Source organism: Lacerta agilis, chromosome Z (assembly GCF_009819535.1).
Source record: "Lacerta agilis isolate rLacAgi1 chromosome Z, rLacAgi1.pri, whole genome shotgun sequence".
NCBI classification, from domain to species: Eukaryota; Metazoa; Chordata; class Lepidosauria; order Squamata; family Lacertidae; genus Lacerta; species Lacerta agilis.
In genome coordinates this window covers 19,459,231-19,576,681 of record NC_046331.1, presented here as the reverse complement: position 1 = coordinate 19,576,681, position 117,451 = coordinate 19,459,231, and the positions used below count along the sequence as shown (strand labels likewise).

The 117,451-nt window shown below is 43.8% G+C and overlaps 2 protein-coding genes across 3 annotated transcripts; both read right to left on the bottom strand.

Moving 5' to 3' along the window:
- Nucleotides 1-19,093: 19,093 nt before the first annotated feature.
- On the bottom strand, nt 19,094-84,712 carry AMOT (angiomotin). 2 transcript variants are annotated; one of them, XM_033137024.1, is made up of 13 exons: nt 84,598-84,712; nt 58,802-58,979; nt 53,444-54,337; nt 41,254-41,746; nt 38,897-39,041; nt 37,015-37,101; nt 35,263-35,408; nt 28,652-28,801; nt 26,150-26,340; nt 25,840-25,962; nt 23,974-24,206; nt 22,394-22,630; nt 19,094-22,055 (listed from the first exon to the last, which is right to left on the bottom strand). In XM_033137024.1, the coding sequence occupies exons 3-13, from the start codon at nt 54,277-54,279 to the stop codon at nt 21,955-21,957; spliced, it is 2,742 nt and encodes a 913-aa protein (XP_032992915.1). In that variant the 5' UTR covers nt 54,280-54,337; nt 58,802-58,979; nt 84,598-84,712; the 3' UTR covers nt 19,094-21,954. The 2 variants fall into 2 exon arrangements, with proteins under 2 accessions (XP_032992915.1, XP_032992914.1); XM_033137023.1 differs by lacking the exon at nt 84,598-84,712 and adding an exon at nt 76,070-76,657.
- A 6,921-nt stretch (nt 84,713-91,633) lies between these two features.
- PGK1 (phosphoglycerate kinase 1) lies at nt 91,634-114,713 on the bottom strand. Its single transcript, XM_033137271.1, has 11 exons — nt 114,581-114,713; nt 108,943-108,993; nt 107,432-107,587; nt 107,168-107,312; nt 103,174-103,277; nt 101,810-101,929; nt 98,523-98,637; nt 97,354-97,533; nt 96,937-97,114; nt 95,786-95,884; nt 91,634-92,112 (listed from the first exon to the last, which is right to left on the bottom strand). Exons 1-11 carry the CDS (start codon nt 114,643-114,645, stop codon nt 92,072-92,074), a joined length of 1,254 nt encoding a protein of 417 aa, XP_032993162.1. The 5' UTR covers nt 114,646-114,713; the 3' UTR covers nt 91,634-92,071.
- Nucleotides 114,714-117,451: the final 2,738 nt, after the last annotated feature.

The window sequence follows — 117,451 nt, the reverse complement described above, 5'->3', positions numbered from 1 at the left end:
TGATCTGAGATGTATGCTGGTGAGTAGGTAGATGTTTGAGACTGCAGAGTTTAAAAAGATGTGTTTTCCTCCAGTGCTTTCAGGGAGCTCCCCTTCTTGCATTTTGAGTATGTGTTTGTTTGTTTGTTTGTTTGTTTGTTTGTTTGTTTGTTTGTTTGTTTGTTTAAGGCTCCTGAGCATTAGCATTCTTTATTTATTTATTCCTGAGCAGATCACAGAATTTCGTCTTGGAACTTTTAATTTCTTTTCCATTTTGCTCAACTGTGCACCTCACAGTTCTGCCCTTGAAGTTATATTCTCCCCTCCCTTGTAATTTACACAAAGCATGCTTGAAATATTTGTTGGAAAGAGCAACCAATTTCTTTCTGATGGAATCAGCCTATTAAAGCAGAGCTGGTGATGGCTTCCCTCTGAGAAACAGATATTTTAAAATTTTAATGGCATGCCAGTCTGGGAACCTTTACTTGCCTGAATAAATATCCACTTTACTTGCTCTGCAGTTTCATTGCCCGTTAAGCCTGCAGTGAAGAGCCATTAACTTCCTGTCCCGCCACCTCAAGAAAATCTGACCCATATGATAGCTCAGTTTAGTTCCTGTTTGTTGCCTGATAAATGGTATTATTCTAGATCAGGCATAGGCAAACTTGGCCCTCCAGATGTTTTGGGACTACAACTCCCATCATCACTGACCACTGGTCCTGTTAGCTAGGGATGATGGGAGTTGTAGTCCCAAAACATCTGGAGGGCCGAGCTTGCCCATGCCTGTTCTAGAAGTATTTCAGTTTTCTTCCTTTGGAGCAAGGGTTATATGTCAAGGCTTGGATTGAAAGGGTTGATATCTAAGTTGAATTCTAGCTAGGGAGAAACCAAAGAATTGGTGTGGAGGACCACACAGTCAGGTCTGTATCACTTAGTTGACTGTGGGTGTTGTTGTTTTTTGAGGCTGAACAAATCTGTACTTTCCCCTTTCCAAAAATATTTGTGACATGTTTTGATGAAACATTTACAGGATTTCAGCTGTCACATCGCTTTGATCATTCACAACATAGGTTGTGGGAGTAGGTGCTATCTTTTGGCAGGAGATGAGCTACTAGCATTTGCCATTCATGATCATAAGTCACAACAATCTTACAATCTTCTCTGTGTCTCTTGTGGCAGAAAATAGAAGGTAGAATCCATAATGTTTCACTTCCAGCTGTTAGATTTGGTTTCCTCTCTGTTCTCTTAAGAGCTGGTGGCCAAGAAATAGGATAGTGTATTTTAGTGGCTTCCTTACAGAAAAGATCTGAAAGAGGATGTGTTTTATCTTCTTTCTTCTCTATCTTTATCTTTTATCTTTTTCTTCTTTTGTTTTCCTTTGGTTTCCTCTGCTCTGGGACATTATTGGGGTCTTAGGATTACATACACACAAAGGTAGCGGATAATTGGTGGAAGGACCCTGAGTTAGAGGCAGGGAAAGGAAGACCTGTCAGGGTTAGAGACTGGGAGAAGAAAGGAAAGCTCCCAGATGGGAACTCGGAGGGTTCACTACTTCCTGTGTGAGACAAAGGTTACAAGCTGCCTTTGACAGAGGACTCTGCTTTCTTTTCTCTTTATCTTTTTTTAAAAAAGTTTCTTTTATCTAGTTGTATTATGAAAAAGCTTTAATAAAATCTATTTTTTTAAAAAAATGAAAGAGGATCCAAAGGCACTGTTTCCTCAGCAGCAGAGTAAGTGTGTAGCTTTTATCTACATTGTAGGAGGCCCCTTGGGGTCGCTTCCAACTATACAATTCTATGGTGGTTTGAAATGTACTGCTATTACATACTTGATGCAGAAGCCAACCCAGTGTGTCTTCCCTTTCTATGTGTGATTTGCTAAACTTTTTTGGAATGTTCATCTTGATGCTTTGTGAATAATAGCTTATACTTGGCTTTAATTCAAAGAACCAAAATTGCTTTACTGTCTTGACTGTACAGTGTTCCGATAAATGTCTTCTTCTTTCTTCTTTGGCGATCTCTCATAGCCGAGTAAGATTGTCTTCCATAAACACGGTTTTAACAGGGAGTCTGAAAGTGACTGTGGAGGCAAATTCTGGGTCCTCATGTCCTTCCACAGTGGGGACATACGGTAGGTTTCCGGGTGGGAGCTGATCATGGTGAGGGTTTGCCAAGCGTGCCTTCCTCCTTTGCACGTTTCTCCCTTTCATCCTGAGTTCGAGTGTCTTCAAAGTCCATGAAACCTTTGGTAAAGGCTATTCTCCAAAAGGAGCGCTCGCAGGCCAGTGTTTCCCAGTTGTCGGTGTTTATACTACATTTTTAAAGATTTGCCTTGAGAAAGTCTTTAAACCTCTTTTATTGACCACTGGCATTATGCTTTCCATTTTTAAGTTCGGAATAGAGTAATTGCTTTGGAAGACAATAATGAGCTATCTGCAAAACATGACCAGTTCAACAAAGTTGATGTTTAAGAATCATTGCTTCAACACTGGTGATCTTTGCTTCTTCCAGTGCACTGGCATTAGTTCGCCTGTATTCCCAAGTGATGTGTAAAACCTTTCGGAGACACCGTTGATGGAATCTTTAGAGGAGTTGTAGATGGCGTTTATAAGTGGGATCTCCCCTCTCTCCCAGATTTTTTCGATGAGCTTGTGAAGTTGTGTAAGTTCAATTCCACCCACTTTGAAGACTTTGGCAGGTATCCCATCAGGTCCACTGGTTTTGTTGTTTTTCATTTGGTTAATAACTGTACACAACTCTCCCAGATTTTTTCGATGAGCTTGTGAAGTTGTGTAAGTTCAATTCCACCCACTTTGAAGACTTTGGCAGGTATCCCATCAGGTCCACTGGTTTTGTTGTTTTTCATTTGGTTAATAACTGTACACAACTCTCCCAGATTTGGAGATACTGCAAGCTGATCTCTAATTTGTTTCTGCGGAATTTGTGAGAAGACCTGTGAGAAGCTATGGGGGAGTTGTGGTTAAGGAGATGCTGGTAATGTTCTTTCCAGCGCAGTGGAATAGCTTCTTTATCTTTTAGAAGTGTGGTACCATCAGTTGAGTGTAGGAGGTATATGCCATGATTTATTGGCCCATAGATGGTGTTTGTGGCTTTAAAGAAACTCTGTGCATCATGAGTGTCAGCTAAGTGCTGGATCTCTTGAGCTTTTTTTTTTATCCACCAGTGTTGGTCCATTGTTCCTCATTGTTTATCAGGGAACTCTGAAAAAAGATGGTCCTTAAGAGTCATTTGGAAGCAATCCCGCTTAATAGGATCTTGAAGGGCTTGTGTGTTCACTTTGCGCCTTGGTTTCCTTCCTTGAAGCCTGCATTGAGGTACAGTATCTCGATAGCCATCGTGGAGTGTATTAATTGGTGATCTGTCCAGCAGTTGTCGGAACTTGTCATAGCTCTGGTAAGGAGCACATCACGGTGATCTTCAGCTTGGACAATTACATAGTCTAAGACAGTGATGGCAAACCTTTTAGAGACCAAGTGCCCAAACTGCAACCCCAAACCCACTTATTTATTGCAAAGTGCCAACACGGCAATTTAACCTGTATATCTCATTTTTTTCTGTAAGTTTCATGTTTCTTCTTTATGACTGCTGTTGTAATAAATAATCCTTCATAAAAGTTACTGCATTACATTCTTCATTAAATTATCTTTCCATTGCAGGCAAGTAGGAGTGGTATTGGGCTGCTCCGCTAGGCAGCGTTGCTGCTTGCACGGGAACAGGAGCTGGAACAGTGCTACTCAACTGGGGAGGTGCAGGCTCCCTCACACTTTCCATTGAGGGGCTCGCAGCTGCACTCCCCTCAAGGGAGAAGTTTAAAGGAGCCCCCACCTCCACATCAGATCCCCTGCAATCCCGTGAAGGCAGTCAGGCTGAATAGTTGCTGGGGTTGGGGAAGGTGGAGGCAGCCCGGCATCTGAGAGCCCCTGCACTACCTGAAGGCAGCCAGGCGCTCCTTAGCTGAGCTGTCCAATCCCACTCCTACTTGCATGCAAGCAAGAGTGGAGGCAGGGATCTCTCAGCGTGAAGCCTCCACTCCACTTCTGAGAGATCCCCGCCTCCACTCCTGCTTGCATGTGAGCCCTCCTCCTCTTCCCCCCCACCCCCCAGCACGGAAGCTACGGCCCTGCTGGGGCAATGGCACACATGCCCACAAAGAGGGCTCTGAGTGCCCTCTCTGGCACGCATGCGCATAGGTTAGCCGCCACTGGTCTAGAGGTGCCAGTGGTTTGACCAAGGATGCCTCCATGATGTTTTTTTAAAAAAATTAAATGTGCAGTACACAACCTTGTTAGTAATAGCAAGGTTGTGTACTGCACATATAGTCAAAAGTAAGATTCCGTTCTGGTTGCTGTTGCCAATTCCTTCTTTCCCAATAGTCCCAGGCCACAGATCGAAATGTCGCCCAACTTTTGCATTTAAATCACCCAGGAGGATAATTTTATCCTGCTTAGGCATCTCTGATAGGATGGTACCCAGATGAGAGTAATTTTTTTCTTTAATGTCTTCATTGGCATCCAGTGTTGGTGCATAAGCGCTTAGAGTAGTAGCCTGATGGTTTTTGGCAAGTTTTATTCAAAGGTTTGAAAGTCGCTCATTAATGCTAGTAGGGACTTCTGACAAGAGCTTCACAAGATCGTTTTTGATAGCAAAGCCTACTCCATGTATTCAATGATCTTGTTCAGGTAGACCTTTCCAGAAGAAAGTGTAGCCTCCTTTTTTCCCCTTCAGTTGTCTCTTGCCTGCTCTTCAAGTCTCTTGAAGCGTTGCAATATCGATGTTAAAACGTTGCAGCTCTCTTGCAATGATGGCAGTTCTACATTCGGGACGCTCATTATCTGTGTTATCCAACAAAGTCCATATATTCCATTTTCCAAAGTTCTTTTATGACCTCTGGGTGGTGACCCCACTGAGTGTGATAATCCAGTCAGGGAAAAAGGAGGGTAGAATATGTCTAGGGCAGACATCTCCAAACTAAGGCCGATTGTGCGGCCCCTGCCGCTGCCTGCCACCTGCTCTTACTGGCGCGGTCCGGTGCGGTTGCCCATCTCCAGGTCAGTGCAGCGACGGAAATAGCTTTTGCACATGCGCAAAACGTCATTTCCGGTGCACTTTTGGGTCTGCGGAGGCCCGTGCACACGTGCACAAGATATTTCCGGTGCCGCGACAACCTGGAAGTGCACCAGAAAAAGCAAGTGCGCATGGGTATGGGCGCGCGCTCCCCTGCCCTCTGGCCCGCCGCATGATTGGCGCCGGAGGAACCGGCCTGAGGGCAGGTAAGTTTGGGGACCCCTGGTCTAGGGCACCTTTTCAGGGTGAGCAGAGTGTATCCTAAATAGGGTTGCTCAGTCATGGATACAGCTGCCGAGCTACTCAGCTGCCTCATTCCTTGAATCAGAACAACTGAATCTGTATCACCGCCCATGTGCTGGTTCATGACTAGGGCCTTCCAGATTTCACGGCCCTGCCCCCGTTATCATTTGTTATTATCATTTTTGAGTTTGGGATGGGTTTTTGAAAGATGTCTGTGTGTGAATTCGTTTTATGTGTATAGATCAGTGCACACTGACCAGCGCACAATCTTTGCAGTAAAGCTCTATTCCGATGGCATCAGCATCACAATGACTGGTAGATCCTTATCTGCTGCAGCCTTCATCCGCCTTCACAGCCGTTGTAACATGCCACTTGTTCTCTTCAGCCTGTTCTGCCATTGAGGGCTTCCTTGGATCATTCTTTGTCCAGCTCCTTCCCTTTGACCTTACTGCCTTGCGTGACCCTGTTGAGAGTACAAGACTTCCAACAGCTTCTCTCACAAGGGTCATAGGAATGTGCAAGCCCACTCACCACAACAAGGTGATGGTCTAGTGCAGGTGTCAGCAAACTCACTGCATCTCAGGCCGGTGTCTCCAGTGCCGATTGCATGGCGGGGTGGGGGAGTGCACGCCCATACGTGTGCGCACATGCTATTTCTGGCGCACTTCCAGGCCGGAGAAGCACCGGAAACAGCTTGTGCACATGTGCACGGGCCTCCTCCAACCTGGGTGTGCACCAGAAATAACGCGCATGCGCACAAGCTATTTCCAGTGCTCCTCCAACCCAGAAGTAAGAGTGGGCGGCACCAGTAAGAGTGGGCAGTGGCAGCGGTTGGCAGGGGTCGCCGCACTCTGGATAAATGAGTCCCTTGGGCCGTATCCAGCCCACGGACCTTAGTTTGGAGACCTCTGATCTAGCGAGTGAGTCCGATAAAATTTACTCTGCCTGTAAATAAGGTTTGTTTCCAGTCTTGAGCACATTTCATTTATTGACAGTTTTATGTTAGCTCATGTGCGTTAAAATATCAAAAAAGCTATTTCAAAAAAGCTGCAGAAAAAGCTATACATTTAATTTAATTTGATTTGATTTATTTATTGCTCTTCCCCACTGTTAGGCAAGATGTTCTGCTGTCTGCTTCATTTAAATTACTAGCCAAAAAGTAAATCCAGACATAAATGCAAGTCAGGGCTTCCCTTTCCTCTAGATCACATTTGGCTGGCTGGCAAACTGAATGATGATTTAATCATCTGTCTTCTCCTTCCTCCCTGTTTTGCCAAGTTGGATGTCTACCTTGTTAGTTTTTTAAAGCACTACATGTACATTTATTCAGTTAAATGTGCACCCATCTTTTCTTTTAGGTGTGTCTATTAAAAGCAATTACGTTTCCTTAAAAAATGAAAAACTGCTTTCAGATAAGAGTTGGGTTGGTAATGTCACTGGTTTATATCTATCTGCTGCAAATATGCAGTATTGATGGGCTCTCCAACCTTTTCAGACCTAGGACCTACTTCTAACCCGAACATTCATTTGGGGACCTATTTCTTAATCTTTTGCCATATTTTTGCATGGTGGCAGTGCTCCTGTTGCAACCCATATTGGATTGGGCCACCACCCACTAGCAGGTCTCAACCTACCAGTTGAAGGCCAGTGGTCTAGGATGCAAGATAATCTAAACAAAATGCAGGGAGTGCAGTTCCATTGGTGGTTCAATGCTCACATGATGTGTGTATGTATACCCCGGCAAGTGGGCAGATGGTTGAAGCTTACATAGCATTTCCCCATTGCTTTAAAAAAAATAAAATATATAGGTATTTTAGTACAAAGGTGGCTCACTGGTGGCTTACACAGGTCCAGGATTTCGGAAAACTTGACTGAAGGTTGCTTTACAAGTTACGTGACAGCTCACTTGTTTGTTGCGACCGCTAGGTCCCAACTTCTCAGTAATCAAATCTAACATACCCATTATTATTTTGGGGGTGCCTTCAAAATGTTTTGGGTGAGCCCAGATTTGTAGATCACCTGTGACAATAAGAATGGCCTTTCCCAATCTCCTCTAAAACTGTCCTGCATTTTTAAGGAAACGAGAAATGTTTTCATCTCCTTGGGACTCTGATTATGGGTTCTACAAAGTACTATTGTGAGTAACACATTGGGCTTCATTTAATGTTTGTTTCCCCCCACACTGCATTTAATGTTTGTTTGTTTTTTCAGCTGAAAAAACAATTAAGTCCTTGCCATGACTATATGTAATGTGTTGATTTTCAGGATACGCTCTGTAAAACAAAACAAAAAAAACCAACAACTTTGTGCAATATTTGCTTTTAATGCATAATATTTTACATTTGGCAGGTATGCCACAGTTATAATCTTGTCAAGAATGTGCCTTCAGCTCTATAAATGTTATATTACAACATTACAAGACTGATTGTGTGTGGGTTTTTATTTGAAGGGCCCCATTTTGGTTTCATTCACCATTCAGAATTACATTCTTTAATTAGCACTATACCACCACCACCACCACAGTGCACAATTCAACACTCCTGTGAACTTCTGGATTCTTTCCCATTGCAATATATTTAAAAAGAAAAGGAAGGGGGGCAATGAAAAAAGGAAGAAGTTCTACCCTCTGGATGAAAAAGGGAAAGTTAAAGGGACCCCTGACGGTTAGGTCCCGTCATGGACGACTCTGGGGTTGTGGCGCTCATCTCACTCTATAGGCTGAGGGAGCCAGCGTTTGTCCGCAGACAGCTTCCGGGTCATGTGACCAGCATGAACTAAGCTGCTTCTGGCGAACCAGAGCAGCACACGGAAACGCCGTTTACCTTCCCGCCGGAGCAGTACCTATTTATCTACTTGCACTTTGATGTGCTTTCGAACTGCTAGGTAGGCAGGAGCAGTGACCGAGCAACGGGAGCTCGCCCCGTTGCGGGGATTCGAACTGCCGACAATCTGATCAGCAATGTCACTTAACTAGTATCTGTATAAATAGGTGCCAAATGGATTCATGATAGGGTTAGCTTTCCTATATTCTTCCTGTACTGTTGGAGACAACATGCTTCTGCATATCTGTTGCTGAGTATCACAAGTGGGGAGAGGGCTCTTGTGCTCAGGTCCCACTTGTAGGTTTCATAGAGGCATCTGCTTGAGTACCGTGAGAACAGCAAGCTGGACTAGATGGGCCTTTGGCCTGATTCATCAAGGCTTTTTTAGGTTCTTAAGCAATTTGTTCTATAGCATGCCCATCCAAAAAAAATCTGCTTCCAAACTACAGCGCAACCCAGTTTATAAAACTAGCAATCCAAAGTAGACTTCCCATAGATAGCAGATCATTTTGCCTACTACCTATGCTTTCTTTCCTAGAAAAAGAGGTGCTGGTACTCACTATGAAGTTGCTGCAGTAGGTGCCACACTTTTTAACAACAAGAAAAGAGGTGCTGGTACTGTGAACCTGTGAGTACTCTTAGAAAAGAGAGCCACTGCCTAGAACCATATAATATAATTTTAAGAGCTGCTATTTCCCCCCTCTTCGAAATGAAGACAACAAGTTAAGACATAATAACAAACAAACAAAAAACCCTGTGTTCCCTGTCCTTACCAGGTGTCCCCTAGCCCTCAAGGAGCTGCTATTTTCAATGTCTTAAAGGAAATCTATAATTGACAGGGACATGCAGGCCAGCCTTTTCAAAAATAGTGCGCTCCAGATGTTTTTGGACTATGGCCTTGTTCATTGGAGATGATTAGTTTGAATCTCTGGAGAGCACAAAATTGGGAGAGGCTGATGTCGCCAATGTGAAAAGGCAAAATGCTTTTATAAAAGAGAAACCAGTCAGGCTTCCTGTGGCTATAGTCCTGCCCTTACAGCTTTGCTCACTTTTCTTACCTTGACTGCTGTCACCTAATCATCATTGGAAAAGAAGAGATTAGAAGAAAGATGGTATCACTGGCCCATGACTCACTAACTAAGCCTTGGATGGATGACCTGTGGAGGAGGCGGTTGGAGGATGGATGGCGGATAACAGATTGAGGTTGAATCCTGACAAGACAGAAGTACTGTTTTGGGGGGACAGGAGGCGGGCAGGTGTGGAGGACTCCCTGGTCCTGAATGGGATAACTGTGCCCCTGAAGGACTAGGTGCGCAGCCTGGGAGTCATTTTGGACTCACAGCTGTCCATGGAAGCGCAGGTTAATTCTGTGTCCAGGGCAGCTGTCTACCAGCTCCATAGGGTTCGCAGGCTGAGACCCTACCTGCCCACGGACTGTCTCGCCAGAGTGGTGCATGTTCTAGTTATCTCTCACTTGGATTACTGCAATGCACTCTATGTGGGGCTACCTTTGAAGGTGACCCAGAAACTACAATTAATCCAGAATGTGGCAGCTAGACTGGTGACTGGGAGCGGCCATCAAGACCACATAACACAAGTGTGGAAAGACCAACATTGGCTCCCAGTATGTTTCCGAGCACAATTCAAAATGTTGGTGCTGAACCTTTAAAGCCCTAAATGGCCTCGGTCCAGTATATCTGAAGGAGCATTTCCACCCCCATCGATCTACTCGGACACTGAGGTCCAGCGCCGAGGGCCTTCTGGCAGTTCCCTCATTACGAGAAGCCAAGCTATAGGGAACCAGACAGAGGGCCTTCTTGGTAGTAGCACCCGCCCTGTAGAATGCCCTCCCACCAGATGTCAAAGAGAAAAACAACTACCAGACTTTTAGAAGACATCTTAAGGCAGCCCTGTTTAGGGAAGTTTTTAATATCTGATGAATTATTGTATTTTAATATTGTGTTGGAAGCTGCCCAGAGTGGCTGGGGAGGCCCAGTCAGATGGGCGGGGTATAAATAATAAATAATTTATTATTATTATTATTATTATTATTATTATTATTATTATTATTATTATTATTATTACCATCATCCCTGTTCATACACCACCCGGGCAAGGAGTGATGGAAGGTGAAGTCCAACAGTTGGAGGCACCACATTGGCTAGTCCCATTCTGTGTACTTGCTCTCTGTATTACATTTGTGAAAATAAAAGTTTTTGAGTGCATATAGTTAAAATCTGAGTACTGTATACATCTGTCCTTCACAAATCCCATGTTGAAGCCTTATCCAAATCCATTTCCTTTGCTTTAAACTACATAGATTAGATACTAGAGCACAGCTTGAAGCATCCGCTGTCCTTCCTTGCACTGATAGGCTAGCTTTCCTCTGCCAAGCTCAATTCAGCAAATGCAAGTTCTCATCAGGTAATATGCAGTACAGTCTTGTTTTGAAAACATCTGCTGGGTCCTTTCTCTTCAAAACTTATAGGGGTGGGGTGATAAGGATCAATCTAAATATACTTTGGGTCCTACTATCATAAGCAGAGAGTGTGTGCCATAAAGTGATGTGGATTTTCCCAAAAAACAAAACAAAACAAAAACCCCAAACCCCAAACCCTCCACTGCCCTAAATCAGTTGAGTTTTTAAAGTAATATATTTCGGGTAAAATCTGTTTGGAAAAAGTAACTAATTTTCCTCCTGTAAAATGGGTGACCTATTGCCTCTAGTAGGGGTTAAAGGAGTGATCCACCTCACTCATCTCTGCCTTGTCATCTTCATGCTGTTTATAACCACTAGTTTCCACGCTGTTCAACATTTCTGTTTGTACGTGGCATGTAAAGTGGCCCCTGGAAGCTCACAAGTACAGCAACTGCTGGCCAGGCTTAAGTACTATTATTTACTTACATTTTTTTACATTAATACACCACCTTTTCCTCCAAGGTGGGTTTCATGATTCTCCCCATCCCTCATCAGTTCGCCCACAACAATCCTGTGAAGTAGGTTCAGCTAACGTGACTGAACCAAGGACACCCAATGAGCTTCATGGCTGAGTGGGGATTTGAACCCTGTTCTCCCAGGTCCACCCCTCTAACCCAGGGGTAGTCAACCTTTTTATACCTAGCGCCCACTAATGCATCTTTCTGGATGGTAAAATTTCCTTACTGCCCACCAGTGCTCGATGGAAGGAGGATTCAGCTTGTGCCGTAGAACCCCCTACCGCCCACCTAGAATCCTGAAACGCCCACTAGTGAGCGCTAGGGACCAGGTTGACAACCCCTGCTCTAACCACTACCCCACACTGGCTCTCAGATTTGCCTCCTACCCTTCCCCCAAAAAAGCCAGGGCAGCAAATGTCAAATGTTGCAGCCATGGCTACCATATTGACCTCAATATAAGCCTCACTTTCCCCCCCAATTCCAACCATGAAAAGTTAAAGTGTGGCTTATATTCACAACTTTACGGTATGCAGCCAGGAGCACGGGGCAAACAGTGTGAGCAGCGTGGAAGGGAGCAGCTTATATTTGGGTATCTTTTCTCTCCCCCCGTCCAATTTTAAAGGTATGGCTTATATTTGGGTGCAGCTTATATCCAGGCCAATATGGTATCTTAAGTTGACCACATTATTTTTGCAGCTGGGCAGGTAACACATTTAGGTTTTTTGGGATGTGGGTGTGGGATATATATATATATATATATATATATATATAGAGAGAGAGAGAGAGAGAGAGAGAGAGAGAGAGAGAGAGAGAGAGACATAAAAGTAGCAAGTTTAAAAAATGAGGTTATGCTGTAGGTCAAGGGTAGGCAACCTAAGACCCGGGTGCTGGATGTAGCCAATCACCTTCTCATTCCAGCCCACAGACAGTCCGGGTATCAGTGTGTTTTTACACGAGTAGAATGTGTGCTTTTATTTAAAATGCATCTCAGGGTTATTTGTGGGGCATAGGAACTTGTTCATCGCTACACACACACACACATATAGTCCGGGCCCCCACAACATCTGAGGGACAGTGGACCGGCCCCCTGCTGAAAAAGTTTCCTGACCCCTGATGTAGGTGATTCAATGTAGAATCTCACTATTTCGCTGCAGAACCAGATGAGACCTCCTAGACCATGCAAAGCCATGATCAATAAAATGTCTGTCCCTCTGCCCATCTAGGGTGAAACATTAAGCTTCCAGGCAAAGGTTGGGAGTGAGTAGGGGAGGATGCTCCCACACCCTGCACATCCCTATTTACATGTACACCCACCCATTATGGATTTCCAGAATGGTAAACAACTTAGATATTTAAGACAGCTTCATTCCTTTTTGCATTTCCAGACAGCACCCAGACCTGCACCAGATTGCCAAAAAGATCGATGATCTGAGCCCACCATGGCCAACCACAGAACACAAACATGGACACCCTCAATCTGCTTCCTGCTGATCATCCCCTCCCAACCTCTCTGCCAAGAGTCACATTCCTGAAACATTCAGCCAACAATCAGTGTAGCAACAAGAGGGGAGTGGAGGGAAAACAGGAAAAGACTGAGCACCTCTGAAGTCTGCTCTGGCTTGCACAAACCAGCTGCCAAAGGAATTTTTCTGTGGATCTGACTGGTCAGCCTGACCTTAACCCTGAGCCCTTGGGCTCTCGGCCAGTCCAGCTCCACTGTTAAGGAAGGGAGGCTAAAACTGTCTTGGATGCCTTGGCTGTTTGTAATGCACAGGGATGGGTGGTGAAGACTCTGGCAGCCCTTGCCTGTTATGGGGAGGCCAGGCAGACAGATGTTGCTCAGCAGTAGAGCATCTACTTGGCATGAAGAAACTCCCAGTTTCAATCCCTGGAATCTCCAGATAGGAGTAGGAGAGACTCCTGCCTGAAACTCTGAAGAGCCATTGCTGGTCCATGTAGTTGATACTGAGCCAGGTGGACCAATGGTCCGATTGCATGTAAGGCAGCTTTCTATGCACCTTGACATATTGGCTGCCTTGGAGAGGAGCAGGACAGGCAGGCAAATCAGGTGTAGAAGCCAGAAGGGCAAGCAGACCTGTCCAAGGAAATGCTCCAGGAGCCTGAGAGCAGAGAGTCCTAAGGGACACATTCAAGCTCCAGGGAAACTTGGAGGGTCTGGAATTGGAACAATAGGCGATTCAGATTCTCCATGGATTGCCATTTGCTCCAATTCAGTGGTAAAGAGTGAGGCTTTGCAGAGAAAGTGCCAGGACAAAATGGAAAGAAAAAGGAAAAGTGATTGGACACAATGCTTTCAAGTGTGGCCCTGTGCCTAGAAACACAGCAAGAAAAGAAAGTCAGGGTGAGCCCTGATATTAATGGGGAGGACCAATCACCCCTGGGACTGGTTGGAAGTAAGTAGGGAGGTGGGCTTGTAGGAATCAGTGCCTCATTTGCCCTGTTGCACCCCTCCAGTCGTGTAGTGGTGGATTCAAAAGTGCACGGTCCATTCATGATAGTCACAATCTTGTGAAAGCGAAAAGCACATATGTATTTTGGAATTGTTAAATTTTGCAAATAGGGTGCCAAAGTGTCAAAATGACTAGGTGGAAAATAATCATACCTTGCACAAAATTTCCTTATTGTGGCCAGATTATTCTGTCACTCAGTATCATATATGTGCTGTCTAATTAAATTATTTGCTTTACTGAAGTCCAGTATTAATAACTGTTGTAGTGATAAACCAGAAAAGTAAAGCTTTTGGTTGACAATTTTAGCCCAAGCACACTCATGACAAGAAGTTGAAGACCAGTGGGGTTTAAATTTAGGCGAAGCCAATAATTAAATGTCCTACGCCAAATCTGTAATTAAACAGAGAGGAGGTTAGCCTCTAAGCACAATGAAGCATTTGGAACACAGGATGGAACAGAATTTTTTTGCCTTAGGAACTTAGAATGAACAGCTTCCGTAGACCCAAGGTGAGTGCCTGTCCAAATCTGAGCCCCATGTAGTAACTGTGCTAGGGATTTAGTTTTAAATGCTTCAAGTGCTGATGGTATGTGATTGCCACCTTTTGTATGGGAAAAGTGTGTCAGAATTTTGGCACTTTAGAATGCTTTTTGCTTTGCATATTTCTGAAGTGCTCCCCATGACCCTGTTGACTGGAAAATAAGGCCGAGGTATTTAAAGACTAACTTGTTCAATCAACTGATTATCCATATACCATCTATGGGTCCTATAGTTTCTTGAAAACACAATGAATTGGGTTTTCTTGTAATTCACAGCCAGCTGTTTTCTTTGGCAGTAAGTCAACTGCAGTTTTCCGGATATGACATATTGACATATGGTAAGGGTTACCAGATGTCCCCTTTTCCCGGGGACAGTCCCCAGATTTACAAATCAGTCCCCTGACAAAAATCCATCTATTTGGTAGGAAGTTGAAAAGTGTCCCTGGATTCAATAAAAAAATCTGGTAACCTTAACATGTGGCAACCCTAGCTTATGAGCTCTTTTTGTGCAGAGTTTATCTGGTATGGAAAGAGCTTTTCAGCTCTCTGCCTTGCTTACCAGGCAAGGCCCACTCAGTTTGTGAACTCTGAGATGCTCTCACAAGATATTGCAGGGCTGGCATGCTGAGAGGGCCCTGCCTGAAAAACTCATTTTGCAGCAGGTAAGCCAAGCAGACCCAATGCAAAAAGAGTTTTTCAGTTGTCTGCCTTCCTAGAGGGCGGGGAGCAAGGCCCTCTCAGCATGCAGGTTACAGAATTGTAAAGATGCTTTCATATGGATGGTTCAAGTATGTGTTCTTGCAGATACATGGAACTCTTTGAACTGAATCCCTGTGTAAGATGCAATCATACTCTTAAAATATATATAAAAAAATTAAAAGCTGGTATCACTGGATCATGTCCATCAATTGTTTTGAATTACTTAAAATAGTTCTAATGGATTTTGATTAATGGAAAATGGAGTGCATGGCTCTCACAAGCCCCTCTTGAATTCCTATATTGATTATTTTGGAACATTACTATTTTGGAACTAAGTCTAGTTTCACTGCCTATGCAACTTTTTCTGAATGCTGTATGGAAAAGCACAAGAATCTTACCTTTGGAGAGTTTGTAAGTAAACAATTTTTAACTTACAAAAACTGTGGTATTTTTCTTTGCTAGGGGAAGAGGGGAACCTTGGAACTCACAAGGGGATATTTTAAAGGTCTAACATCCTATATTTCCTTACTATACTGCATATTTTTTTTTCTTTAAATCTCTGTACTTCTCACACCAAAAAATATTTGTCCCAAACTTGGATCTTTGCACCCAATAATTCTCCTTTTTATATACAGGAAACTCCCCATTTATGCATTCTCCATTTGTGCATGACCATGCACACAAGCGGTGCTGGGAACCTGGAAGTGGAACCTGGAAATGGGTTGCACCCTGGAGAGTTATTGTGAGGAGGACTTTCCCAGGGCCCAAAGAGGATGTCCCATAAATGTGTTGCGAGATCTGCTTTTTTAAAAAACAAAAACAAAGAACAACAACCCTGCTGCTCTTCACTGCTGTGAGTTTTGTTTTTAGGTTGCATTTTGCCCTGTCTTTAGTTGTGTTTTTATCTTGCTTTGTACTGTGCGTCAGTTTGGTGCCTTTGTGTACTTTTGTAGAAAGGTTAGGTGTGTATGCGCATACATCCACCGATAAATGCATGTGGCTGAAAGCTTAGTGGTTCAATCTCCATGAGGTTGGGCAAGACTTCAGATTCTGGAAAAGAGCAGCTGCCAGTCAGTGTAGACAATACTGAGCTAGATTAACCTCTGATTCACTATACAGCAGCTTCCATCAAAGCCAGGTTTAATTTTAAAATAGGTTTACATGGATAAGACAATACACTAGAAATTGCCTTGACTTTTAAAGTAGCTTACCTTTTTAAACAGCCAAAATCCTTTCACGGCTCATGTTTTATCGCAGAAAATTTCGATGATAGATGTGTACAGAATGTCATTCCACCCCAAAGTTGTGTTTCTTCTTATCATCAATATTGTGGTGGTGGACTTTCCTCTAGCTGCAAGCTGGAACCTAACGCACAGGATGTTTTGGTTGCCCAGATGAATGTTTCAGGAAAGATTTAGATTTTGGTTTCTCATCTCTGCCAAAAAGGAGTCAGCAAACATTTCCATAAGCAGCAGCTGCATCCTTAAGAGGAAAAGGGATCCTGTTTCAGAGCTTTGGCCCAGGGCAATAGGTGAGCCACAAAGCTGTGTGGGACTCACCTGCCCTACATCTTGACAGCCTGTTTTTGCAAGGGAAGGGAGGTGCAAAAGTTGAAGGTCCACTGTCATCTTGGGGGTTAGAGCTTGTTTTGGTAAACCACACATTGGGCCAGCCTGCTCCATTGTAACTATTTCTGCTTTATGTGTGTTCACTTTGCCCCCATTCCAATGCAAAATGCTTTGTCTAGTTATCGTCCCCGCTGCCAAAGAGATGTAGAGGCAAGGTGAGCTGTGTGCTCTCTCTTTAGCCCATGTGAAGGAGGGAAAGGAAGTTAGCCTTCCTATTGTGCCACTTGCACAATTGACGTGCTCTAGTAAAGGTAAAGGTCCGACAAAGGTCTGTATAGTTAAAGCTATGGTTTTCCCAGTAGTAATGTACGGAAGTGAGAGCTGGATCATAAAGAAGGCTGATCGCCGAAGAATTGATGCTTTTGAATTATGGTGCTGGAGGAGACTCTTGAGAGTCCCATGGACTGCAAGAAGATCAAACCTATCCATTCTCAAAGAAATCAGCCCTGAGTGCTCACTGGAAGGACAGATCCTGAAGTTGAGGCTCCAGTACTTTGGCCACCTCATGAGAAGAGAAGACTCCCTAGAAAAGACCCTGATGTTGGGAAAGATGGAGGGCACAAGGAGAAGGGGGCGACAGAGGATGAGATGGTTGGACAGTGTTCTCGAAGCTACTAACATGAGTTTGGCCAAACTGCGGGAGGCAGTGAAGGATAGGCGTGCCTGGCGTGCTCTGGTCCATGGGGTCACGAAGAGTCGGACACGACTGAACAACAACAACAAGTAAAGGTAAAGGACCCCTGACAGTTAAGTCCAGTTGCACGAATCTGGGGTTGTGGTGCGCATCTCGCTTTACAGGCTGAGGGAGCCAGAGTTTGTCCGCAGTTTTTCCAGGTCATGTGGCCAGCATGACTAAGCCGTTTACCTTCCCGCCGGAGCAGTACCTACCGTCGTGGGGATTCGAACTGCCGACCTTCTGATCGGCAAGCCCAAGAAGCACAGTGTGGTTTTTTTTAGACCACAGCGCCACCCACGTCCCTCTACAAAGCTACTATTGAGACCAGCCTTCCAGAAATCCTGGCACGTCACCGATGATTTGAACAACAATTCCCATCACCTTTGACTACCTAGCTGTAGTGATTGATGGAAGCTGTAGTCCAATCATCTGGAAGGCACCACATAATGAAAAGCTGATTTAGACATTCTCTAATGACAAACACATACATCAGCTGGCAGGAGGTTGGTGCAATTGTAAGTCAGTGAAATTCTGTTCTTATAATTTAAATGACTAAAAATTGTAGTTTGCTCTGGCCCACTTCCACAGCTACTACAGGTACCATAACATCCATTGCACATTTGTAGGAACTCAAGTCCTTTCGTGTGGCAGCCCCTACACTTTGGAACTCCCTGCCTGCTGACATCAGGCAGGAGCCTTCACTGTATTCCTTTTAGACAAGCTTAGAAAGTTGGTGCAAGCTTTAATCTGTTTTTAGTCTATTATTATTTTAACTTTTTGAAAGTCTTACATTGTTATTAATTATTCCCCGGGTTCCCGCCCCCCCCCCCAGCCGGAGCTCAATCAGGTGGGCACCATTGCCATTATAAATGAACAAGAGAAGTGTTTGTGTTGAGTTCCAGCACCTCTTTTTCTAGAAAAATAGCACTGTTTCTTCCTGTTGATAAAGTTGACTATTTTATATTTTTTTGTAAACGGCTTTGAGGGCTCCTCCCCCCCACAATCAAATGGTGTAAAAAAAATTAAATGAAACGAAAGATAATTGTTTATCCTGACCTGCTGTCGGGCAGAGCTTAAGCCCTGCTTCCTCTGCCAGCAAAAGGGGAGAGATTATTGGACTGGGGTGAGCCGCAACGTGGGCAATCCAAGTTGCCAACTTACCCAAGCCAGGCCACAGGAGTGAGTGAAGTTGAAGCGGGAAAGAACCAAACAGGCAACATAAAAGGTGACCTACCCAATTTCTAGCCGTTAAGAGTCTTGCTCTGTTGGCCACCATTAATCAACACAAGAGGAGTAATGGTCACCCCACTGCCAATTTTGTATGTCAGTGGTTAGACTTGCCAACGTTTTTTCTCCTTTGATTTTAGGCAAATAGCTAGAAATTAAAAAGGTGCGATTTCCTGACACTAAAATGTACGGAGAGACAAAAGTGTCATCTGACACAATTTGGGCAGGGCACTACTAAAGGAACAACAGCCCTGTCAGGAAAAACACAAACAACAATGCCTGCTAGTGGTGGTGGGGGGGGCAGAGTGGGACTTTTGCATTGGTCCCCGAGAACACTGAGGTTTGTTGTGTTACTTTTCTCAGTATGTGAATAACCTTTGCAGATATTGTTGGGTAGACCAATGGGTATGGCGGCTGGGAGCTTGAGTCCAACAGCTGTGGTGTAGTGGTTAGAGAAGTAATGGCCCCTCTATGTTAGGTGTAGTCAAAACATCTGCAGGCCACCACATGGCCTACCCCAGGGTTAGAATGCTGGACTAGGCCAGTGTTTCCTAAACCTGGGTCTCCAGCTGGTTTTTGGACTACAATTCCCACCATCTCTGGTCGTGCTAGCCAGGGATGATGGGAGTTGTAGTCCAAAAAGTTTTGGAAACACTGGACTAGGCCCTTGGAGTCCTCTGTTCAAACCCTGAGAGCCTCAAGTTAGCCACCCCTGTTGCAAATGTTTCCATCTAAACACTGATGTGGATACTGAAAAAGTAGAAGTGCTAAAAACAGTCTGAAGCAAATATATTTTCAGAAACAACTTTATTTTCTCCATAAATACAGTACAGGTACACTTTGTCATGAGGTTTACAGTCTAGACATAAAAAATAATACACACGTTCCTATACTGGTGCAGGAGAAGAAATATATATATAGAGAGAGAAAGAGAGGCACCAAGCGAAGACATTCAACATGTTCAGAGCTCCGCAAATTCCCTCCTTCCAACAGACTGGAGACACAAGATGTTGGCATCACCCCTACAAGCAGTTCCTGAATCATCTGGTCTAATGGGTCTGTTCCCAGTGGGAAGAAGTTGCAGGAAAGACCCCCGGAGTGTTGTGACAGGGTTGGGGGGGGAACGCAACACCTGTTGATTTGCTTTCAGAATCATAGGATTGGACGTGACCCTAAGGGTCATCTAGTCCAACCCCCCTGCAACGCGTAAGAAAAACTACAAAGCCTTCCTCTATACAATCTACACATAGTCTTCCCCGCTGGTGCCTTCAAGATGTTTAGAACTACTACAGTCCCCCCTCCCCATTGGCCATGCAGGCTGGGGAAGATGAGAGTTGTGGTGTTCCCAGCTGGGGAAGACTCATCTACAGCACAGCTTCTATTACCCGAGTTTGTGTTAAAACTCTTAGTCTAAGGTTTGGTTCGAGCACAAAGGTTATCAGTTTTATATTGTCTTGCCTCATGTCCAGTACCAATAAATTTTACAGAGGAAAAGGAGAAGCAGAAGAAGGAGCACTGCGCAGCATTAACTTCTAAGTAGTGTCAACTTCCAACTTTAATTCCACAGCAGGTCAAAAGTTACATGCGAGGAAAACAAATTTTCCTAATTAGCAGGCAGATTCCCAAAGTCCCATAATTAGCATAATGAAAACAGTGGGTGACCAGTGGAAAACTTCACTTGCTTGCACAAAACTCTGAGCTACTATGAGGCTAATTCGCAGCAGCAGAGAGTTGCCAAAAAAACAAACAAAAAAACCCCCAGCAGATTCAGGGTGTCCCCAAATGTGCATGGAGAAATCTCCTTTGAATCTGCGTTTCTTCTCCTACCCAGCCTGGCACAACGTTTTAGGGATGAATCTGCAGCCCTCCAGAACTCCTTTTGCTGGCCTGGGATGAGTACACTCTCAAATAATTATATGGTATAAGATCACTTGCTTTGTCCCTGTTAAAAGGAAATTATCCTGAAGTTGAAAAGGCACCATAGGACACCATGGATTCTTCACTTTTCTTTTTGTCATTTCAGATCTTGATCTTCTGAAGATGCTAAGGAGAGGCTTGCATGCAACATGCTCTCTCACTTACCACAGGATGGGAGGCACCTGGGTAAAGGACTCGCGCTCAGAAAGCACTTCCCTTCAGACACAACTTAACCCACAGACTCACAGTTTACCAGTACATTTTGTTCAAGGGTTCCCTCTGTTGCCTCTGAATGACATAATCTAGTTACTCCTCCACTTCTGCTCATTTCTCTAATATACATAACTTTGGGATCTGTGCTGGCAGTTGTTAAAAAACGTGTACGACAGAAACACATTCGTTTTTCAAACCTTTAAATGCATGTTTGAAATCGATCCCTGCAAAGTTTGCTACCTAGTGCTGCAATATTTATGTCAGCTCCCAAGAAACAAAACAATGCAAGTTGCAGGTTTGTGTCTGTCTGTATGGTTATGAAAACCTGAAACCTTAGGCATGAATCTATTATAATTTGTGCAGAAGATTAATGAGAGTTTTCAGGAAAACGCAAGGTTTAGAAAAGGACCCCAGTGTAACTATTATCTTCATTAAGGCACTACATTCTTACATCAAAATATACAATTATTTTAAGAGAAAAAACTGCTAACTTCTGGAATGAATCGATTATAGTCTAAGAAGGCATGTGGAAGAGGGAAAAATATGGTTTAGGGAAAACTCCCCAGCATGGCCACACAGAAAACCAAGTTTCTGTCTGGTGACACACCCTGCCACTTGCTTAGTTTAGCAGTAACTCCAGTCAAGCCAGCTGAATGGCTGCGGTTTAAACGGAACGGAACAGCAGAACAACATGGAGAAAAGGCTCACAGCTTGTTCACTGAAATCCTGAATGGGAGGCATTATTCCTCATCCTGCTGCAAGGGTAGGAAGCCCTTTGACATATATGAAATAAACAGAAAACTCCCCTTACATCTTGGGGTATCTAACAAAAGGATATGAACAATAAGATGTATTTTTAAAAAAACAAAACGAGTGCAGGCACATTGTGGAAATCATTTTTTTTTCTAGTCCTGGAATGTTCTGTGAAAACGGACACTCTCATAAGGAGGGCAAGGAACGTGAAAAAATGTCGTTCCACCCTTTGGAGTCCCATACGTACAATGGTTCTCAGGGACCCCTGAATATTTGGGACATTTAAATGACACTCAAGAGTGACAGCACCATGTAATCATCTGGCAAAAAGAGAAACCTGGGAAGTAACGGGCTTTGTAAAAAGGCATTATGGACGTCAACGTCTAAATAAGGTCCTTACTTTCCTTACAACACAGGGTTGTTGTTTTTTAATAACAAAAAATAAAATAAAATACTGACATTAATTTTTTTTAGTGCATTTAAGAGCTTGGTGTAATTCTTATCCAGATGCTATCAGAGCCAGTATTTTTAAAGAAACAAAAAGAAGGTATGGGAAAGAACCTTCTTAAAAAAAACCACGAGAACTACTTTAATAATTTTGGAACAAAATATAAGTTAACCTGTCCATACCTTTGAAAATATATATATATATATACAAAACAGCAGAAAGCTCTGGGTTCCTTTACTATGATTTGCTTTAAAAAAAAAGTTTCACAGAGGGAGGGGTATGGAGACACTTCTTGCTAGTCTGCTTCAGCTTCAATTTCTTCAGATGAGATACTCCACCATTTCTGCATCGTTGAGGTCCTGCCCCAAATTCTGAGCTGGGTTCTTCCTTTCTAGAGTGTTGGAATGGAAAACTGGTGTATCTATAAAGCAAGAGAAGGAAATAAGTTTAAAAGGTGGTGGGGTGTGTGTGATAAGTTTATAGGGGTGGTAACTAATTGACAACTATATACTTTTCCAGCTCTTGTTTCCATCTAGCAAAATGCCTTCCATCTAGGGCTGCAATCTTTAAGTGATTTAACTGGTGAGATCATCTGTTCCCCAACCTGGTGCCCTCCAGGTATTTTAGACGGAAACTCCCATAATCCCCAGCCAGTATGGCCCCTGGGCAGAATGTTGCTTTAACTCACTGAAAGCCTTTAAATTATTGTTGTTCTTTATTCTTAAGTCCTGGCTCAGCCAAGGGGAAAGTCCTCATTACCTGCTTTGTCCGAAGTGTAGGTCAGATTCATAGCAGGGAGCCTCCCCTGTACAGAAGGCAAAGCAGAGGAGGAAGAGGAGGCGGAGACCTTGCTTTGCTCACTTCCCCGGTCCGTCTGAGTGCTACAGTCTCGGCTGCCGGTCTTGGAGTGCGCAAACAACAGCGGAGGGGAAGGGAGGATGGGCGAAGGAGTGGAAGGAATGGATTCAGAGCGGCATTCTGTTCCCAGCAGAACACCTGAAGGGGAGAAAAAAGGACAATGCCAGCTTCATCTTATATTCTGCTCCCTGGGAGCATCCCACAGCACCCAGTCTGTTAAGACAATGTAGAGTTTCAGGGAAGGGTCGCAGCTCAGTGGCCGAGCATCTGCTCTGCATGCAGAAAGGCACCCAATGGCATATTCCAGGTATGGCTGGGAATGACCTCCACCTGAAACTCTGGAGAGCTGCTGCCCATTAGTGTAGACCAGGGACGTCCAACTCCCAAGAGACTGTGATCAACTCCCAGAAAAGAAAAGAAAAATGGCAGTGATCTACCCATTTTTTTGGGGGGGGGAGTTCAGAGTTGTCAAGCTTTTTTAGGACTGCACCTCAAAAAGTTGTTGTAGGGGGACTTTTTTGGGGTGGACGCAACATGGAGGTGATTATTTTAAGACAGGAACCCAAAAAATCGCTCACCAAGACAAAAGCCGGCCAGTGGCCAGCGCTAATTCCATCATCCGGTTTAGCGATCCTGCACGACTGAAGGAAACAGCTATCCCGAGGATTGACCTGCCGATCACAATTGACCGGTTGGACATCCCTGGTGTGGGCAATACTGAGCCAGATGTCAGCCACTGTGGTCTGACTTTTGTATGTTCTTAGGAACCTATCTGCCGGTGCAATATTGCCATTTCACAAGACTCCCAGGCATTTTGGGTGTTTGTTTGTTTTTCAATATTTTGCCCTATTCTTTTTTGCTTTCATTTGCCCTACTTATTGTGTGTTGTTGAATTTATTTGTTGGTTTTTAAACTGAATATATACCATTTACATTTATTTAATAATAAAAAAGAGACAAGAGCCTTACTAAAGTATGCATTCCGGGTCACAACATAAACACACACTTCCAACAGTACAACCTTCGGCAAGTGATTATAATGGCACAGTCAGAAGTACAGTGTGGGAAAAGATACATTTATTAGTGCTGCTGTGTATGTGCTTCACTGATGGCTGTCATGTTCCTCACTGCCCAAAGCAGGAAGATGTGTCCACCCCACCCCCTGCTGCAGGTGTGTAGTATTTGAGCCTGGCGTCAACATATTGGCATCAGAGAGAGAAAATTCTAGTGATTGTTCAAATACAACGATAAATCAAGGGGTGGTGGTAGTGGTGACATCATCATTTCAAGATGGCAGTTTGAGTTGATTCTCCGTCACTTCCAAGGGGACAAGTTCTAAAAATACATGCCCCCAATGTCAAAATTAAATTCTACCTAAAGATAGGGCCGGTCCTGCAAGGCAGGATTTGATAACTGGACTGCTCAGAGCCCATGTATGATTTGTGAAAACACCAAACACACACACACACACACGCAAATCACCTAAGCTGCCCTTCCAGCTCTTGTCCTCTCTCTTATCTTCCAGAATGGGGGTGCTGCTCAGCGTTGATGAATGGGAGAGCAAGCCTGAGCCAGTGTTGGAGATGGACATCAAGGATTTCGCTGGCCTCATGGAAGACAGCTGGTCAGTCTTGCTGGCCTCTTTCCTGGACCGCTGCTGGAGCACCTTAATCATGGCATCCTTCTCAATGATTTGAGCATGGAGTGTCTTGATCCTAGGACAGGGCAAAAGGACAGTCCTCAATATATCAGTGATCCTGGGGCTTTTTCTGACTGCATCCCTCTTCCCAAATATGAAGAAAACTGGGCAGAGTTCATGGGTCTGTCAATGGGCTCTAGTGAAGGAGCTGAGGGATGTCCTGCTACACTCATGAAGACCCCAGATAATTTGTGCAGGACAGCCTCCGCCAAGTCTGGTGTTGATGGGACTTGAGGTCCAAAAAACCATCAGGAGGGCACCAGGTTGGCAAGACTTTTCTTTAATTTTTTTTTGTTTTGTAAATATAAAAGGTACAATTTTATCACTATGAACAAGAAAAATCAAACCAACATGGAAACAGAAATTCAATCCCCTTTCCAAATACCATAAACATTATTGATCCTGAAATGGTATGTTAACTACTCTCAATGTCCTTTATTAATCCACAGAGATAAATAACTACAAAATATCAAGTTTATTAATATGTGTATGAAAACAGTAAAAAACAAACAAACCCCAACAACTTAATTCCTAGGAAAAAGGAATATTAAAACAATTGTATGTTAAAGAACTGATTATTAATAAGCCAAAACGATAAGAGATAAATAAATAGTTGAGAACAAATAGGAACAGGAATAATCAGATTATCATCTTAAATTTAAGCATTCATCAACTAACGCTTAAATTTCACATGTTACAAATTTATGCATAATGTGAAGGTGGCTGAATTTAATTAACACTGGTATAAATATAAATGGCAAGACATGTCTGAAGCTCAATGGGGTTTCTAATCAGGGGCAAGAGAAAGAAGAGCCAGAGAAAATATAAAGGTTCTTGAAAATGAAGCATTTTTTAATAATAATGATTAAAAAAAATCACATTCCAAGAGGAGACTTTCCAGGCAGTGTTCAGACATGCTTCAAAGCAATTCAATTTGATGCTGGACACAAAGGATGTTTACATGGAAGGAGGAACCAAGAAATACCTAGCTTTTACACTGTTATAGTTGCAACATAACACTTGTTCCACATATATAAGAACTCTCACTTTGGAACTCCCTGCCTCTTGACATCAGGGAGGTGCATTTTTGTATTTTTTTTCAGCACTTGCTAAAAACATTTTTGTTTAGGTAAGCCTATCCAGATATGTAGAATGTTGAAATGTGATTTAAACTGGCTTATCATTCATTTTAATTGTATTTTTTTAATGTTTTGAACAGCTGTTTTTAACTGGTAATCCTATTTTTTTTTTGTTCTTTTTGTAAACTGGTTTGAGATTTGTTTGTTTTTACAATTCAGTATAGAAATTTTATGGGAGGGAGGGGAGTTGGGTATGTGTGCACACGTCAAAGAAGTTATGCTCCTCTTCTATGGCAAGTTATCCAATCCTGGGAGCAGAGGAGCCACCTGGCTAGCCAGAATCTCTTCCTCTGGCGTAGTACTACTAACCCTGCTTGTGTTAAGTATCATTCCCACAAAAAAGGTTTTCTGCAATCCTATGGATTGTGCAGCATATCAATTTTGACTCCAGGAAAAAGGGTGTGTGTGTGTGTGTGTGAAGAGAAGAAACGTTTCCTATCCTAATTAATTATGTATTTAAAAACTGATACGAAAGAACAGCACAAGAAAAATGATCAAGCTGCAGTTTACCTTCCCTCCATGTCTAGGCATCTCCTGTTAGCCATCAGGATTTCCTCCTCTTCCTTCTGGATGCGGGCTTCAAGAGAGGTGTCATAACTGGCATTGGGCGAGTGGCTGATGACAGTGGTGTCCCTGAAAAACAAGCAGGACTAGTAGCTGGGCTGTATAGTCTGTATATATCTATATGTTTAGCTTATAAATAAAAGAAGGATTACTTCAAAACCTCTAGAGCTGAACTTCATCTGTTTTATTGGTGCTAACAGCTAGCAGTTGTGAGTCTGGATATATGGATTAACCCATCATCAACTCCGCTTCCTACCTCTGGGCAGCAACTGTAGCTGCGGCATCCAATGCAAACTGCCTCATGACACTTTCTTCCAGGTACTTCTGTTCCCACTTTGTCATGTCTGCTTCCAAGGCGAGAATCCGCTCCTCCTTTTCCCGCAGGAGCTCCATAAGTGCTGTGGCGTTGTATTCAGAGACACTGGCCGGCTGAGACGTCCCCTGGCGCTGATGATAAAATGAGCCAATAAGCTGCTTAGAACAAAGGCTACTGCCGTATCAGAAATCCCCACTGAACACATTATTTTTTTGTTTCAGGATAAATATTTGTTGAAAAGTGCAAACATAATACAAAGGGAAAGAATACAATGAATTGATAATGTAAACCAAGAGGGCCTTATTGGTGGCTACTCCCAGACTCTGGAACTCCCTCCCTAGAGAAGGCAGACTGGCTCCCTCCTTGTTGTCTTTCCACTGGCAGGTGAAAACTTTTATTCTGACAGTCTCTTAGGGACTGACTGTGCTGTTTTTACCAATAGACCTGTTTTTATATTGCTTTAATTCTATTTGTTGTTGTTGTTCAGTCGTTCAGTCATGTCTGACTCTTCGTGACCCCATGGACCAGAGCACGCCAGGCACGCCTATCCTTCACTGCCTCTCGCAGTTTGGCCAAACTCATGTTAGTAGCTTCGAGAACACTGTCCAACCATCTCATCCTCTGTCATCCCCTTCTCCTTGTGCCCTCCATCTTTCCCAACATCAGGGTCTTTTCTAGGGAGTCTTCTCTTCTCATGAGGTGGCCAAAGTACTGGAGCCTCAACTTCAGGATCTGTCCTTCTAGTGAGCACTCAATTAATTCTATTACAGTTTAATTATTTTTAAACTATCATCTTTCATGTTTTTAGCCTTCTGCATTTTATCAGAGTTGTTTTAATTCGTATAAACTGGCTTTCCCAGTCTGGGGAAAAGGTGGGATATAAATAAAGATAAAGATAAACCATAGGACGTCATAGCCTGTACAGTGCAGCTCCAGAAGGGATAATAAGGCATTGATTCATACAAATATTCCATTTACAAGTATCAAAGAAATGCAAAAATAAGTGTTCTCCACCTGCAAGCGCCATCATTATTGAAAGTAAAGGTTCTATAAAATCGTAGGTGTGCCACACATTTGCCTACGCCGGGGACACTGAGCGACTGTCCCACTAATCACATTATTATTACACTTGCTAACTCTGTGGATTCCTGGAGAATAAAGTCTGATGCACCTAAGTCAGCCAAATGTTGGATTGCTTGGCAAGTTTGAAGTGTGCTAATTATCAGTTGTGGGGCCAAGCTGTTCTGTGGCTCACTTAGACAGAACAGTTTTTATCCCCTAGTAAGAAAAATGCATACATCTCACCATGGACTGAAAACCACTCAGTGGGACAACCTGACAACTGTTCAGCTGGAAGCTCTGCTTTGACACACACTAAATTCATTACGTAACAGAGGCACTTTATGAACAGTGCAGGAAGCAGCAGAAGGAAAGGTGCCTGTGATGTGTCTACTAACAGAAAACAAATGGTCACTCTTAAGTCGCTAACTAGGGCCAGTGGCACAGTGTCAGCTCCACATGCAGAAGGTCCTGGGTTCAATCCCATTTCCAGGTAGAGCAGGGAAAGATTCCCTGCCTGAAACGCTGTAGAGCTGCTGCCAGTCAGTGTAAACAATACTGAGCTAGAGGGACAAAGCAGCTGACGTGGTGTTAGGGTTAGGTTCCTGTGTGTGTTCACCTCCTTTCAAAAAAGCAGTTGGTTAAATAAGTTTCACTGTTGTTGTTGTTGTTCAGTCATTCAGTCATGTCCGACTCTTCGTGACCCCATGGACCAGAGCACGCCAGGCACGCCTATCTTCCACTGCCTTTTTCATGGATCACTGCCTTGTCATGGCGAAGGGGCTTGAATAACTCAGGGAAGCTATGAGCTATGCCATGCAGGGCCACCCAAGATGGACAGGTCATAGTGGTGAGTTTAGACTAAATGTGATCCACCTGGAGGAGGAACCGGCAAGCCACTCCAGTATCCCTGCCAAGAAAACTCCATGGACAAAGACAACAGGCATATAAAAGTTTCACTAGGGCTTTTTAAAAACCAGAAGCCCAGTTCCTCCTCCTCCTCTCTTTATTTATACCCTGTCCATTTGGCTGGGTTGCCCCAGCCACTCTAGGTGGCTCCCAACAGAATATTAAAAACATGATAAAAGATCAAACATTAAAAACTTCTCTAAACAGGGCTGCCTTCAGATGTGCTCTAAAAGTCAGGTAGTTGTTTATTTCCTTGACATCTGATGGGAGGGCGTTCCACAGGGCAGGCGCCACTACCGAGAAGGCCCTCGGAGCTGTACCTCAGTGTCCAGGCCGAATGGTGGGGTTGGAGACGCTCCTTCAGGTAAACTGGGCCGAGGCCATTTAGAGCTTTAAAGGTAAGCACCAACACTTTGAATTGTGCTCGGAAACGTACTCAGTTGGAAGGTGGAGTTCTGCTTAAGATCCTCTTACCTGCTGCATCCGGAGGGATTCGAGTTCCCTCTCCAGCCGTGTCCGCAGTCGGTGTTCCAGCTGTTCACGCTTTTCACAGGCTGCCTGCAGCTGAACCAAGGCCTGCTGCATTTTCTCCACCTTCTCAACATAAACCTGCTTCTTCTTCAACTAAAAGAAAAAAAAGGGTGGGGGAAGTGTAGGTGGTGAAGCTCCTTCAGTATCCAGAAGCATCATGGCACCTACTAGCTCCAGCAAGCCTTCATCAAGAGCAACAACCCAGATCCCTGCCCCCAGTCACCCCAAAAGCACAGCAGGAGGAGGGCAACAACCCCCCTTTTGCTGTCCTCCCAAATCAGGGGAAGGGCTGTAGCTCAGTGGTAGGGCACTGCATGCAGGACATTATAAGAAGGGTCAGGTCAAAGGCACAACTAGACCAGGACTCTGTTTTCACACCCACTGACCAGCTGGGGAGTCTGCAAGCAGGACCTGAGCACAACAGTACTCTGTGGTTATGGGTTCAATTCCTGACACAGCTAGCTAAGGCTGGGAAAGACCTCTCCCTGAAACCCCAGAGAGAATATAGAACGTTAAGAAGGGCTTCCTGGATGAGGCAAATGGCCCACATAGTCTAGCGTCCTGTTCTCACAGTGCCCAACCAGATGCCTGTTAGAAATCCACAAGCAGGAACTGAGCACAAGAGCACTCCCTCCCCTCCTGTGGTTTCCAGGAACTGGTATTGAAAAGCATTTGCTGCCTCCGACTGTAGAGGGCAGAGCAAAGCCATCAACGTGGGACGCGGGTGGTGCTGTGGTCTAAACCACTGAGCCTCTTGGGCTTGCTGATCAGAAGGTCAGCAGTTTGAATCCCCATGACTGGGTGAGCTCCTTTGCTCTGTCCCAGCTCCTGCCAACCTAGCAGTTTGAAAGCATGCCACTGCAAGTAAATAAATAGGTACTGCTGCAGTGGGAAGGTAAACAGTGTTTCTGTGCGCTCTGGCACTCGTCACAGTCCTCTGTGCGCCAGTAGCGGTTTTGTCATGCTGGCCACATGACTCGGAAAGCTGTCTATGGACAAATGCTGGCTCCCTTGGCCTGAAAGTGAGATGAGCGCCGCACCCCATAGTCGCCTTTGACTGCACTTAACCGTCTAGGAGTCCTTTACCTTTTTTACCTTTCAGCCATCAATAGCACCTCTCCTCCTCCATGAATTTGTCCAATCATCTTTTAAAACCATCTAGGTTAGTGGCCATCACTGTCTCCTGTGGGAGCCAGTTCCATAGCTTAAGGCCAGAGTAGTGGAGCGTTACCTTGGACCTGGGGTTCGAATTCCCAAGCTGTGACAAAGTTCACTGGATGACCTTGAGTATGCCACATCCTCTTCACCAAACCCACCTTTCACAGAATAATCTCCCTGCACTCCATGGGACATGGGAGTGAAATATAGCAGGCCTTAAATAAAACAACCCAATCAGCTCCATGGGCTACAGGTCCGCTAGAATGACCCTGTATATTATCATATGCACAAGTTACATTATATACACTTTCCTAACCCAGTTTTCACCTACCTTTAAGGTGGTTTGGATTACAGTTCCCATCATCCCCAACCAGGACAGTCCTATGTTGGTGAGGTTGGTGATGGGAACACAGCTATCCTATCTGGGGCTGATGAGAATTGCAGTCTAAAACATCATTAATGATGATGATCACCACCATCAAGAGGTCCCAGAGCAGATGACAACAATTCAAACAATTTAGTATGGCAGCACCTACACTTTGGAACTCCCTGCCTCTTGACTGTACTTTTTGGCACCTGCTAAAAATTATTATTCAGATAGGCCTACCCAACTGCTTAGAAACTTGACATAAGTTTTAATCTGTTCTTAGTCTATTGTTATTTTAACTTTCTGAAAATTCTAAATTATGGGTGTTTTGTATTGATAATTTGATTTGTTTTTTTCTTTTTTGTAAACTGATGTTCATTGCAGACACACTTTTAACTGATCAAACCCTTCTTGAACCAACTAAAGTAACTGATTCGAGCCAGCTAAACGTCACAGGCCTCTCCAAACAGTGAGCGTTTTCACTTCAAGAGCAGAAATAATTTTGATTCAAGGAGATGCCTGCTACGGCTGAAAAGTATTTCATCAGTCAAGGGCTTAGGTCTAGCATTACTTCTCTCTCCTCATTCCAAATCTTTTTATTGATTTTGCATTAATATACATTAAATGGACACAATTATATCCATACAAAGAAAAAATGCAAAAAGTCTCCCACTGCTTCCTTCATATTCTATTGCATGATCATCACTCATGTTTGTTTAGTATCTATTTTTGACATTTCTACAACAGGGATCTTATGCATCAAATCATCATAGTCTCCAAAACCTGAAGGAGAAAGGACATGCACGAACATACCTTTAACAAAGGGAAAGCAATCAGGATGTCAGATCTGTACTGATGCAGCCAACACATTCTGGGTGTAATAACATACATAATGAACAGCCACCAACTGGCATAGAAAGTTTCCGGTTTCTTTCCCCCCCTTCAATAATGCTACATATTGAGTTATTTTCTCTGCGAGTGCTATTCTCCATACACTCTTATTTCTCTTGTATGTTCCTTCTCTTGTATGTATGTACTTGTTTATCTTTTGATTAGTGAATAAACCTGTATTTTGAATGGGAGGGTTTTGAGCATTGCTGAGTTGTTGCACAGAACCTTTGAGAACCAGACACCACGAAGCGCCACTGTGCCTCAATAGCAACTCAAGCCAAACCCATCTGGTCAGTTCTTTCCCACTTTCTGTTTGCTTATTTTAAAATAAGTTATAACCCTCAAAAAGCACCTCTGGAAAATTACTCACAGACCAAAATGGAGTTGTTGTTTTTTAAAGACACTTTAAAACAACCCAGAAACACACACACTATAGACAGACATGTTATATCTATGGTGTCCTAGTCATAGAGTGTTGCACTAAGACCTGGGAAACCAGGGTTCAGTTCCCCACAATTAGCTATGAAGCTCACTGGGTGAACTTGGGGCAAGACACTGCCTTTCAGCCTAACCTACCTCAAAGGGTTGTTGTGTGGATTAAATGCAGAGGGGGGAGAGCCGTGTATGCCACCTTGAGCTCCTTGGAGGGAAAGTTGGGATATAAATGCCATAAATGGGGGGGGGGTGTTTGAGTAAAATGAATATTCGTGGGTGAGCACATCAACCATATTTCACTTGAGGCAGGGAGCAAAATGATCACACACACACCGCCCCCCAACCCCCACAAAGCCTTCACGGAAACTGGAATTTGATCTGGTGATATCCCCCCACTGCACTTCCGAGAGAAGGAATAGCGGACTGACCTTCTCTATCAGTTCCGCTGATAGAAGATAACTATGCGGTGATTGATGATAGTCAGACAGATGGTCTGACTATTAAATCATTTTGGGAGATAAGAGTGACCAAACAGGAGAAACCTCAAATGCTTTGATCAAGGCTGTTCTCTGCTTTCTGCACCTGGGGGCTTGGACGGGTGACAGAATGAGACGGCAAGCTGAGGAGCTGACATTGTGCCCAAACGCCATGTAACAACCCTTTGTGGGTAAGAAAACCTGCATCCTCTCTTTCTTAAATACTTCTGGGACAAGAACCACCCCCTCCTGCAAACTAGAGATTTCTCTGTCTGCTGATTAAAATTTACAATCAGAAAACTTGTAAGAGCTACTTCCTGTCTCTAAGAACAAAGGGGAAACTGGTGGTGGGAATTAATGGAAGTAAAGTTAATATTAAAGAAAAAACTTGGTTGATATTTACCAATAATAATAACAATCTGGGAACCAGTCTTGGACTTTGGCGGGGGAAAAGAAAAGAATGATTCTGAGACGCTTTGACTTAAAAGAAATACTGTTTAACAGAAAGTGGAGAAGATGGATGTTATCATGGACTGACTGATTATTTCTTTTAAATGTAATTGGCAAATGGAAAATTGGAAGCCCCTTTGATCTATCTCTTATCTTCTCTCTATCTTGTTTCTTCTTCTTTTTGTTTTTTCTTTGGAATCCTATGCTTGGGGCCTTAAGTATTCATGCGGGTTGTGGATGGTTCATGGAGGACCCTGGGTGGGAGACAGGGAAGTGTTGCCCCCCCCCCAGGGTGAGTGGCTGAGAGGAGAAAGGAAAGATATGTTCTGTGGGTGGGCGCTGAGAATCGTCTTTAGGAGAGGAATCTATACAGTATTCTAGTTATTCTGCTTGTAGTTATGGTAGCTGCTATCTTATTGTATTGTGAAAAACTTTAATAAAAATCTACTTTTTTATTTTAAGGAATTTGATGAAAGAAACGGAATTCATATCTTCCCATATAACAAAGGGGAAAACTTGGCTACAACAAGTGCAGAATATCGGAGAAAACTAGAATTTGAAAAGTATACTTTGAAAGCCAAGAAAACAAATACTATTAGCAGCTTGGATTTGATCACCACAATAGTTATTCAGCGGAAAGAAAGTAAATTAGAAAACCATGGCCATATTATCTCTGTTGATGCTGATCAAGAAACTTTCCCTTATTTTCAAAAATTCTTTTGGTGCATATTCTGCATAGTGACCCAAAGCACAATATGTCTTCCCAGCGGGTCAAAAATTCCAAGCAATCATTCAGCCAGAACTCTAGAGCTGCCAGTTTGGGAATGAGTCCCAAGAGGCTTGGCAATGTTTGTCTCATAACAGAGATGAATCCTTCTCCAGCTCCTATTAAGATCTGGGTGAGAGAAGACTTCCAGGGCGCAGTCACAGAAGACAACCCCTCTCTTCAAAAGAGATGGGAAGACAACCAAGGCAGCTTTAAAAGGGGATTAGGGCAAATTGATGGAGGAGGAGAGGGCTACCAACAACAATGGCTGTGCTCTGCCTCTACAGCTGGAGGCAGCAATGCTTCTGAGTATCTGGAATGCCTCTGAGTTGCTGGAAACTGCAGGAGTAGGGAGTGGTCTTGTGCTTGAATCCTGCTTGCTGGATTCCCACAGGCAAGTGTTTAAGAGAACAGGATGCTGTACTAGGTGGGCCACGGGTCTGATCAAGCAGGTTCTTATATTTTTAATGCAGCTGCTCTGAAATCAGATCATCCAGCAGCTGCGACCATCCTCCAACATTTGTACTGAAAACACAATAGCGCCAGCATTCCATTGCATGAGGGTTTCTTTTCTTTTACAGCCTTGGTCACCCTTGTGCCCCCAAGATACCCTGGACCACAACAGCCACCAGTCCCTGGCCAGCCCAGTTCCCCCACCTGCACAATGAGCTGATGCAGCCCACCCCATCTACAAGCCCCCCCCCACGCCCCATTGCTACCTTTGGAAGCATGGAAAGAAAAAAAAGAGAAAGGAGGAGAGCAGTTCCCCATTTTATTCCCCACATACCCAGCTGCACAAAGACTGAAATCCCACTGTCTCAGATGCACTTAAGAATAAGCATGCCACCGTCCAATTTTGTTATCTGGGCACCAGGAATGAAGCCACCCCACCCTACTTCATTTCCAAAAGTGAGCTCAGTGGCCCAACTGGACTTGCATAAAAACAGCCTTCACAATACTATGCCCAATCATCCTCTTAAAAAGGAGTCTGGAAAGGGTTAAGCAAGCAGAGGAGAGTCAAGGGAGCAAGGAAAGTGAAGAAGCAGTGTGCACAACACACACACACACACACACACACACACACACCCTCAATCATCTACACGTGCCAAGAACACCACTTGGCAAAATCCTTCCTCTTTCATAAGGCTATATTGGAAATTATTTACAATTACAGGCTCAGAAATGTGGACTAAGCACACAAAGGATTTGGCCAAACCACCTATAATAGCTTGATAACCAATCAGTGCTAAAATCATAGACCTGGTTCTCCTTTTCAGAACTCAAACACCCTTCACACAATGTTGTTTTGGAAAATTACAGTAAAAAAGAAAAGGGCAAGCCTTTTAGGGATTTTGGTTTCCTTAATAATGCTCAGTGAGTGTTTGAAGAAAGCGGGTCCGGCGGTCAAGCTGGCATCCTTAAGGACATTCCATTCTTATTGCCTTTTAGCAGTGCAGATCTTTTAAGTTTAACTGGTGCTCATTCATGGAAAAGCATCCACATTTATTTGCAAGAGGAATGAAAAGCACCAACCTGGGCCTTCGCAAGACCTTCGAGCACAAACGCAGGTTGGCTAAAAATATGACAGTTGTCCACAGAGATGATGGGATCTCACTTATTTGAGATGAAAGCAGTGGAGGTTTTCCTTTTCAAAATGTTTTGTTCAAAATGTTTTGTTCCAAACTTTATAAACTCTCCAAGGGACCTTTGCAGATATGACTAAACTGAGCACTACAGCTTTAACTGTATTATTTCATGACTCCCTTGAGATAGATGAAAAAAAGCTTTTTGTGCTGCCCCCAGGACATTATATGATGGGCATCTGGATAATTGGTATGGATTAATAAGAATCATTTATGCTACTGTGCAACTTGATATGACTTTCTTTCCTTTTTTGTTAAAAGTGAATGTAGATGGCAGAATGCAAACACAAAAGTGTGAAACGAGAAGCAGACTGAACATGTAGTGAGAACCTCCAGCAGTTCCTCTGAGCTGGGGAATGGGGCCTTACCTCTTCTTCCAGTTTCACCACTTTGGCCTGAGCATTGTTCAAAGCCTGGTCGCGAATTTCAATGTGCCTCCTCTGTTCCTCATTAGCAGAGCGAACTCCGGCCAGCTCAATCTCCAGCTTCTCCTTCTCCCTCTGGGTTTCTTTGTCTGTCCGAATAAAGGGGGAGTGGAAGGAAAACTTTTTAAGAAAGTGGGCAGAAGGGCAAGGAGAAAGACTGAGTCGTCTTCTGGGAAATCCATTTAAAATCTCTGTTTCTTTTAAAATGCGTATCATCCTTCTTCATTCTACCTTTCCTCCAAGGAGTGCAAGGCAGTTGGCATGGTTCCCCCCTGACACTTTTATCCCTACTACAACCATGTGACAGGCTGTGACACTGGTGGATCTCAAGTTCTAGTAAAAAAACAAATTACGATTCTGCAAGCCTGATGTTTGTCCACCTGTGTTTTATATATTAACAGCCTCAAAAATCGTAGGTCTTGCAGCAGATGTCGAATTCAGTGTCTCACTATGTACAGAAAAGGACAATATACTGCTGGCAGGAGTGATTTCACACACCTAATTTCCAGGAAGATTATCTGACTGCTTTGGTCAAATCCAGCCTTCACCCCATTCCTTAGCTACATGAACTCCACAGTGGAGTTTGCTACAAATGAGACAGACAACACCCATGCAAACATAGATCCTAACTGTGCTCGTGTTTAGGAAAGTTCATTCTTGTGTGCAAAAACAACATTTTGTGCTAGTGATTAAGGATTCGGATGACTTCCACACAATATGCCTAGTGTGATTTGGGTTTGGTAATTTGAGGGAGAGAAGTGAATCTACCCCCACACAAGGGAATTGTGTAAACTGGACTTTAACTAAGGACATTTGGTTTGGCTGAAGCAAGCAAGCACGCACGCACGCACATGCACACGCACACACACACACACACAATTAATCCCAAATGGAATGGATTCGCTGCTTGCTTTAATCCACCAAGAAGTGCCTAGAGGAAGACAAGTGGAGTGCTCTGGCTGCTTACATTGCAAGCAAACCTCTGGGCGTTAACGCTATAGCTCGGTGGTAGAGCATCTGCTTTGAGCGTGGTTCAATCCCCAGCATCTCCTACAAGGTCTGGGCATGCTCCATGTCTGGAAGCCTGGAGGGACACTATCCACCAGTGTTGACATTACTGAGCTAGATGGACCAGTGTTCTAGCTCGGGAGAAAGCAGCTTGTGTGTGGCTTGTAGTTCAATTTTAATGCTTCTTTGCAGCAAGAAAATGGGTTCGCTCATGTAGGGAAGGCTTAGTAAATTGCTCCTTTTGCTGGGCCTGCATCATCAGTTCAATGAGCCAGAAAAGAAATCCTTGCTGGCATCTTCAGGAAGAGCTGGGAGAGTCCTATAATCTCTCACTTTGTTCTGCACTATAGAACTATATCCAGTGCAATTTAGGAAAGGTAGGGTAGGGGAGAACCAAGGGTTAGAGAAATAAATGTTCAGGGGAAGTGTGAACGTGTGGAAGTCAAGAACTGTAGTGAGCAAAGAGTGGTAAAGAGAAACTGCTCATTACTATGAGCAGCACTGATTGTGCCTATTTTTATTTATTTTAAGATGCAAGCAGACACTGCCAGCATCTCACCATCTTATGCTATGCTGAGCCATTCCCAAGCCTACCCACTGCTTGCACCGTGATTTCTGAACAGCTGTCACCTCAAGCCCACCTTTGCAACAGGCCTCAACCACATTAAAGGAGAAATTTAGACTCACTTTGTGCAAAGAGCTGGCAGATGGTTTTCTTGTTATCCTCAGAACCTTCCTTCTCTGCAAGCTGCTTGTTGGCTGTTTCCATACGCTCTGCAGAGGAAAGAATAAATACATTTTGCAGAATCCACAGAGCTAATTGCAGCTAGCATACTGTACATTTTTCTAGCACCAAGCTTCCTCAATCAATCTGGTGCTCCAGCTGGAGCTGAGACCAAGTTGCAGTGAGGTGGATAGCAATAAATTCATGGATGGTAAAGCTATCAATGGCTACTGGCCACAATGGAGGCTAGTGCTCATGGCTGAAGAAGCAAGTGCAATAGCACTTCAAGAAGACTCCATCGGGCAACCAGGGGTGGTGAGGGGGCAGTGGGAGGAGGAGAGGTGCAGGGTCACTTTACTGGAGCACCTGAGAAACCAGCAGCTATTAGCCCTTCCTCCCCCTTGAACTGTTTATATCTCAGCTGCTCATTAGAAGATCTCTTCACTAAGGACTGGTATCTGAGTTGGCTTATTTTCTCCTCCTTCCCCACTCATTTGCCTTTTCTGCTGTGTCTTTTAGATTGTGTGCCTGAGGACAGGGAACAGTCTTTTCTTTTTCTTTTTTTTAAAAAAACTGATCTGTAAATCACCCTCCAAGACTTCTTTTCTGGCTGAAGAGTATAGTTAGAAAAAAGCTATCAATAAATAAAAGTTTTAAGCATAGCATTTCTCAAAACAGGCTAGAGAGCTTTTAGGTACGGCAAACTGCCACAATGGCACAATTCACCATCTGTGTCGCTAGAAGAGAGTCAGAAGACAGAAAATGCTGTACTTGAGTAGAAATCTCCTTTGAGCTGTGAAGCCTATCAAACAACCTGGAGTTCGTCACACGCTCTCAGCAGAATAGAGTGCCTGTGTGGAGTAGGGGTTAGAGTGTCGGACTAGGACATGGGTACTGTAGGCAAACTAAGGCCCGGGGGCCAGATCCGGCCTAATCACCTTCTCAATCATAAGTAGAATGTGTGCTTTTATTTAAAATGCATCTCTGGGTTATTTGTGGGGCATTGGAATTCGTTCATTTCCCCCCCCCCAAAAAAATATAGTCTGGTCCCCCACAAGGTCTGAGGGACAGTGGACCGGCCCCCTGCTAAAAAAAGTTTGCTGACCCCTGGACTAGAACCTAGGAGACCAGGGTTCAAATCCCTGCTCAACCATGAAGTTCACTGGGTGACTTCGGGCTAGTCATTGCCTCTCAATCTAACCAACCTTACAGGGTTGTTGTGTGGATTAAATGAGCCAGAGAAGAACCATGTATAGCACCTTGAGCTCCTTGTGGGGGAAAGAAGGTGGGGGTATAAAATGAATGAATTAATCATTTCTCAGAGACGCCATACAGCAAGTTTCACAGGCAAGCAGGATACCAAGGTTTTCCTAGTCCAAGTTACTACACAGAGCTGTTGTAAGGGGAGGCGTGCTAAGACTTGTAAGCCAATAAAAATTATTTACAAGGGAAATAAATAGTGTGGTATTAGAATAAAAAATATTTCTATCATGGCACTAATCTTAATTACATACATTAGTCAGTCATCAGCTATTAGTGCTAACATGTAGAGTATTTTAAATGTCTTTTTAATGCCTGTGTGTGCACTCCTGGAACCATCTGTTTGGAGAAATGCTGGTAGTCTTAGTGGCCAAAGGTGATTTTTATTAGCATGCACAGTAGCCATGGCTGTAACTGGAACACCTGTACTTGGAAGAAAACAACATTGGCATAATGTGTTGCTGGACTGCAACTCCCATCATCCTTGACCACGGGCTTTGCTGGCAGGGGCTGATGGGAGCTGGAGCCCAGCAACTCCAAACCTAGGGAAGCCTGCTTTAAACTCATGCATAAACAGAAATTTACCTCTGAGGTCTCTATTGAAGTCATGCAGCCTTCGTATCTCTCCTTCCAGCTTGTTCCTCATGGTCTTTTCCAAAGTCTCCCGCTTTGTGGAAGACTTTTCCAGGTTATTGTAGGCTTCTGAAACTTGCTGAATTTCTGTTTCCAGCTGGAGCAAACAAGAAAACAAAACAATGCATGCATTATCTATCTATTAATCTATCTATCTATCTATCTATCTATCTATCTATCTATCATCTACCTACCTACCTATCCACTATATAACAGTATTTAGCATGAACATATGTAGGCTTTTGTTGGTAGTGGGGGAATGAACGACTAGACCTCATGCAAGAGAAAGCAGATCACAACCATGTTGCAAACAGAACACCTTTCACTCAGTGAGCCAAAGGCACATGGTACTGTTCTGGTACTGAAGCAAGCAGGTCTGGTCCTGAGAAAATTGGATGGGAGAAGGAGGGTCATAGCTCAATGGTCAGAGCATCTGCTTTGCATGCAAAAGGTCTCAGGTTCAAGTCCCAGCATCTCCAGGTAGGACTGGTAGAGACCCCGTGTCTGAAATCCTGGAGAGTTGCTGCCAGTCAGTGTGGACAATACTGAGTTAGGTTGACCAATGGATCAGACCAGTGGCCCATCTAGTTCAGCATCCTGTTCTCACAGTGATCAACCAGATGCCTCAAAAGGAAGCCCACAAGCAAGAGCCCTCTCCCCGCCTGTGGTTTTCAGCAATTGGTATTCAGAAGCATTACTCCTTCCAACTGTGGAGGGCAGAGCATGACATCTTGGCTGGTAGCCATCAATCACCTTCTCCTCCATCCATTTGTCTAAATCTCTGTTAAAGCCATCCAAGTTGGTGTCCATCACTGCCTCCTGTGGGAGCAAGTTCCATAGTTTAACTCTGTGCTGTGTAGAGGTCTTTTCTTTTGTCTGCCCCGAATCTTCCAACATTCAGCTTCACTGGATACCCACAAGCCATCTTCAAATACCTAAAAGGCTATCCCATGGAAGATGGAGCAAGCTTGTTTTCTCTTGCTCTGGAGAGTAGGACCAGAACCAATGGCTTCAAGTTACAAGAAAGGAGATTCTGACTAAACATCAGGAAGAACTTTCTAGTGGTAGGAGCTGCTCAATAGTGAAACAGAATCCCTCAGAAGGTAGTGCACTCTCCTTCCTTGGAGGTTTTTAAGCAGAGGTTGGACTAGATGACCCCAGGGTCCCTTCCAACTCTACAATCCTATAATTCTATGAAATGAGTCTCCTCCACCTTTCCAAAGAACGTAAAGTTTTGTGGGTCTACATCTACGAGAGAGGTGTTTCAACACCCTCACAAAAGCCACAATTTCTAGGACATGTGCACAGGAAGCTGCCTTCTTGGTCAACGTGGCTCAAGTGTTGTGCACATTGGCCAGAAGTTGTTCTCCAAGGATTCAGGCCAGCCTTGCCCGGCCCTGGGGACTGAAGCCAGGACTCTTTCTGTACAAAGCAGGTGCTCAGACACTGTGCAAGGGTCTTCAGAAGCCATAAGCAATACTGCAGCAGATGTACGTAAAAGCAAATGTGGCCCAACAATATACATGCAGACTAAACCAAGACATAAAAGGTGTCCCCAGTAGATGCTTGCACACAACAACCATGTTCTCCGGCTCCAGAAAAGGGCAATCAAAGTGATGAAGGGAATGCCATCACTCCCCTATGAGGAAAGGTGGCAATGTTTGGGACTTCTCAGTTCAGAGCAAAGGTGAATAAGAGGCCAAACATTAGTAGTTCATAAAATTATGCACTGCCTGGAGAAAGTGGATAGAGAATAGTTTTCCTCCCTGACTCATAAAACTAGAACTTGCTGACATCTGATGAAGCTGAATGTTGCAAGAATGTTGGACAGATAAAAGAAATTACTTCTTCACTCAGCGCATAGTTAAACTGTGGAACTCCCTCCCACAGGAGAAAGTGATGGCCAACAACTTGGATGGCTTAGAAAGAGGAGTGGACAAATTAATGGAGGATAAAGCTATCAATGGCTACTAGCCAAGATGGAGGCTGCACTTGGCCTCCATGGCCAGAGGCAACAATGCTGTTGATGGAAACTGCAGGACAGGAGAGGGCTCTTGAGCTCAGGCCCGGCTTACAGATTCCATACAGGCATCTGGTTGGCTGCTGTGAGAACAGGATGCTGGACTTGGAAGGGCAGTGGCTGGATCCAGCAGGGCACTTCTTACACTCTTAAGAATGAAACACTAAATAGGCCTTCCTTGTGCTGCCCTGCAGGGGTTTGGACTAGATGACCCTTGGGAGTATCTTCCAACTCTACAATTCTATAATACTATGTGGGGGTGGAGTGGGGAGGTTCCATCAGTTCTTACCTTTTGGAGCCTGGCTACTTTCTCATAGCATCCTTCCAGCTCCTGGCGCAAAGCTCTGTTCTCATCGGAGAGGATCTCCACCATCTGCTGGGCCCTGGAGACAATGGCGAAAGGGTCTACGGGCATCTGCTGGTATGGGGAAGGGGTCGGCTGGGGCCTGCTGAGGGCCAAGTACGAGTCCCCTTGCTGATGCTGATGATGTTGCTGCTGAAGCTGCAGCTGCTGCTGCTGGAAATGCTGCTGTGGCTGCCCAACCACAGGCTGGCAGAGCCGGTAAAGATCTCCCTGGTGGACATGGCTGGGCAGAAAGAGCTGCTGGGTCCGTTGCTGGGAGAAAGGGTCTCCTTGGATAGGAGTGTTTGGAGGCTGGGAAGGGGACACCCTGGAGGGAGGCAGCGACTGCAGGAGCGTCATAGAGCCCAAGGAGGTGAGTGAAGAAGTTGGGCTGTGGTGGTGAGGAGGCCTCTGCTGCAGCTGGTGCTCCGGGTTCTGCCTGCAAAGACCAACAAACACCAGTGGCTGACTTGGGCTGATCTGGCAAAGAGACAAAGTCATATGAACAGAGATGGGTGTGCAGTCAAGGCCTCTACAGCCTGGCCATATGATGCAGGGGTTGCTGGGAGTTGTAGTCCAGCCTGCAGGGGTTGCTGGGAGTTGTAGTTTGGCCTGCAGGGGCCGGTGGCAATTGTAGTCTGATCTAGAACCTGCACTGTACCACTTCAGATTGCAGGTGATGGTTCTGACCATGGAATGGTACCCGACCAAAAATGGTTCCTACATATGAAGAGTTAGCAGGTCAGGTAAAAAGCCTTCAACCCATAGAACTCATTTTTAATGTGTAAGACTTTGTCCTTTTTTCCTGACATGGAGGAACTGTCAATCACATGGGCCCCCATGTGCAGTCTGAATTGGTACGGTCAGTTGGTACTGACTGACAACCTCAGTGAGAACTAGATGTTTGTTTGGCCCAGCTACTGTGTATCAATCTTCCATCAAATACAAATTAGCCTGAAAGCATAACCACTTTAGGAGCAAATAATTTTTTTTGAGGCTGGTTTAAGAAAATTCCTTCTAGCATGCCACAGGAGAAAAGAAGAGTGATCAAAGTGCCCCACTTTGTTCTCATGTTAAGGTTCAATGTCTGAACCTCCCAAAAATTTCTTACCAGCTGCATTCTGCATTTATATTTATTTGTAGAAAATATTTTGCCTGCTGTTCTCCAGATGGAGAATAATTATTTTCTTTAATAAATTCTGTGAAAACATCAATACAACTATGTAAAGGAGACAGTGAGCATTCCCTCTCCCAAAAGATGCGGCAAACGTTAAGAGCTTGTTTAGCGTTTCCTTTGAAGAGACACAGCCCTGAATCTGCTGGATGCCATTCCGTTAGGGCAGTGTTTCCCAACCTTGTGCCTCCAGATGTTTTCGGACTACAATTCCCACCATCCCTGACCACTGGTCTTGCTAGCTAGGGATGATGGGAGTTGTAGTCCAAAAACAGCTGGAGGCACAAGGTTGGGAAACACTGCGTTAGGGTACGGAAAAAGACATACAGGTACAGTGGTACCTTGCAAGACGAATGCCTCGCGCAGCGAAAAACTTGCTAGACGAAATGGTTTTGCGGTTTTTTAGGCGACTCGCAAGACGAATTTTTCTATGGCCATGCTTCGCAAGACAAAAACATTTTGCAATCCCCCCCCCCCCGCACAATGCAATACGAAACGACTTGCGGAACGAATTAATTTCGTCTTGCGAGGCACCACTGTATGTGCTCCCTCAACTGCTACCCAGCAGCAACCATTCCATCAGGCTTCCTGAACTCTCCATACCAGCTGTCCATTACAAGAACCTTAACTGTAAGAATGCAAACCAAAGGACAAAGACTGCCTTACTACTCATTTTCGGTAGCAGTTCTGGAAGCCCTTTCAGCTAAAGAACAGGGTAGAAATGCTATGAATGAATGAATGAATGAATGAATGAATAGGCCACTAGTTCTGTAATCTGTAGGCCGCCATCAAGAAAGCCCTCTCCACAATGACCACCAGCATACAAAGAAAATAATCTAAGCAAGCTCTTAAAGAATGGGAAGGTCTCATATAGAAGAAGTCACATGTTCAGCAATCAATGCTCAGGTTAAAAGCAGAGCCTCACCATCTTGAATTTCACCTAGATGCTCTCTGTCACCAACACCAGAAATCATCTACTTAACAGCCCTACTGGATCAGGTCAGGGGTGACAACTATAGGGGGCCCTAGGGGCCTGAGCACCCACAATTTTTTTGTTGTGGGTGCTCAGAACCCACATTGCTGGGCCCCCGACACAACTTCCAGTGCCTTGTGAAGCACCAGAATTCATGTCCAAGGCCTTGCGAGCCCTCAGAGATGCTGTCCAAGGCTTTGCGAGACCTTGGAGATATTTAACAACATTGGGAACAGAGACCTTGCAGGACATGATAGCTCAGTTGGTTAGAGCTGACAAGAGTGTGGTGCTAATAACAGCAAGGTTGCAGGTTTGATCCCTGTATGGGGCAGCTGCATATCCCTGCATTGCAGGGGTTTAGACAAGATGATCCTCAGGGTCCCTTCCAACTCTACGATTCTAAGAGGGTTTTCATTTTATCTTAGAGCAGTCTGTCCTACCATGGCATTTGAAGCAATGTGTGCTGGTAAATGCCCCCTGGTAAGCTCGTTCTTTTAAAAATCTTTTTAAAAATCACATGCAAGAGGGTTTGAATCTCACAATAGAGATTCTATGTCTAGAAGAGATGCTACTCAAAGACTGCCTGTCTAATAAATTTACTTATTTGGATAGGCAGTTGTCCACACAAGGTAGGGGGGTGGGACTGGGTATGCTAGTCCACAGCAAACAGCAATCTGGCATTTTGAGATCATGCATGTCCATTTACATACATGTATGCATGCCAGAGAGATATGACAGACATCTGCCACACCAAGATGCAGATTCTAAGCAGTTGGAGGAAGGGACTCAGACTTGGGAAATAAACATTACAAAAAGAAATATCTGAATTTCCCTTAAGAACAAGAAGAGGATTAACAACAGAGGTAACTTTAACAAGGATCATCCCTAACACAACAAGATGCGATGCAGATGGCCACTATATATGGCAGGACAGGGCAGAAGGTAGATTGGGATCTACCAGCAGATCTCCAAGCAACAAAAAGCTTTTGTCCCTTATGAAGAAACACTCTGGAAAGATCCAGGAATGGAACATTTCTTGGCGGATAAAAACAATAACAACATTAATGACCAAGTTTTGCTTCTCAGCTGAAAGGTCTCAGAAGATGAAACTCTCACGTTAATTGCAATTTGTATCTCATGTTTTTATTTTCCATATCATATAGTATTTTAAATATGTGCATGTCTTATCTTTTGCATCATACTGAATTTTAAACAAGGAAATGTTTTAATTAATCCTCAACGTTTTTATTCCTTGTATGCTCTGGGTCTGTGACAGGATAATAAATCACAGAATCTATCTAGCTAAAGAATCCCTAACAAGATGGCCATCCAACCTCTGCTTGAAAGCCTTCATTGAAGAAGAGCCCACTACTTTCCAAGATAAGTCCATCTCACTATCAAATAGCTCTTATTGTCAGAAAGTTCTTCCTGATGTTTAGTTGGAATCTCCTTTCTTGTAACTCAAAGCCACTGGTTTGTGTCCTACCCCCTGGAGCAGTAGAAAACAAGTTGGCTCCATCTCTTGTGTTACAGATAATTGAATATGGCTATCATGTCTTAGAACATCAATCTTCTCTTCTCCACGCTAAACAAACCCAACACCCTCAACAATTAATGACTGATCAATTGACAAAAATCCTGCCCAAACCATCTAAAGATTAAGCAGGAGTAGATTTTTTTTTGTAGTGGATTCTGTGACCTAGTCGTGATTCGTGGGCTAAGCAAATGCCTAGGAGGACCCTGGTCCTTAAATCTATGTTCTGCACCTGCACCTGCACACGCACAAAGCACACACATAAAAGCACACCAGGCAAAAGCCTCTATATGGGACCTGGTTCCAGTTAGTGGATCACAGAGTTCTAGTTAGAAAAACAAAGGATTCAATAAAACCATATAGTGCCTGGTCTGGTCTATGGAAGCTACTCCTTCAACTCCAAAAAAAGGGAGGGAGAACAAGACACAGTTTATTGTATTCATTATTGATCTAATTATCTCATTTATAACTCACCTTTCCTCCAAGGAGTTCAAGGTGACATGCATAGTCTTTCTCCTCCCCATTTTATCCTCAGAGCAACCCTGTGAGGTAGGTCCAGCTGACAAGTAGTGACTGGCCCAAGGTCACCCAGTGAGCTTCATGGCCAACTGGTGATTTGAACCCTGGTCTCCCAGGTCCTAGTCCGACACTCCAGCTACCACACCACAACTGGCTCAATTTCTCCTCCAAACAGTAAACGAGGAAGAGGTGGGTGTGGCTTCAGCAAAGAGAAAAGGGTCTGTGTTTCCCCTTAAATATGTCAGGAACCACATTAAGTGTTATATGCAAACTCAACCCTGCTGAATTCATAGCCGCAACAGATGGCCTGGGACTGCAGAAAGGAGGCGAAAGGACAGTCTTGCCCTGTCCATTGGCCGAAGGAACAACAACCACCAGCCAGCTGCTTATTAGGCAAGATCGGCGAGAGAAGATCAGCTTGACCTGAACCAAATATAAATACATAATAGCTTAGCAGTTCATTGCAGTCTTGAACAGTTGAACCCTGTCCTACATATTTTGCAAGCTTTGTCTTCTTAGTCTGAAGTCTGATACCTATTATTATTATTATTATTATTATTATTATTATTACTGCTACTAAGGAGTTGCTTTGGGGGACAGTAAGGTTAACAACTGCTGATATTTTGTGATGACAGTATTATTTCATAGTACCCTATGCAAAATGAATTACTGGATTCTGTTTGCTTTTAGCTTTGTGTACATCTTATGGGCACTGAACTAATGTGACTTCAATCACACGCATCTGAAGACAGACGGATTGAAATTCTGCAAGTTAAATGCAAGTTAAAGGTGGAGAGCTTCAAAGCTCTTTTTGCACTAGGTTTTCCTGGAGCAAAAAATATATTTTCAGCTCTCAGCCTTGTTTTGGGGGGGGGGGCAAGGTCCTCCTTGTCACACACTCACAAGATCTCACAGGGCTGTCTGAGATCCCAGGAGATTTCACATTAGCAGGGCCCTCTCAGCACAGTCACTCTGGAAAGTTGGGGTGCTCGTATGGAGGAAGTTTGAGTACAGTCATACCTTGGAAGTCGAACGGAATCCGTTCCGGAAGTCCGTTCGACTTCCAAAACCAAAGTGCTGCTTCCAACTGGCTACAGGAAGCTCCTGCAGCCAATCGGAAGCTGCATCGGACATTCGGCTTCCAAAAATAGTTCACAAACCGGAACAGTCACGTTTGGGAGCAAAAACGTTTGAGAACTAAGCTGTTCGAAAACCAAGGTACAACTGTACACATTTTTGTGTATATATTGAACCCCTGGAACCAAACCACAGCATAAAATACAACTGTACTGTAGTTATAGAGTAGCAATATGGGGTGCTGTGTTGTTGTTGTGGTTGTTTTTAGTATTTTGGTTGTAAACAACCTCTAGTACAGTCATAATTAACAATGAAAATGAACTGAATGGCAAAAAGTACCCGTATGCAGCCTACAAGTGCTCTCAGCTGCCCTGAGTTCTTGGTTGGCAGGCAAGGACTTTTTTTTGTAAGTTATAGGTGTTCTTAGTCCGCTGCTGCCCTGCTCCCATTGTAGAATATTACCTGAATTAATTAATTGCTGTCTGAGTCTCACTTCCACAACCCAATTGCTGCTGCTATTGCTTCCCTCCACAAATTACAAGTTAGGAGCAATGTGTTTAAGTCTTCTTATTGTTCTTCTGTTACAACTGTCTTCACACTCTAACCATTATGCAAAACTGGCTCTGGAGGATTGGAGGAACCCCAGAATAGATTTAGGAGGGGTGGGGGGGGGGGAGAGAAGTGGGAAAGCTCCATTGTGCAAGGAGAAATATTTGCGCCAACAGAACTAGAGCCAGTGTGGTGTAGTGGTTAAGAGCGGTAGACTCGTAATCTGGGGAACCGGGTTCGTGTCTCCACTCCTCCACATGCTGGGTGACCTTGGGCTAGTCACACTTCTCTGAAGTCTCTCAGCCCCACTCACCTCACAGAGTGTTTGTTGTGGGGGAGGATGGGAAAGGAGAATGTTAGCCGCTTTGAGACTCCTTCGGGTAGTGATAAAACGGGATATCAAATCCAAACTCCTCCTCCTCCTGCTCTTCTTCTTCTTCTTCTTCTTCTTCTTCTTCTTCTTCTTCTTCTTCTTCTTGACTTAGCACTACCCTGACTTAGCACAAACCTAACTTACGTTTTTCCACAAAAAAGGACCTAAGAGCAAAGAGCTCACCACTTTTGAAAGACATCATGCGAAATAGGGTTTTTTCCTCCTCGGGGCTGGACACCACCTTATTGGCAAGTAGACCTAGACTTCTACAAAGCTGCTCAACTACATACCAGGAGAGAGGATGTTTTTCATCTTTGCGGGTTTGAATGCCTCAATCTCTGATGACCCCGTGCATCGGGAAGGCTCACTGCCTGATCTCACGCAGAGTTAGGCATCTGGTTTAGGCGCATGCAATTATTCATAAGACTGATTTCCAGAGCAGAGTGGAAGATATAACTTTAGCTGTTAGTTGGTGGTCTCCAATTCTGACAAACTTAGCAACAGGCTACTTTCCTTCAAGATGGCGTTCCCGTATAGTTGTGCCATGCCAATCCTTAAGAAAAACGATCGCTCAGATCCTTGAAGCTACAGACCTACTAGTCTTTTAGATGTAGACTCTAAACTATATAAGTTAATTAAATAAGATACAAGAATGGGATAGGAAACAATCAGTAAAAAAACAATCAGGTTTCATGCAGGGCAGGAGTATTGTAGACCAGACTTAGCAGCAAATTTGTGAACATACCAACAATCCAAACAAGTTCACTTTTATAGCCACTGTTCATGTTCATCAGCCTTTGATTTAACAGAGAGTGATTACAGCGTAAACATTGATAAAATAATACTCTGGCTTATTCAGTTACAACATCAAGTGAATTATTTGCCTTATCACAAGCATTTCTTATCAAGCAAGGAGTGAAACAAGGCTATATTTTGATGTCATTTCTAGTAACTATTAACTATTTAAATCCAGGTATGGCTTTCCCCTTCCTACTTTCCCCCTTCCATTGGAAATTGCAAGCTGTCCGAAATGCTTTGGGCTGATGACCTGGTCTTGCTCTTCTTGAACAAAACAGGCTGGAGGACTAAGCTTTGCTGGTTGGAGCATTTGAAATGCTATTTCACTGTTATAATTTTTGTGTTCTTCCATGTAAGAGATCTATTAAATAGCACTACTGTTGCAACCCCCTCCCCCCAGGACCTTAGGATGATGGGTAGGCAATAAATAAAATAAAATAATTAATGAAAATAATAATTAAAAAAAACCAAAAGTTGTTGAGCTTTTTTCTTTTACGGAAAACCTCAGAATCCAAACCCGCTCCCCGCCCCGTCAAATTAAAGCTTGGAGGGTGGGCACAGGAGTGTTAAGATAAACAAAGGATTTGTAATCTCCCCATGAGGAAATATCTGTCTCTTAGAACCCATGTTCTCAGGAACTGGATTTTTGGATCATGATGCTGATCAAGACTAAACATCTGTGGTTGATGCTCCCCCCTCCCCAATCCGGTACACCCAAAATCAAGATCAACCATTCAAGGCCCCGTTATTTCTATTCACAGCCGAGCTTTTACAAAATCTAGGTTTCGGCAGATGCCCTCAGCATATTTGGACAGGGGGATACCTTGGAATCTCAGTTGCAGAATGGATATGGATATTCGGTTGTAATCAGATCTAAAATATTGTGCGTATCTCCATGCATATCTGCTTTTCTTTTATTGATTTGATAATTGCAACGAAGTGCAGACATAACAAACAGAAAACAAAGAATTAAAAATTTAAGCCATTAAGTGCTGCAGCATGGAAGGACAAAAGCACAAAGCTACAGTACAGATCCAAAGAAATAATAAAGTATCAACTCATACAAAGATTCCTTTTACAAATAAATTATTATGCACCTATGGATAATAATATTATTCTCATTCTTGAGAATAAAGATTATATATAGTCTTAAGAAATAAAATTTGCGTAAGAAGTAAAATTTGCTGTTCTGTTCTTTCCATTTGGAGCCCAAAGAGACATATTTATCCCCTCTTCTTCAGCTGTATTCAGAATGTCTAGCTGATAAACTATTGGACATTACACATTCGGCAGCTAAATTTGCACTGTCAAAAATTATCATGTATTACAAATCTTAACACAATGTTTTGTTACCCTTGCTGGATGGCACACATGGTTACTAATGGTTGTCCCATGACTTTCTGCAACATGCATCTCCTTTAATTCATGCATTGTTTTGGAAACTATATATTTTTTGCACTGGAAATGCCTTTGGCTATGCTCAATAAAGCTGACTGTCAGCACAGCAGCAGCAGCAGCTGGTGGTGGTTCCCCTGCTCAATGGGAGGAAAAGGCACTCTGCATGTGCTCATTTCAACTCTTTTAATATTCCTACTGGCTAGAATAAATCGCACTGGCTACCAAGCTTGGACACAATTTGCTGACTGGGACAAATAAATAAATTCTGGTCCAAGCTGGGCGGCAATCATATTTCTCATTTCATAGAGTCACAGAATTGCAGAGTTGGAAGACCCCCCAAAGGATTATCCAGTCGAACCCCCTCTGCAATGCAAACCTTTCCACAAAGACAAAATTTAGAATACATCAACCAACAATCAGAAAGGGGGGAGGGCTCCTTTCCTGCTGCTCTTCAATATCTATTCAGAGGTATTATACAACTAATTTCAAATCATGCATGCAAATCAAACTTTAAAACAGAGAAGCGCAGAATTCATCCAGCAAACCCCCTGTTGAAAACCCCATCAATGGTCTAGCTGCAATCTGAAAAATGCACAGAACTTTTGTCAACATTTGGGACAACTCACATGTCGTATTGTGAAGTGTGGAAGGTAACAGAGTCACTCCTGGATGGGAGAACACGTTTCCCCAGTGAAACCAAGCACCTGGTAAGCCTAGGTTTACATTTCCAATCTTTGGAGACACCAGGTTTGGTAAAAAGCCACTCCATCATCAATGCCTGAGCCAAAAGCACAGCAAGAATCCTATAGACTCAAGAACACCAGACTCTTCCCTCAGCAAGTGAGGCAAGCGTGGAACCAATGTGGAAGGGAAATGCCTACGGGCCCATACAACAAGAGAGAGACAGACACACACACACACACACACACACACAAGAGAGAGAGAGAGAGAGAGAGAGAGAGGGAGAGAGAGAGAGAGAGATCTCAGTGCCTCTCCAAGAATACATACCAAGGGGGATGTACACGGTCAAGGCAACAACTGACATCAGGCATGCGCCTTCCCTGTGCTCCTTTTGGCGCAGGCTAGAAGCACTTTTGTTTAGGCTAGCCAATCTAGATATGTGGAATGTTGATATGCAATTTAGTCATATTTCAGCTTAATCACTGATTTAACTATATTTTGAATTATTATTTTTTGTAAACAATCAATCAAACAAACAAAAACAAACAAACAAACAAACAAACAAACAAACAGATGCTTGCAACTTTGTCCCATGTCCATCATTTTAATGCTTTGTTCTCCTGCAGAATGCTTAGAGGTTCTATTTGCTGTCAAGAAGGCAAGAGCCAGTGTGGGGAAGAGGACCTGGAGGAGACCAGACTCAAATCTCACCCACCCACCCACATGGCCATGAATCTCATTAAATGAGGGGCAGAGTCATGCACACCACATCCTGAGCTCTTTAAGAGGAAAAGGTAGGATGGAAATGCAATGAATAAATGACTGAACTGATGATTTTATTTTAAACCCTACTCCGCATATCTGGACAATGTGTTTTGTGTGTTTCTTACACTGATCGTAACAATAAAGATTTGAAGACAGAAAGGATGGTTTGTTTATTTATATATCACGCTTAGATTCCATCTTTTTTCCTCCAAGGAGCTCAAGGTGGCACACATGGTTTATCCCCCTCCTCATTTAATGCCTACTACAACCCTGTGAGGTAGGTTAGGCTATAAGAGGCAGTGACTGGCCCAAGACCACCCAGTAGGCTCCATGGCCGAGTAGGGATTTGAACTCTGGCCTCCCAGGTCCTAGTCCAACACTTTAACCACTACACCACACTGGCTCTTAAAGGTTCGGAGGTTGGGCCAGATGGAGCTCTCTTCCAGGTCCTGGAATCCCACCGGAATGGCAAATGGATCTTACTTGAACACTAGCAATGGGAGAGCATCCTTCACCAACCCTGAGGCAGCAGGCCAAATTGCAGTGGCGGGGCAAGGGGAGGCTATGTGGCAACAGAGGGAAGTTGCTAGAGGCTCTGGAGCAATAACTGTGGGCTGCAGCTGCCCCTGAGAATCTGCCTCACACTGTCTAATGAGAGGGCTGGGCTTGCCCAGGTTCTAATTCTGACTGTATTCAATGAAACCCTTGCTCAGCCATGCAGTACACCACAAGAGCAGCCACAGAGAGCTGACAGCATCCTGCTGCAGAGTGTGGTTTCTGTTCATGGAGAGCAAAAGTGGAAGGCATGGAAGAGGGTACCCTGGAACATTTCCCAGAATTCTCTGCAGTGGGCAAGCATTCTGCAGTGAATAAATTGATGTGGTACGTGTGCCCTGGGGGAAGGAAGTTTGAAAGCCACAGACATCCACAGCAGGAGCCATAGCTAACTGAGCAGTTTGGCGTCTGCTCTGCATGAAGTAGGTGCCAGGTTCAACTCTCATTGGGATCCCCAGGTACCTTATGCCCAACACCCAGGAGAACCACTGCCACTCAGTGTAGACCATACTGAGACAGACAGAGCAATGGCTCTGACTATCACAGCTTTCTACAGTCTATTTATTTTAGTTATCTGCTTAACTTACAAATATAACTGCTCTTTGTTATCAAATTCCAGGATGGTTTACAAAAAAAAACACTGAAAGAGTAGTAAGCAAAAATCACAAATACTGTACAAGAATCCCATAGTAACCTCCCCGCAACAATGCCAAACAGAAAACATATCACTCAAGAGGCTGGTAAAAAGATGAGCAAATGTTTGTTTATATACGTCGGTCTCTAACTAACTCCAAAACATACTCCAGCAGGGAGCTGGAGCGACAAATGTGCTACACCAGCGAAATATCTGTCTCTGGTTGCGTCAAGATGTACACTGGTAGTCAATGGGAGCAACCAAGAAGGCCTGATTCACAGATCTAAGTGAATGGGAAGCTTGACTGAGCCGACTGCTGCTAGCTTGAGTGATGGCCCACCAGCGGGAGAATTACCACTCTAGTAACCCCTATCCTGGAAGGGTCAGGCCTCCCACACCCCTTTCTGCCTACAGCACTTTTCAGTGACAGGTGCAGCTATCAGGAAGTGCTCTTGTTCCCCCAGCTGTTTTTAAGGAAAGCCAATTTCACATTAGAAGATGGCTACTGGCCACCATGATGGCCATGTTTTGCCTCCAGTGTCGGAGACAGAAATGCTTCTGAATACTAGTTCCTGGAAACCACAGTAAGGGAAGAGGCTCTCGAGCATCTGTTGGCCACTGTGAGAACAGAATGCTGGACTAGATGGGCCATTGGCCTGCATCCTTCAGGCTCCTTATATTCTCCTGATTCGCATTAGGGAAGTACAAAACTGAGACATCACCTGAAAATACCACAAGTTCCCAAGGATGGTTGTGCAGACAGGTAAGGAAAAAGCTAAGAAGAAATTCTCAAAGCACCAGCAAAATACAGCAAGCCCACAACTTATGTGCATTTAACTTGTGCAATCAGCTGTTATGTGTGTTGCAAGAAAAATAAAAAGGGGTGGACAGAGTGCAGGGTTCCAGGAAAAATGACTTTGGCAATCCGGCTTGCCACGGAACCTAATGTGTCTTGACTATAAGCGATTTTAGCTTTAGGCATTATCCTCGGAACATGAGCCCTGTCTATGTTGCGGGCTTACTGAAGTTCATTCTGGGCCCTTTGAGGACCTTGGGCCAATTTGCTCCCTTTCTTTGGTTACATGCATGAAAGGCAGGCTGCTTACCTGAACGATCCATAATCAGGAGGATGCTGGTACCTCATCAGCGGCCCTTCAGCTCGGCCCTGCTGACCCAGGCGGTGGTCGCTGTAGAAATGCCCAGGGTCGGGCTGCTTACAGCTCATCGGCGGGGTGGGCATGTTTTTGTAAGGGTACTCAGGAGGGGGCCCCCTGTGCTCCATCCCTTTCATGTTTGGCTGGGGAGGGGCTGGCACAGAGTTCTTGTAGAAGTCGTTGGTCTGCTGGGAGGAGAGCGGGGAGAGCGGGGCGCTTGTGACGGGCGCGTGGGCCTTCACACCGCTGGTGGCCAGAGACAGCTGCATCAGCCTCTCGCTCAGGGAGCGGACGTGCCCTTGCTTTAGGTCCTTGAGTCCTTCGTCCTGGTGGACCTTCCCAGGGCTCACACGCTGGACTGTCGGGCGCCCCTCAGTCCTCATCTTCTGGTTGGAGACCCCCGTCACATAAAATGCCGCCCCAACGCTGGCGTGCTGCTGGCCCCTGAAGTACTGGGACTGGACTTTCGCTTCCTCGTAGGTTGGGAGGTCTTCGCTGTTCTGGAGCCTTGGGGAGAGCTGCTTCTCCATGACACTGTTGTCCATTTGTATTTCCTGGCCCTGGGGTTCCTGGCGGGCAACATGGGCTCCGGTCTGGTGGTCCTGGGGGCTCAGCCCTTCGCTTGGAGCCCCTGCGCTCCCGTTGCTGGCGAAAGCGGGTGCGTTGCCCGTAGCTTGGTGATGCAAAGCGAGGAGGTTGCGGCTGTCGTTTGGGTTCCCATATCGCAGCTGCTCCTGCAGCAGGCGCTGTAAAACTGTCGTGGCCGTTTGCTCATCTGAATTCCTCATCTCAACTGCGAGGCCTCGGGGGCGGAATGCAAAAGGGGGCGCACAGGCTGCCCGTGACCTGGAAAGGAGGGGAAGAAAAGAGGGGATTGTTGGCCTCCATGTTGAGCTGAGAAAGGTGGAAGTTCGGGGGGAGAAGGCTGAAAACCCCACACCTTTCCTTATTCAGGTAGTGGGGCTTAACGAAAAGATTGCCATTAGTACCTTGGGACCACACAACTTGGGACCAATTTGTCTATGAGAATGCCTTACCGTGACTGCTTCAATCTGTGGCATTAGCACTATTACGGGTGCTACCTGTAACACATTTGCAAGAAATCAATATTTTAGTGTTGCTTGACCTATAGTCTGGAACTCCCTGCTTATTGACATCAGGCCAGGCACCTTCAATGCACTCTTTCCAGTTCCTGCTAAAAACATTTTTGTTTAGACCTACCTGCACAGACATGTAGAATGCTGACACACGTTTTAATCTGTTTTTCATTTATTGCTGTTTTAATCTTTTATATGTTTATAAGAGGGTTAGTTTTTTTTTTACTGTTATTAGCGATAATTTTATTGCTTTCTTTCCTTTGTAAACCACTGTGAAGGGATGTTGTGGTTGTTTTTTTCTTTTTTTAATAATCAAGACATGTCTAAATTTTGTGAAATAATAAATAAATTCAGACAAAGGGATTTACGGTATCTGAGAAGGTGGTCTGAAATAATAGCCATCTCCCACAAGCAGCGTCAAGAGTCTAGCCATAGGTTTGATTGCTGAAATACAGACAGCGCATATATACTGTCAAGTTCACACCATCATGTTAAACCATGGTTGAAACCTCATTTGCAGACATGGCTAAAAAATTCTCACTTTGCTCCCACCCGCCACCACTCCTGCTATGCTGCCAGGAGAAGGGACAGAGTTCATGGCTGTGCAGGGGTTTTTTTTTGGGGGGGGGGAAGCAAACTTCTAAGCAGTAAGCTCCTTATTTGCTCCTTGTTTGCAGAAAAACAAACCAAAAGCCCAAGTTTGGACATCGCAACAAGCTAGCCCACTGGTTCCCTAACATTTTTGGCCCATCAGCCCCTTGGTTCCTATAAGCTGATGCCCACCCCACCCCACCCCGACTTTACCTTATAAAGAATGCTATTTAGAATAGCGGTTTTCATGATCCACTAAGGAAGATAATAAGACAATCAAATTCAGAACAGTAAGAGTTACTTGCACATTTATTCAAAATCCAACTAAAACTGCTCCGTTTAATTAATCCAACCAGACTGATGAACTTGAGACAGTGACAGCAGCTTTTCAAAGTCTGAGCATCATTTGCACCCTCAGCGCCTCCTGCTGTCACCTTGCCTCTTAGAACCCCCTTACATAATCCCACCTCTACCAGGTAGTGCTACTGCCCCTTTGGGAAGCATTGAACTAGACTCTGACTTGTTTCCTGGCAGCAGCAGGAGTAGAGAAGGAGCACAGAAATAATTGTTAAATGTAAACAAGCTGGAGGGCTTAACACTGGGTAACCCAAGAGGAACCAGAGTGAAAACGGATTTTAAGCTCTCCACCTTGCTTGCTGGGCAAGACTCAATTTGCACACAGGCTCTGGGAGAACAGGCGATTCTCTCTCTCTCACCCTCATCCACTAGTTATGAGGCAGTTCCAAAGGCTTGCCTATATGCGATTTCTGTGATCGTATGCTAGAAACAATTAGAAATGTCATCAATAAATAAATATTTTTTAAAATGGTATCTTGTTGTATAAAACAATAGAAGTAAACCAATCTAATTTAACAGCTTAAAACTAAGCAGGAGAGAGAATAATGCCTAACAGTAATTTTTTTTTAAAAAAAGTAATATACAAATCATCCACACTCTCCAGAGGTCCTGGCCACTAGAAATTCCTCAGTTTCTAGTTGTTTTCTGCAACTCAGGAGCACCCCCTTGCAACCAAGTTGAGATTTCCTGCTGTGAGATTTGGGACTCTCCTCTGGTTGGGTAGAAGAGCCAAAGACAGCCTTTCAGCCAGCTCCCCGGGAAGCCTTTTCATGTGTTGAAGAGGAAAACTTTCAATTGTTGTACGATTTGCATAAGCAAGCAAACAAACTGCTTTCACTCAGTAAAATGGACTACTCTCTTGGGCCAGGAGCAGGAGGTGAGATCTGGCTGATTTTCACCCCTTAAATCACTAACTTTGCAGGTAGCAACTGATGGTATCTTATGGGGAATTTCAGATAGTCTCTCAGTGTGAGACCCATTGAGGTTTGCAAGTTTTACTTGTGGAGCTCTTGCTGTGCTGGCTGATTATTTAAGGGGTTTCTAATGGGTTCTGGTTTTGCTTCTCAAAACGGCTCTAGCAGCAAAGCAGTGCCTCTCTTCTTGCTTTGACTTTCATTTCTTCTTCTTCTAATAATAATAATATTTTGGATGGCTTCCCTAAAGAATAACGGTTTCCCCCCTTTATTTGGGTTCTGCTGCATCTTCTTTTTTCCCCTAGGAATGCAGGGCTGGGGAGAGCAGACTGGAAACTATGACAAAAAAGGAAGATTTCCTTTGGATTTCCCTTCCTGATCCAATAGTCGCCTTTGACTGGACTTAACTGTCCAAGGGTCATTTACCTTTACCTTTACCCTTTCTGTGTACCTACCCATTCTGAAGTTTTATTTTGTGTATCTGATGGTGTGTTTGGTATGGAGCGGGGAGTGAAAGTAGGATAAATATTCTTATATCTTGAAATAGATAAGAAAACCATTCTGGTTTAATTCTTCGTTCCGGTCCTACCCATCTGTGATAGTGAGTTAGATTTACTGGGTGCATATTGTCTGCTTTTTGAACCTAGGTCTGCAGCATGAGACATAGCATCTTTCTAGTCCTTTCTGGAGATCACAGAATCATAGAGTTGAGGATCATCTAGTCCAGCAAAGTTTGCTGATGACACTAAGTTGTACAGGGTTGTTGTTGCTGCTTAACTAAAAGAAGCTATGAGGCGACAAAAAGGATCTCTCCAAACTGGGTGAATGAGGATTAAAATCACAAAACTGGTTCAATGTTAACAAGCGTAAAGTGATGCCTGCTGATTCTAACATTACATATATGTTATTGAGGTCTGAGCTGGTGGTGACTGACCAAGAACAAGATCTTATGGTCATAGTGGATGGATCAATTAAGATGTTGAACCAGTTGTGGCAGCACTGGAAAAAAGTGGGGGGAGAATTAAAGTTTAGGGATCATTTTGAAAAGGACTGAAAATGGAACTGGCAATATCATAACAGCTTTATACAAGTCTATGGTGCAACTGCTCTAGAAATACCGTTTATAATTCTGGTCACCACATCTCTTAAAGGATATCATAATTCCGGAAAAATTTAGAAAAGAACGTAAAACCCCAATCTTGTTGTCCTTAGTCTTGAATATCACATTTCCAGAAGGCATGGATTGAAATATTCATCTCCCCACCCACCACCCCAAGGCATACAAAGGAGAAAATGTTAAGATGGTAGCTGAATGGGAACAAGATGCCAGTGATAATTACAGCTTAAATGTATGTTCAATTAGTGGTGAGATAAAACATGGGAGAAGTGGGGTTTTTTTGGGTTGCAGAGAACGAGAGCTCCTTGCCAAGGGTACAAACAACCCTCGGTATGCCTCTGCCACTGAGTTCAATTGCGACTTAGCTGTCTAAAACCATGTGTAGATTTATCACATTCTCCAGCTTCTCCAGCAAAGTATCCTTGGATCTTTCATATATAAAGGGATAATTGAGAGACCTCATGGATTGATCTCCATAGAAATTTTATCAAACAGGACCATGCCACCATCATCACAAGAAAGCCAAAACACAACTGGGATATTTTAGGAAAGATTGTAAAACAATATTGTGAAAAATGAATAGGGTGAATGTGTGTAATTTGATGAGGATCCATCTATTTGTGACTCTGCTCCTGAAAATATTTTAAGAACCAACTCCTGGATCTTTTGCTAGGGGGAATATTAGAAAACAAATTGCACAGTCCATTGAGCAAATAAATTAGTATTACACACTGCTGTAATGATAATAGTGCTACCTTCTTATAATTGGTTTATGGATTTAGCACAAGTAATGCATAAAATATTATTGTCACATAAATTAGTGTTTCATACTAATCTAGAACAATATGTTACACACACACACACGTACCAGTATTTATAAATATTAATTATTCAAATGGCTTGTGGTTGGCACCCTATTTATGTTTGTGGGGTCCAATTAACAATTGCTATGAAAAATGTGATATTAAAAATGTGTCACTGCAATAAACCTTTGCGATACATAAAAAAGAATGCCAAGACACTGCATTTTAAAAGTTCACTCTGAAACCCAGTAAGGGAGGGCAGTGAAGAGCTCCCAGCTCACCCCTGTGCCTTCTGCCTGCGGTCAAACCTATCTTACCACTGTTGGCAAACTAAGATACAAGCACTTTCGAACAGAGATTTATACAGCCACATGAAAGCTGCCCACAGTTATCTTCTTGCTTGGAAAAGATTGTGGAGGCCTTTGATGTACCTTAGAAAACCGACTTAAACTGGCGACTCCAGCCTTGGCTCTTGCAGCATGAAGTGGGAGTTCTGGTATGTGAGATGACGATAGTCCCTCTTTTCTTCCTTAGTCAAGAGTAGCAGCGTATTTTTGGGTCCCTTGAAATTTGGGTTAGCTTGGCAATTCCTTTACACTTTAGAAAATTCTGAAAAACAAGAAATGGTGGAAACTGATTAAATAAGGCAATATTAGAAAACAGCTGCTAACTTAACTCTGGAGGCATGGTGAGATAGACTATGCAACACAGCCCTTATAGAGAAATGAATGAAGCATCTTAGTGTGCTCAGGAACACAAAGGCCAACGGTGATTTTGAAACTGTATGGCCACTGGCCCATGTATATTCAGTGCGCTGGAAAGGGCAGTTCTGCTCCCCACCCATAGCTTCCTCTGGGCAAATCTGTTAAGACAGAGAGTAGAATTGTAGAATTGGAAGGGACCCTGAGGATCATCTAGTCCAACCCCCTGCAGTGCAGAAATATGCAGTTGTCCCATACGGGGACCGAACCTGCAACCTTGGCATTATCATCACTCTAAACAGCGGAGACATCTAACTGATGTGATCCATTCTAAACTATTTACAAATTTAATGTTTGGCTGCATTACTTACATGGTATATGCCTGGAATGTTTATTGGGGGTTAGGGATAAAATGTTTGTGTTTGTTACATATACTTTTAGAAACTGAAAAATAAAGTTAAGAATTATTGGGTTGTTTTTTTAAAAAAGGAAACGTTCCTATTTTCATTCGGGGCATTTGACAACACTGCATCCAGTTTTGACATGCTTGATTAAAATGCTGCATTAAAAACAGCACCTATTTCTATGTAAAGCAGCACATTTTCTTCCTAAGTTCTGCCCCTAAGAGAAAGAAAACTGAGCAGATCAGAATCAGTTAGAATTACAAATCTAAGTAAGATTAATGCTGCCAGTGTCAGTGCTGACACAAATAAGGCACAAGAGCCTTTCTGGACCCCCCATAGCACCCCAGAAGATAAAAGAGCCGACTTCAACACTAGAGAGGCATGTTATTTGTAGGGCAAGGGGGTTGGTCTCCTAATGATAACTGCATTAGCCTCTCTCTATTGCACTTAAAGTATTAGCAGTCCAGCAGAAAGAACGGAGTTTCACCTGCTAAAGAGGATCCCACAGGCATCTGGATGGCCATGTGAGAAGAGGATGCTGGGCTAGATGAGCCATTGGTCTGATCCCACAGGCTCTACCTCTGTTCTTATGTAGGATGCAGTATTTGTCACTTGCAACCAAAAATGAAAGCTGTGGGAACAGGCAGCCGAGCCTTGTGCAACAGGGGTTGTTTTGGCTGGCAGGAGTGTGTGCATGTGTGTATGTATGCAAGCAAGCATGTGATAATAGCAGCTGTTTCTGCAATGAGAAAGGATTTTGGAGCATGTTGTTTGTATTCATTTGGTCTTCAGAGGGGCTGAGTGGGGGAGAGGTGCTTTAATTCACCAATCCTCCCAACACCCTACTATTCTGTCAAAATTGATCAAGGATTTATTACAAAACTCTCTCTTGTGTGGGGTGGGGTGGGGTAGGGTACGTGTGTATAATTTGGTTCCATAACCCATTTGAAGCGGACACCCCTTCTCTACATTCTAGCAAACTGTGAGGAACAAAATCAGTAACTAAAGGACAGAGATTGAATGACCGTTTTATACATATATGCCATTGTTTTATTTCTTATTCAAATTTTGAGCCACTGATTGTATGGATTCTGTGACTAAACCCAAGAAGATAACCAAATTTAAATTGGTTAAATAAGAAGCGGCATGACAGAAGTTTATGAAATTATGCATGCCATGAGGAAGTCGGTAACATTTTTCTCCCACTCTCCTATCACTGGAACTCACGGACATCGGATGAAGATGAATGCTGGAAGTTTCAGGGCAGATAAAGGAAAGTCCTTCCTCAACACAGAACAGAATTAAACTATGGAACTTGTAGGATGGCCACCAACTTGGATGGATTTAAAAGAGGATTAGTCAAACTCCTGGAGGGAAAAGACTATCGGTGGTTAATGGCCATGGTGGCTCTGCTCTGCCTCCACAGCTGGAGGCAATAATGCTTCTGAATACCAGTTGCTGGAAACAACAGGAGGAGAGAGAGTTCTTGTGCTCAAATCTTGCTTGTGGGCTTCCCATTGGGGCATTTGGCTGGCCACTGTGAGAGAAGGATGCTGTAGATGGGACACTGCCTTGAACACACAGGTTCTTATTTTCTTAAATCAAATCACCTCCTGCTAGATTCAGAGGGATGTACCCTGGTGCCGCCCCCTCCCCGATGTTTTGGACTGCAACTCCCATCAGCCACAGCCAGCACAAATACTGGGAAAAGGCTTCCTAAGCACATCTGCCAACAAACATTCCAGCAAAGGTAAATCCAAGTCTTAGAACAACAGAAAAGCAGAACCTTTCTGGCATGTTTTACAAAGAGCTTACTAAAACCATTCTTACTTCAGCTGTCCATTAAAAAAAAAAATGCCCAAAGCCACTCACAACGCAAACATAGTTAAAATAACAAGCAGTGAAGGGAAATACAAGGAAAACAGAAGGAGGGGGAAAAAACAGATTCAGACCGAAATACAAAGACAAAAACCTTAACAGAGCAGCTGGTCAAATATCTTCTGGAAAAGAAAAGTCCTCCTCCTGCAACAGAGGACCACAAGAAAGGAGGGCCAGGCAGGACCCACTAGGACGACAGTTCCACGGGCCTGGAATGGCCACATCCCAAAGAGACACACTGCTCAGATGCTGGTGGGATGCAAACACTTTTTCCAGAAAATCTTACGGCCTGGACAAGTTCATGAGGGAAAAAAGAGTTATTGAAGCACCCTGGTCCCAAGTCATTAATGATTCAAAGGGTCATAGCCCACACTTCAGATTTTGGCCTGAAAACAGACTGGAAATCAGTGTAGCTGTGGCAGGAAGTGAGTCACAAGCTTCCCCAAACAGGCCGTAATTAGCATTCTGGACTCCTTGAAGTTTCCAAAGGTAGGCCTACTTAAAGTACAGTATGACTGAATCTCACACAGGGGTTCAGTTCCTAGGGTTCTGTGTATACATGAAAATCGCATATACCCAAACCCTTGGAGCTGCCTGTGAGGGATCCTATTCCCTCCCCTTCAATACTTCCCCAACAGTGACTCTCCCTAGGTTTCACTGACAACTAGGATGAATCCTTCATATGGGAGTTGTCTCTGGGGTACCTCAGGGCTCTACGTTTGAATACCTCTTGCCACCTATGGGATCTCCCTACCAGGGTTCCCAACTACTGCAGTTTGCCTTCCCTTTAGGCAAATAAGTGGCACACTTGGCTTCACTGTCCAGCCCTCTGTATGACAGGAGAATAAGCAAACAGTTTCCTCTTCCACAGGAAAGCTTTGTTCTCTCCTCTTAGTCACACCTCTTACTGATACACTGCCACAGTCAATGAACGTTTAAGCACATTTAACTTTATTAGGTAACTTGAAAACATGGATGTCTCAGGTTATTACTGGTACAAATCTTCTTCTCATGTAATTCAGCTTAGTTATAATATTTCCTGCATCCCTTTAGCAATGGTAATGACCTTTCCTCCCATTCCCCAAAGCCTAACCTCTCATTTTCTCTCTCTAATCCTCCACCCCCAACTGCCAAACCCCCAACTGCCTTTCAACGGTTGTTCCCGCTCCTTTTAGAATGCCAACTAGCTCCGCCTCCCAGGGAACACCTACCTAAAATGGGAGTGATAGGTTAGCCCATGATGAACCTGAATCATCAGCAGGCATTATTCCGCCACACTGCCCCCACGCCTAGGGAGATACCGTATATACCCGAGTATAAGCCGACCTGAATATAAACCGAGGCACCTAATTTTCCTACAAAAACCCGGGAAAGCTTATTGACTCGAGTATAAGCCGGTTCACCTTTGCTGCTGTGGAGAAGGAGGAGGAACGAGCAGCCCGAAAGCAACCCTTTGGGCTGCTCCTTCCTCTTCTTCCTTTGCCAAGTTTGCATTTATGCGAGCAGTTCAGGAATGGAACAAGCTGCCTGGGGAGAGTAAAGAACCGCCGTTCTTGTATGCTTCTTAAGGAACTGTTGACTGGGGAGAGCGGGTGGCGGCACGAGAAAAAGAGCTTCTTTCTCGCCACCCCCACCACCTGCCTCACTCAAGTATAAGCCGAGGGCAGCTTTTTCAGCACAAAAAATGTGCTGAAAAACTAGGCTTATACTCAAGTATATACAGTAGTCCTCCGTATTCCCAGAGCTAGCACACTGAGCAGGACTTGCCCAGCAAGTAGTGCAAAGAGCTTAAAACCTCTTTTCACACAGGGTGAGCCCAAGCAAACCTGGTGCAAAAACGGCTTTTAAGCTGTCCACTTTGTGCAATTTCATCCAGCCTACATTCAACCAGCCCGCATATGACTGAAACTGTGTAGGTTGAATGCGCGTTAAATGCGCGTAAGGTGCAATTGTACGGTATGCTTGATGTGAACAAAGGCATGCGTGTTACCATGCCCATGACTGCATCCAATGTTACATTCCCAGGCTGAGCACCAACTATGGTATCCAAGTCAGAACAGGCTGTTCACCTCAGCAAGGAGACTATTTTGCAGTGGGGAAGGCAGTTCACCAACAAATTCTATGCAGTCACCTTCAAAGACAGACACACACAGGCCAGATGGGGCATCTGAATAGAGGAATGCAGTCATGACAACGTAATCCGACTCCACCTTTCCAACCTTCCTCCACCTAGCTTGCTGAGATACCACAAATCCTAAAGCGAAGGCTCCCAAATCTTACTGTTAATTGCTTCTGGCAAGCTCTAAGCAGCCCAAATCATTTTTTTATTACAAAAAAGGGGGGCTTTATTTGTATTAGACAACGTGAAAGTCTATTCCTGCCTCTTTGCTGCCATATTCTCTCTGGATAATCCCATTTACTTGTTCCACATGCTGTTGTTTTAAACAGACAGACACACTCTTCTCTGTTCTCCAGAGTATACTTTGGTCGCCAAAAATATTCCACAGATCCTAGTTTTCAATCTTAAAAATCTATTTAAGGGGTGGTGGTGGTGGTGGTGATTACTTCACTGGGTGAAATCAATGAATATTTACGAATAAGCCACAATGCCCAGGAATTCCACTCTCATGCTGACTGGGATGATTAAGATGACAAAGACTGGCTTCTGATTGTGTGACCAAGTTCAAAATCAATTACCTCCACAGTCACCATTTTCTGTAGGCCTGAATTCCAGCAATATTCAGTCGATCGACAGCAACAGCAAAATTTTACCTGCCTGGATCAGCCCAAGGTACTCCTTAGTGTAATGACCCACATGCTTAAACCTCATGCCTCACACAAGCTTGTAGTCCCAAACCTGATCTTATCTCTCCTCCATTTTATTCACCATCCTACTCTTTCATTCTTATTTACTTATTTTTGCTCACCTGTTCATTTCACCAATGCAGTGTTTTCCTTTATTTCTCCTTTCTTATATTTATCTTCACCTCATTTCCTCCATTTTGCATGGTTATTTCCGGGCTGGGGCCCTCAAGAAGCAGGCCACAGAACTTTCACCTCACATGAGAGACCCTGCAGGCATCTCACCATGCTCAGACCTGCAATGGTACCTCATCACCAGGGAGAGAGTGGCCGATGGTCACGTCAACCAGAGCTAGGGAATGGAAACCAGAAGCCACGATCCATTGCCACGGGACTGGAAGAGTATCAAGGACATTTGAGGAATGGGTTCATGTTTTTGAAGCAAAGGTGTTGTTAATGGAGCGCAGTGCCTCGGGGGCATTCTCTGGAGTGGGCCACAAACTCATCCTGCAACTGCTTCAATTATCCTAATTCCATGCAGTGCACACTTCAAATGTCAAAAAGGCCACTTGAAAAAATATGGAATGAAATAAGCAATATGTAAGTGATCACGTGGGGGATCAAGTACTTGCAAATTATGCTGCATACTACTTCCAGAGAGTGCTGCGAGCTATTTGTCAGATTGTCTGCTGTAACTGAAACAGTAACAGGCACATACAAGTGCTTCTCCTCTGCTTGCAAAACTAAGAAAAGTGGGCCACAAGATTTGGTGTAACCTGCAATAACTTGCCCTGGAACGAGAGACCAGCCGAGCCAAGAAATTAATAGGGAAATATTCTTAATTGGAAATAACAAGTTCACTTCCTTTTGGGGGGAGGGCATCAGGGGAGTAATCCAATGTTAGCCATAATAAATAAAACTTGAGGGCTCAAAGGCTTGGGCTAGTAGACTATTATTTCACAGTAGAAGGTTCATACTATTCTCAGAACACTCTCATTATGTTTGAGAAATGCAGGCACCACACAAGCATCCACCTGAGTTGCAAGAGGAAGGCAACTGTGTTAATTGACAGTCTTATGAGAAGTCTCTGAGAATCAGAAGCATTTCTCTGCCCTCAACCCAGCAGTTAATCTCTGACTGTACACCACACTCAAAGCTATTCCTGAAAGAAACCCCCTCTAGTAAAATGGGGAAGATTTGTGAAAGTGAATCCAGAAGAAAAGGGCTGGGCAAAAAGGACAAATGCTCAGCGTCCCGTTCAGCCTGAGGCATCACTGTCAGGCTGTGCAAGTACATAATGCAAACTTCAAAAGGTGGCTTCTGCCCAGAACTAGAAATTCCCATAAGCAAACAACAGAGATCAAAAGCAGAGGGGACAGAAATCCTAAAGGACCCAACTGAGAGCCTGTGGAACTCTTAGGGATTTCTTCAAGTGATTAAGACGCTTGAGCTGGAGCAGAAAAAATAGGGGCATGTTGACATGAGAATGAAATGACCAGGAGGGAGGCATGGAATGGAAAGCTTGGCTAAGAAGAAAAATGTTTACAAAACAACGTCTTTTCAGCTTTCTGTATAACTAGAGTGAAAAGTCAGTTATACGAAGTGTACACAATTTGTCCCAATTAAGTAAATACAGTGACAAAGAAATGGGCTGCATTGACAGTTTATGCTGCTTTAGCTACCCCTATCCCAGTTGCCTACCAACTGTGTCTCAGGTGATCACACAGGTGTGGCACCAAGCAGGTGCATGGACAAGGGCCAGTATTACACATCCTCATTCCAAAGAGTGAGAGTCACCCTCACCACCACCTCCTGTTAATTAGAAACAAGAAGTGAGACTGCGGGAGACATACACATATTCTTAGCATGAGCTCAGCTTCCCAGCTCCTAATGCAACGGAGTCGTACAGGCGAAAGGCATAATGGAAATTACTTCTATGACCCGGTGATGCAAGGCAAGAGCTCATTTTCAGCAACCACTTGCCATTTTAAGAAAGGAGTTTAAGCTGTAACCATGGCCCATGTGATCTGAGCGTTTCCCAATCAATTAAAGTTCAAAATCGGAACACCACAACACATTCAGACCAAAATAAAAATAATATAATAATAATTTGCTGAGCCAAATTCTCCAAAGTGAACCAAACACAGTATGATCGCATGTTACGTGGGGAGTTCGATTCCGAGAGTTCTGCATATACACGAAAATCATGTATACCCAAACTCTTTGAGCCACCCCTGTGGCTAGCAGGTGAGGGGAAGAGAGAAAGACTCCCCAGCACTCCTAGACCCTGTATGCTGAGTGGGCCTTGCCTAACAAGCAAGGCAGAGAGCTTAAAAGCTCTTTCCAAGCCAGGAAACCCCAAGTGGACTTGACATAGCTCAGTCTCTAGAGCATGAGACCATTCATCTCTAGGCCATGGGTTCGAGCCCCGCGTTGGGCAAAAGATTCCTGGTGGTTCCCAAAGCTTTTCAGGCAACCACCCACCCGGTTCCATAAACTTGCCCCCAGTGTCCTCTGCCCTATTATTCATAATAGCAGTTCTCACTAAGCGACCCACTAAGGAATAAAATTCAAAACAGAGACAATGAATTGCACCTTACTCAAAATGCAATTAAAACTATTTCGTTAAATTAATTCAACAAAACGGATGAACTTCTGGTGGTCATTTACACCTCCAGGGATCTCCCTGCCGCACCCTTGCCTCTTAGTGCCCCCCCCCCTTTATAATTCCACCGCCCACTTTGGAAACCTATATAATATTCACACACCCAAAGTGCTAGGCAGGCCGAAAAGCCTACCCAGTACAGTTTTTCTCCTATCGCAAGAGCCAGTGACCCAACACAAGCAGGAATTTAAGAGTTATGGTTCCGTTCCATTCCTTTTGCTTTACTCCTTTAGCGATCCGGGTCCTGCTCTTTCCTCTCCGTTGCTAGAAGCCCCATCCCACAAATATCCCAAGAATGCATCAGCGTCATCTTCATTTATTTGAGTGGTTTTTGCCATTCCTCTGCTTATTTAGCCCAGGCCTCTCTCTCTCTCTGTTCTGGGGTCCCAGTTAATGAAAACCACATGAGATCACAATGTGAGTTTGCCTAGTGCTCAAATCAATGTCATCTGCATTAATGGGGGGGGGGGGAGCATTTTTTAGCATATTGTTTTTAACAAGGATCAAAAATGTCAAGCTGCAGTGTGCACAGAGAGGTCAGATAAGCGCACAAATTTATCCACCTATTCATGCCCCCCATGTCCCACCCACTGTAATATACTTTTGAAGAAATGCCAGCTGAGATGATAATTGTGCTTAGCACTGAAAGCCTTCTTACTACAGCCGAAGTGCTTCACAGTATATTATCTCACTAACCCTGACAACTGCTCTGTAAGGGAGACCAATATTATAATTATTGTAGATGACCTGCCGATAGGGTGGCCCTTTGTACATTGCCAAAAAGGGGGAAATTGCAGATTTACATAAAATTTGCATGTGCTAATTACAAAAAACTAACAATTTTTGTAATAATAGCTATGATCTGAACAGCAACACACCTCAGCGCTGCTGTGAACACTCAGCCTGATGCCCAGCTGCAAACTAGGGATGAACAACTTCAAGGCCTCCTTGATCTCTCTTTTTGGGGCAAGGTTGGAACTGGGGACACAAGTTCTCAGCCACTATTAGCTCAGGGTGGCATTTAGGTTGGCCCTAATGTAGTGAATGGATTCTTTGATGGCTCTGTTGGATTTGGCCACAGAACTCTCAATTTTCAAATTTATATTTGTGACCTACTTTTTACTCAGCACTTATACCACCATGAAGTATTTGAACTGAAGAGCAGGATACACACCCTGTCTCAAGTAATCAATTACTTGTTGCAGTGTTTCCCCATGAACAGTGTGCATATCCCTTGCCCGGGGTATGCGAAAGGGTTTCAAAGGGCACATGGCAGAACTTTTAAATTTTACTTTATCATAATATAACTCTTTATTATATACTAATGAATTGATGCCACATATTGTATTTGCTCCGGTCTAGATAAAACAGTACAGTGGTACCTTGGTTCTCAAACTTAATCCGTTCCATAAGTCTGTTCCAAAACCAAAGCGTTCCAAAACCAAGGCACACTTTCCCATAGAAACTACCGTATTTTTCCGTGTATAAGACTAGGTTTTTTAAACCAAAAAAATAGGTTTAAAATTGGGGCTCATCTTATACCTGGGTAGTGTTGAGGGGTGTTTTCTTAATTTGGAGCCCCCAAAAGTAGGGGGCGTCTTATATACAGAAAAATACGGTAATGCGAAACGGATTAATCCGTTCCAGACTTTTAAAAACAACCCCTAAAGCAGGTAATTTAACATGAATTTTACTATCTAACGAGACCATTGCTCCATAAAATGAAAGCAATAATCAATGTACTGTACAGGGTGGATTTGATTTAAATCAAATTGATTTAAATCACTAGTCAGTAAAGCTTGTTTTAAATCACTAGTCAGTAAGTCTTGATTTAAATCACCACTCAGTAAGACTTGATTTACCATATTTTCCCGTCTATAAGACACCCCTATGTATAAGACGCCCCCTATTTTTTTGAGACTCAGATTTAAGAAAATGGGGGGGGGGGGAGAGAGATGTATCCGTGTATAAGATGCCCCATAATTTTTGACATTATTTTTTAGGGGAAAAACCTAGTCTTATACATGGAAAAATATGGTAAATCAATTTTTAATTTTTTTTTACAGAAAGGCTCATTCTTGCTGGTATAATCTTAATATTTACAACCATATGAAGGTTTCATTTTTGGAAGAATAAATTTTCATAGTGGTTTTTACAGTTATATCAAAAATCACTGATTTGGTTATACTATTAGAAATTGTTAGAAATTATTAGAAGTAGACAGATAATTATGAAATTATGGTGAGGTTTCATAAGTTAACTGTTTATATTTGGACAACTTTTCTGCTGTACTTTATTGGAAGGAGAAAAATGATCATTTCCTTAATAACAATTTAAACAATTTATTTAACTAAAACAATATTATAGCATATGTATCCATGTTTGTTAACTGATGTGGTTAAACATTAAAAATAACAACTTAAGACTGAGTTTTAGCACACATGAAAAACTTAAAACAAATTCTTGTTTCCTGATGAATAGCCTTTGGAATATAATGTAACTTAAATAAAAGCCTATATTTAGAAAGATTTTTCCTCCAAAGGCATTTTATTTTAAAAATCCAATTTTTAAAAATCAATTTAAAAAAAACCCCACCAATTTTTATCCACCCTGCTACTGTACTATAAAATAAATAAAACAGTATTGTAGATGATAAAAATTAAATTTTATTTTATTTTACCTGCACTGATGATAGTCATTGTTTGGATGAGGGCTTTTATCCATTTCCGCAGTCGCACAATCAATCAATCAATCAATCAGTAGCTGAACTGGGATCCACACAGTCCCAAAAACAAATTAATTGAAAAAGCCTCAAAACAAAAACCGCAAAATAAATTGCAAAAACAAAAGCACCAAATATAACCTCCAAATATCACCACAGAACACTGCAATCGGAAATGGAAGGCTTGAATTACAATTGGGGGGGGGGCGCAAATTAGCAGTGCAACAGGAAATCACAGAAACGGAAGGCTTAAATTACAATGGGGGGGGGGAATGCAAATTAGCAGTGCAACAGGAAACACAGGGGGACTCAAAACGGAGCATGTTTGGCTTTCGGGGGGGAAAAAGCTCGAAAACCAGAACACCTACTTCCAGTTTTGCAGCATTCGGGTTCCAAGTTGTTCGTGAACTAAGCTTTTGAGCTTACTGTTCAAAAACCAATGTACCACTGTATTATTAAGACTACCCCCAAATTACCTTTGCCTGAGAAGAGGCATGGTAGTAAGACTAAACTCTCAAAAGGGACTGACCGAGTCAGGACAATGCAGATGCTCTCTAGCTTCCTCCATCTGCACAGTGGGAGCTGGGAGTTCCTCCTCCCTTCCCATCCCCACCTCCCTCTCTCCGATAGGGCTGGGCGATATCTGGGTTTTCAACATCGTGATATATCACCAGCTAAACATTGCAATACACTGATACGACGTCTGAAGTAAGGATGGAGCTATGTAGAGGCATCGGCTGGCTTCATGTTTTTTCCTGCATCATGATTGCCAAGTCAAAAATTATGAAACTGATGTCACGATATGGACTTCAAACCACTTTTGGAAGACATATCGCCCGGCCCTACTCTCTTGACATGCCCACCCCAGCACTATCAAATACAGTGGTACCCTGGGTTGCATACGTAATTGGTTCCGGGTTACAGTTCGTAACCCGAAAAGTACGCAACCCGAACAAGCGCGCGAAAAACCCGGAAGTAGCGGTTCGCGCATGTGTGAATGCGTCTGCGCATCGCACACACTCCAGGCTGCACTTCTGGGTTACCGGAGTTCGTAACCCAAAAAGTACGTAACCCGGAGCATACATAACCCGAGGTACAACTGTACTGGGAGTTGCCCTGCTTGCCCAGGGATGTTTCACCAGTTGCCACCTCACGGTCCCCTGAGTCTAGGAGGGGTACTAATATGGCCTGGGTGTGCACTCCTGTTCTTATCGGGATCAAGTAGTTATGCATATATAGAGAGCCAATGTGGTGTAGCGATTCAGAGTGCTGGACTAAGACCTGGGACATTGGGATCCTAGTCCTCTCTCCATCTTAATCTAGAGCTCGCGGACCTCCAATGAAACTGAATATTGGAAGATTAAGAAAAAATAAGAGGAAGTTCTTCATGCAGTGCATAGCTAAACTAGGGAACTCACTCCCACCGGAGGCAGTGATGGCCACCAACTTGGGATGGCTTTAAAAGAGGATTAGATAAATACATGGAGGAGAGGACTACCGACGGCTATCAGCCGGGATGGCTCTGCTCTGCCTCCATAGTTGGGGGCAGCAATGCTTCTGAATGCCAGTTGCTGGACACCACAGTAGGGGAGACAGTGCTCTTGTGCTCAGGTCCTGTTTACAGGAATCCCATGGGCATCTGGTTGGGCACTGCAGGGACAGGATGGTAGAATAGATGGGCAACTGGCCTGATCCAGCAGGGCTCTTGTTACGTTCCTATGTTCAAATCAGTAGTAATTAAAATGTTGTACAGTACTTGAAATATACAGGTCATCCCAGCATGTGGATCAGGCAGGCCAAGAGGCAATTAGTTCTACCTCTTGAGTCACCATTTTACATCTGGCTCCAGTTGGCAGACTTCAAAGTTACAGTAGACACAAACACACCCTGCAAGCCTTGCTGCAGGCCAGAGATGGGGAACATGCGTCGCTCCAGATGTAGTTCAACAACATAATGGTAGTTGTAGTTAACTACCAATATCCCATAGCACTGCCCAGCAGGAAGGGGGTTTAGCCCAACCACAACTGGAGGGCCAGAGATTTCCTATGCATACTGCTGGGCAGAGAGGTGTGCTCAGGGCAACATTCTCTTCTTGTAAAAAATTTTTGGAGGTTAAGCTACATTTTTTAAAAGGTCAAACTCTCTATTCCTCATCACTTGAATCTAACAAGTCCTTAAGCTAGGATTAGATTGGACTGATGGCACCAGTTCTGGAGATTTGATTAGTCACATACCAGCATAACCATGGAACAGGAGGAACTAATTTCTGTCTTAATCAGAGATCTCTGCATCTATGAAACCTAGCACTCTAGCTCAGTGGTTTCCAAAGTGGGTAGCACTGCCCCCTGGGGAGGATAACCAAGGGGGCTCTAAGAGGCAAGGGGGCTGAAGGGGGCACTAGAGGTGTAAATGAATATCAAAACTTTGAAAAGCTGGTATCGCTGGATCAAGTTCATCAGTTTTCTTGAATTAATTAAACTAAACAGTTTCAACAGGAATGTGAATTGAAGTGCAATTAGTGGTTATTGTTTTGAATTTCATTTATTATCTTCCTTAGTGGGTTGTGCAAAAGGAATAATGCTTTTTATGTGTAGCGTAGTGGGTTCTGAGGATGTGTTTATGGAACCAACAGGGTGGGGGTGCAAAGAAGTTGGAGAACCGCTGGTCTAGTTCTTCACTTGTTTGTTCTGAGAGAAGGGAGAAAGAGTAATGGGTCAAACTCACAGCACAAGCTGCCTTGTAACCCGCAGGAATATGCAGTGTGTACCTCTTTTATGGGTTGTACTGAACTGCAAAGGTGCAATAAGATCTGTTCATTCCAATGTACCGGTAGTTTGATTTTAGTCTTGTAAGCAAGAGTAAGATGTTAACGCCAGTTCTCAAATACCTTGTATGCAACGGCAACAAGGTTGCTGTTGCTATTTACAATCAAGTGGCATGTAAATTTTATGAAATGAAACAATTTTAGTATGTATTATGCCCAGACCAATCCCTTTGCAGGGCCTACCATGCTGCTACATAAAAAGGGTCATAAACACACTTGATCTTCAGACACCACACCAAGTCAAACCATAAGTTTAGCATGAGTACAGTATGTGGGCTCAGGGAGAGGAGACTTCAGTCACTTCATTCTTTTCTGGTTGTTCCGCAACTATGCCTCACTGAACCAAGCCATGGTTTGCTATAGCACGTTGTCTTACTTTGGACTTGTGGTGTAGTTCTTCAAAACAAACCATGAGCCACAAACAATAGGGTAAGCCTTGGTTGTACCTCCTAAGGAAGCTAAACCAAAAGCCCAGCTTTAAGTGGCACACTAAGCTAAACCATAGCTTAACTCCTTCCAACTTCCAATTCTATGATTCAACACAGCAGCAAAATGATCAGGGAGGCCACAGCCTTGTCTATGGGAGCCTGCACACAAAATAAGTCATGGTTTGGTTTATCACAATACAATATACAAACCAGATCATTCTGTTATCTGTACCGTACTAAAAATTAAACTGTGTGGAGTGATATGGGAGGGAAGTATCAGCCCTGCTGTAAACTTCAGTGGAATCACTGGCGTAGGAAGTGCGGGGCGTAGGGGGCGGGGCGCCCCGGGCAGCGCGATCCCAGTAGGGTTCCATCTCGGCTGCCCCCCCCACCTGCGCTGCGCGCCCCGCCCCCAGAACACGCGCCATGCCCCTGTGGGCGGCACACCCAGCCTCCAGAATGCACGCCAGCCCCACCCCCGCCTGCTTCCCGCCCCCGGTGCTGGAGCATGAAGCTCTGCCACTGAGTGGAATACAAAAAATCAAAGTGAGGCTGAAGAGACATTGGGGGCAGGGAGCAGAACTCACCCCAACCAAAGATTTTAACACAGTTAACAATGCCTAAGTAGGGCTAATTTTGCACCATTTTAAAAATGTTTACACAAATCTGCATAGGTGTAAAAATATTTCTGCCTACATACTTTGCTTTTGATCATACAAGCAGGTTGTAGCAAGGATCTTTTTGGATAAGTATTTCCTCCTCTGGGAGAGAAAAGGGACAATGGTTCTCTCAATGATACTTCCACTCTCTATTTTAATATCTGCATTAAAAATTATGAGTTATATCCAACCAAGTTCTACTCAGAATAAACCTACTGGAAATAATGCACTTAATAGTGCCTGTTATTTTTAATGGGTCTACTTTGAATTTGTGTGTGTGTGTGTGTGTGTGTGTGTGTGTGTATACACACACACACACACACACACACACACATATACACATACCCTGCCCATCTGGCTGGGCTTCCCCAGCCACTCTGGATGGCTCCCAACATAATATTAAAAAGACAATACAGCATTAAACATTAAAAACTTCCCTAAACAGGGCTGCCTTCAGATACAACCCATTCTCTTTGCCCATTTTGTTTCTTCTTTGCCGCCTAGTTGATTGGGGATACCTTTCCATAGTTTAAAACTGATTAATTTGGGCCTCTGCCCCCTTGATTCCATAAGCTCATCCCCAGGGCTCCTTACCCTATAAAAAGCATTATTCAGAATAGGGGTTTGCAGCAGCCACTAAGGAAGATAGCAACACAATGAAATCCCAAACAGTAACAATTAATTTCACATTGATTCAAAATCCAGTTAAAACTATTGCATTTAACTTATTCAATAAAACTGATGAACTTGAGCATGTGATGCCAGCTTTTCAAAGTCTGATAGTCCTTTACACCTCCAGTGCCTCCCTGCTGCCCCCTATGTAATCCCACCACCTCCTGGGGACAGTACCACTCACTTTGGAAACCAGTGACTTAAGCTGTAAAATGTTCCACCCTTAGTGTTGGTATCAGTTAAGTGGTACCATCACTTTTCCACCATCAATGGGAAGAGGCAACTGACCACATAGGCTTGACCTGGGAGAGTTTACTGGCTCTGCAAAGTGTCAACTGTCTGGATTCTGCAGCAGCAACAATTTGCACGCCAACCACATGTAACAAATGAGGATGCACACATGCCTCCATCCCACCCATCCAGCGAAACCCTTCCAATCCTATCCTGTCCAAGAATCCCAGGAGCACAAAGCTGGAAGGAGCCAGCGTGTATCACACCCCACCGTGGGAAACTGAGAAGCTAACTGGAGGGGTGGAGCACCCGTTCCACGGCATTCCTCCTCTGCCCTGTAACACAGCCTGGGAGCAATAAGAGATGGAACCACAGGACTTACAGGCAGACATGCTTTGCCTGAGCATGGTGTATACAGGCACCATGTGTGCTGTATACACAGCCAAGTAATGTATTGGTACTACTTCAGGTGAACATGGAGTTGTGGCTGACCAGTACTGTTAGCAAAAGAAATAAAACATGTGAACATGTTTTAATGCTCTTAGGCTTGGTGCACTCTTTTGATCAGTGTTTCCAGAGAAAAGCCTGAAGTGTTTGGTTATTTGTTAACTGGTTCAGTTGTACTTTAATTTCATCTGTACTGTACTTGTAAACAGTTGACAAAAACGAACTGGAAAAACTGAAGACAAAATAGTACATAACTGCAATGAATGTGGTTGCTTTGCTCCAGTATTGACCTGACACACAGCACTACCAAAATATATGCTTGGGTCTATTTCTACCCACTTAAAGAATGCCCATTAAAGAGGTACTGAAAAGTCAAACTGCTCACTTATGTTTGCCTGACAGCAAAGCACAGAAAGCAGTTTCTGCAGAAGTATAAGAGGCAAGAACAACTGGGCCCTCTGCTTAAGCATAGATGGAACTGATTTGGAACAGAGGAAGCCAAGAGTTAAAGATAAACAATTCAAAATCAAAATCAGCACTCAAGATCTACTATCCAGTGAAGCCCCTTTAACTATTGTTACTTTCCATCCCAATATTATTGCAAGAAAGGATGCTGTTATGGTTCAGTTTACATATTGGCCAGTGTGGTGTAGTGGTTAGTGTCTTGGACTACGACCTGGGAGAGACCAGGGTTCAAACCTCCACTTGCCCATGAAACTCATTGGGGTTGACCCCCTAGAGGCCAGTCTCAGCCTAATCTACGGTTGTTGTGGGAATTAAATGAGGAAGGGATGAATTATGTGGGTCACCTTTGGCTCCTTGGAGAAATAAGTAGGGGATATAAATGCAATAAAATAAATAATACAGAAAAAGTTAAGAGTGGCAAAATAAAGTATTAGTTGTCATCGTTGTCATTTGGCAGCGAAGACTAACAAGCCCACTTGGTTGGAGAATAACTTGATAAATCTAACTGGGCTAAAACTTTAAAAATCCATCAGGTTCTGTACCAGGTAGGTCCTGCATATCTTCCCCCATGTTAAGTAAAATTAAGAATTGCCAGAGAAGCCACTTTCGTCTTAAGGGTGTTGCTGTCGCAGGGAAACAAAAGTGCACAACTTTTCATTCCTGGCATACACACACAGGCCCGTGAGAGAGAAGGAATACATACTGGAAGGAACTTGATTTCCCAGCTGCAAAACCCCTTCACCAGCCTTTTGCCTTCAACATGCAGGAATTAAATACTTTTTATTGCCCAAGAAACCAAACCTGTGCGCGTCCCAGCATCACAGGAGGCGGAGGTCCAAAGGGGCGGAAACGGTGCCGCTGGAGAAAAGCAAGGGTGGGGTGGAAGGGGCGTCCGTCCCGACGACTCAGTTTGTCGCGTGCGAAAAGGAAGACTGGAAAAGGGGAGCTTCTTCTGCAGTCTCAGCGGGAGCTGCTGCCGCTGCCCGGGGGACAGGCAGAAGCGTGCAGGCGGCCCATCCCCGCGTTCCCGGGGCGGCGAGAAAGATTCGCTTGCCTGCTGCTGGTGCCAAACTCCAGAGCGCCACTCTCCCCTTGCGCGCAGGCGTTCAGCGCTCCGCCCGCTAACGAGGAAACATGGCCGGGAAAGGAGGGAGGGAGGAAGCAGTGGGAGCGGAGAGCCTCCGGGAAGCGGAGAGACTCAGCCCCTCGCCTGCCTAAGGGAGCCTCAACCAAGGAGGGAGAGCGCGCTCAGCGCCGCCGCAGCCTCGCCAAGCGCCCCATCTCCATCGCCTTTGCGCGCTCCGGACGCGCCCTCCTCCCGAAGACTTTAAAGCAACAGCGGCCGCTTTGGAAACCAAAGGCTTGGAAGGAGAGGCAGGCAGGAAGGTCTGCCCAAAGCCACACGCCGCCTGCTCACTGGCCCGAGCCGGCCCAGCTGCTGATTTCCGTTGGCTGCCCGGCCTGCCAGTCGCGCTCATTGACAAAGAGGGAGAGGGAGGGAGGCGAGACACGGTTCTTTTGTCATCTCTGGCTTCTGCAGCAGAAAGAGTTGCAAAAGAGCCCGGTCTCAGGCAGCGCCCCTCAAGAGTAGGCTTTGCAAAAAGGCTCCTAATTTTGCTGCAGGATGCTATCCCGCGTTAACGCAGAGTTAAGTTCCACAAGGCCACAGAGGATCTCACACAGAAGACCCAAAGCCATCTTCCTCGCACGGATTCACACACATTAAGTTCAGCAATCCTTACAAATAACCCTGCCGGGTAGGCAAGCATTACCTGCATCATACTGACAGGTCCCTTGTGGCCAAGTGCAGTCGAGGCCACTCAGTGAAGTCCTGGCAAAAGTTGGAGTTGCAATTAAGACTTTGCAGCACAGTACTTTACTGCCACATCCTGTCAGGTTCCCATGAGATGCCCTTTTCAATCCCAAAGGAAACAAAGGACACATTCCCACCATACATTTAAAGCACTAGGAAGCCACTTTAAACCATCAAGTTGTTTAGTTGTGTCCGACTCTTCGTGACCCCATGGACCAGAGCATGCCAGGCACTCCTGTCTTCCACTGCCTCCCGCAGTTTGGTCAGACTCATGTTGGTAGCTTCGAGAACACTGTCCAACCATCTCATTCTTGGTTGTTCCCTTCTCCACTGCCTCCCGCAGTTTGGTCAAACTCATGTTGGTAGCTTCGAGAACACTGTCCAACCATCTCATCTTCTGTCGTCCCCTTCTCCTTGTGCCCTCAATCTTTCCCAACATCAGGGTCTTTTCTAGGGAGTCTCCTCTTCTCATGAGGTGGCCAAAGTATTGGAGCCTCAACTTCAGGATCTGTCATTCCAGTGAGCACTCAGGGCTGATTTCTTTAAGAATTGATAGGTTTGATCTTCTTGCAGTCCATGGGACTCTCAAGAGTCTCCTCCGGTTTCCCCCAAAGAATTCTGAGAAATGGAGTTTATAAAGGGCACTGAACAGTTGTTAGAAGACACCCCCCCCAGAGCTACAGTCCCGAGTGTACTAGAATCAGAGGTGTACCTAGGCTCCTTTGTGCCCTTGGCAAAAAACTGTAATGGTGCCTCTGAAGCTGGGAGAGACCATGGACAAGAAACTCAAAAAGTTTGCTTTTCAACACCTTTCATGCTCCACCTTTGATTTCCTCCACAGCCGTTGGGGTCAAACTGAATAATGCAAGGGCCACTGGAAACGAGGTTTAAGGAACCAAGGGCGAGGAGTGACCTGAAAAGGTTTGGGAACCTCTGGTCTAGTGAGATGTACCAATGGGACAGTTTTGGATGTTGCTCTTAACAAAAAACCAAGACTGGCTGAAGACATTTTGCTCTGTGGTGAGCGACAGGATGCCAGCCCTTCCCATTCCATATGCAGAAGCCAATTTGCCTGGCAGCTGTATCAGACTTCAGCATGGTCTGCCCCTCTCTACCCAAGGACAGCTGTCTATCTTAGGCACACCACTTCCCTGACCCTCAGCTTCACTCTGCCTGATCGTGGGGTGGGAAACCTGACTCACCACATGTTGCTGGGCTAGATTACATCGTCTCTGACCATTTATCATGGTGGCTGAGGCTGATCAGGGTTGAATTCCAACAAACATCTGAAGGGCCACAGGTTTCCCATCCCTGACTGGATAGGAATCCAGGCTGATATGTTTGTTGGTAATTTATATTTTTATTGAGATATTTTTTTAAATAAAGAAAAAATTAATAGTACATATAACACATCAACAACCACAACTGGGGTACATTTCAACAGGTAAATCAACAAAGGACAAAGGATCAAGAATTGGGTGTGTGTGGGGGGGGAATCTGGTATCATTGCAATGCATACCCTGGTCTTAAATTCGGGACTTTGAACATAAGAACAGCCTGCTGGATCAAGCCAACAATGGCCCAGCCAACATCTGGTCCAGCATCCTGTTCTCACAGTGGCCAACCAGATTCCCTGAAAAGGAAGCTCACAAGCAAGACCAAAGTACAAGAGTCATCTCCCCTTCTGTGGTTTCTAGCAACTGGTATTCATAAGCTTTTGTTGCTTCTGACCATGGAGACAGAGCATAGTCTTCATGGCTACTATTCATGTATAGCTTTATGCTCCCCCAGGAATGTGTCTAAGCCTCTTTTAAAGCCATCTAAGTGGGTGGCCATCACTGTCTCCTTTGGGAGAGAGTTCCATGGTGGTGGTGGTGGTCAGGAAAGCCCTGACTCTAGGAAGTTCTGGAAAAGAGGCACGCTGGTTCCTTTACCCTTTCAGAAACAGTTCTCTTGTACTGTACTGTAACAGCTCTTGTGTGACCAGTTTCCTTTAATTTCAGGAGAGCAGGAATGAACTGCGTTTTCTAACCAAACAAAGCCAGACACGACAACTTGAGCTGAACAGGAAAGGAGCAAGGAAAGGAGCAGGACATCCCAGGTTCCCTTTGCCAAATGTTCCTCCTTCCCTCCCCCACTCCGTGAGCTGCAGCACACTCTTGAGGGCCTGCCAGATAAAGGAAGCTTGCGATTTTCCATGAATATATCACACTACAATGTCGGAATACAGGAAACAGCGCAGGAAAGGAGCTAGTAAAAGCCACTAAATTGTAGTGCATTTCTCAAGCCAAGTTACACAACTGAGCAAAAGGTTACTTCTGGTCCACGGAAAGAACAGAGAACACAAGGGCTACTCTGCAAACAAATTGGAAGGCTCCAAAATGCCTTTTTTGTTGCCATTGCCTCCCACAGGAATGTGGCTGGAAAGAGCTCTATCTCAGGTTATTAAGAAGCTGTGCAACAGGGGTGGTGCTGAATGAAAGGGTACCCTAAAGGTCTTCTGTCAGTGAAAGAACAGGAGACTTCAGCCATCTGTATTAAATTTCCATAGAAGGATGTTTGTTGCACAGTGAAGACCACTGAAAAGAGGATCTGCACAATTTTTCTCCTTAAAAACCCTGGAGGAGCAAAGTGCACAGGAATCTTCACTAGTTCAAAAACATGCCACAAGAGATTAACTCAAGCTCATTTGTTAAAATGGATTAAAAGTCACAGAAATAACCCATAAATTCCCAATACGTCACTCCCTATTTGTTTATATCAAAGACAACCAGGATAATAATAGGACACTGTGCTATTTTCAGATAGGATGCAAACACATATCAGCAAATTCAGGGTGTGCAGTTACGGTTGATTGGGAGGTCTTGTGCAACAAATCTGCTTCTCTGAAAGATCAGACATTTTGTGATAAGGAAGGTGGCAGAAAAATGCACTGGAGAGTATGGGACTACACTTACTTAGCACCACATCGTCTAACCTCCCTGCAAACAAATCAGGATAAAGGCTCCACATACAGGTCATCTGAAAGCACTTTTAGATTCTCTTCTTCCTGTGTCCCCAGTGGGTGATGAGAGTTATCAGGTGGCTGCAAAATCTAGTAGCACATATGGATGCTACCTTCAAGGTTCTTGGTGGGGATTAAGGATTAAGGCTGGACTAGATGAATCCCAATCCAGAATTAAGATTGCCGGAAGAAATATCAACAACCTCAGATATGCTGATGACACAACCTTGATGGCAGAAAGTGAGGAGGAATTAAAGAACCTTTTAATGAGGGTGAAAGAGGGGAGCGCAAAATATGGTCTGAAACTCAACATCAAAAAAACTAAGATCATGGCCACTGGTCCCATCACCTCCTGGCAAATAGAAGGGGAAGAAATGGAGGCAGTGAGAGATTTTACTTTCTTGGGTTCCATGATCACTGCAGATGGTGACAGCAGTCACGAAATTAGAAGACGCCTGCTTCTTGGGAAAAAAGCAATGACAAACCTAGACAGCATCTTAAAAAGCAAAAATCACCTTGCCGACAAAGGTCCGTATAGTTAAAGCTATGGTTTTCCCGGTAGTAATGTATGGAAGAGCTGGACAATAAAGGCTGATCGCCGAAGAATTGATGCTTTTGAATTATGATGCTGGAGGAGACTCTTGAGAGTCCCATGGACTGCAAGAAGATCAAACCTATCCATTCTCAAAGAAATCAGCCCTGAGTGCTCACTAGAAGGACAGATCCTGAAGTTGAGGCTCCAGTACTTTGGCCGCCTCATGAGAAGAGAAGACTCCCTAGAAAAGACCCTGATGTTGGGAAAGATTGAGGGCACAAGGAGAAGGGGACGACAGAGGATGAGATGGTTGGACAGTGTTCTCGAAGCTACCAACATGAGTCTGACCAAACTGCGGGAGGCAGTGGGAGACATGAGTGCCTGGCATGCTCTGGTCCCTGGGGTCATGAAGAGTCGGACACGACTAAACAACAACAAGGTAGTCTGAAACCTATGATCTGCTTGCATCTCTAGAGCCATTCAAATACCCAGCAGTTCAATTAATACTTCTCCATATAGGTTTGCACCCTATACTAGAACATCAGAATCTATCAACTGGAGCCAGGTGTAAAAAAACACACACAGTTAGAATTGAAAAAAACAGTGCTGAAGTCAGTTTGGCTGGCAAGCATACAAGGCCTTGTTGGTGGTGGCTCTGCAGTAATGGAACTCTCTTTCTTTTACCATTCCTTGGCCCCTCCAGCTCTAACATTCAACAAAGCCTTAAACACGTGCATTTGTTACTACTACCTTAAAGAGAGTTTAGGTAATCCAGTTCGGTTTCTCTCATACACATCTTTGTCTGTATCCATATTTCATGTTCTGCCTAATGCTCTGTTGCTGTATCTCCCTTCTCTGAGCTTCGTGAGTTCTTGGCCAGAAAAGCAACTAATAAATAAGCAGAATAATACATATTCTGAGTTGAAGAATTTTTATGCACCAGAACTGAACTGAACTTATACAGCCCTTTCACACAAAAGGCCACCCCCTGTTAGCATTCCTCATTACACCAGCATGGTGTTGTGGCTAGAATGTTGGACTAAGACCTAGGAGACAAGGGTTCAAATCCCCAGTGGACCATGAAGCTCCCTGGGAGACCTGGGGTGGGGTGGGGTGTTTGTCGCTTCCTCTCAGCCTAATCCACCTCACAGGGCTGTTGTGGGTATTATATGAAGAAGGTGAGAACAATGGACACCACATTGAGCTCCTTGAAGAAAAAAGTGGGATAGCAATGCAGTGAAATAAAAAATAAATAATAAATGTGGCCGTCTATAACTTAGGTGGGAAAAGTTGTTTCATTGTTGCTCTTATAAAATGATTGGGTGTCATGATAAATCACTCAAGAGATCCATCAGCAGATCCCAATCTACCTTCCACACACCCTTGTGTTAGGTCCAAGGAAAAGAAATTCAGTAGTTTGTATGGCTTTATTGGAGATTTGGACTGATCTTCTCCAACCTGATATCCTCCAGATACTGTATTTTGGTCACCAGCTCCCATCTACCTTAGCCAGCAATGGCAGGATCAAATCAACGATTTCTAGGCATGATCCTGGGGACAAACCACACAAAAGGGTGGTTGTTTTTTGTGCCAGACTTGTAAGCTTCCCAGAAATGCCTGGGTGGCACTTTTAGGAACAGAATGCTAGATAGATATCTGATCTAATTCAGCAGTACCTTCTGCACACATTGGAAAGGCTCTTCCACTAAGCTATGGCTCTTCCCCAGAACATGTCATGTTGTGCACTGATGGTGCTATTATGCTACTATTAAGCTATAATGATGCCTATTATTAGTACCATGAAGTGGTTCTTGATTCTTTTGAGAGTCACTTTGTTGGAATCAGAGAAGATAACAAGGAGTTCAGAGGAGGCATAAATTTGCTTTGGCCACGTACAGGCTATGCTAGATGTTCTTGGTTCTACAGAAAGTGCTGCTATCACATCACAAGGGAAGCCTCCTTGAACAAGTTTGGAGAGTCTCTGCTGAATTCAAATCCCATTCAAGCTGAGAGAATGACCCAGTTATGCAGATGCTTATTGTGATCAGAAATACAGCATTTATAACAGCACAAAAGAAGAGCCCTGCTGGGTCAGGCCTATGACCCATCTAGTCCAGGATCCTCTCCTCACAGGGGCCAACCAGATGCCCCCCAAAGGGAAACCCACTAGCAGAATTCAAGCCTATGAGCCATTCTCCCCTCTGGTGGTTTCCAGCAACTGGTATTCAGAAGCAATTCCCAGCTGTGGATGCAGAGCACAGCCATCATGGCTAGTCGCCTTCTCCATGAGTCGGTCTAATCCTGTTTTAAAGCCATCTAGGTTGGCGGACGGCCACCTCTGCCTCCTGTGGGAGCGAGTTTCATAATTTAACACTATTTGCTACATGAAGAGGTACTTTCTTTAAACTCCCCTGAATCTTCCAATGTTTAGTTTCATTGTATGTCCACCAGGGTTATTACGAGAGACGGAGGAAAACTTTTCTCTATCCATTTCCCCCATGCCATGCATGATTTTATAAACCAACCCTACATACAAGCTGCAGGCAAGCAAAACTAAAGGTAGTCCTTCTCATCATGTCACTTTTATGCCTTGAAAAAGGTAAATGCAAATAGAAATGTAGCACCCCCTACTGGTGGCATGTGGCTCCACAGGCCTTTTTGAAAAGCCATTATGGGCCAGTTTTAAATGAAAACAAAAAACAAAGCTCTGCAATTACCCTTGCAAAAGATTATTAATAATATCTGGCTACTAACCTGCTCCAACCCCAGGGACCTTGCAGCCATATGTGTGTGTGTGTGTGTGTATACAAATTTCATAAAGTACCATGTTCACTAATAGTGTAATATTACACCATGTTCAATAATGGTGTACTGTAATATAAAGCTAAAACAAAGTGGGTGTTCCTTTCTTGGTTATGAAGAAAATGGTTTAAATATATAATTTACGGGCAGATCTTGCAGCCAGCCTTGGTGCAGCAGGTGTTGGAATGGGAATAATATCGGGCACTGCAATTAATCCAACTAACTCAGTATTGCCTGCACTGACTGGCAGCGGCTCTCCGGAGTTTTTCTCCCAATCCTACCTGAAGCTGCCAAGGACTGAATCTGGGGCCTTCTGCATGCAAATGAGACCTTCTTCCGCTGAGCTAACCCTACCCTCAATCTGCCTTTTATCAAGTAGGTCCACCTAGCTCAGTATTGTATACACCAGGCATGTCCAACAGGTAGATCGTGATCTACTGGTAGATCACTGGTAGATCACTGGCTCCCCACAAAGAAGCTCAGCAACTTTGGCTCCCCTAAAAAAGCTCTACATCTATGCCCTGAAACCCCCCCAAAACAGGGCTTTCCTTCCTAAAAAAAGCTCAACTTTGACCCGAACCCCCCAAAACATGGATGGCTTTCCTTCCTAAAAAAAAGCTCAACAACCTCGACCTGAACCCCCCAAAAGGGGGTAGATCACAGCCAGTTTTTAACTCTGTGAGTAGACCGCAGTCTTTTGGAAGTTGGCCACCTCTGGTATACACTACACTGGCCGGCAGCAACTCTCCAGGGTTTCAGACCAAGGCTGTCCCCCAGAGGCCGGCCCAGACCTACCTGGAGACAGTCCAGGGACAGAAGCTGGGACTTTCCACTTGCGCACGCTCTGCCATTAAGTTGCGCCCCATCCAAACTCTTCTCCCCGCAGCAGGCAGGCAAGCCTTCCTTCTCCTCCAACTCCCACACAGGCTCCTTCTGTTTTACTCGTCAGCAGCTACGAAGCGGCTGCGAGGGCGGATTAGAGGCGGCGGGTTCAACCTCCCTGCCTGCTCCCTTCCCGCCGCAGCTGTCCCAGACTCCGCTTGCAACGGGGCTTGCAAAGCAGCCATGCACGGCAGTTCACCGACTCTCACAAGCTCCCCCTTCCAGGAAACTGGCTGTTGCAAGGGACAAAGCCCCCCACCACGCGGCGCCTAGCTCCCTCCTATCCGCCTTACCGTGCGCCTTCGCCCTCGGAAGCCAGCATGGTTAACAAGCGCAGGCAGCCGCCCTCTTCCTCTCGTTAACTTTTGCCAGCCAACTTCAGCTACGATCCTCAGCATGCAGCTAGAAGATACGGTGAGCAGCAAAGGCTCTTGGGAAATGTAGTTCATTGCCCCGGACAACCTTTGCTGTCTCGTGGATTATGGCAAGGCATTGGATGCATCGCAGCAGCACCTCCACCAGAACCCACTTCTGATTTACCAGAAGTACATTCTAAAGCAGGTGTCTTTGGATGTCTTGGATGGACTACAACTCCCATCAGCCCCTGTCAGCAAGCACATCAGCCTGTGGGTGTTGTAACCCAAAACATCTGGAGGGCAGTAGAATGATGATAAGGATTATTAATTTCACTGCTTTTGCATCCACCTTTCCTACAAGGAGCTCAAGGTGGTGTACATGGTTCCCTCCTCCCTCTCCATTTTATCCTCACAACAACCCTGTGAGGTAGGTTAGGCTGAGAGGCAGTGACCGGCCCAAGGTCACTTTGAGCTTTGAGGCCATGTTGGGATGAATCCTGGTTGCCTAGTTCAAGCTGGGCACACCACACCACAGGGTCTCTAGAAGGCTCTCGTTACAAGACCCGTTTTAAGCACACATGGCGTGTGTGTGATCCTGTGCACATTTGGGAGTAAGCATCATTGAACCCAATAAGACTTGCTGGAGTGATGCATAATACTGTCACTCAAGAACAAAAGTAAGAGGCATTGCTTCTGCAGAGGGTTTATTATTAAATTTCTATCCCACACTTTTTTCTAAAGCAGTGTTTCTCAAACTTCGGTCTCCAGCTGTTTTAGGACTACAACTCCCATCACCCCTAGCTAGCAGTGATGGGAATTGTAGTCCAAACACACACACACACACACACACACACAGAGAGAGAGAGAGAGAGAGAGAGAGAGAGAGAGAGAGAACCAAGTTTGGGAAGCACCGCTCTAAAGAGCTGAAGATTCGAACATAGTTAGGAAGGGCCTTACCCCAGCGGCAGATCATCTGTTTGTATGCAGAAGATCCCAGTAGGAGATGCCAGTAGGAGGTAACCGGCCCAAATGTACCCTTTTGAGCTTACACCCTTGAATTGCGACAACTGTAGGTGGTTGAGGGTTTTGCTTGTTTTGCAGCCCAGACATGTATGCTCTCCCAGCAGACACAGGTTCTTACCACCACCTCACATTTCATAGCCTAGAACAGGGGTAGGCAACCTAAGGCCCGTGGGCCGGATGCGGCCCAATCGCCTTCTCAATCCGGCCCATGGACAGTCTGGGAATCAGCGTGTTTTTACATGAGTAGAATGTGTCCTTTTATTTAAAATGAATATCTGGGTTATTTGTGGGGCCTGCCTGGTGTTTTTACATGAGTAGAATGTGTGCTTTGATTTAAAACTAGCTGGCCCGGCCACGTCTTGCTGTGGCTCCCCCCCCCCCCGGTCTCGCCTGGTTTCCCACAGCTTATCCCCACGAACTTCCGTGTGCCCCATTTCAGTCTTCCTCCCCCCCCTATTTCGCCTGGCTCTCCACAGGTTGTTTTGTTGAACTCCCGTGCTGTGATTTGTTCCGTCACCTCCGCAATCTCATGTCTGTTGCTCACTGTTTTAAAATGGGAATTGGCTGAGCCTGAGGCAAGGAGTTGTTATGGCGGTGGTAGCTAAAGGTTGATTTGGCCCCTCCCCCGCCAACAGCCTATTGGCTGAGGCGACTTCAAGTTCTGCTCCCCCTCCTACCCTCTTCTGAAGTCTGTTGTAAAGCTGTGTTCCTTTGACGTCCCCTGGAGGGCGCTGTTTTGGCACAAATTCACGGATTTACCTGGGAAAGGTGTGATATTTTTGCAATCTAGTTACCTAAGAACCTTCCCATATGGCCAAGGAATGCTGTGTCCAAATTTGAAGGCAACCGGTCAAGCGGTTACAGAGCAAGGCCTTTGCATCCGCGCACCCATCTTGAACATTTATATATATATGTAGATGCATCTCTGGGTTATTTGTGGGGCATAGGAATTCGTCCCCCCCAAAAAAAAATATAGTCCAGTCCACCACATGGTGTGAGGGACGGTGGACCGGCCAGTGACTGAAAAAGGTTGCTGACCCCTGGACTAGAAAGTGATGGCTGTCTTGCAGTAGGGCTGCAAGGGTAGAAATTGATTGAGCAGCAGCTCCTGCTGGCTACATCAGCTTTTCTGCAACATTTATGGAAAGTTTGGTGAAAGGAGATGAAATTATAAGGGCGGTTATGCTCTTCTTTCTTTCTTTCTTTCTTTCTTTCTTTCTTTCTTTCTTTCTTTCTTTCTTTCTTTCTTTCTTTCTCTCTCTCTCTCTCTCTCACTCTCTCAGCAGTTTTTGATGCCTAAAGTGCATTTCAAAACTCAAAACCTGACTACAGTATTTGGTTGCAATGCAAGCTCTCACGCTGAACAGTGCATCTGTCTCCCCTTTCGGTCTTGAGAGCCAGTATAGTAGTGAATGTCAGACTAGGACCTGGGAGACTAGGGTTCAGATCCCAACCCTCAGCCATCAAGCTTGCTGGGTGACCTTGGGCCAGCCACTCACCCTCAGCTTAACCTACCTCAACAGGATTGTTGTGGGAATTAAATGAGGAGGGGGAAAGAACTATGTACAGCCAGTCCCCCCCCCATTTATGTGGGGGTTACGTTCTGAGGCACCGTGCACGTCAGTGAAATCGCATGTAATTGAAACCAATTGAAAAAGCCTGCAAACGCCCTGTTCCGCCCCTTTAGTGATGTTTCAAGGTCACTTTTAGGTTCAGTGCGATGCACGTATACATGGTCACACACATATTGAACATGATGCATAAACGGGGGTCTGCCTGTATGCCACACTGAGCTCCTTGGAGAAAAGGTGGGACGGAAATGCAAACAGTTAACAAATCAGCTCTAAAAGTAGAACCTGTGGCTTTGCACAGAGAAAGGCCTGGGTTCAAACCAAACTCCAGCTTCCCCAAGCAAAGCAGAGGAATAAATACCCTGTTTGAAATATTGGAGAGGGGGCATCTGTGTTGACAATTTTTTTAAAGCATTTTTATTAAAGATTTCTTGATTTACAAAAGTATGTGAAATGTCTCTCTAGTATTTTTTCCATTTATCATTTTTACAAACCAGTTTCATTTGTTGAGACTTTGGGAAGAAGAGGGGGAGAGAGGTGGGCGATGCTTCTACTTAATACAGTATATGTAGAGTTTGATGTCAGCGTTGCTTGTGTAGGTTCTCTTTAGTTTGCTTGTGTTCCTTTGGTGGTGGAGAGAGGTTGGGGTTGGCCTAGGGTGTGGTTGTTCATTTGTAATTGGCTGCGGTGGTATTTGTTTTCATGTGTGAGTGGGGTGGGTGGGTGTTTTGGATCAGCTGTATTGACAATTCTGATCTTGGTGGACCCATGTACTTATTTGGCACAAGCCAGGTTCCTCTGTTCTGTTGAAACAACTTCCATGTTCTCAAAGCTTAGCCTTTATACATCGTAAGAGTAGCATTGTATATTGTTTCTGCTGCCACAGACTAAGACTTGAGGCAGCTTATAGACCAACACATTTACAATGGCTGAAACTTTCAAAAAGCTTCTGTAATGTTTGCCTTTAAGGTGCAACGCTCTTTGCTTTAACCCTTTTATCTTCGGTTACTTATTAAATGTACTCCAAATGTTTGCTCTCCTCTGCCTTCTCTCCAACTGCCACCTCCATTGCTAGACCAATTATTTGAACTTCAGCCATGTATTTGCATTTAAGTCCAAAGCTCATGCTTCAGACTAAAAATGAGCTATGCTGCTCCTGCAAAGATTCAACCCCCACCCGCAAGAGTATAATTGGATTTCCTGTAACAGGAAAATATCTTCAAACTTCTCAGTAGCTATATCCTGTTATTGGTAAAGTGTAGAATTTATCCTGTATCCCCAAGAGATTCTCATCTCCTCTCAATCTATTGCTTTCCCCAAAAACCTTATCATATCAGCACTCTTCATGTCTTAGCCTTTCTTTGAAGTAGTGAATAGCAAGTTCTTCTTTATCCTCCAACTCAAGCTGCATTAGCATGGCAGTTTACAGTATTCAGCTTCCCTGTTAATTTCTGTATTATATTTGAATCATGGAGCAACTGGACAGAAAATTATAATCAGGAAAGCTAATGCAATATAATACATGGAGAGTTACACATTCAGACCTGAAGCAAATTCAGGAGTATTTCAGATAAATTTAAATTTAAATTCAGGGAATTCAGGGATTCTTACAACAGGGGAAGGAAGGAATAGAAGCAATTTGTTTCCCACCATAAACAAGAAATTAAATAATTTGTCTCCAAGTAAGCATTAAAAACTGCAGCACACTACTCATAATTGTTATAGAGTTCAAAAAATGTCACATGCTCACTTAGCAGCACTTTGAAAGATTTACAATACATACTATACTGTATTAAATTTAAAAGGGAGGCGTTATTGCAGAGGCTGTGCAAGTTTGGTCCAATGATCAAATTCAAAACAATAAAACTCATACAAGTAAAACAAATATTAAATTAAGGATTAGGAAAACTGTTAATTCTGAATAATTCTAAACTGTGCAAAACACCACCTACTTGTCTGAGATCTTTACCCTGAAATTTTGGGTAACCTCAAGGCAATCTTAAGAGATTAGGCACAAACTAGGTTTGCTGTGGGGTAAACAGCCAGAATCTTTTAGTGTGATTATGTTGGGACTTAATTTTAATCACAGAATTGTAGAGTTGAAAGGGACTTCAAGGGATGCAATGCAGAAATCTCAAACAAAGCATCCATGACAGGTGGCTGTCCAACCTTGGCTTAAGACACTATCAAACAGCTCTTACCATCACAAAGCTCTTCCCGATGTTTGGTCAAAATCTCCTTTCTTGTAATTTGAATCCATTGGTTTCGGTCCTACCCTCCAGAGCACAGAGAAAACCTTATTCCATCTTCCACGTGGCACCCAACCCTTGAGATATCTGAATGTGGTTATCATCTCTTCTCTGTCTCTTCTCCAGGCTAAACATACCCAACTCCCTCAACCATTCATCATAAGGCTTGGTTTCCTGAACCTCTACTCTGCATGTTCCATCTTGTCAATATCCTTCTTAAAGATCAGACTTAAATATTTATTTCTTAAATGGTCATACCCTGACCTGCACACAGTACAGTAGTACCTCTAGTTGCGGACTTAATTTGTATTGGGGTGCCGTTTGCACCCTGAAAAGTCCGCAACTAGGGCGCCTCTTCTGCACGTGCACTGTGTAATCAAGCGCTTCTGTGCATGCGCAAAGCACGCAGATCACTTCTGCGCATGCGGCGAACCCAGAAGTAAACACTTCCGGGGTTGCTGCATTCGAAAGCTTAAAGTTCGTAACAAGAGCGGAACGCAACATGAGGTATGACTGTACTCTCGGTGTGGTCTAACCAAGGTAGAATAGATCTATTTACTTCCCTTGATTGGGGCACTGTACCTCTGTTGATGGTAGCATTAGCTTTTTTTTTGGGCTGCTGCTGCATCCCATTCATGTTCAGCTTGTGGTCTACTAAGACCCCTAGATCCTTTTCACATGTACTACTGGTAAGCAACGTGTTCCCCATCTTATATTTCTGCAGCTGGTTCTTCCTGCCTAAGTGAAGCACCTTACATTTGTCCCTACTGAAATTGTGTTAGTTTGTGCCCAGCTCTCAAATCTGTTAAGGTCATACTGAATCCAGATTCTGTCTTCAGTGGCATTTGCTACCCCTTCCAGTAACACCTGCAATCCAAGTTGTTTATAAAGATGATCGGGCCCAGGACAGAACCCTGCAGCATCCCACTTGTCCCTTTTTCCAGGATGAGGAACCATTAGTGAGCAATCTTTGGTTTTGGCCAGTTAACCAGCTACAAATTAACCTAAAAGTTAAACTCATCCAGCCCACATTTTGTCACAACACCTGTTGGAAACCACCAGGATAATTTGTCTTGCATGATGTACTTCAGGTCTTCTATCAAGGTCCAGCTTTTATTGCTTTGGTACTTATTTTTGCCTCTCATTGATATATGATTATCTTATATAGCTGAAACTCAAAAAATTAGAATATCGTGGAAAGGTAAATTTCTTTCAGTAATTCAACTTAAAAGGTGAAACTAATATATGACATGCAAAGCGAGATATGTCAAACCTTTATTGTTATAATTGTGATGATTAACAATTTCAACTTTGGGGTTTTCATCAGCTGTACGCCATCATCATCACAATTATAACAAACAGAAGGCTTGACATCTCTCGCTTTGCATGTCATGAGTCTATCTCATATATTAAACTCCAGTAGCTAATGAAAACAATTGCTTACATAAATGGTCTTTTCCACGATATTCTAATTTTTTGAGTTTTACCTGTATACAGTGCTAGTGCTCCTGCTCTCCTGTTTTGCTTTGGAGGAGGGGGAATTCTTTATGTATACTTTATGTTCTGGTTAGCTCTCTATACAACTGAAAAACTAATGAAAAAGTATTTTTAAAAATGTATTTCCTCTAGTTCATCCCAATCTAAAACAGAACAGTGTACCAATGTAATTCATTCAAACTCCAAACAGCAGACGTAAGAGGCCTTTTCAAATAGTTGCACCCAACCTGGTGCTCTCCTGATGTTTTAAGGTTACAACTTCCCTCAGCCAAAGTCAGCTTGGCTCTTTTGGAAGGGAGTTGCCAACACCTGCATCCAGCAAATATGTGGCAGCAGGGTTTTTGCAGTCTCAAACATCTGGAGAGCACAAACTGTCCTAGAAACGGGTCCAACCTGCGATTTCCCAGTCATCTTTTTTTGGTTGTCTTTTATCTATCTGCCATGCTTAAATAAACAAGTGTTAGATAATTTGCCTGTTGTTAGCATACGTCACCACCACGTCCTCCAAAGGGTAAGAAATATTAAGCAAGACTATAGAAGTGTACAAGAATAACCAGATGCACAAAACAGTGTGAAGATAATGTGCATGATAGCCCAGGGGTTTGGGGGGGGAAAGAAACACACTTTCTACTGTTTGCATCTCAAAACATTTATTTAGAAGCTAACATTGCAGTTGACATCTGTATTTTCCCTCCACCTAGTGGTACTGTGCAAAGGTGAGAAGTAGCAGTAGCTAAACAAGCTGTTGAGATTGAATGAAGAAATTTGCTTTGAGGTACTGACAACTAGTAGGGGAACTTGGCCTTGGTAAAAAGGCAAAAATATATAAATATATCCACTCTAAATATCACAAAAACCATTTAACACTACAGTAGTTCAGGTGGGGCAACAGTCAACATCAGGTAAACTGCAGACAAGAGCCTTTTTAACACTGCTGCAAATCTTCCAGGTTGCTTTATCTGACCCTGCTGCCAGTACGAATATAGAAGCGCTGCAGTGATTGCTTTAAGGGCTGTGCACAGGAACATGTCAGGGAGGAGCTCTTATTCATCCCATGCTCTCCATCTACTGCTACACGTTGCTCAGAGCAGCCACACCAGGAAGAACTTTACCTGCACAGCGTAAGAGAGACAAACACATAAAGATGATGCATCATGGAACATCTTTTAACACATCTAAAAAGCATCTATAAAGGATGGTACATGGAAACTGGCTTTGGCTGACACTTTCATGACTGCCTTACCTCAGGCAGGTGCCTTTGCTGTGCTTTTTTGGCATCTGCTAAAAACATCCTTGTTTAGACAAGCCTGTCCAGATGTTCAGAAAGTTGATGTGTTTTAACCTGTATTCAGTCTATTGTTATTTTAACTTTGAAAGTTTTAAATGTTTAATTTTTATAATTTTTATTTTTTTGTAAACAGCCTTGAGATTTTTGACTTTTTTACAATCAAGCAATATATAACTTTTATGAAATAAAATAGTTTATTTTTAATAATTTATTTTAGAGTCCCCCCACCTTTCCTTGCAGTGTGTGTGTGTGTGTGTGTGTGTTGGTGGTCAAGGAACCACACACCCCTGCACCTTTGGAAGCTTTAAGCAACCTCACAGGAGTCTTTATAGAACCAAGGTGAAACTGCCAAGCTCCCTTGTTATTTTAGCTATTGATAGATATTTGCTATTAACGTTGCTATGAGATTATTCTCATGATGGTTGATTTTGGGACATATTTCTTTGTGGTTGTAGATTTGAGCATGATTCTTTTTGTGAAAGGGCAGCATACAAATAATAATACTATACATTACAGGGGGCCCAATGTTGTTCTTCCTAGCCTCCATCTTACTCTTGGGAATCCCCCCTAGGTCACACACCTACACCCCTCTGCTTCACACCCTCCTTCAGAGTTTTTGCCTGACCTGAATGTGTCTTTTGAGCTCTGATAATGCAGTCTGTTTTCTTGGATGGAGGATAGAAAGGGACGTGTGTGTTTGTGTGTGGCAACTAGCCTATGGCACAGAGGCAAAATTTCTATGAATATCTCCACCCAGTTTTGCCTCAGGTGCTGCCCATGATTTCCATGTGGCCCTTGGACGACTGTCCAGGAGAATGCAGCCCTTGAGCTGAAAAAAAGACCCAGAACACGTATGGGTGTTTTTTAAAATGAAAAGGAAAAATACCCACACATTGAATTCTGCCCAGAAATTAATCGGTACCCAACAAAGGTTAACAGAGATGTTAACATCTACAGAGCCTGAAACCCATTAGAAGTCTAAAGCTGCAATCCTAATCCCCACATAGTTCAACAGGATTTACTTCCGAGTAGATGTGGTTAGGATCGTGCCGTAATTCTGCCAACACTTTCATCTTTCTACTAAAATAGGTTTAAAAGCTTAATTGACAGGTGCTTTCACAGAAACAGTTCTTTTCAGAACAGCAGAGTAATCCAGTGCCAGACTTCTCAGAGGTAGGCCTCTTTTAATTCAATAAAATATATTCCCAGATAAATGTGCTTGGGGCTGCATCTTAAAACCCTAAGATTATTTTATTTTTCTCTGAAATCCTGATACACATCTTGCACTCTGCAACTTAGTTAATATCATTAAGTTTGCTGCTGGGCTATTAGTCAGGATTTTGAAAAACTTTAAATGCTATCTGTATAGAAAGCACAGTCACAGTCCTGAAGGTAGACAGATATTGCCTCAAGTGCTGAAAGCTCTCCGTGAGCACCCTCTGAGTAAACTTTTAAAGAGGCCTATTATCATTCTGGGGTAGGCTGCGGTTAAGAATGAGGCAGCAGTAGCTGGTCTAAAAGCCACTTAGTGAAATTTTGAGCAAGGTCTTTTGACACACTCAGGTCACTTATTTATAGCCTTTCTATCCCCCCCCCCCTGTCCTCCATGGTTCTCCTTCCTCTCCATTTTATCCTCACAACCACCCTGTGAGGTAGGTTAGACTCAGTAACTGGCCCAAGGTCACCCAGTGAGTAAGGATTTGAACCTTGGTCTCCCTGGTCCTTGTCCAACAATGACCACTACACACCATACTGCCTTTCTAGACCACACAAGCTAGGATTAAAATAGAAACCCACTGGCCTCATAGGTTTTCATGGAGTTGAGCATTAGCTGAGAAAATAACTCATAAATTACATGTTGCCAAAGGCTCAGAGGACCCTGAAAAACCCTATGCTCTTTGGTGGGATTGTATCTTATTTACAATGAATACAGACACACACGACTCCCTCTCCATGGTACATTGTGAAATTTGGCTTTCCAAATGGCCTTAAGTACTCTATTTACCTAGGTGTCCTCAAGATATACTGCACTGCTTTTTTGTATTTGTACAACCTATTATTTTTATTGTATTGTTTGATGTACTCCAATACAAAATTATTTTTTAAATGAATTCTGCAATCTGTGACTTTTTATCCAATTCCTTTCTCCCCAGTCTGAAGCTGCCTAACAATTCTTCTACAATTAAGGAAAATGAGTTTTTAAACTCTGAAGTTTAGTGCCACTTAGCAAAGCCTACATTTCCCAAAATGTCTTCCTTTGGTGTGTATACCATTGCAGGTCTCCTTTTACTGGTCTGCATTCTTTCCTTTCTCCACTACTTCCTAGGCAACAGAAACAAAGCCCTTTCAGAACATAGCTTTTGGTAACAACAGCTGACGAGTCCAGTGCCGCCTCTTTCTTTTTTAGGGGGAAGGCACTAGGGTTTGGAAAATGTACACGTATTAAGAAACAGCTAATTACCAGAGGAAGCTCCCAAGAGTCATTCATGAAACAATAGACCCCACAAAAAACCTTCCATTGACAATGCTGATTGAAGACTGAGTAAATGGACACGGGACAGTAATCGAGCTCAGTGGTGAACTATCTGCTTTGCATGGAAAAGGCCCCAGGTTTCATCCCTCAGTGGCATCTCCAGGTGGGGCTGGGATCTTGGGGAGCCACTGCCAGTGAGTGTAGACATTGCTAAGATGGATCAAGGGTCTGACTCAATATAAAGCAATTTCCTAAATTGTTTCTATTATAAACAGCTCTTTTAAAGAGCTACAGATATAAGGGCAACTCTTTAGTCCTGGAATTGCGAGCCAGATGAAAGAGTAGGCAATGAATTTGGTTAAGTGCATAAGCCTTTTTAGGGAGGGGGACATAGTAAACATTAGTTTCACCCCTTTGTTTAGTCAAGGCATGTGGCCAGAAATTATGTCCTGGGTCTGGGTTTTATGGAGGCCTCAGTCTGAGCGCTTGCGAGATGTAGACCTTTTCCTGGTCACCATCATTATTCAAAACTGCAACTGTGATGAAAATGGTCCCTATGTGGAGTCTGCTGGAACTATCACAGGCACCAGCTAATCTACTTGTCTTGCCCCACCTCCCTGCCCTCTCTTGCTTTCAAGTCTTCCACTGGGAAAAATCTGCTGCCTTTTTGTAAGGAAAATGAATGTCTCAATACTTTGGAAATATTAAGATTTATTTTTATTGTATTGTATATGCATTCGTATTGTATTTGCATTATTTGTATGTATCTGTTTATTCTTGAGAGCCTTTGGGCATTGCAGGGGATTAGACTAGATGACCCTTGAGGTCCCTTCCAACTTTACAATTCTAAAGCAACAAACAGTAGCATAACATGACATTGGTTTTCTTTAGCCACCTGGCCCTGGTCTTTGAAGAGTAATCATGTGTGTGGGTAGCTGTAAGCATGACGTAGTTACAAAAAAGCATACAAGCAAAATTAATCCCCTGGACATCTTTAAGGAAGAGGGAGGAAAACACACACTACCTTCTAGGAGTTCCAAGCTGGCACCACCTCCAGTGCTAACATGACTAACTTTATCCTCAGTGTTCCATTTGGCACAGCATGTAGCAGTGTCTCCGCCACCTGTTCAAGAAAACACAGTCAAGGAATCTGAAAATGGTTTTGGAAGCATAATTTGGAAGCTTAACTGCGAGGTTGCCTTACCCCATACCCTGGCACGGTGATAGGTGCCACATAATACTTTTTGCATTTGTAAGAAACTGGTATTTTAGTGTGGCAGCACCAATGCTTTGGAACTCCCTGCCTATAGACATCAGGCAGGAGCCATTGCCATATTCTTTTTGGCGCCTGCCAAAAACGCCAAGTTCACCTGTGGAACTTATAGCCAGGGCTGCTGCAATAAACAGGTGTGTAAGCCTTTGTTTGGGAGGCAGAGATGCAAGAGGGCATCAGAGGAGGGAGGGAAGGAAAGAGGGACAGAGGCCAGAGTTGCCTGCGGCACCCCGACTATCATTCAAGGCACCCCAGGGGCGCACTGGCTGAAAACCACTGCACTAAAGGGATTACTGGGGTGTGTGCTAAGAGGCAAGGGGGTCACTGGAGATTAAAATGACTATGAGACTTTGAAAGGCTGGTATCACTGGAGCAAGTTCATCAGTTAAATAGTTTTAATTGGATTTTGAATGCGCAATTAATTGTTACTACAGTCATACCTTGGGTTGCGAACGCTTCGGGTTGCGTACTTCCGGGCTGCGTACTCCACAAAACCGGAAGTAAAAATTGCCGTGCATGCGCAGAACGTTCCACACGGGTTGCATACTTTTCGGGGTGCAAACAGCACCCCGGAACGGATCAGGTACGTAACCCGAGGTACCACTGTATTTTGAATTTCATTGTTACTATCTTTGTTAGTGGGTTGCAGAATCTGCTTTTCTGAATAATGTTAAATCAGTTAGGGTAGGGCAGGGGGTACTGGGGATGAGTTTGTGAAACCAAGGGGGCAGTGGCCCCAAAATGTTTGGGAACCACTGGCTTAAAAGCTTGGACCCAGAGTCTGGCCTTGTATAAGGCAACTTCTTAAGCCCTTCTTATGAAGAGAAAATAAATAAATAAAGTATTCCAAAAGACTGAAAAACTATTCATTTGAACTGGAGAAGATGAATGGTGGTTCTTACCAATGATGGTGATGGTGCCTTTGGATGTAACTTCCACAACTTTATCCATCAAAGCTTTGGTTCCTTTAGAAAACTTGTCCCACTCAAAGACACCGACTGGACCGTTCCACACAATCAGCTTGGCCCTGCCCACAGCTTCCACAAACAGCTTAATGCTTTCAGGACCACAATCCAAACCCTAGGGTCAAAAACGGGGAGGGTGGAAGCTGTTCAGCCATTGCACCAGAAAGATCAAACAAGTAGAAGAACTCCTCACCCCCACCCCGGCAACCAAAATCTCTCCAGTTTTTAAACCAGAATTCTCCACATGGGTGCCCTTTGATGCATTTGACTGCAACTCCCATCAACCCCATGCTATCTGGAGATGATGGGAGCTGTAATCCAAAACATCTGCAGGGAATCAAGAGTTAAACCTACCATCCATCCATCCGGGATCCCAGAGGCCACAGTGGCTTCTCCAGTGTTAGCATTCTCATCAAATTTATCTGCAGTGATGAAGTCAACAGGCAAAGTGATGCGTACACCATTCTTCTCTGCTTTTGCCATCAGGTCTTTGACTATTTTTGCTCCTTCTTCATCATACAAAGAGTTGCCAATCTGGAAGCAGAAGAGAATGCACTATGCAGCTATCTATAGATGTTTATGTACCAGTAGATTGCTACAAAGCAAATCAGAATCCCGAAAGCAAGGTATTTTTTAATTATTAAATCCAAGTGACATCAACAGATAATATGGGTATGTTAAAGAAACTGTAACTAACAGAGGACAGAGAATTAATGCAACCTCTTAACTGCTGCCAGGATTATTATTTGTCAGAAGGGGGTGGGGGGAGATAACAAGAAAATCAACCCAGAGGAAATTGATAACTAAAACCTAGGACCTAGTATTATTATTATTTATTAAATTTGTATACTGACACCTGTAAATCTCAGGGCGGTTCACAACATAAAATTACAATATGAAACCCACAAAATACTTTAAAAATATAAGAACAAACCAAAAATCCCCCCCTACCATAACACATTTAAAAGAGATGTCAATCAGCCAAAGGTCTGGGTGAAGAGGAATGTTTTTGCCTGGTGCTTAAAGTATAACTGAAGGCACATGGTAAGTAAGCATGGTTAAGCTTACATAGTGAAAACCAAAGAGGGCAGGTAACAAACAAATGTCTTCATTGAGAAATGAAGTCTTTATAATGTACTGGAATAATAAAGAATAGGATAATGTAAATCCTTTTGTATTACTTGGAACCTTGCAATATTAATTTATTGTGTTAGGCTTTGTGATGAAAATCTTTTCTTTTTAGCAACTTTTAAGCCATAGAATGCAGTTCAAAAACTGTTGTCAATTAAGATTGCACATATGGAACAGCCTTTCCTAAGCTTGTGTTCTCTGGAAGTTTTAGACTACAATTCCCATCAGCCTCAGCCAGCACAGCCATATGATGCTGGGGCGGATGGGAGTTGCAGTCCACAACACATAGAAGACACCAGCTTGGGGAAAGGTTATATAGAAACAGTGAAGAAAACATAATAAGCATCTTTCATCACCCAAATTATATATAGCAGACACTGCAGGTTGCATACCTTCATGTTTTTGAGCACTTTAAGGAAGGTAAAAGCCATTCCACCACCGATAATCATCTCATTGACTTGATCCAGCATGTTTTTGATCAGCTGAATCTTATCCTGAACTTTAGCACTGATGAACACAACGAGGGTAGGGAAAGAAGAAGAAAATTGTGAGTTAATGCATCACTTTTAGTTTATTAGCAGGGATGTAGACAAACCTACTATTGCCCAGTTTCACTTGTTATCAGCACATAATACAGAAAATAAATACATAATTATTGATAAATCTTGATAATAAGGGGGATATGATGAAGTCACATGCATTGATATGTATGTAGGATAATCTAGGATTTCTCTTAAAGCAAAAAGGGGGATAAAGTTACAAGTGTTAGAAGCCCACTCTCCACCCTTGCCTGGGGGGTGGGGGTGGGGCGGGAATCAAGCTTTGGCTAATGATTTTAATGTGTATCTATAAACACTAGAGGGGACGCAGTTGGCGCTGTGGTCTAAACCACAGAGCCTAGGGCTTGCCGATCAGAAGGTCAACAGTTCGAATCCCTGCAACGGGGTGAGCTCCTGTTGCTCGGTCCCTGTTCCTGCCAGCCTAGCAGTTCATCCAAGTGCAAGTAGATAAATAGGTACCGCTCTGGCGGGAAGGTAAATGGCGTTTCCGTGTGCTGGTCTGGTTCGCCAGAAGCAGTTTGTCATGCTCGCCACATGACCCAGAAGCTGTCTGCGGACAAATGCCGGCTCCCTCAGCCAGTAAAGTGAGATGAGCGCCGCAACCCCAGAGTCGTTCGTGACTGGACCTAACAGTCAGGGGTCCCTTTACCTAAGCCACTCTGGGAACCTTTTTGGCTGAAAATGCTCTAAATTCTAAAAGCTATTTCTAAAAGTGGGTGGTGCTGTGGTCTAAACCACTGATCCTAGGGCTTGCAGATTGGAAAGTTGGTGGTTCGAATCCCCGCGATGGGGTGAACTCCCATTGCTTGGTCCCTGCTCCTGCCAACCTAGCAGTTTGAAAGCACATCATCAAAGTGCAAGTAGATAAATAGGTACAGCTCTGGCGGGCAGGAAATTGTGTTTCCATGCGCTGCTCTGGTTCGCCAGAAATGGCTTAGTCATGCTGGCCACATGACCCGGAACCTGTATGCCAGCTCCCTCGGCCAGTACAGCAAGATGAGCGCCACAACCCCAGAGTCGTCCACAACTGGACCTAATGGTCAGGGGTCCCTTTACCTTTACCTAAAAGACAGTACGCACTACAATCTTGGTTTTTGTACAGAATGCGTTCTGGAAGTCCGTTTGACTTCCAAAGCATTCAGAAACCAAGGTGCAGCTTCAGATTGGCTTCCAATTGTGCAGGTGTGTCAGAAACAACAGCAGAAGCCGCATCAGACATTCGTCTTCCAAAACAAGTTCGAAAACCGTAACACTCACTTCCGGGTTTCGATTGTTCAGGAGCCAAAATGTAAGAGTACCAAGAGTATCAAGGTACAACTGTACTGGTAGCACTGGTTAGTGGGAACACAGGAAATGACTAGCTTGGGTTCATTAATGTCAGAGTAGGACAGTCATATTCACTGGTCAATCTAGCACAGTATACTCTCCAAGGATTAGACTGGACTTTCATTATGCAAAGCAGGTGCTCTATAAATTATTAAATTTATCACCAACCTTCTCACCAGTTTCATTTGACACCCACAATAATGGGCTGACCGTATGTAGTGTCTACAGTCCTACCTCCATTCGACTTCCAAAATGTTTGGAAACCAAGGCATGGCTTCTGATTGGTTTCCGATTGCGCAGGTGCGCTGGAAAAATAGCTGAAGCCGCGTCGGACATTCAGCTTCCAAAAAAAGTCCAAAAACTGGAACACTCACTTCCAGTTTTTGATCGTTTGGGAGCCGAGGTACAACTGTACACACTGCAGTTTTAAGTAAGAGATTTAAACAGTACACATTATGACTCAAGTTGGCCTAACATGTTTAAAACTGGGGGAAGCAGGCTTGCTCCCAACCTCCATGTTTTGGACTATAAGTCCCATCATTCCCAGTCAGCACAGGAAAGGCTGGCCTTTGGCAACACCATTAGGAAATTTAATGGATTTCTGGTAGCAGCAGCACAGCAAATGATCAGAGATGGGTCAAGTCAGAACTGCAAGGCTACTGTGTTCCCTATTATTCATGGTTGCATGCTTGCCCCCACAGATGGGGCCTTTGCTCAGCGTCAAAAGCTGGCTTTGTTTTTGCAGGGAAGAAAGGAACAGAAAGATTTTGCCATCAAAGCAGCTCAGGTCTTTGTACTTTATCATACACATCTGAAAGCTGTACAGTAATTGGGGTAATCAGGAAGATTCAAATCAGTGCCCAATAAGAATGAAATCTTAATTGCAATGCAGTCCTTGATATCTGCATGAGGATTATGATTTTGTATAACTACATTTGTGACAAGCTGCATTCTTAAAAAAACAACAACCCTGAAAAATGCTTTAAAAAACCCAATTTCATTTTTCTAAGCAAAGATTTGTGGTGGGGATATTCCAGAAAAAAACAGCATGTTAGGTATAACATACAGAATTCTGGCATCTGACCGCCTGTTCTGAGACTGAGACTGTACATCATCATCATCAACATCACCAGCATCAAACTATGCCTCTCGGAATCTGTAGAAGCTGACATGTATCCAGCTACAGTTCCTCATAGTTGCATAACGACAGGCAGTGTCAATTTACACACAGCACTGCTGAATAGGGACTATGTTTGTACTTTAAACTTTGGTGGAAAGGTCAGCCACAGGCAGACACACAGACATGCTGATTTGGCCCATGACACAATATGCACTGACTGTACTCTACACTTTTATGTACTCTATTATGAACTGGTTTGAAAATGCCTTTTATTTATAGCCACATCAGAGAAACTGACCCACCAGCTTCAGGTTCTCAGAGGGGAAGTGGGCCCATTTTTGTAGTTTAACAACATTCAGGCAAATATTATCCAAATGTGATTTCATGTGGTGCAGTTTTTGATTACCATATACGAGTTTTTGATTGGCTGTGTCTTATCTTGGAATACTGCCATATTGCCTTTTTTGCACACATTTCTTTTAATATTTTCTCCTTATCTTATACCTAATCATTTTTTCTTCTGGCCACCCCTCTTTGTTGGATTGTTGGGGGTACTTCAGGCTCGTTTGTTATACATTTAATAAAATTTAAAAATATTATTTTAAAAAAGAATTACTGAAATAGACATAGGTAGAAGCAAACAACAATATAGGCAAATATATTTTGTCCTTACCCTCCCAGGATTGCTAGGAAGGGTCGCTCTGGGTTCTCCAGAGCTCTTGCAAAATACTCCAGTTCTTTCTTCATCAGGAAACCAGCAGCTTTGTGAGGCAGATTGACACCTACCATGGAACTGTTATATATCAGAGAAAATATATATATATATATCAGCCAATAAGAAAGAGTTCCACTGTTGTTGTTTTTTGATGCTATATGTATGGATCAGTTGCTACAAAAGCCTTAAAGTTCACAACTGTGCAAATATTTAGCAATGAATAAACAATTGTGTAAAAGGCATGCTACTTCAGAAGTCCACATAACAAATAAAAGTGCAAACATAAAAAATTAAACCAAAGTGTCACAGCCTGGAAGGCCAAACGTACAAAGATGCACCACAGCTCTAAACAGAAGCCTTCTCCACCTTGTGAGCTCCATCATTGTTGAGAATAAAGGTTCTATTTATATAGTCTTAAATGAGCCAGGGCACTGTGTGACCTCAGAAGTTAAACCAGGCCTTGTATCACAAAAATAGCTGAGCTCTTCCATCTAGATACTTTCAGTTTATGAGATAACAGAAGTCCAGATCTTTTTTTCTTATCTAACAGGCACATGACCTGCAGATTCTGTAAGGAACTTCCTTCCTTCCTTCCTTTCTTTTACATATTCAATATGGAATACCCATTTTATGCTACTGGGTGAATTTCTAGGAAAAAGGGAGTGAAAAGATCCATCACCAGAGTTTTGCTTTGTTAAAGGAAGGATGGTTTTTAGAGGCTGCATGGCAACACCTGGGCGTAAATGTAATGCAGCTGCTTAGTAGAATATACAACTCAGCAGTTTGAGGAAAACCAAGCCCATATAAAGCTGTTTTCAGTCCATAAAGCAAACAATACTACATTATTAATAAAGCAAATATAATTGTGCATTTCATAAAAGATCGAAAGGATTCTGTGATAATGTTGAGAATCCAAACCTAAAGATCTGTGGAATGGGTGCTATTACAGGTGCCACATAATTCTCTGTGTTGTAAGGTTCTGCTGTCAAATTTACCTTTTAAGTGTGGCAAAACCTATACAGTACCCTGGTACTCCCTGCCTACTCACATCAGGCAGGTACCTTCGCTATACGCTTTCCAGCTCATTTTTAAAACATTTTTGTTTAGGTGAGCCCATCTAGTCCTGCAGAAGTTACATGTGTTTCAACCTGTTTTTAGTTTATTACCTGTTTTTACTGTCTTAATTACTGATAATGTTGATGCATTTTTCTTCATAAAGGATTCCCAACACTCAAGCAGCATGTGCATTTTGTTAAAAGCCAGAGTCTTCGAAACCGACAAAAGCCCAGCCAGGACAAAGTAAGAGGCAGAGGCTTACATACCTGTGAGCTCTGTGTGCAGTTCCAAAAGCATCATTGATATAAACATCTCCGAGTTTAGAAAGAGACACTCTGAAAGCATCCACCTTTGCAGAATCAGCCTTGATCTGGGAAGAGAGAGAGAATAAAAAACCTATGAGTTTTAGTTACTTTATCAATGGACATTAGAAGCCACCAAATCACTGTTTAAATAGAATTGTTAAGAGCTTTTCCTGGGGCAGGGTAGGGAACCTTTCCATCCAGTAATCACAACAGTTGATCTCCTGGTATAAGATGTATTTTAAATGCCTCTGAGCACACTTGTAAACTTGACAGCGGTATTTAAAAAATGGAAAGTGAATGCAGTACATATGAAAAGTACAAAAAAATAAGGATGACAGGTGGTTTTAAGCTTCATTAACATGTCATCAGCATTAAGCACTTCTGTACAGGTTGTTTCATTTATTTTATGTAGCAAACCTTATATACAGGTTGACTGCAATGAAACCTCAAAACAGTTCACTAGGAGAATGGGCCACATTTCTGTGCTGTTTCTGAACTATGTACAGCAAAACAGCTCGTTATATTGCTTCCATCACAAGGTGATTCTCATTCAATGCAAAGATCAGAGCTTTTCTCTTTTCTAGGCTAGTGAAAGCCATTCTGGAAGGGGTGCAGATTCTACTCTGGTAATGTTCACTATAAAAAAAAATTAAGGAAGGATGCAACTCCCCTTTTGCCTCTTGAAAGAGCAAAACAGTTTGTTAATGGAATCGGAATTATATTTGCAACTTAACAACAACAACAACACAGTCACATTTTGAACTAGTCAAAGGCAAACAGACTCTGCCTGCTAACTCTCCCATTAAAAACTGACACCAGCAAAGCTCTTAAAGTCTTATGTGGCTCAGTACTCCAAGGACCACCTCTCTCCATATGAAACGATTTGGACTTTGCAATGATAACCTGAAGCCCTTTTTATGTGCTCCCTCCAGAGCAGGTTCAGAGGATGGCAACATGAGAACAGGCCTTTTCAGCAGTGGCTCTGTGCTTGTGGGTTGCTCTCCCTGAGATTTGTCTGGCACCATAACATAGCTTCAGGCAAAAAAAGGTTTTTCTTTTCTGGCTTTTAATTATCTATGGCCTCCTTCAGATAGTGGGATGTTTTAATCTTGCCTTTTAAAAATAGGATTGTCTTTTAGATTTTTCTTGTTTTTTTTTCCTTTTATGCTGGTCTCAATGTAGGTGCTATGCTTTTGAGTTATCTTGTTAAGCAACCAATTAGCAAATAAGCAAACTCTCTTCAGCCTTCTTGGCCAACAACACACTGAGAAGCAGTGTGGTGTAGTGGTTAGACTAGGAACTGGGATGTCTGTGTTCAAATCCCTACTAGGCCATTGCCTGTCTGCCTAGCCTACCTCACAGCATTGTTGCAGTGATTAAATGAGCTCCTTGGAGAAAAAAGTGGGATATAAGTGCAATAAATATATATCTAGTACAGCTTTGGTTGAGTTGTGCAGCTCACCCTGCCAAAGCCTCTGCTCATATGGCAGTGAAGGTAGGGATCTTAAAAATAATCCTGTCTCAAGACTCGAAAGCAGCAGGAAACACTGCCAACTAACAGTTGCATATAGGCAGTACAGATTTGTAGCAATCTTGAGGAGGGGGGAAAATCTATTATTATTGGTTTAAACTAATACAATCAATTGCTGCTTCATCTCCTCAGCTGATCAGCTTTATGTACTTAGTTAAATTGCCTCTACTACAGCCAGTGGCAGCTAGCAGAATAGGAAGTATGTGCAATCCATTCTCCTTTAGCTCTTGATTAAGTCACCAGCACAGCACATAGGCACAACACATCTTAAGTGATTACTGCAGCATTTCTAAGGCATTTGCTGTTTATTCAGCTCAGGCTTGTTGAGGCAGCCACCTTTCCTGTTGCTTCTGCAAGGTAACACACTAAAGCAGACAAACAATGAGAAACAAGCCATACTTAAGGTGCACAACAAGAGCAAATACTTAGCTTTTCTGTAATTTAAGATGGACATCCTCTCAAAAGATGAACTGCACCCAAATGGGCAATTCCAAATATTCTACATTCACTGAGGATTGTTCCCTCCTGAGAAGTAGTTCCATAACTGGTTTTATGCTGTTCAGCACCACAATCTTTTTTTCTTAATATTGGCAGCATATAAATTTTGCTAAATAATTGCATTTCAGTGATACAGGCAATACTATCCCAATATTTCAAGAATAGAAGAGAGATAGACAACAAAAAGGGAGGCCTTTTTCTTAAGAAAAAAATAGGAGCAAGTGTTAAAAGTGTAAATGCAAGGTAAATTGACAGTTACTTTCGACTGGAGATGAGGACAAAAGGATTATGGCAAGAGGCTGAAGCTGGAATCTCTAAATTCAAACTCTCCATCTTGAGAAGTTAATTTGCATGTGCTTTGATAGCACAGTGTGGTGTTCTGTATCAACCTAAAAAAGGGCACTGTACTGTATATCACTGTGGCTGCATCGAAAGGGAGCCAAGACTCAAGTCTTAATGGGGTCAGAGGTGCTAAGAAAAGAAACCAAGTGGTCATGGCGACCTTCATTAAAATGTCAAGAGGTATGGATACCCAAGCGGCTGCCCAAGCAGAGTGTGGCATCTGGATTCAAAGGTTTTGCCAGTCCCAGTTAACAGGGTTCAAACAGCCCATCAACCGAGCACAGCATTAACTGAGCAGAGAAGGAAAACATGGTTCTCACATGCTCTTGCTGAAGATATTTCCTGCAAAACACACCCTTAAACCTGTTGTTTCCCAAACCATTTCAGAACGCCAACCCTTTGGTTCCAATAACTCCCCACCCAAACCTATAAAAAGCAGTACTCAAAATAGTGGTTTGCACAACCCACTAAGGAAGAGAATCACCCAGTAAGATTCAAAACGGTAACAATTAATTGCACGTGTATTCAAAATCCAATTAAAATTATTCAGCGTATTTTAATTCAAATTGATGATCTTGATCCAGTGATACTAGTTTTTCAAAGTCTGATAGTCATTTATACCTCTAGCAGCCCACTGCCTATTAGCACCCCCACCCCCACAAGTACCATCCACTTTGGGTACCACAGCCTTAAACCGTGATTTTAGTTATTTTGCCAGCATTCTTCCTTCCTTCTCTGGGCACAAGATGGTTAATCAGCACTCATGTTTTTTAGCACTGCTCTGTACTTATATGCATATCATCACCTCCTGTGCTGAGGGCCTTCTGGCAGTTCCCTCGCTGTGAGAAGCCAAGTTACAGGGAACCAGGCAGAGGGCCTTCTCAGTAGTGGCACCCGCCCTATGGAACACCCTCCCACCAGATGTCAAAGACCTTTAGAAGACATCTGAAAGCAGCCCTGTTTAGGGAAGCTTTTAATCTTTAATAGATTATTGTATTTTAACATTCTGTTGGAAGCCGCCCAGTGTGGCTGGGAAAACCCAGACAGATGGGCGGGGTATAAATAATAAAATTATTATTATTATTATCATCATTATCATTATTATTAACATATCAGGCTTAAACGCTCAGCTGAGCATCTCTTCATGCTAGTTGCTAGGAATTGTCTTTGTAACCGTATCAATGAAAGGGTTACAGATAATAGATAACTTGTGTGGGGGCAACTCCAAGCAGGTGGTTGGTATACACATGCTTTGGTGTATACGTGTCATCCCCTGAACATAACCCCTGCATAAAATGAATGACACCTATATTGGTGCAAATAAAACCATATATCCCAAGGACACTACAGTCACCACTGGCCTTCATGCCAAGAAAATTGAACCTTGGCGAATCACCTGGAACCCCTGGATTCTCTCACCGCTTGGGAGATTGGGGTGGCATGTATCAATTTCTAGCTCTAACACCATATGAGAGCATGAACTATTAGTAACACTGTGGAAACATCTACATATAAGAGTGGCACAATTTAAGCACCCAGAAGTGATGCAGTAGAGAAAGCAGAACTCAAGACAAGATGTCTCACCTTGTTCCCTGAAGCATCCTTTCCTTTCCCTTCCTCTTCTACATGGAATCGGAGGTTTTCCAGAAGAATGACTGAGCCAGTTGCAGGATTAGCACAAGCAGCTTCCACCTCTGCACCCACGCACTCATTCAGGAACATGACATCCCTGGAGACAATTCCCAGATAAATGTATAGCTTCAGTTTACCAATTCTAAGGACGCTTCACAACAAATTCTCATTCAAAGCACCTCTTTCTAGTCAGTCTGTAATGTCATCATGCCATACCTGCTCAGCAAAGCTTTGAGCTCTGCTGCTACTGGTTTCAAGGAGTATTTGTCGGGCATGGGAACCCCATCAGGCCGGCCCAGGTGACTCATCAGCACCACAGACTTGGCTCCATTGTCCAAGCAATGCTTGATGCTTGGGACAGCTGCCTTGATTCTGCAATGAAAAATAGAACAGAAGGTTCCCACAGCAGTTCCTGCGGCATCTAAGCTACATCAACAGATCATGGTTTTAAAGGAGAGATTATGCACATCAGCTACAGACTCAAGGGTTATTAGAATCAGGAAGTAATAGATCCCATTAGCCTCTTCATTCCTACCTCACCAAGGTAGAAATATCCTCCCTCATCAGCTGCTATACCACACTAACTGCTCCTTACAATACAAACTGCCTTGGTCACTATCACTTTATCATGTATTGGACTGTAACCAATGTTTCACTAGTCCTGTTAAAGATGGATCAGTTTGATACCATTAAAATATTTGCAGTCATTTGCTTGCTTGGTGCACAGACTATCAGTCTGGTGCAAGAACTACTCAAAATGCAGAAAGGCAGAATATATAAGACTAAATAATATATAGCTCCTTTTGGGTGGTTGTGTTAAAAAGAAAAGGCTATGGTGTCCACAGCAATGCCTAGTTAGCTACACTGGCATGAATGCAGCGGCTAGGTGTTTTTTATCCTCATTCTCAATCAAATAATTTCTAATCCTGTTTTATCAATCCAGAGAAAAAGAGGCACATCCAGCAGTTACAGAGGTCAGTAGGGTTTCTTGCTATTGGAACCACAGCCTGCAAGAGTGGAGCTGCTTCAAGGGAGACAGGTCACAGAGCTCCTAAGCACAAATCCTGCCTCAAGTTCTTCTTCCTGTTTGGCCCTGTCTTGCCCCTTTCTTTCCTCCCAGCCAACAGAAAGCAGAACAACACACCAGCAATGGTCAAATTCAAAAAGGTGTGTGGAGAGGCCTCTCCTAAAGCACAATGGAAGTACAAGCTGCTGGGAGACCAATGGTCTCGAACACATCTCTCCTGCTCAAGCCCCCTCAAGGCTAGCACAGCATTAGCAGTAAACATGTAGCTGGTATGATGAGTTCCCTTTAATCAGAGGCTATCTTGCTACCAACTCTTGAGTAGCAGTAGCTTCCTTATACAGAGCCAGGCAAATGGTACATCTAATTCAGTATTGTCTATGCTAACTAGCAGCAACTCTCCAGGACTGTAGGAAGGGAGTCTCTCCCAACCCCACTTGAAGATACCTTTGGGGTATGAACCTGGGAACTTCTGCTTGCAAGGCAAATGCTCTACCACTGAGCTATGGCCCTAAATCTAGCTTGACAGGGCAGACTGAGCCCAAGACACGTTTCACATCATCAGTAACTCATACCTGGAAATGCCAGGGCATCAGTTCTGAAACCTCATATGAGTGAAGTACATGAGTCACAGTCTACTAGAATCACTAAGCAAGGAATGACTAAGCATATGCCCCACTTGAAATTTGCAGGGGACTCTTACCTTTGGTTGTTGGTTATTTTGTTGTCCTTCATTGGAACATTGAAGTCAACCCTAAAAAAATGGGACAGAAATGTTTCAGTGCAAGTAGTTGTTCACACAAACACCATTAATTACTGGATGCTGTTGTTAATGTCCCAAAACAGGCAAGATACTCAAAAAGGAGCTGCAGCAAAAGCAGCACTTGGATGGGGTGAGTGCAGAGGGACAGCTGTCACAGTATTACTGTACTACTCCCTTCTCCTGCTGTGTTGGTTGGTACAGCACTCAAAGGCTCTCAAATCCACGCAACTTCCCTTCTCTATACAGTGGTGCCCCGCTAGACGAATGCCTCGCTAGACGAAAAACTCACTAGACGAACGGCATTTGTCTAGCGGAAGCTGCCCCGCAAGATGAGAAAGTCAATGGGGCTGCTTCGCAAGACGAAAAATTTTCGTTGTTTTTTTTTGTTTAGCAGAGCGCGGCTGTCATTGCCGCTTCGCTAGACGAAAAAATGCGTAGAACGAATTATTTTTGTCTAGCGGGGCACCACTGTACTAGGGATACAAATTTCAAAACCAGGGGCTAGTGGTGGAGCAAAGCAAGGAGACCATGTGAAGGAAAAAGCCTAACTGTGCTGAATCACTTTGGGTAAACCTGTTGCAAAAAAAGAGAAGGCTTGCAAAAGGGTTTTGCAAGAGCTGTCCTGTTTCAGAGGCTGCTTGAGTGAATTAATCCGCTTTCAGAGCCAGCATGGCATAATCGTCAGTGTGTCTGACTAGGACCTAGGAGACCAGGGCTTGAGTCTCCACTTGGCCATGAAGCTCACTATGTGAGCTTGGCCTAATTCACATCACGGGATTGTTGTGGGGATAAAATGAGGGGGAGAACCATGTACATAACATAGAGCTCCTTGGAGAGAAAGGAAATTTTGCAAATGAGTAAATCATGCTGAGACAGCTTCAACACTCATGAACAAGGCTATATAAGCCAGTTGTATTTCCTGCTGGAAGCCTCTGCCACTGTTCAACCCCTAGGCAGGCAAAAGTTTAGAAATTCATTACTATGTGAATTAGAACACCAGAATGTTGTTGGGCCCAAAGTTCCATCAACTCCAGTCAGCATGGCCAATGATGATGAAGGCTGCAGTCCAACAATACCTGTGAGTATGTCACAGGTTGGCCGCCCCTGGCCTAAAATAAAAGTGACCAGTTATGAATATCTAAGTTATCAAGTATTAACAGAGATGCCCTTGACTAGAAAGTAAAGGTTGAATTCAAAGAGAATGGCAGAGAATAGGAGAAAAATGTTCTAATATCCATTCAATAACCAGGAAGGGTAGGGGTTTGAGAGGCACAAAAGCCACCTAGACACAATATGAGTTTTACAGGCATGGTAAACACAGAGTGCAATCATCTTCAATATCTGTTATAATCCAATTTTCTTTCACAAACTGCTTTAGCTATACTATAGTAAAATAATAATAATAATAATAATAATAATAATAATAATAATAATAATAATAATAATAATCCAGGAAGGATGCAGCATATACCGCATCTGAAGTACTTGCAGATCAAAGACCACCACCAGAGGCTTGGCTGTGACTAAAGCAATGGGCTTTTATACAGAAAATCCAGGATCAGGTCACTTCTCAAGCTTGTATGATTGCCTTGGGACAACCACTGTTTCTCTCTCTAACCTAAATACTCTGGGATGTTGCAATAACCATTTATTTTATTTATTTATTTACTGCCCCACTTTTGTGTAAACTACTATTTTAAGTGCTGTATACAATCTCCCTGATCACAGATGCTTGGCAATTCTAGTAAAATGTTATAAAATAAAGCTTTTATTAAAAAAGGTAATTCTAACAAAATTTTAGGGCTCCCATCACCTGGGATATAAAAAACGAGCACATAACATTTAGCAAGCATTTGTCTCAAGCATTTAGCAACCACGTACAATATTTGGGTTTTATAAGAGGCCTGCTTGATTCAGCCAGCACTTTACAAAACGTAGATTCAATAGCAAACAGTGCTTCCAGAAACTCTCATCTCACATGCCTACGCAGGGAGATTACTCAGCAAAGGCCTGCATGATGTAGCCTGCCTAACAGACAGAAGAGCAGGAAGAGCCTCAGAAGCCATTTCTACAAAGAATGCTGTGCCCCAAAGCTGAAGGAGACAGGAAATCGTGTTGCATAATATAGCAACTGGCAGAACAGAACACATTACGATTAACAGGACTAGATTTTGTTTTAAGCAATTAACACAGGAAAAGGTGGTGCCAGGAAACATGCTGACTCTACTCAATGTAAGATTTTTAGAATAACATTCCCCAAGTTTCAAAGGCACCAAAGAAACCCAGGAACAAATAATTTCTTTTCTAGACTTCTCCATAAATAACATGCTTCTGTATACAGTCATACCCCAGGTTGCGCACACCCCATGTTGCATATGTTTGGGTTAAGAACGGCCACAACCCAGAAGCGTTTCCGGAATGCGCCCGACCCCCGGATGCGCAGAACACTTCTGTGCACTTTGTGCATGTGCAGAAATGCTCAAATTGCGCTACTTCCGAGTTTTCAGGATTTTTTGTGCGTTCGGGATACACACACATGCACGCGTTACGCACAGCGGCCCGGAACGGATCATGTGCGTAACCCAGGGTTCAACTGTATAACATTCTGCTATCATTAAGTTAGATGGTAAATGTGGAGGACAGATGGGAGAATTGGACTGATGGCCACAGCGTATAGAGGGTAAGCTTTAATTATGTATTCTGTGTTTCTATTTTGTATTTATATGCTGTGAACTGCGCTAAGATCTTTGCATGAAGGGTGGCATACAAATTGAATAATAAAATAATAAATAAATAAATGTAAAGGGAACCCTGACCATTAGTCGTGGACGACTCTGGGGCTGCAGCGCTCATCTCACTTTATTTGCTGAGGGAGCCGCGTACAGCTTCCGGGTCATGTGGCCAGCATGACTAAGACACTTCTAGTGAACCAGAGCAGCGCACGGAAATGGCGTTTACCTTCCCGGAGCAGTACCTATTTATCTACTTGCACTTTGACATGCTTTCAAACTGCTAGGTTGGCAGGAGCTGGGACGGAGCAACGGGAGCTCACCCCGTTGCGGGGATTCGAACCACCAACCTTCTGTTTGGCAAGCCCTAGGCTCTGTGGTTTAACCCACAGTGCCACCTGCGTCCCCCAAATAAATAAATAGCTCCATGCTTTTGATGCTCTCATCATCCAGGTGGCAATTTAGAGCACAACACTGAACCAATGGAGATAATAAATTTCATGCATGAAGTTTACATGTCACAGCCAGAATGAAATTATTTTATCTTTGAAGATCTGGTACCTCAGTTAATGAGGAGGCACAAGCAGAACAGAGTAAGCAGCTAACTAAAGAGATGATAAAAGCCAGAGTTTCCTTGCCTGAACTTTGTACCTATGTAGTTGTATCCATTAGCCTGCATAAACACAAACAGGCCATTGAACATCTCTACACAGGGTATCAAGTGGGAGGCCCCCCTCACCAATCTCCTTAGTTTGTGTGCAGCACAACACGTGTCTTCACAGTGATTAAAGGTGGAGACTGTAAGCTGGCAACTATTACCACAATGGAAGATGCTTGGAAAAGCAGGGTATGAATGAAAAAATGCCCATGACATTAAGGTCACTTTTTAATGCAAGTCTTTGGGATAGAAGTATAAAAAATGTATAAAAGTGAAAGTGTTCCACTGAAAGTTTCACAAAGGTTTAAGACAGAAACTGTCAATATCTTCAAGAAAGAAACTGAAATATGAATAATAAAATGAAATGCCTTTGCTAAGCATCAATGACCTTGAAAAAAAAAAATACTGGAGACTTTTATAATACACATATACAAGTTTTGGAGTTTTGGAGACAATAAAAACCCACACACATGCAGTATGAGTAGCAAACTATTTCATAACAAATTTTTCATGACAGTTTAAAGACTTTTTCTGAGGCTTAGAACTCAATACATGAAATTAAAGTACTTCCCCCAGCCCAAAATCCTGGTTTGGCTGACTTCTGCTTTTAATAAGGTAGTATTACAAAGTTTAGATGCAACCGATTTTCCCTCTTCTAATTTTGATTTCCCTCCATAGGCATACAATTCCTTAGCTTGGATTTTAGACTCCAGCCCCCACCTATGATCTTTTGCCAGGCTTGGAATAGTTTGGCATTTACAACCTTCCCTGTCAATCAAATGCTGGACTAAATGAAAAGCCCTCTTTAATATTTCAATTAGTTGAAATAAATAGCTTAATTAAAGCACAATTCTGAAATTATAATATACTATGCATGAAAGTATAGTTCTGTGCATTTTGCAACACCCAAAGGGATGCTGAAATGAAAATTAAGATCTTGCTTTGAAGCTGTTGTTGGTTTAATTGACTACAGGGAGCTCAGTATAACTTCTGGATAACGGAACCACCTACAACTCCTTTCCAGTGCCTGATAGGAATCACTGCAATTCTTAGAGTCTTATTGCGGAGGGCGGGATTGAAATTAGTGACACAAACCACAGAAGCCAGCAAGCTATGAATAAAATATGCATCTGCAAGCGGAAAAAGGTTTACTATGTGCATCCTGTATTAGCAACTTGTATAGTGATTTGTACAGTGATTATTAAGTACTGTTAGCATAAGTTAATACTTTCCTTTTAGAAGTTCTACAAAACATAATCACAGTCCAGTTCTCCCAGATTTGGAATCAAACAGCATAATCTTGTCCCCACTGTGTTCAATTATTTATAAGTAACCATGTTCAGAATACACAACATAAGATGTGTAACATCTTAATTAAAACAGAAACTAGAGTTTTTATGGTTTCCTGTTCCTGTGACTTTATGGTTAGCACCTAAAAGACAGCGCTTTACTACTTTCCTACACTGTAATGGGTTTGTGCTAAATCATTCCACAATACTGCTCCTTCCCACGTGGGTAACTATGGGCCTTAAGACTAATTTGACCCCAAAGTAGATACATGCCATTGCAGGGGGGGGGGGTGATATGCCATGTAAATATTCTATGATGGCTTAAAAGTTCAGCAGCAGATGCAAGTCACTGTGTCGTAGTGTTTGAAGTGTTGCACTAGGTAGGGCCTCTGGCAGGCCAGAGTTCAACTCCCTGCTCTGCCCTAAAGATCACTGGGTGACCTTGAGCCAGTCGCTGCCTCTCGGCCTAACCTACCTAGCAGGGTTGTTGGGGGGATAAAATGAGATTAGAGAAAACTACCTAGGTCTCTTCGGAGGGGCCTGGGGATGGTGGGATATAAATACAACTGTTTGTTTCTCCCCCTAACATTATCTGATTCGCCAGTACTTAACTGAAAGCCTCAGTAAACGTTAACATAAAAATAAACTCAACCCATAACGGTTTATGGCCATATACGTCTAATTCTTACATCACTTGCTTTGCCACCACTTAATTGAAAACCTCAATACACATTGCACATATATAAATGCGAACAGGTAAGCCAACCTCTCCCCCGCCAAACCCTCTTGAAGATGCATTGCTTTTCCTCCCCCTCCCACCAGCCCACCCCAGGCTACCCAGTTTTGCACCCAGCCCTGCGGTGCAGGCCTACGACGAAAAAGGAGCAGCGAAAGCAGCTCACCGCATGACCACGCGCTTGCCCTTCACGTCCACTTTGTCCAGGGTGAGCTTGGTGGAGAGAGACATTTTCGCAGCAGGAGCAAACAGACCTCAACCTCTTCCTCGTTCGCCGGCAGCAGGAGAAAGAGGCGGAGGGAGGACGAGCTAGCGCTGCGGCGGCCGGAGCGTGTCGACCGGAGCCCCGCCTACCACCGGCTTCGGGATTGGCCGGGTAGCGTCACCCGCGCCGAAGATTGGCTCAGAGGGCCGCGTCAATCTCGGAGTGGGTGGGGGAGCCGGGGCACCGGCTGGCGGCGCGGTGGTCACGTCTCGCACGCAGCAATGGCTCAGAAAGGGCGGGAAGCCCTTAAGGGGAGGAGAGCGGTTGGGCATCTGGTCGGCCTCGTCGCCTGAGGGGACCGGCCGCCCTCGCGGGGTACCCAAAGTGTTCCCCCCCCCCCGCCACGTTATACAAGCACAAGCATACACACGTGTATATAATTGAAAGGTTCAGAGAAGAGGGACTTGCGGGAACCGACGGAGGAATTGTTTCTTCCCTCACTGGATCTCTGGGACACCCAAGAAAACTGGGGAGAAAAAGAAGCAGCTAAACTCCCGCAGGAGGCAGTGATGGCCACCGACGTGCACGGCTTTAGAAGAGGGTTGGGGAAATTTACGGGGGATAAATAATTTGGCGGTGGCTGCTGGTCACAACGGAGGCAAGCAATGCTTCTGAATGCCAGTTACTGGAAGCTGCAGGAGGGAAGAGTTTGCTCTTGTGCTCAAACTCCTGCTTGCGGGTTTCCCACAGGCATCAGGTTAGGCAATGGGAGAGGAGTGTACTGTACTAGATGGGCTACTGGCCGGGTCCTTAATTCGCCTCCTCGGAGGGATACGAATGGGTTTGGGTCTTGGAGCCCCTCACCGAGGTTTGCTACCTTCGTTCCTGCAAAAAGCGGGGCGGTTGGGAGACGGTTTTTGGTGTTGAAGTGACTTCAAAGCGACACATTACAATTTATTGCAGCCTAACAGGAGGTCCTCTCTGAATTGTGGCGCGCGCGCACGCACGCACACACACACACGTATTTGTAATTCTGTCTGCCCTTGGCTACCCGGAGCTTAAATGCATGACCTTTCACACCACCTTTCAAACACATGCATTTGGAGAGGACCCCTAATTTGGCGGCGTGGGGGGGGGGGAGAGAGATCTAAAATACAAGCCAAAACTGTATTAATACAGGACACAGCATTTTACATTTAAATATGGGACAATCCTGTATTGTACAGGACAGATGGCAACCCTACACACCTTAAGAAGAGCCAAGGTGACCCAGAGAGGGGGCAGCTGTGAAACAGGCCCCCCCATCAGCAAGTGGGCTGACAGTAAGGCATGGCAGGGCCTGGTAGGGTAAATGGTAGTCACTAACATTCATTCAGTCAATCAATCAATCAATCAAAACCTACAAACTAGGGATTCAAGGGTTATCATATCTAAATTACTATTGTCTGTATTCACATTAGGGGAAAGTAACTGCCTTCCTGTTCCAGAAGGAACAGCTACTATTGGTTCATTCAAGTTGCTGCATTTGGATCCTCAGTCTTACTGGTTCCCACCAAAAGACAGCTTTGTGATTGCTTGAGATTGTTCCCTCCAAAATGTATCCTTTCTAGCCAGTCTTCTGTCCCTATAAATGTAGCTTCCTTCTCCTCAGTTCCCCAGTCTTGTTTCCCTGAATACAGAGTGATACATGAAGAAGCTGTCTTCTGCCTGTTATGCCAGAGCTGAAATCACTTGCTGAAATCATTATCCTCATGCTACTACAGGGCTCATTGCAGATGACCTGATGGTCACAACACCAGGCCCCATAATGAATGGGGCGCACACCAATTGGAGAGGAAGAGGAGGTGGCGATGGCGGAGCCATAGGGCTTAGTGGCTCATTGCGCCCTGCCAACCATCTGGCAGAGTGCAAGGAAAGGGGAAGCTGCTGGCAAAGCCGCACAGCTCCCCCACTCGCTGGGGTGCCCCAAGAGGCCGGTGCCCTGGTGCAATGAACCCCTAAGCCCTATGGGAAAGATGCCTCTGTAGGACCAGAGATCCTGAAGGACCAGACAACTGCACATGACCACTGCTTCATGGACCCCCTTAGCCCAGAAATTGAAAGATCGTACAACTCTGACCAAAGAAGAGTGACAGGCAAAACTGATGAAATATGCAGAGATGGCAAAACTTACAGGAAGAATCATAAAACAAGAAGAGGTCTTTTAATAAAGAATGGGGAAAGTTTATAATTTATTGGAAAAACTATAGTAAACAGATGCATACCGTACATTGGTAGGATTGACAGAAAACCTGTAGTAAAAATTTGAATTATGGATTGACAAAGGATTTATAAGAATAGAGTTATGAAAGAGATGCAGAGTGTGAAAACATATTAAGATCCATTTATGTAAAATAGATAAAAGGTAAAGGGACCCCTGACCATTAGGTCCAGTCGTGTCCAACGGGTTGTGGCGCTCATCTCGCGTTAATGGCCGAGGGAGCCGGCGTACAGCTTCCAGGTCATGTGGCCAGCATGACAAAGCCGCTTCTGGCGAACCAGAGCAGCACACGGAAACGCCGTTTACCTTCCCGCTGGAGCAGTACCTATTTATCTACTTGCACTTTTGACATGCTTTCAAACTGCTAGGTGGGCAGGAGCTGGGACCGAGCAACGGGAGCTCACCCCATTGCGGGGATTCGAACAGCCGACCTTCTGATCAGCAAGCCCTAGGCTCTGGTTTAAACCACAGCGCCACCCGCATCCCTTTTATGTAAAATAGAAAATGCAAAAATAAAAATTTATTAAAAAAACAAACACCAGACCCCATAAACACAGCAAACACCCTAACTA

What these genes read in the sequence shown, in the direction of transcription:
- AMOT (XM_033137024.1), bottom strand. Translation starts at nt 54,279, where the DNA reads ATGAGGAATTCAGATGAGCAAACGGCCACGACAGTTTTACAGCGCCTG. An exon ending in TGGTGAAACTGGAAGAAGAG is followed by an intron (nt 28,802 to 35,262) that starts GTAAGGCCCCAT and finishes TTTTTCTTTTAG; the next exon opens with TTGAAGAAGAAGCAGGTTTA. An exon ending in TGCCTAGACATGGAGGGAAG is followed by an intron (nt 24,207 to 25,839) that starts GTAAACTGCAGC and finishes GCCCTGTCCTAG; the next exon opens with GATCAAGACACTCCATGCTC.
- PGK1 (XM_033137271.1), bottom strand. Translation starts at nt 114,645, where the DNA reads ATGTCTCTCTCCACCAAGCTCACCCTGGACAAAGTGGACGTGAAGGGC. An exon ending in GGCAAGCGCGTGGTCATGCG is followed by an intron (nt 108,994 to 114,580) that starts GTGAGCTGCTTT and finishes CCATTTTTTTAG; the next exon opens with GGTTGACTTCAATGTTCCAA. An exon ending in AGGCACCATCACCATCATTG is followed by an intron (nt 95,885 to 96,936) that starts GTAAGAACCACC and finishes TTTCTTGAACAG; the next exon opens with GTGGCGGAGACACTGCTACA.